At 39.6% G+C, this 144,179-nt stretch overlaps 1 protein-coding gene across 1 annotated transcript; it reads left to right on the plus strand.

The window, feature by feature from the left end:
* The first annotated feature begins 32,883 nt into the window (after nt 1-32,883).
* On the plus strand, nt 32,884-105,060 carry mafa (MAF bZIP transcription factor a). Its single transcript, XM_006780001.3, has 3 exons — nt 32,884-34,280; nt 41,578-41,645; nt 100,157-105,060. The coding sequence occupies exons 1-2, from the start codon at nt 33,313-33,315 to the stop codon at nt 41,603-41,605; spliced, it is 996 nt and encodes a 331-aa protein (XP_006780064.1). The 5' UTR covers nt 32,884-33,312; the 3' UTR covers nt 41,606-41,645; nt 100,157-105,060.
* Nucleotides 105,061-144,179: the final 39,119 nt, after the last annotated feature.

Below are 144,179 nucleotides of genomic sequence, written 5' to 3' on the forward strand. Positions count from 1 at the left end.
GGTGTGTTGGGGGATTGTTGTACAGGTAATAATATAGTTTCTCCTTTGCCTCCTTTGTTAATAGAACGTGAACACTTGAAGTAGGATGCAAAGTCAGTCTAGTATTTGTCCACTTCAGTTTCACTGTAATTGGATACCTTGGTAAAAATAATGATAAAGAAAGAAAGAAAAAAAGAATAAAAGAAAATAAAAGAAACAGACAGTCATGAGCTACTTCATTTAATTCTTGGAGATCTGAAAAAAAGGGTTATAATCACTTTAACCATTATAATCACCTTGCCACAGTGTTAGTGTTTTTAGCATCTTATAAAAAACCAATCTAGCATAAAAGTGGATCTAACAACAGTGACTTCACCCACTGGTTTTGGACTCTGCATTAGAACACTGAATATCACTGAATAGAAATGATCTTACATGAGACGGTAGACTGCACAAGTTTTCAGCTAATAATAGCTAGCTTGGTTAGAAAATACCTTTAATGAACTTTATCTCTGCAACACACAGAGACAGTGAGTACAAAGTGACAAATAAAATCACTGAAACTGAAGAACAAACTTCTTGGACAGTCTGGACCATGCTGTCAATCAAAGCACCTGTGGCTCTAACTCAATTATGCACATGGATGAATATAAGAAGAAGAAAAAATCACCCCACTCATGGTTTTTATGAAAACAGATGTCAAAACAGGCTGTAAATAATGCTGTAAATTTGAACATTTATTATAAGAGTTTAGGCGAGTTTACACTCCCTTTCAGAACCAAGTGGTACAAAGAGGAACTGCAGTTGTGGGTTGGGTTTCTCAGCTCTGGATGTTGCCCCATGGTAAAAATACAATGCTCCTAACATTTTGGCTTTACAAAAAACACTGAGTAAATGCTCCCTTATGTTAGCAGTTTTATTTTAGAGCTTGAAAACATGTCAGCTAACCCTTGTACATATTGTCTGAAACCGAAGGCTATTACTCTTGATTCTGTCATGTTCCCATTAGTTCAGCGATAGGTGTTTATGTACATTTTCTTTTGACCACAGCTCCCCACAGAGCAGCTGCTCTTAGCTTTTGGGGCCTGTTGCTTGAGTTCTTCACTCTCTTTCCAGCCTGTCCAAGTGACGTTGGCTTTTTGGCCTGATTCTGTGTGGTTTTGCTCCAGTAAACTGCACACAAATCATGCTTCCAGCAGGCAGAAAGATAAACATCCTAAATGTATTAGCAATAGCATTCTCACTACAGTATGGCAAAGTAATGAAAATATGGTTTTGGAAGGCAGTGCATCATAACTGTTAAATACGGAGTCAGCTACACTTTGTGGGGGTCACTTCAGATTTTAAATAGGTTAGTGGAAAGTATGCAGCAAAAACAAATATCTTGCGTCATCTCAATCCTCTAATTATTAGTAGGGATAAAAAGAATAAGACACGCAGATGAGCCGCAGTAAGAATAATAGACCACCTCTATTGTGACCTAGATAATCCATTATGTAAATGGCAATATTCACTGCTCATATTGTGTTAGCCGTCTATATTAATTTCTACTGTGTATTTGTGGGTGCGGTGGTTTACCTCCTTGTGTTTACAGTGAGTTGTGAAAATAAAACAAGATGTAAGACAAATCCACAGTGATGAATTGCCCCTTTAGTATAATTCTTATACAGTATAATAGGTATATCTTATTGTAGAAGAATATGTCTTAATTATTTTGAGTGATCACCTTTGCACCACTTTGGGATCTTGTTGTGTGTAGCCACATAATTACTTTGCCACCCAAAAACATTCTGGCAGAATAAGGTAACCTATTGTTATGATGTATCATTGTTTTAAAAAACAACAGCATTCCACTGACTTCTATGAACTTTCTTCAGGAAGCTTAAACCAAATTTTAACCCTAAAACTTAATAGCCCCCTAATAACCAAGGAAAAAAGAACCTTCCTATTGAACTTTTTTTTGTGATTTCCTGCCTCTTTAGCGCTAAAAGAGGCCACCCAAACACATGAGATATCAATTGAAAACCCAGGATGTCCGCTATTTAGCGCATCAGGGCTAATAGGGTAGCTCAAATAAGTCAAAAGATACAGACCAAAAACAAATGTCCATTACAGAGGACATAAATAAATAGGCTGGTTCTCAGGAGGATATAGAAATATATGATAATCTGCCACAGTCTTCCTCTTCCTATAAGTGAACACCACAATAAGTGATAATCTGTTGCAGTGTTCCCATTAGCCTTTAGGTAATTTACATCATAATTCTTGCAGTGGATCACTTTGTCTTGCACATCATCTTTTAAACCATATCCAGTAAACATACAGACCCGAACTGTTCATTCTTGCACTGATAAGCTCTTTCTCGCTTACTCGAAATGCCTCTTTGTGGATTTCCTGTGTGAGGAACACAGACTAGTCAGCTTCTCAACGAATCCGGACTTTTTCTTGAGGTCTTCTAATGAAGGGTGTTGTTACTGCAATACAGGATGTAGCTCACTGGCATCTTCATGTACAACTTAAAACTTGAAACCTCAATGAAAGTACCTTGTGGCCTTGTGAAATGCGAATGAAGAACTACTTTTTAACAATTAAAAAAAAACTTCAAGCAAAGGAAAAGACTAATGCGAGAAAGTTGTCCTCGTGTAGTCATTTCATTACTATAACAGTTGTGGTTTTAGAAGGTGATTACACTGCATGCTCTGCAAATTTTCCGTCTAAAAAAAGTTATACATGTTATTGAATATGTTAAGCACAACTGTTGTTTATGGGGCAGTGCTCAAGGAGATGAGTGGGAGATGTGTTTTCTAATGCAGAACAACTAGACTATGTACTCTCAAACACTGAGGTCTATTCAGACACATATTCAATTTAATCTCTATTTTAAAAATGTTTGATACTCAAATCTGCACTTAAGGAAGCATGGGTTTCTCATTGCCCTTGCTGACATACAATATCCCAATAATTGAGTTGTATTTATGCCAGTGACTGGAAATCTAATGCAAATGTGACGCAAAACAGGGCAACCTAAAAAGATGGTTGGAAAAAGAAAGGACAGCTACTCTACTTCTGGGATTGTGGCTATACAGTAGCTGCCAAAACTGAGACAAACCCAGTAATTCACCCAAATGTTAGTCTGTTAATTCATGGTATCTATACCAGACAACTGTAACACCAACAAGAAATCTAAAAAGGCACAAATGCACAATGAAGAAACTGAAAAACAGTGGTTAATTCTGTTCTGCATTTCTGAAGAAAATAAAATATTTTTGGGTGTGAAAAAATCTATGTTAGTTAAAAAAAACATATTTGCCCACTTGTACATAAAACTTCAGATCATTCATCTTTTTGTGCACAACAGACGATTTAAAGGGAAACACTGAGATTGATGCAACAAATTGACTTCTAAGTGAACAAAAATTACATTCTTCTTAAAACACTTAGTAGGTTTGAGTTAGACATAATCGACATCTTCTGTCAGAAAAAAAAGACATAAAATGAATTTTAACCAATATTACCACTTTCATCTACACTAGGATGATGTGTCCTAAATCAATAAGTAATCAAAACAATGTATTTACATTTACTGCCAAAAAATGCACAGTAGTTTAACACTGCACAAAATAAACCTGTGAATGTTAATGACCTGAAAGCTATTCTATTATAAAATGCTCTTAATCACAAAACCCAAGTAGACGATTGGAATAACAAAGGAAGCTTCAGAGAGAAACTTATTAACAAAGACACCTCTAACCTTAAAGGACACACATTTGTTTATGTCTGGATGTGTGTATATTTTTTTGAGTGGGGGAGGAGGAGCTGTCAGTGGCTTGTCTCATCTGTTGGCAGGCCTTCCATCCATCAGGGCTTAAGTAGTTTTCCAACAGTACATTGACCTTGAGTGCCTGGTATCGATTTCCTGTGGTGTCGCACTGAGAGGGGTCGTTACCACGTGGCCCCTGCCGTGGGGTGTGATCAGGAACAGATTCTTGAAATCCCGATGCGATGGTGATGGATCGGCAGCCTCTGCAGACCATCAATCCTCACCTACCGTAACCAGGGTGACACCTGAACTGAATTTATCATCATACAAGCCACAGACGTGGCAAAGACAAGGATGCAGTGTTACACTGTCAAATAAACTTTCACGCAGGTACAAACAAATACACACTCAGTTGTGTGTACTATATCTGACCTTAGCTGAGAGCATATCCTTTTTCTATCTACGGTGGGCCCGTGATTAAACTGAGGATAGAATTTAGATTGCTGATGTGACAAGATGATGTATGACTAGATAAGAGTGTGTCCAGATATAGTTGTTCAGCTACATATAAAAGGCATCAACACAGTAGTAAAGATATCCTCTCTGTCTATGTGACATTGTAAAGAGGAGAAACTGAGCGAGCGCAAACTTCTTTAGCATTTAAAGACAAAAGCTCAAGTGACCTTACATGACTTGTCATCACTGGTTGTTATGAGCAGGTTTATTCTTATGATAGAAAGGTTATAAAATCAGGTGGAAAAAAAAACACTCTCCTTTTTTAAAAAGAAATTAAATTTGTTGTATCTATATTTTCTGTATCCCTGATATTGTCTCTCTGAGCAACAACCATGGTGATAAATTCAGTTCAGGTACCTGTATTATTTGCTTTGTCGTAGAGGGAGTAGTCTGTCGTGCCCTCCAGACCACAGCTCAGAGCCACAGCTGTAGGCCCCATGTGGAGGACATCAGCTTACAAGTGATGCCCAACAGAACGCTCTCACAGTACAATGCTCCTTTTCTCTGAGTCCCCCAACAGGCACCACACGATGAGATTGAGCCAGAGATTTTAAGAGCAAGCAGATACACGCACACACACACACACACACACACACACACACACACACACAAACACACACTACACACACACACGTCCAAGTTCTTATATACTTATTTCATTAACTCTGACAGCAAAAGAGATTAATGCAACGCACCAGTAATAGCAAAAAAGCAGAGTCTAGAGGCCCAAAACTTCTCCATATGCAGATGCCTCACTCCCAACATCCTCACAGTAAGACCTGGATTAGGTAGCATCAAAGGAAGACGACTGTAATCAATCGATTTCTTTTATAATGTTAATTCTTTCATCAAAAGTAAAACTTTAAATTACTCTTACTTTTTATTTTCAATTAAGATAGATAGATAGATAGATAGATAGATAGATAGATAGATAGATAGATAGATAGATAGATAGATAGATAGATAGATAGATAGATAGATAGATAGATTCTCAGAATAATCTTTTCTTGAATTCACATGATGAACTAGTACAACTGTTGACTAGACATACAGAAAGATCTTGCTGTGATAATTGTACAAACGAATGCCTTTTCATGTGCTAATGCAAAGTTTTTTTTCATTGTTCTTTGATCTTCTCAGTTTGACAGTGGACTGGCCTCCATCTCACCAGTTTGACTGAGAACCAAAGCAGACAGGACTAATCTATCCACACACAGAAGATGGCCTAGACCGTGCTTCAGAACAGCACGCTGCTTTGATAAGGAATGGCTTTGAATGATTCCTTAAACTATTGATTGGCTTGAAGTTGACATCCAGCAGCAGGAGAAAAAAGACAAAAAAGAAAGATAAAATCAAAAGGCTTCTTACTTATAACCCTTTAAGGCAAAAGTTTTGTATGTGAATATCTAAGTAGTTTTCCTACTTGTTTTCTCTAAAATTCAGTCTTACTTGCACATAACAATTTATTTTTATTTCTACAAATGTTTTTATTTAAATATCTGAAAATGTTTTATGTAATTAATATAAATTGTCCCGAGAACTAAGAGGCTTTACCAATTTAGGTGTCAAATTAAAAACATTTTTAGTGTTTAAAGTATACTGATATGAATTTATTTAACAAAACACAATACTAATGATAAATGACAGCACTTAAAAATAAACCTATGGCGGCATCAGCTTGCATAGTTTCCTTCATATTTGCGGTTTCAGTGTGGTACAGTAAATACATAAATAAAGGCATTCAGTTGGAGGAGTTGCAATGGGTCTTCCTGTTTCCACTTGTGGTGTCCTTGTCCGTGGTCTGCTTCTGGCTGCACAGGCTGTTGTAGGAACAGCTTCTTTCTGTGCACCACATAATTCAGCCTGGGAGGTAAGCTCACCCCCTACAGCAAAGTGGAGACAAGACATTGCTCAGTTCTTCCACTACTCCATGTACTTCTACATGAATTAGTGGAAGAACATGTAACCATCCACATTTCTTTCTTTTTTTGACAGAAACGAGCTTGGGAATCGTGGCTTTTCAAGTTGTTATAGTTAAAACCTCTGCATTTTCTGATGAATTTTCTTATAAAAACATAAAAAATAAATAATAGCAGCAATATGCTAACAACTACACAGGGAATTTTCAGGACTCTACAATCCTTTGTTCATATGTCTGTGTCCTTCCAACCACTGTGCGCCATTCCTCTGCCTCTCTCTCCGAACATTGACAACAGCGTAATTTGAACTGCTTTTCCCAGGGGCCTAATCGTTTACTTCCTGCTTGCAGAATATGCAAGTATTGATTAGATATCACACCCTAATTGGGGTGCAATCTCTCTCACCCTCAAATGTTCAAATCTATGATGGAAATGGCAGAAAGTAAATAAGCTAATAACACTTGTAAATAATTCTGGCCACTTGCCCTGCCACCACATAAGTACATTGTCTAATATTCATTCTTTCATTTTAAACCCAAGCCTTTAAGATCAAAACAGTGGAACTAAACTTTGCTTTAGCAAACATCTGCCTATTAGATCCATGTGAGTGATAGTTTCACTCTCTGTATTGTATGTAAAAGGATTGACCTACATGACCCCCAGCTCTAGAAAGCCTGCACAACTTTCTGCTCTGCTTGGCCTCTTTGGAATACTGTGGGCGGCTCCGGGCACACGGTGCAGAGCATGGCTGGAATGGGAATAGACAGTTAATGGGCACTTACAGGATGGTGAAAACATTTTCCTCTGGAGATTGTGTGGTTTGGAGATTTCTCAGCAGGACGTAGCATAGCCGGTGTCCCGCCACTCACTGCCTCTGTGTCTATGTCTATTTTTTAGTGTACTTACCCAGTTTGTCTTAATTTCTGGTGTAATACTATTCAGCTGTCGGCATACCTCAATGGTAAATTGCAACTGCTGGTATGCTGTTTACTTATGCCTATCTGCCCCCCTACTAACTTTATTTTTCCTTCATTCATCCCATGGCACTCCACTGGACAGGTTTGGCACACACCAAAACCAGTCTGCTTATGGTGTGTCTGAGGGTCTGGATTACAGTGGAGCTTTTCGCTCACTGCCCAGCAGTGTCTGGTGATGGGTACTGGCTGGGCCCCAAGCCTCACGTCCACTCCAGACCAGACATATGAGAATGCCTTTGAGTCTGGTGTCACCTCAGGATACGTTGGAGTCAGCTGCACATTTTCCGAACCCTTCGTTCTGCTTTTTACTACACTGCTATATCTCTGTCCATTTAATCCACACCTCATATAAGTTTGGACTTCAACCTCAATATACAGTAGATTTTATGATCTATAAAAAGCACTTTCCCACTTTCATGTTTTGTTTTTTTTCACTGAATATTTTTGCTAATGTTAGGTCAAGTGTTTGCACTGATTCCTACTTTTCCACAGAATTGTAAAATTTTCCGAAATCTACATATGAGGCTTTCTTTTATGCCAGTCCTTTTGACTGAAAAACAGCAAAAAATCTGAGGCACAGATTAGATCACTTCAGTTGTAAATACGGAAGAACATACAAAGGCTAACGATGGCTAATGACTGCTGACATCTCAGCCTTGTAGACTGTTTTCTGCCACAGTACAGAATATGCCACAGAGGATTGTTGAAGTGTAGGTGCTTATTCTACGAGAGTGAAGGATATGTGTGCCTGTGGGAGGGGTGAAATCTGCAATGGAAGGCAGAAGTGTCCAAATGTGACCCCCTCAGCAGAACCATCCAACTCTAAAGGCTATCTAATTGACTGGACGGTGCTCTCCTGCCTCTGTCCATCCTCCCCCAGTCCCTGTGGATAGCCATCAGATGGATTGTGTGAACTTGCCCCTAATCAAGACCCATTCACCACTAATGAGAGGACGGTTAATGACCAAATAATGTGTGTACATTAGGTCAGTGTGTCAGTAAGGCAGAGGGATGCATAAAGCTTTAGACAAGCAGGAAGCTTGAAAATTAAAGTAGTCATGTTTAGCTGATATGGGGGAAAAATCAGCTTTTGAAAATGAATAACAATAAACTGAAAATAAAGAAAATACTTGTTTACTTTTTGCTTTTTAAACATTTGGAAAGCTGACTCTAAAAGTAATCTCTGTCTATGAAACTGGACTTAAGTAGAATGTCAGCGGCTTGTTTTCCACTAAATTTATTTGGTAACACATTCAACATTATATTTGTAAGCTGTTATGAAAGCTCACTCATGAGAGAAACACTCTCTAAATAGCTGAACCCATTTGAGAACTCATATCAGTTGTCTCACAAAGATGCAGATAATTTTCTTGCCCACTGGCTAGGCCATAGTTGCACATCAGTCATTGCCCACAAATTTAGATATATTTTTATGTATCTAAATGTGCCATTTGTTTTAATACCATGATCACAATGTTACTGACGTCCCCACCATTAACACACTTTAAGCATGAGGAGGAAAAACTGATGTGTTAATGGTGTAAGTGGAACAATGGGATATCATTATTTTATTTCAGAGCAAGTATCTCCATGCCATCAATTGGAAGTAACACAAAGCTGATGCACAAAAAAGGAACTTTATGCATGAATTTGTAATTAATTTGAATTGTAATTAATTAATCTGCATTCTGTTCTTCTATCGGGTCATCTCTAGAAAAGTTTAAGAAACAAAGCAAAGAAAATTACCAATTAGTAAAAGAAACAATATTACAAATGTAACTGATAAGCTTCCCTGGAGTTACCACCAAACTTGGTAGTGAGACCTACATTTGGTAGGGGGAAATGTTCATGGTTAAATGTAAAACAATAGCCTAAAAGCAGGCTCAACTATAGCTCTGTTGGTTGAGCAGGAAACATATATGCCAAAAACCTGCTGGAGCTTGGGTTCAACTCTGCTCTAGAACATTTCCTGTCTCCCGTGTTTCTACTCTGTTTGCACCATAATGCTAATAAAATATAACCAAAAATTATGTTTTTAGGCTCTAATATAACTCTCATTTTGGTCTCCCTCTTTATGAGTCCATAATATGACGTTAATAGATCTATTTAAAACTGAAAGTAGTAGTAATAAGGTCATTGACAAGTACTTTAATGAATCTTGAAAAATCTCTCTCCAACTCTTTGGGATACTAGGTGTCCCCATGAGAATTTAGAAACAGACTACTATTTAAAAGGCCCTGGATGACCATTTTCCAGTCTCAAACACCCCTTTCAGAGTCCAGGTTAGTGTAATAAATGTCTATTTCTAGCTGATTGTGTGTCATCCTGACCGGATTAGTTAGCAGGCAGCGGGACCTCTGATGGACCAACATACCCTCTTCTGCCACAGGAGAGACAAGCATGAGGATTCATCCATCACTGCTTTTATGAAGACCTTCCTCAAGGGAATGAGCAACTACTGACTGCTTTGCTAGGGTTGGAGATGAACCTCTGGGGTACATCATGGTCTTGTTTTCTTGAAACTGTGAACTGGATTTGATTTTGATTGCTTGATTAGCTAAATGCAAGGCAATTTCAAAAGCTATGCCTAAATAGATAAGAGCTGTAAGTGTTTGAGACTGTTGCTTTCACTTTCAGTAGCACACTATAGGGTTAAGCAGAGTGCTGCTCAGGCTGGATTGTATTCTCTTCCTCCACACTGTGCGGGGCCAAGGAGGGGGAAGGGAAACAGGAGATTTATGTCCTTCTGTGACACATGCTGCTCTAGGTCTCATGTTAGTGGAAAATTAGATGTTTAAGAGTCTGGCAGAGAAATACAGCTCTCTTTAAATCCTCTGCTTGTCAGCCAGTGTAACAGCATTATAACTAAAGTCCAGCATGATAATGCTTTTAATGACAGCAATATGTCACCTTTTCAGCAGATTTTCATGGTTCTTTTACTCTGTGTCCAAGTGAAGCCCTCAGCTGTTTAAAATACAGCTTATATGATGCTTTATGACTGGTCATGTTAGGCACCTACAAGAAAAAATGTAACTTGACTTCAAGATGAACTTAAAAAATAAAGGGTTTTTGTCGCTTTGACCTGATTAATATTAAGACAGCAAGTTCACTGACAATGGAAGCCCAGTTTATCAACGTGCCTGCCCACTCTGCCTGTACACAGAAAGGTCTATGAGTGAAAGTGGCTCATAATGCTTTACCTAAGGTCTGTGGGAAAATGACTTGGGACATAATTTGGCAATCTTTTCCAAACAAGAACTCACAATTCCATACTTTCCACCCATGACAGTTAGCCTTTGTCCATCCAATCTGACATTCCCATAATGCCCACGTGTTTCAGATGCCTCCCTCTTCCTTGTTTCTTCAATTCTGTGTCTGTTTACTTTCTAAAGGGCTCTCTCTGCCCTCTGTTCTCAGCCTTGCTGCCCACTCTTCTGTAGGAGAAGAATGGAGACTGTAGTAACTGCTGGACTTCTCAATGATGCAGAGGCTTGTGCCACAAGATAGAAGGTCCAGAAGCTTTTGAACCATCCATCCATCCATTCTCTTCTGCCTATGCCTAGCCTGTTACACAATTTTTGTTCTTCAAACTGAGTTTCATCACATTTATTTTGAATACAAAATGTAAATGTCATATTTAAACACCAAATATCTGGTAAACTGGAATATGTTTATATCAGTACAGAAAAAAGAAAGTGAATGTGAGATTTATCCTTTTTAGCATACTGTGCCATAATTTCTAGGGGTCAAGCAAATACTAAATATATTGGGAATGCTGTACATGTGTATTCTTTAAATGTTACTTCATGTACAAAATAACTAACATATTATTTATAGCTGATTGAGATTTGAGAGATCTTTTCTGTTTTACCCCCAAACCAGTCATGGTACCTGGCTGCTCCTCCATGACCCTGGTTCTGCCTGTGGTCGCTTACTCTCAGAAGAGAGGTCTTCCTTTCAGTTCTCATTAAGTGCTTGTTCAAAGAGATGCAGAGTCTCTTCCTGCCGGTATATAGTATGAACTGAAACTTTGTAATTCAAACTAAAAATGTTATATACAGTGTAAAGATGTGACGATGCAAGTGAAGGAAATTCTAGTAAAAAAAATCACATTTCACAACCGGGAGGAACAGAAGCTTACTGAGAAGTAGAAAATAATTTACCTGGTCAAAAGAGGATTTCTTTTTTAAAAATTATCAAAGATGTGATCCCCAGTGTTGTTTATCAGAAGGACAGCATTGGTTTGGGTTGTCTGGAAATAAACTGAGACCCTACTAAGGAAAATGGAAATTTTCAAGTTGTCGAAATGATCAAATTTATCTATAAATGTTCATGGCTGCTTCTTTTCAGTGATATACTAGTAGCCCAGCATAAAACCCACAACAACAAAAACTGAAAAAATTAGTTTTTTTTTAATGTAAGGGTAGATTTAGTCTGTCAATCACAAAGATTCTATGAATGTCAAAATTAATAAATATATATGCGGAAAATAGTCTAAAATATCAACGGAAGCAGTAAAGTTAATGTAGCAGTAGTTCAAGCAGAGTTTTTTTTTCTTTTGCAAGAACATGTTCATACAATTACCAAGAAAAGCAGTTTCACTTCACAGCTGATATGTGACTGCAGCAGAGGATATCTGTGACCTTATAAGGAAATCTGGATGTTGACATCTGCTCAATACTCTGAAGTTTGAACTTTAGGTTACTTTCACAAATGGGTTTCCCAATTTTTCAGAATTCAGTTGAATTCAGTTCGGTTTAGTTTATTGTTATTTATATAGTATCACAACAACAGTTGCCTCAAGGCATTTTTTTATATTATATATCTTATTATATATCTAATTGTTATAACCCAACAATCAGTATATCCCCTTATGAACAAGCGCTTGGAAACAGTGGGAAGCAAAAACGGCCTTTTAACAGGAAGAAACATCTGGCACAAACAGGATCAGGGAGGGGCAGCCATATGTGTGGTGAGTTAATGGTGAGGGGAAAGAAGTGAGCAGAATGAAGAGAAGCTATTGTGGGAGAAATATGGTCTCTCGTTCTAGTCCCTGTCAGATATTCTCACTACAGCATTTTGGATCAACTGAAAGCCTTTTAAGTAGTTTTTAGGACAACCTGATCATAAAGAATTACAATAGGCCAGCTTAGAAGTACTAAATGCATGAACTAGTTTTTCAGCTTCACTCCGAGCCAGGGTATTTCTAATTGATCAAATATTATGCAAATGCAAGAAAGCATATTTGTTTAATATCCACATTCAAGGAAATGTCCAGGATTCCTTACAGTGTTACTGTAGGCCAAGGTAATACCATCCATACTAAGTATCTGGTTAGACACCATGTTTCTAAGATTTTTAGGGCCAGGTACAAAAATCTCAGTTTGATGGGTTTGTGTCATCTGGCTTCATGGACAAATAAAGTTGGGTATCATCTGCGTAGCAATAAAAACGCACACTATGCCTTCTAAGAATACATGATTGAACACATAATGTTCTAATCTCTGTTGTACAAACTTGCAGTCAATGGTGCACTGAGTGCACTGAGGTTTAGCGGGACAAGCATAGAAATTAGTCCACTGCGAGAGGCCACAACAAGATCACTTTTTAACCTGCATTAGTGATGTTTCTATACTGTGATGACAGTTTTACAACTCATCTTTCAAGAATTTTTGAAAAAGAAGGAAAGTTGGAGATTAGCCTATAATTAGCTAACACAACTTTTTAAGTAATCGTTTTATTACCGCTCCTTAAATGCCTGCAGTACACAGCCCATTAATAGACTTATACTGATCACATTTAAGACTGAAGCAGTAGTTAATATAAGGATTTCCTTGAGCAGTCTTGTATGAATTGGGTTTAAAAGATACATTGATGGGTTGCAGGAAGTGTTTATTGATGTTATTCCAGAAAGACTAATAAGAGAGAAAGAGTAAATATCATTAGTACTGTTAGTAGCTGTACATAATGATACATTTGTGAGGATTATTGTGAGGGATTACAAAAGTCACTGACAAAAAGTCATTGACAGAAAAAAGTTTTTCATAAAATATCAAAGACGATATTTATTTTTACTTCTTCTCTGTCAGCCCAATTTTTATATTTTTAGAATAATGATTTATCTCTATAGAAGCATTGATATAAAACTTTACTGTTTGCAATTGAACCACGAAAGACACTTTATCTCATTGCCTCATCTGTATTGGCTTCAGGACTATCATCAGACTTATACTGCCAGGAGATGGTTATCACCGCCGGACATCCCTGTTCAAAACTTAAAATCCAGCTCACCCTCATCAGTGAACCAATCCCTAAAACAACAATAGGGGAGATAAAAACAGTGCTATATAAACCACAGCAGCTTGTCTTCCTCCTGAGCACAAAACCTGTGACCACTGCTTCCTGGGTCAGAGATTGCAGCCGGATTTCATCCAGGAAAGGACGAGTATTCTCTTAGCTAATCCCAGTTCTATGGATGTTGTGAGAAAAGCTTGACCAAAGAAAAACACTGGACTCCCATGAAAAGAACTGAATAGAAAAGCAGCTGAAATTTTTGTATAGTATATGTGGGTTTGTGCAATTACCAGCACTTTGGGGGTTATTTGACGCATAAAGGAGAAGACGGTGGAAAAATGTTCTTCAGATGGCATTTAATAAGTGATTTGTAACGCTATAGCCTAGAGATTATGCTGTTTGTATACCACACAAGGCCATCCTATTTAATCTCATCAAACATAACAACCCATATCATGTCTTCTCTGCCTGGCACTCCTTAGAGATATACACAGCCTCATTTATCTGGTCTGGACTGGGTCCAAAATCTTCCAGCAAAACCTAAATTTGTGTAACAAGATCTGGACCTTGAGATGCACGCCTGCCACAGCAAATTGGCCTCATGTAGAGAGAAAAAAAGAGGAGAAGTAGGGGAGGGCTGCAAAGCTAGTGAAGATGTAAGCTAGCAGGGGGAGGTAATCTTAGATCCTACATGGCCTGGAGTAGCGTGCCCCCTGATGCTAAACATTTGGCAGTGGACCAAACTGTGAGGACAAACACCATGTCTTCTACAATTAGACACAGTTCTCTCAACATAGTAACATAGTGCTACTTCAGATGGGTCTTTTTTTTTTCAGCATTTTTGTTGTTTAATTTGGGTTTGCCACTGGAAGTGGCACTGGCTTAATACATACAGTCAGTGAGCTGTAAATCCAGTAGGTAGGTGCAGTTAGGGTTTTTTGTGCATGATAGAAAGTGTTGCATTTATCATTGTTACAGTTATTTGTTTTGGAGTTTGCAATGCAAAATAAAAATTGCTTGATTTCAGACTGAGAAAGATTCTGTCATTCAATGATGTTTAAGATTGACTGTTTGAAAATCAAATATTCTCTCATGGGAACACTTTCTGTAGTCTCTCTTTGTTCTGTTTCCCTTTTTCTGTCTGACAGCAGATGTAGGTGTGAGATAAATGTGTTCTAGTAGTGCGTTGCATGGCTGGTTGCAAATTTAATGCATATCCTTTTTAATCTGAAGTTTCTTTTGGTTTAGGTCCAGTTCATATCCACAACCTCTATGTACTGTTTTCATTTCCCTGGTCAAGTTTTTCTTTCCGTAAAGGTGAAAATTAAATCACTTTTCTACCTGCCAAAATATTTACAGCTGCTTAAACAGCAATATACCACTCCAACTTTATGTCAGTGTTTCCTTATTACATATTTGTTTAATAATGAGTTGTTAATTACTACCAACTTCCTCTCCTTGTCCAGAAGTGATTAGTGAGGTCCTTAATCAACTCATAGACCGAGAGAGTTTAAGATACGCTAAGAGAAATCCACCAAAACATTCATCTGCTTGGATCGTATTGAGATGCAGCTTTTCTGGGGGTGAATGAAGCACTGGAAGTACTATCACTGTGTACTTGAAACAGTGCATTTCGGGTAGCTACTGAGCTTACAGAGTGCAACACTGTGACACTAGCGATAGTTCTCCCATCTATGGTGAAGTTTACATAGTACAGTAAAAGCACTTTGGTTTATGTTAGTCAAACACTGTGGTCATGGTTAGAGGCTGATAAATACAAGGCAAGGCAAGGCAAGTTTATTTGTATAGCACAATTCAACAACAAGGTGATTCAAAGTGCTTTACAGAGACATTAGAAACAAAAACAAATAAAAAGCATGATTTAAATACAGGCAAAGTCACTGTGAACATTCATACATTAGAAATCTCACCAAGCCACACATTAACTAATATAGGCCAACTGGGCCAGAGGCTACACATAACCATAAAACATAATAATTTCACTCAAGAGGATATTATACAGCAAAATCAGATCTTTTAGCAGAAGGCAAATCCATTCTCAAATATAATAAGTAGCATTTTTAGGAAATTTAATCTGTGTGCATTTACCTCCCTTTAAAAAACACTGGCTCTCAATAGTTAGCTGTAGCCTATATAAAGGGAAGTTCTAGAATCAGGAGTCAAAAATTCAAAGAACTTTATCAACTAGTTTGTTCAACTTTCTTTCATTTGTCATTCTATATTTGTAGCTCTTCTTTTAGTATATAATACAGATTTCCTACACTATTTCCACTGTATATTTTTTATGCACAGGCCTTTTTTTTGTGCTGAATACAAGGCCAGTTCGTGCCACGAGCTGGAGAGAATGAAGAAACCTCAGCTCAGTTTATGCAGCCGACACTGTAAAATTAACCCTTTCCATTCCTCAAACTGGCTTTCCTTTGACCATTTCTTGTTGAAGAGTTATTGCATATGCATCACTCTCCGTTGTGCCTCCTGAACACAATGGGTTAACACAGACACTTCCTGTGTTGGCAGCAGTCCCAGATAAAACATGCCTCTGCACGTAGACGTGCAGACGATGAAACATCTGTGTTGCAGAATTGACACATGCATACAACATTTTACAGTTCTGTGTGCGCACTCCCCACAAATCTTCTTTATTGTTTGCCTTTTATCATATTTTTAGATGAAAAGATAACAGTGTGTGATTCATGAGTTTATATCAATTCAGATTTGGAAAAAGAAAAAGAAAGATGCTTTATATAGCAAACTGCCAAGTCATGTGAAAGACTCAAAACGCTCATCTAATGTCACTTATTAAGAAAACAAGATTTGACACTACTTTTAAAAAACCAGTGATTGCAGTTGCTTTAAATGTTTGCATTATAGTTTGTTAAAGAATCAGCTCTTTTATGAAGTACTTATTTCCACCTTCCAGTACTTTATTACCTTGTTACTTCCTAAACATTTTTGCTTTCTTTATCTGTTGCAGAATAACAGGGTCATATAGAATGCACAGACAAAGTCCTGTTAAGTAGAAGTCAGAAAAACCCAAAGGTTTACTCATGTTGCTGGCGGTGATTAGTGAATTTTAAATTATCCCTTGCTGTCTTTGTTACTGAACAATCATAATCACATTTTGAGTACTGGGAAGCTATTCAAACAAATCAAATCAACCTGTGTGTCCTCTGTAGATAAAAATGAGCGTCTGGTTTGATCTTAATTTAAGCTATATGCTCATTATAACATGGGAGTCCAGCTTTTTTCTTTTGTCAAGTGTATGACATTGGTGACATTAACACTGAGCTTTGAATAATCCATGAACTTTAATAATACAGAGGTATTTTCCCCCGTCCTTCCCCATGTCTTCCAATTTGTAAACGTGAAGAATACATTGCACTTTCTACAACAGAGACCTTTTGTTTATTTAAAGGTTGCTATGCCAGACAGGCGGTATGCAACACTAGAGCTGCGGTGCCCTGAAGCAGCCAAATTAATGAAAATCAAAACAATTGTGAGCAGCAGGAACAGCTGTCGTGCATACACGTTGGCAAAATGAAACTGAGAAAACTGAGAGGAGGTAGTCCCCCAGTCTCCATTGCAGTATTAATGTGAAGGAAATTTACACTACTACTTGCCACTTGTTAGACTTTTCAACCCATCTCAGTTATATGTGCATAACTGCATCTCTCACTTGTTGCTTGTGTCTAGGTGCAGGGAGCTGGGTGTTTCTGCCCCAGGTGGAATTACTACCCTAACCATACCACTCGACTCGCTCATCTCCTGCTACAGGTGTGTTGTCTGATCTGGAAATCTATGGGAATCAGTTCTCTCTTTGTTCTGTTCCCCCATTATTTTCTGTCTTCCAGGAAAGGTACGCCTTACGATGCCAGTAAGGCATCTAGTGCAGATGTCACACCCCCATCCATCGACCCAGATCACGTCACTCACTAAACTGAAGATTCACTAAGATACAGAACTTCCGTTAATGACTTTATGCTACATCAGCACAACCACACAATGCTAAACCATGCTAAACCACACAAACTCAATTAAAACAATTAGTTATTCACAGTCCAGCTAGTGGTATAGCATGAGTTAGATTTATTTGAAAATACTTCATTTTCTTTTTTCCTCCATGCATCCTCTTGGGATTGTTTCATGATGGGAATCCTTGAACTGGATCAGTGAGGTTTAAGACCTTCAGAGGAATAAAAGCTGTATCTTTTTATCAGACGTTTCCCCACAGATGACAGACAGTTACAGCAACACAGGAAACATTGTAGTGTTTTAACACGTACCAAGTCCGGGGTTCCCCAACATCTCAGGATGTTATATATGAACTTGCGGCATCACATCCTGCCTTCCTCTCACTGCTCTACCACATCACATTAAAGCGAACCTATGCACACACACACATATATATACAGACAAAACAGTACACAGTACACATACACTTGAAAATATTCCCACACTGTGGTGTTTCAGTTTTGTTTTCTTTGCCATTGTACTTCACCTACTTTCTAGGCTTTTTTTTTATCACTCATTGTTTGTAACTTTACCTCTTTAACCACCTTTGAAGTAGAATATACTCTTATGTGAATAATGTAGACCATGCTTTATTCGGCATGTGAAAAAGTTAAAAGATTGCTTAGCATGTCTGCTCCTGAATGTCCTACATTGTAATAAAAGGATGACAGACCTTGTGAATATTAAAATGTCTTTCAAATGGGTACTGAAGAGCGAAAATGGAAATGTTAATGCAGAGAAAGAGAGACAGATCCGTTTTGCACTGTCCATGTCTGACTCAGTGCTCAGTGTGCAATAATGACAGAAGTAAAGCACACCACAGTGATCAGTTGGGTAAGCTCCTAGACCTCCAATACACCCCTCTTCACTCTAATTGACGACTGTAATTTGATGGCACTCGTAACAGAGTTAGAAAGCAATTAGCGTCATGGCCCATCGGCACAAACAGTGCAGAGAGGCCACCTGTGGGTCACTTTTTAATTTGGTGAGTGCTTAGTGCTTAGCGCAGGACTATGCCTTTGATATACTCCGTAGATGGTAAATCCTGTTAGTGCTAACTTCACAAACTACCCCACCAACCAATATCCATCTAATCCACTGGTTAGGAGCTCACCAAGCCACACAGCAAATTATTAGGGTGTCATCTGGCCTAGGATTAAAATCCAGACTCCTTCGCAGAAAAAAAAAGAGAGAGAGAGATGAAAAAGTGGAGACGAAAGGGAGGGGAGGGAAGAAGGACAAGGCAATGATGGGGGAGGGTGTTTAATTAAAGCGACTGATCCGTGCTGTTTGTTGAAGGACTAATTGTCTTTCCCCTGAGGAGGCTGTTTCCTCAAGGAGCCTCTCCAAATTATACTCTAGACGGTAAATCCTTCTTGGTGGTGAGGACTACAGCTCTAACTGGAAAGGAAAGAATAATTTAAGGAAATAAGTTTATTTCAAAACAATAACAACATACAAGGAGATTTCCTTTGTTCCTTTTGTTCTATGTAAATACTGATGGTCCCGAGTGTCTGTGTTTGTTCTAATTAGGCCAACAGTGTTGATCTTGTCAGACACTGTGCTGTCCCTTTTTTGTTTTTTACCCTGGGGAGTGTGTTTAACATGTAGCCTGCAAGCAGGGTACTTGACCCAGAATGACCTTTAACCTCTAATTAAACCAGTTTGGGTTTTCCTCCCTAGCTGTTATCCTCTGGCCCAGATTTCTGACTTTCCTGCCTTTGACTGTAAACCTGCCTTTGAGCAAAACGCCACATGGTTCACCAGGACACAGTATAAGCTGTTTATGGCAGTCAGTACTCATTGTGTTTATGTGCATTGTAATGTGTTAATGAAAAATGCATTGTACCAGCTGTATAGTGGATAGAAAAAAAGAGTTTGGCATAGTCTGTTTCTCAGAAACGAACGTTCCCATCACATGTTTTTAGGGATCAGTGTTTTCTTGTTTCCAAGACTTGACCCTGGTCTTGAGCAGGAATCCAAATTATATTTTGTCTAATCTGGTCAGGTGAGGTTATGTTGCATTGCTGGATTTCAATATGACTAATTCCTTGATGGATCTAAACAGACTCCCTATTAGCGCTGATCAAGTGGTGCACCACTATCATCACATGTCGGTTTTCAGGTGGGACAGAGAGTGTGAACTGATGAGAATATGACATTTATTCCTGCTCATTTTGACCACAGCTGCTCATTAATGAGTAGCACGTCATGCTGCTGCCAGTTTTAGTGTTCTTTAATTGGGTCTGTTTGGGTTTACCGCATTTTCAGATCTAATTATCCTTGTGTTCGACAGTCTTTGGGTACTATTTGGTTCAGGTCTGTTTTTTGAAAGCTAATTCAAGCACATCTGGTCCAGGGAAGTTCTTCGTGAGCTTATTTGAGACTGTTCTAAAATGTATTTTTCAGAACTTGAAATATTAACAAAAGCACCACAGCTTTTACTTTAGAATCCATAACCCTTCATTTACCAATTCTAATCAACTTCAGTTAACAGAAATCATGATTCACACAAAAATTATGATCTATCAGAGAGAAAAATTCCTCTAACTGTGGAAAGTTACTGTTTTCTGTTTTTTTCTTTGTTTTACACAAAAATCAAACTATGTAACTGAACTCACATAATCACCAAATCAATGTATTGAAGCATGACTGACCTTTGCTTTTTTTTTTTGCTTTGCTTATTCAATTATCAGGAGGTAAGACTCTTACACTAGATGTAGGTGTTTCATTAGAAAAAAATATTGCACAACCTTCAAAACATAATTATACATATGCTTTACATTCTCCATTAGTAGCACAGCACTGATTGTAGGCTTTATGACTGAAGGTTAAATCATGGTTTTTTTGTTTGTTCTGTTTTTTAGAATATACATCCAACAGGTCCATAATGAATCACATGTTCAAGTCCAGTATGGCTTCTGATTGGTGAAGAACACACTGTCACTAGGCAGTTTTAACCAGTTACATTTCTCAAAACTCCACCTACATAGACAAAGCCAAAGCTCTGGCCCCCACTTGACCAAACAAAAGAGGAGAAAAAGAAAAGGACTGAGAGATCCCACAGTGCTGGACAATGACACAGTGTAGACTGGACATGTGTGAAGTGTGGATGCTGCATCAGCTCTTTGTGCTACGACTGCTGAAAGCCTGAGTCACAGTAAAGTTCTCTGGGTTGATTTGTAACTGGTCATAGTAGAAACATACTAGTTATTCTTTTCTAATAACAGGACTTGAGAGAAATATTCCAATAGACAGCACTAGAATAAGTACTGGTAAAGACGTTTGAATGGCCCTTTTAAGCTAGTGCTGGATTACTGAAAATTCTTCATAATATCATATCATAACACACTGTCCTCTTTTACATTTAGTTTCAAACGCCTGCAGACTAAATCAAGATACTCCACTGGGCATAAAATCACAGTTGCATGCATATAAAATGTAGTGGTCTCTAATGCATCCGTTCTCCTGCAGTCTGCAGCTGAGGTTTGTCTATGAGGCCTGTGTGGACGTGTGAGTCTAACTGGCACTCTTGCAATATTTCCAGCCGGCGCTAATGTCTTTAACAGCCAACTGTGGTCTGAATTGGGTGCAACAGGAAACACATAGCTGTCATCAAAACACACTTTTCTGGTCAGGGGTCCTTACGATAAATAAAAACAGGTTTGATTCATGCACTGACTATATTTTCATGATCCCAGATAAGCTTGCCAATTCACTGTCATAAGCAGAGTGAATTTACAGTTTCTATTTTGCATTTTCTATGGAAGGGAGAAGGTTAAGTAAAATCCAATGGCAACATATTCTGCCTTGTATGAGAGTGAGCAGTGCTGTGTCTTCACTTCAACTGCGCATGGAGTGGGAGCAGCAGTCACAGATGGTGAACAAATGTTCTATTGAGGGAGTGTTGCACAAGAGTAGGTTCATGCGCAGCCTAGCAGTGAGCTTTGCTGCTGATGGTGTGAAAAGCAGCCACCAACAAACGTGCTCATGGCAAACACGACTTCTTCCATTGATCTATGGTGCAATTTCACTCGAAGAGTGGGAATACATGTTTGCTATATAGCATGTTCCCCTTTGTTTGTGTCTGAGCCCTTGCCAAATCATTTTACTCATTGATCAGTATTGGTCAAAGTAGCTTAGATATGGCCTAATCAGTCTTAAAATTTCTGTAAGAGCTGTTGTAGATTGGTTTTACATGCCATGTATTATTATTTAAAATAAATCAGCATCCTGTGTTGTCTGTCTGTGAGATATAGCTTGTAATGTAACACCACTGAGTTTGGTTTTAAGAGAAATAATATTAAGACAAAAAACATTTCTTGAGATTTATGTAGGGCTAAAGCTATTTCCATTACATCTGGAATATTTCATCTCACACTGAATAACAAACCAGATTTTGCCCACAAAATTGCAGAGCAGGCCATTAACACATAATTACTTGGTGTGAATAACGGCTGCATATTTGAAATACAAGCATTTGGACAGCATTAACTTTTTCAGGTTTATGTACCTTAAAGAAACTGAGAAAATTAACAAAATGTGTCAGGAAAGGGAGACTGAGTGTAAGTATGGACACAATATGGTATTTAAATGATCTGGAAATGTGTATTTTCTTTAAATTTACGTTTTACACTGTTTTGTTGGAGGGGTAACCTAGCATAAAGTAGATCAAATATAATTTGTTCAGGCCTCATAACTTTTATCACTGACATTTGCATTTTCTGTCTTAAAAAAGTAAATAAATAAATATTACACCCAGTTTTGTTTTTCATGGTACACCTAGATACTAGTGTACAGATTTCTAGGGAAGATGTCCCACTTGCAGATATTTTTTATGAATTATTTTTTCTAACACATCTGCTCTTTGGTGGAAAAGACAGACACATATACATGTTGCTCTATCTTTCTCTTTAGTTTTGAAAATGTTATATTTGATTCAAGTCACGTAGCATACTTGGCCAGGTCATAGTTTTCACTTATTTCTTCTTTAGAAAGCCTCTGTGTGATTTTGGCAGTGTGCTTTAGATCGTTATCATGCTGGAATATTGCTCTTCTGTCAGACCTTTGGAGAGTCGGACTCGTCTCATCAGCCAAAATATTGGAATTATCCACAAGCATTCGCGGTGCCATCAATAAATTTCATCTCCCAAACACCTTTTGCACTCCATATGCATCACCATATTGTCATACTGTCACATCCCTGCTTCACTTGCAAAACTACACATTCACTTCTGCAGAGTTTGCCAGGCACATGCCAAACATGCTGGACACCATGTGCATTCATCTTTGTGAAGTTTCAGAATGAGATTTCTCCAGTTCCTCCGAGAATTCCTTTTTTGTGAAGCCTTGATGCAGACACAAGGATAGACACATCCCATAGATCCAAACCAACATACTTCTATTGCTCACATGTCATTATATAATCACGTTCATGAAATTAACCTAATTAATCATGGGTCACCATCAAAGTTTCAACAAACGTGTACTTTCGTGGAATTAATTTTCTTCTTAAAAAAATCATTTTATTGTTTAGAAAAGGAATTTTTACTTTTTAAATTATGAAATATTTGATTGGTAACATAGCCTTCAATTGTTTCACAATTGAATTGTTGCACAGGGTGGTAGTCTCTTTTTTGTGTAATGCATTTTCCAGGAGGACCCCTGATTTTGCAGTGACAAGACAGATGTGCATTGTGTTATGTATGTTGGTAAAACCAAAGGAAAACAAGGTCAAACAAATGTAGCGCTGTAAGGAAATCATAGATGAATTTGGAAACATTAATTGCTATTGGGCCTGACAGCAAACACACTACCAGGACTTGTTGTTATGGCCTTTACATTAATGTGAAAGCATGCAATGATTGAGGATTCTTCTAATGAACGAGTTAAGATTAATAACAAGATTGGACCAGGAGCAGAGGGGAAAGGCAGACGGGATAATGAGGGTTGCCCTTGTGTGTGAACAGTTATGCCATTGTCTCTGTGAGTAGGTGTTTTGGTCTGGATTGGTGGGCCCTGTGCTGTAATTGCGGCTTGGAATGTCAGTCTGGTTAGAGGATGTGCTTCGACTACTGGGTGTCATTGTCTGTGTGCAGTCCAATGACAGAGCTGTGGAGTCACAAACTACAATTTAGTTCATGACTTTTTATTAGCCAATTTAGTTCCTATGTCTCCATGGGAAGAGCATCTTGCACAGAAAGACATTTGACTAACTGCTTTGACAAGCCTGAATGTACAACAGCAATGCCTAGCTTGAGTGTTAGGCATATTCTATGTAGTTTATATGCATAGTATAGACTGAATGTGTGTGTGTCTGTGAAAAGTACATGTGTGGTGGGTGGCAGAGGGCAGTAAGCATTAATACTGTATCCACACACAGGTGCCACATTGGTTGCTAGTTTACTGAAATAATGCATTAATGTGGCTGCCATATTGTTCTGAGGTAGGCCTCTTAATGCACGAATGCCTGTGGAAGGAGAGGTCAATTACAACTCATTACTTGGTAAGGTTTTTTACATTTTTATTTATTATTTTACACCAGCAACCTTATCTGACATTTCTATAACATAAGGTTTTAAACTGCTTGTCACTGACTCTACAGTTTTAAAAAACTGATGGGATTAATCATTCATTTAGCTGTCTGTCCTGCCTGACTTTAAATGAAAGCTCCAAACTTGTAATTTTGTCTCCTCTTTGTAGCACTGTGGCCGATGAATATCGTCAAACTGTATCTTTTAGGAAAACTTGCACAAAATACACAAAATAAATCCACCTGAAATTATTTGAATGTGTTATGAACTACAGTTCAGAGGCCGCTAGCTGTCACTAAAGGCCATGTTGGTATCGTTAGCATTCAGAGAAGTAGCTTACATAATTTAAAGTCACTTTAAACATTTACACATACTGTTGCATTGAAAAGTATTACTGATAAACTCACTCATTTCATCAGAACATGAAATCTCACAGAAATCTGGCATTTAGTCTTGTGGCAGTTGCAATACCTGATGAAGTTACATACCAAATTCAAACCTGTGACATTCTACTGTAAAAGCTACCATTAAGGTACCAGCGTTCAGTACAAACAGCCTACAAATAATGGTGCTAAGTGTTTTGACCTCTACTGAGCATTAAGTCCTTAACACCTCACTATAAGGTTGTCCTTTATTTAGTCATTCTTTTACTGAGTTGTTGTTGAGTATTCATATTTAGAAAAGTTATTCAAACCACTGCTAATAATGCTACTACTGAGTATGATATACTCTAAAATTCCCTTCTTTCATCCTTTACTTTTCGTGGAGTACACTACAGTGGATCAATACATGGCCAGACTCCAAGCTGTTGGGGTAATAATCCTCACTTTCACCATGTTTTAGACAAAAACAAATGCTTAGCAATTATTCACTCTTTTGCAATAGCAATAATAATAAATGTACAACTTGTTTTTGTGTAAAATTTGGGTCAAACAGCCAAAAATGTAATGCATTTATTGTTATTCAGGATACTAAACAGCATTTGGTAATGATAAGCCTTTGACATGCATTTCAGTATGACACCTACAGATCCATAGATACTTGCATTTATGTGTGTGTGTGTGTGTGTGTGTGTGTGTGTGTGTGTGTGTGTGTGTCAGGATGCAAAGGGGATTTTGATGCTTTGACACACTAATCACCACATTGACTGAATTATCATCATGTGCTGATTGCAAGAAAGCAATGTGAACTTTTATCAGTTTAGCTGCCAAGAGATATAAATGTACGCATTGTGCAATGGTGATCTATCTCTCTATCTCTCTATTTTTCTCTCGCTCGCTCGCTCGCTCTCTCTGCCTATCTCCCTCTGTGTCTCTGTGTCTGTCAGACAAGCCCGGAGACTCATTGTTGCGCAGGAAATGCTCTCACGATACAGACTGCTAGCTTGTATACTCTAGATTTAACTCTATAATAGCAAGAGCAACATTTAACTAACCAGCTCCTGTTTGCCTTATGTTAAACCCTCATTCCAAAAACAAACTGGACTTTGACAGACTACAACCAAATAGAGTTACCAAGAGAAACCTAGACAGAAGATGAAACTGAAAAAACAAGTGTTTTTTCAAATTATATTTGTATTTTTGTTTGACATTATGCTTTGGAAATAAAAGATATATTTCTTCTTCTTCTTCTTTTTTCATTTTTTGTTCTAGAGGTCTTTGCGTTTACAGACACTGACAATCTCAGTGTCTGTAAACTGCTTCTGCTTCTGCCACTCATAAAAACTGACAATTATTTACCTGCACGTCTTGTGTCTCTCACGTACAAATACAGTGGGGCACTAGTTGCCTTAGCTTAACAACATGTCTCCAGAGGAAGAGACTTTTACAGGCCAAACAGCCCTGTGAATATCTTATCGCCCCCCTCCTTACCTATGCCTCTTTTATATGAGTCCACACTCATCAATGTCCACACTAAAATCTCCATTAAAATGAATCATTAAAATAGAGTTTGCAAATGAACTAAAACATATCTTTTGAAGAGTAGCAGGCCTTTGGCTCAGGATTGTTTAGCGCATTTTTTAGGCTCATTTAACAGTGATAGATTTATTTATCCAGAAGGTGCTTCTCTGATCTTTTTATCAGTCCTGTAGGCTGAGAATGGGCCTGACTTTCAGCCTGCCTCCTAAGCCTCGTCAGTATCTTCCCATTTCATTAGGAATCACTCAGCACTTCAGAGAAACATTCAATTACGCTCCAATGGTAATTAAATGTTCTTCAAATGAGTTCATTTAAATCATCGCCATTTGGGCTTCAGTTGGGTTTTTAATGCCGTGCTCAACACAGAGCTCAAATGAACGTTAAGCGCCTCACCCAGTGGGAATATTTGAACGGCCATGCTCACAATCACAGTCAGATGACTTTTAACCAGCTTAGCAGCGTTAACAATAGAGAAGATATCATTACTAGGAAAAGATCAAGACTGCAGGATTTAAACATGCAACAACTCTGATAATATTGGTAACTCTCTAAAGCAAATGGTGTGTACTTGCAGGTCAGAAATGAGTACTGCAGCCTCACAGTTTCAATGTCACAGTCAGTCTTATTGGAGAAGAGCAAGTGTGACATCGCCTGAAGTTGCTTTGCTCACCGTGTTAGATTATGTCTGATTTGACATGGTTAATAGAGGGGACAAAATTCATCCACTCACGTTTCATTGTGACGAAAATTTCCACACTACAGGTTTGGAATGTATGACGATAAAAGGCTTAAATGTCATTGCAAATCCTGTGATTAGAAATGGCTGAAATCCAAGACCAGATTTTTAACATTATGGGACATTATGGAAAAAGTTAAATATGACGAGGCAAAGCCCATAATGACACTTTGTACTCTTTCTTTTGTAACAGTCTTTTTATTTAGTTAATCAGACAATCCATTATAAAGGGCACAGCTTTAGTTTTACAATAGCTAATGCACCACTATAAAAGCTGTAAAGTGTTTTGCTCTTTTGTTTTTTTACCGATGCTACCTTTAGAGCAGAACATAAGTACTGAGTACACTCGCAGAGAATAAACTTTTAATTGTTCACATTGTGTGTTAAAAAGACCACCTCCTACCACAATGGACCAGCCCTGTACAGTCCAGCATAATAAATGCAATAATTATGTGTTTCTGATATAACTGTAAATCATTTAATGACCCTACAAGCGAGAGTTATTTTTAAAAGGGGATTCATCAATATTCTCCAGGGGTGTATAAAGAAAGGTCAGAAAATCTCTCATTAGGCTTGAGCATGCGCATGGGTGTGTGCCTCTCTTTGCATTTGTATATGTCTGCATGTAGTTGGGAATAAGTTTGTGGAATTGTTTCTGCTTTCATGTATTCATTTAGATAGAAGAAATGTCCTTATCACCAGTTCACAAATATGTAGACGTATTTCATCACTTCATCACACAAGACTGATAAAAAATGAAGATCCTGTTTTTCTAAACATTATAATATTATGTGCCATAGCCCTGAGGCCACATCATTTATTGTATATGAGAAGTATTAGATTTATGTACCAACATACAACACACTGGATATGAGAACCCTTCTAAAAACTCTGTGGATCTTATCAAACTCTTGTTTGTCATAAGCAGACTGTTTATCTTCACTAAGTCAATAGTCTGTATTGGCATATTTGACAAATACTGTGTTGAACATAATAAAGAGATAGTCTCATTAGGTTCACTGTAATGACCATGTAGAAGGTGACAAATGAATGGAAAAACAACATAAATAAGGACATGTCCAAATGTTAAACTAAAGCTAAAGCCCTTGTATAGAGTCACATGGAAAGGTATAACATTAGGTGGTATTATATCATATTATTATTTACCACTGCCATGATGATCAACTCAACAAAAGTGACAGGAGTAAAAAATGTATCATAATAAAATTTAGCTTAAAAAAAGCAAATAATTATTGTTTTCTGATATTCATTGTGCATTATTCATTTTTGCATTTGTGAAAATACACAGCAGGAGTTAGAGGCTGGATACTTTCCAGATGCTTCTGTACAACACAACAACTCCCCTGAACATTGCGTGTTTGCAGCTTAAAATCTTGTAGCCTGGAAATTGAGAAATAGCTGCTTTATGGTAACGAACGTGCTATATCAGCACTGAACTGCTATATTGTATATTGTATGGAAAAACACCCCTTAATTGTTTGTAAAACAGCGAATGCAAACAATGAAGTAAACATATTTTATGTTCCATCCATCCATTCGCATCTGCTTATCCTTTTCAGGGTCGTGGGGGGCGCTGGAGCCTATCCCAGCTGTCATAGGGCAAGAGGCGGGGTACACCCTGGACAGGTCGCCAGTCTGTCGCAGGGCTAGCACACAGAGACAGACTGTCATTCACACCTATGGGCAATTTAGATTTTTCAATTAACCTATCCCCACAAAGTGCACGTCTTTGGGAAAGCTATCCACCAGTTAATATATCATTTAATTGTGATACACATTAACCTTACACATGACAGTAAACCAATACATTATGTTCATGTGAATGTAATTATGGCTAATATGCAAACCACTCTGCCAACTCTTGTACAATATTGACTAGTCTTCTTCGATTACTTAGCATGGGGTGAAGAGAATAGCATACATTTACTGGGCACATAGTATTAATTAGCAACCATGTCACTGAACTTGACAAATATTCAGCTGGGGGGGAGGGAATGGAATATGAGAGATAAAACCTCAAAACTCATGTGTCATCCCTGGGTCGTGTGACACTAAGACAGTCTAGAAAACATGTGTGACTGTGCTGTTCACAGCACTGTAACACATTCACTGGTTTACTGCTGGTTCTTTGCCATGAAGCCAAAGAACTGATACTAACTTGTGTTCAGACACCAGAGTTCTCTGCTTACATAAAGCCCACTAGCTGTAGGCTACGAAATATTTTCCACCGGTGTCACAGCGGCTAACCAAACTCCACCTCAGACTACAACCCTGCTCTCCTCCTGACCTTATTTTGTCTTCTCTGTCCTCTATCACACCCTTCTCTGCCTCACCCTTCTTCTGACTAATGGAATAAAGCAATTGTGACATGGCTGTGCCCACATTCTGTTGGTAGGGTGAAAATTGATATTCCGGCTTTGTTGCTGTCACTTAACTGTTGATGAAACTGCATTACAGCAGTGCAATACCAGCTCATCTCGTTAGTAAAGATGTAAAGCATGGGTTGCCTTTCTGTCTTCTTCATTTTACAGTTAAAAGTAATGCTCAGAATGCTATGTTTTATTTGGTTTCTTGTTTGGTAAAGCCATACTAAACTTTGTTTTTTAGCTAAATTGCCTGTATGGTTGCTGGCTCTATCGGCTTCCAGGTATTTGAGTGCCAACATGGATACAGTAACAGTCTCTGGTTAGCCCTGCCTGAAACTGAGGAACCCCCTTCCCACCACACACAGAGTCTAACAGATACAAAAGACAACTTATTGACCTCTGATCTTCCCACTCAGTTGCCTCTAGAGCTAACCAGAATGAGAGAAGTTCAGACAGATAACAGTATTCATGTTAATGCTAAAATTCTCTTCTAAGGTTTAACAACTACTGACTATATACTTTGTAAAAAAATAAGTGTCACCATAGACAAGGAGTCACACAACAGATGTGTGTAGAAGTAATGGCAAAGTAAATTTGAGTCCTTATCTTATCAAAGCCATTTTTAATATTCTAGATATGTTGATGTAATATTCTTCCTTTGAACCAACATAAAAATATTAAAGTCACCATTCTGTTGTCTAAAATCGAACAAGTGGACATAAAGCAGATATCGCTAACTAACGTAAATGTCATCTTGTTTTGTTTACGATGTATAATTGCACTATTATTCCTGTTTCCGTGCATTGCGGGCATTTCCTTCAGCAAGGTCTGCAGGATTAAAAACATAATGCCAACAAAAGACACCTCTAACACTTAGATATCACAAGAGCATGGCCCCTAGCTGATCAGATCTAATCTGAGGTCAGCAGATCAAATTAGAACATGACCAAGACCCTAGATTGATCATAAACCATTACAGACCGAAACTACAAATCATGTTGTTTTGTTTCTTGTTTGTTTCTTGTTTGGTTTTTAAACAGTACACTGTAAACAACTACACAGTGTTAAATGCATCACAACTGATGGTTTACATGATGCATTTTAGATTAGCAAATTTAACATAGTCAAAGCAAATGAATTGATAACATGTAAGTGGATCCATAATTCAGTGTTTAACACATTCACCTAACCTGTGAAAGATCCCCAGCTCAAGAGTGGGAAGGGACGCAAATCCCAGAGAGAGTTATGCCAGGAAGGGCAAAAATCCATGCCAAATCAAATATGTGGATTCATCCCTTGTGGCAACTCAAAATGAAAATGTGTGTTAATTAAATGAAATGAGTGAAATAGGTGACACACAAAGTGAGTATATACACAAATAGCCTTCTTAAGTCGTGTCTCACGATTCTTAAGTTTGGAAAGCCAATGAACACATTGAACATTAATGACTACAGCATTCTAACAAGCTGCACTCTTCAGTTTCATGTGGCTGCTGTGGTTTCAAAAATCCTCCAGGTTTTTTTTTTTCAAATTGCTGAAAAGCCTGAGCGAAAAAATGAGGTGACCTATTTAATGAGGCTGGATGGTTTCATATCTTTATAAGTCAATCTCGCGTTGCTGTTCCATCTCATCCCATGAACTTCTGTCTTTCCGGTTTGATAAGTTGTCTTCACAGCATATACTGATCTCTCTCCATGTAGATCTCTCACAGCTCTGCATCATCAATAACTTCAAAGGCACAAAAGCAGCTAAATTAGGTTCACCACTTTCTTCTGTCATGACTAATGAGCTTTCCCTTCGTTTGTATATTAGTCTCAGTCCGCTGTGGCCGCACCCCAGGGAACAGGCCGCTGCTGTGCCTTCCTGTGAACAGGTAAGCCCAAACAGATGACAAGGCAAGCAACAGAATGGAAATAAAAACAATAGGGTTTTGTTTGAATTTTATTTGAGCCATATGTAGCATTCCATTACCATACAAATGGATACATCCACTTACCCTTTAATAAAACATTCAGTAACAGTAATGATGATGTTTTTCAACAAAACACAGCCTTATAAAAAACTTTTATTCTGCATTTATTCTAATTTATTCAACAAGTAATAAAATATTTGAAAGTCTGTTGTGTTACCAAATTCATAATATATAACTAGTATTTCTCCCATTTAATGAATAGAAAATCAGAATCAGAATACTTTAATAATCGGCCTAATGCTATGTCAACAAAACATAAAGACATAACCTGAACTATAGTTTTGGGCAGCCATAGCCAAGTGTTGAACTCCCTGTGGTTGTAACATATCTGGTTTATTGTCAAGATCATCTTCCACAGCTTTTGGCAGAATGGACATGACTGAGTTGAACTATCATTAAATAGGACGCATACAAAAATCTAAAAATATACATCATTGCAAAGATGAGATCATACGCTTGGCGAGAGAGTGGGAAACAGGCTATGATTATAGGCTTTTGTCACAGGAAAGAAATGGTTATTTGTCAGCACCATGTCAAAATAGGCCACAAAAGAAATCAACACTCTTGTGGCCAGTAAGACAGGGCCACAGTGTGGCTTACATCACTATTTTCCCTAACAAACTGCTTTATTTTTTTAAAGTGAGCTGCTATTAGTCATTAGTTAATTGCATTTTGCCTATACATTAATAGGAGTCTTCAACTATACACTGTATACAAACTGTATACAAACCTTACTATTTATTCTGACTTTAAAAAGTCATGCTGTGTCCACTGGGGTAAAGAAACTATAACCACCTAACTAGACAGGACTTATAGTGGAAGCTGGGTTACCAAGACTGACTCATGTTAGTGCTGTACACAAGTCAATTAAATGCAGGAGACCTCTGAACTGAGATAAAGAGCAATGTACTCAGATAAAGTGAGTTTTATGGCTTTCACAGAATATCAGTTTGCACTGAGCAGCGGGTTCACTCACATCCACTTCCTCTGATATGACTTCTTCCATAAAACACAAAATTGACTTTGTTATGTAAGTTGTTTGATATTCAGTCGGGGTACCGTGTCTTTTTCCTACTGAAATTAAGAAAACAACGACACTCGGACCGTGTACATGTGTTTGTGTTTTGCAAACAGTATATGTTTCATTCAACTTTCAACTCTTCGAAAATTGTGTGGACTGGATGGGGAGGGAAATCCCTTTCACTAGCGTGCCCAAAAGGTGGCAGTGTTGAGTTTTATAATGTTGTGCGAAAACATGACAACCTCTTCAGTCCGCCTTTCATATTTTTTTCCTCTTTTTTTGTCAAGTTACCGCGCAGCTTCTTACATGCCACTTTTGTTTTATATTTAGTTGATAAAACATAGTTTCTAGATTTTAATTGCGCTGTACATTCAGACAAATATCAAACATTGCCATTAGGAAGTGGACGTTTTTTTTTAGGTAATGTTCGCAAGATTAAGACTTATGTCTTAAAATGTATAACCAGTTCATGCTACAGGGTTACGCGAACTATATAAGGTCTGTTTTATGATTGCTTTCTCTCTCTTTTTTCTATATGTCAAGCATCACAACTCCGTTTTGTAATTCATTTAGAGCATGCATGCTCTGCTTCGTTCCACTTACAACTCATACTTCGAAAAAATAAATAAATAAATGAATAAATAAAATGAAATCGAAATTACGATAAAAAGAACAAAGGGATCTATGCTCCGACTGACAGTCAGCTGGTGTCCATTGACGGTAGATAAAAGTTTTGTTTCTCTGGGCTACTAATATGTTAATTAGCTGTTAGAGTGTGCGACCCTATTGGCTCGTCGTCCGAGTCAATTTCCCATTTCCAGCCTGACGTCAGAGCGGCTACAATGCTTAAACTCATCTGCTGTGTGATCCCACTAAAAAATCGCCCCACCAGACAGCGGCTTAGAACGTGCAAGTGAGCTTTTACTCCCTGACTTTCGGTGTGTTTCCCTCTCCGCGTGCGCAATGTATTCATGAAGACACCGTAAAGTGTTAAATGTTTGAAATCCAAAACCGCCGAATTTCACATGCTGAAAAAGGACTCCGCTACTCGTACGCGCGGCACTGGTGTGTCAGTGCAATAGACTCTGCAAAGAAACTCTACTCACACGCCTGCAAGTCCGCGGCTGCAAAAAGGACGCCGAAAACCTAATTTTTTTTTCAGTTTCAAGACAAACGCGTAAAAATCAAACTGGCTCACGTTCTTCCCAACCAACCCAGTTTGACAGCTGCTCTTCACCCCGTTTGGAGGACTGTCAGCAGCAAGAGGATGGCATCAGAGCTGGCAATGAGCAACTCCGACCTGCCCACCAGTCCCCTGGCCATGGAATATGTTAATGACTTCGATCTGATGAAGTTTGAAGTGAAAAAGGAGCCGGTGGAGCCCGATCGCAACATCAGCCAGTGCAGTCGCCTTATCGCCGGGGGATCCTTGTCTTCCACCCCGATGAGCACGCCTTGCAGCTCGGTGCCCCCTTCCCCAAGCTTCTCGGCGCCCAGTCCGGGCTCGGGGAGTGAGCAGAAGACACACATTGAGGATTTCTACTGGATGTCCGGTTATCAACAGCAGCTGAATCCAGAGGCGCTGGGCTTCAGCCCCGAAGACGCGGTCGAGGCGCTGATCAACAGCAGTCACCAGCTCCAGTCTTTCGATGGCTATGCCAGGGGCCAGCAGTTTGCTGGTGCAGCCGGAGCGGGAAGCACCATGGCCGGGGAAGAGATGGGGTCCGCCGCGGCGGTGGTGTCGGCAGTAATTGCTGCGGCAGCCGCTCAGAACGGAGCGCAACACCACCACCACCACCATCACCACCACAGCAGCAGCCACCACCAGGCACCGGGCGTCCAGTCCAACGGCACTTCTGGAACAAATCACCCACACATGCGCTTGGAGGAGCGGTTCACAGACGAGCAGCTGGTGACCATGTCAGTGCGGGAGCTCAACCGGCAGCTACGGGGGGTCAGCAAAGAAGAGGTGATCAGATTGAAACAGAAGAGGAGGACCCTAAAGAACAGAGGCTACGCTCAGTCCTGCCGGTTCAAGCGAGTTCAGCAGCGGCACGTCCTGGAGGGAGAGAAGACACAACTCCTGCAGCAGGTCGAGCACCTAAAGCAAGAGATCTCCAGGCTGGTCCGGGAGAGGGACGCGTACAAAGAAAAGTATGAGAAGCTCATCAGCAACGGCTTCAGAGAAAATGGATCCAGCAGTGACAACAACCCTTCATCTCCGGAGTTTTTCATGTGAGTTTCGACATTATCGCGAAATAAAACTATATCAGATGAATAACTCACCCCGCGTAAAAAGTTTTCATTCTGAAACTTTTTTTTATTATTTACTTGACGCAAATCCCACTATATGCCTAGATCAAGAACTAATTTATCAACTTTTTGATTTTTTTATTACATTTATTTTTTTGAAAACAAGTTCCCTCCATTCTACCACTGCTTTAGATTTGGAGGGCTTTGTCATCCGCATTTTTTTTTAATCTAGAAGAGGCGTATTGAGAAAACTTTTTACTTTTTGCTATCATACTCAGTATATTACACATAGTTTGTCTGTCAAGATTTTTTTCATCTCTGTTCATTAGATTTGCAGTGTTTGATATTTGAAAGTTGATCCAACTTTATGCCGCAGTATACCAAGTGTGCATGCAAGCACTAAGTATACTCCTTTGAAGTTCATCAACTTGGCCCTTTTTCATCATTTTAGTTTTGATTCAGTGTACAGATTCTTATCAAAAGTGCATCCATCGACAGTATGTTTTTCCTTTTTTTCTTTCTTTCTCCTTTTTTATTATTTTTTTTTTTTTTTGTCTGCCAAACTTGGAGGATTGCAAGCCTGCCGTTTGACGCCACCTCATCTCATGCGTTTGCTTGTTATTGTGTGGAGCAACAAAAGACTGTATCCATTACAAACTCTTCATTGTTTTAAAGAGATGTGTTATTGAACTGCCCTGCATGCTGGACATGTATGGTTTTTCTTTCTATGCTTGAAGATGTCCTTTTTTGTCGGATGACTCCAGCATGGCACTCATACTTCATTTAGGCCTCCTCACTTTTTTGGGACAGAGACAAAAAAGTGACAGGACTTCCCACCCCCTGTAGTGGTGCATTTCAGCTGTGTTGAAGTGCACCACCATCGGCTGTCATAAGACTGCAGTGAATGCGCTGGCATTCCTGGTGGAAGTTTGTCGGCGGGGACCCTGGTGCGAGGGGAAAAAGAAAAGACTTCAGTATGAAGGAAATTACCAGTTAATTTCCTGGAAGTTTAGTCTGTTGCTAAGCCTATGTTGTTATTTAAATATATTCCATTGTGCATTTGTCATCATTTGAATAATTTTTAAAGCGTAATTTAAAGACAAAGTTTTATAATCTATGATGCAAAAGATATCATGTGCTACAGCTTATGTCATATAGATTTCTAGGATAATTAATAATAAGATTGCTGCCCAAAACTATTTTTAACACTGATTAAGAGAAATTGGCTCGGCTCCAATTTATACAGTGAGTAGTATTGTGCAGTGCATAAAACAGCGCTTTTGCAGCATGTGCTATAAACCGAAGTGTGAGAGATCTGGTGTCCGACACACATTTTATTATTATATTTTAAATAACTATATTAAGAAAAAGTATATTTGGAGAAGACAATTCTCACAACCGGAGTCTAAGTAAATTACTGTGCTTTTGAAAATGTGTTTCTTGATTGAACTGACTTATTCTGAACAGAAATGCACTAAAAAAATGTCATGTGGAAAATTAGCTTTCCATCTCCCAAGAAGATAGATCTGACATTCGTTTACGACTTAGTCGTACCATTTGGAGATATTAGCATCAGTTCAGGGTATACTGTTGTTTTCTCTTAAATAAACGTAAACATTTGCAAAGCAATAAGTAATTATTCTAATCTATAATGTCCGGACATTATTAGATCGTCAGGGAGTGTCACCCTGCATGTATAAAAGGGGGGAGTACCATTCGCCAATAAATTTTGAAAATATGTTAATTAATCTTTCATCTTACATATAGTATATATATACATATATATATATATATTTTGCTGTGCAAAATTATTTCATTCACTAACCATATGTGATGTTCATATGTGCTCGTTTCTCATTTCATACAATTAAATGATATGCAATAAATGTATGTAATTGTCTTCAATAAGTTTCTCACTTTTCTTTTGAGTTGTCCTGAGACTCTTTGTTGTTTGTGAGTGAAACACACAGAAATGAAACTAGAAAACATGTCATCTCCATATTACTGCCCCACATTTTAACACTGCTTATAGGGGTCTTGTTACCCTCTTTTTAAGGCGTTTCTGCCAGAATTAATTTAGTAAGAGCTTCTTAGACCATTTTGGAAGAATCAGAAACAGGAATGAGTTGAACATTTAAGCAAAGCAATTCAGGCTGGCAGTGTAAAAAAAATTGTAAAATGCAGAGATGCAAGTCCATTGTTGCAATAACTTAATGAAGCCTAATAATAATAACAATAACTCACAGTGGCGTGCAGCTAATTAAACATTTCTGCTTTGACAGTCTGTTGAATGATAGAGACGCATGTTTCTTCACAATCCATGAATTAACACCAAATAAAAATATATGTATTTATTATTTCCTATGATGATGATCCTAAAAAGGAGAAACAGACCTTACCTGCTGACTCCAACGTGATTCTATCATTATAAGCAAAAAATGGTGTGTTAGAAATATGGTGTTTGCATCTCAGTTCATGAACTTCATCCTCATTTTTATTTGCAGAAGTCCAATTTGATTTTATGTCTGATAAATCATGTTAACATTATGAACAGTCTGGTCATGTGTGAGCCTTTCTATTTGTGCATATGTGTGTGCTTGTCTTAAGTGCTGCTTCATGTGGGAGTATGCAAGCGTGTATTTGGACTTAGGTGTAAATCTGAATGTGTGTGTGTGTTTCCTTGAGTGGCAGTATGCAATAATGACAACGCTGTGAGTTTCTTGTGGCTGTGCATGATGCATGCTCCATATTTGTACCCTTCACTTACCCTTTTTACACATTCTTTGCTTACTTATCTGTTGTGCCCGCTTACCGTGTTTCTCGGACACTCTGCACTTACAGTCATTAGCATGTCATCGTTTGGCTTTCTCAGTTTCATCCAGCTCTATCCTTTTTGTCAGTGGGTCTGGACGTTGGCCTGAAGCAAACATGCTGTGGGAGACGGGGCGCACGGAGGGCACAGCCATGTCAGGCATGTGAGGGGGCGCTGGAGAAGGTGCCAATTTATGTCAGCCACTGTGGTTAGCAGAAGAGTCTCTGCTCTGCTGTACCCAATCTTGCATTTCATTTGGTGTTTTTACATCATACGCTGATTTTCTTTTTAACATAACTTTTGGACTGCACTTGGACACGAACTAAACTCGCCACTTTCCAGAAAGACAAGACGAAAAGTTCTTTGCTGAGTTCACAAGGAATAGGCTTGTAGGCATTCGGAACAATTTGTTTGTTGAAACAGGAAGACCAACGTGCCAAAATACACTTTGAGGAAACGCTACAGTTTCTGAAGACAGATTCAATCTGGATTTGTCTTCTGTTTTGCAGTTTAGCCACAGATTATCAGTGTCCAACGGATACAGACAAAAAAATGGGTTTCATAAAAATGAACCGCACTGTCAGTGTGTTAAAGCAGTAAGTGCTCAACTGTTCGTAGTCTTTGCCATTATAAATTTCATACTTGTTAAATTTGCAAAAAAGCAAGCTTCTGCGCCATCTGCCAATGATGATGTGCTACACAGCTCATCAAAAAGGAGAGAGAGGGAGAAAGACAGTTTTAACCCAAGATCTGAGGTGTGCACTGCTGCTGTGGTGGCTGATTTGCCCAGAGTGAGGGGAGAAGCTGAGACAATAGTCAGGCTTGGGCTGAATTAAATGATTTTGCTGATGATTAATAGTGGTGTGGGCCAGTGGCTCCTGCGATGTAAAGATGATAAATCGTGAGTGTAGCTCTGTGCAGCTGTGCCAGTGTTGGGTCTTAGCATGTACACACCATGCAATTTACAGCCAAGCCGTTCTCCTTCTTCCTCAATTTATCTAATTACATCTAAAGCAGTAGTACCGTTATAGTCTGATATGTCACATTAACCACAACAATGTATGAAATGACTTTAGAGAGGATAATCATTTGCTTTTCCCCTCATTTAAAAGACATGTTTTTGTATTTGCTATTTCAAAGAGGAAATAATTTCCTCTTTGCTTAAGAGTCTCTTCTTTTCTGCCTCTCTTTAAACCATTGTTTCCTCATTGGAACAGATCATTTAGACCTCTAATGTCCATCCACTAAAACACAGTCACCGCACGCATACTAAACATGAAAACACACTCACCAACTTACAATACGAAAACAAAAGGATAGATTTGCTCCATTCTTTTGTTTCAGACCATAGTGTTACTTGTGCTTCTCTCTGTGTGTGACTCAAACACTCGAGTCCCCGAGCTAAATGGCATTTTTTTGCGAAGACAGATCTAATTTGTAAAAAGATGTTTCCTCTTATATCTGTGGTGCCCGTACGCAGCGGTTATGTAAGTGATAAAATGATCGATCTTCCAGCGAGACACTCATGTGGAACGCTGGCGCTATGCAGGTTGACAGCATAAGATGCAGCACAATGTTCAGTTAAGTACCAGTACGCCAGTCGACAGAACCAAAAATAAGAGCCGGTTGGGGGTTTGAATTCTTACAGGCTTTAGAAAGTGCCAGAGGAACAATTGGAGCAAATCTTTTTGTCTTGCTGTTTCGCACGGTATGTCATGTATGTGTTTGTAGGTGTAGATGCATGAATCCGTGTGTGTGCATGCATGTGTATTTCTTCTTGTTGTGTTTTTTGTCAAAGAGGATGAGCAGAGGTCAAAAGTTACAGCGCACAAGGCTGCTCTCAAAGTCATTAGAGTAATCCCTGCCCTGGGGAACTCATGCTCATTTCCTCTGCCCAGAACCCAATGAATGAGATGTACACACACATCCGACATGGCATAGTATCCAGTAAATTCAGCACAACTCCCTGCTATATATATATTTTAATTATTAGCATCCTATATTTCACTCCGGTCTTTACATTTTTTGAATTGCAAGAAAACAAATAATATATTTTTGACTGTGAAAAAATGATATAATAATACTATACTATAATAGCACACATACAAAAGGAGTTTAAATACAGGGTGCAGGAAAAGTGTCTATTAAATATGCTGTGATGGGCAGTGGCACTTGGCTTAAGCTGGCCAGGTTTATTTTCACGCTGCCATTCATTCTGATTATTTTCATGTATTCATTTATTTATTTATTTATTTACTCTGAGTCTGGTAGTATTTGTGGCACACATGGTGAACATTTATTCTTGTTCTCACACCCACTTCATTCAACCATTTCATTGTGGGTGTTGCAAAACAAAGCAGCCAGTCGTACATGGGGTAAATTCATTGTTCCTGTCTTAAATATCAACTGACTCAGAGTGGGTGTGTTAAGCTGTGGCTTTCTGTCACATTTTACACAACTGGGGTTAATAAAGACTCAGTAAATATCAAAAGAGCCAAGTTTCAACTGTGTTTTTTTAAAACATATTTTTCTAATCTGTCTTAGTGTGATGATGAATCCAAAATAAATGGAATAAGATCTGTTTCTTTTTTTTCCTTTGCATTTTCACATTTGTTCGTCCTACCTTTGCATGAAATTTGCCTCTGTTTTTCATTTTTACTATTTTCATTTTCAACAGTTAGAAAATGTTTTATATGAGTTTGGTTGTGGATAAAAACCACTGTCGACAGAAGATTGGAGAGAGGATGTGCAGCAGCAGTGGCAGTCATGTGTCTCAACACAACCAGGTGGCAGCCACATCTGTGAATGGTCTGTCTAAGTACAGAAACAAAAAAAGGAACATTATTCTCACATTCGTAGTGTAGAAGAGAGGAATAGTACAATCGTATAAGAGAGGAATGGTGCAATAGTGCAGTTCACTGGGAATAAATAAATGCCAGGCATCAATACTTACACTTTACACTTTGCTGTCGATGATGTCTGTACATTTCTTTCTTTCTTTCTTTTGTGGCAGAAAGCTTGCTTCAAATAGACATTAAGCTGATACATGTGGTGTCATTAGAGAGTCGTCCTTGAAAGACTGGCTGCAGGTTATGTTGGTAATGAGGTGGTAGGGATTTGCTGGAGTAATTTTATATGTCTGTAAATGGACCCAAACCAAGAGCCTGTGACTTAAATAAATGCAGCAGAGCTAAAGCAAGAGGTAACAGAGTAAAAGAAAAAGTGAGACACACAGTCTTTCAAACGGGCATATGTTTGTGAAATTTCTCCCACTAAAAATCTAGCTACATGAGCGAAATCCCTCTGCGCTCCACAAATATTTTTGTTTTCTACCCATTTAAGTCCATTCATTTGGTTCCTCAGGTGTAACTTTTAAAGCAGATCAGTATGAAATAAGGAGCTGCATGCAGAGCGATACACATGGAGCATAGATGTAAGTGCAATTTTGTTGTTTAGGTAAGTCTAAGTCATATCTCAGAATATGTATTTTTACACTTTCAGTACTTTCACCTTGAATGACAGGTGAAATAAAGCAAACCTAAGACATGAAAAAGATAATATCCTGCTATATCTAGCAGGTGATATGATTTGTCAGCTGATTGGCTGCTGATCGCAGTTTAGCACCATTAGGAGCCTTTTGGTTTTTTTGTTTTTTTTCTTAACATCTGTCATCACAACAGCTGCCTCACTGCTTTTGTGCCGGTTCTATGCGGCATTTATTTGAAAATCCAATGATTTAAAATTTCCCTCACAGTAGCGTACAGGCAAATTACTTCCACCGCTGTTATTTTCCAGGAACTTTAAACCGGCCCGGCTTGGAATCTGCAGAGGGAGCTAAGAGCTGAGCTAATGTTTTTACTTGTGCAGCAACATTTATAGGGGATATGAACTGTATTTGGACCCGCCTAAAGCAACATGCCCACTTTTGTATGTTTTGCCAGGGTACTTCTGAAAGTTTCGGTCACAAGGTAGCAAGGAAACAAGACTTTATCCCTCTCTTTTTTTATTTGCCACAATTCCTCCTCTGTTAGAACAATTCATTATTCAACTGAATGAGATGAACAGAAATAAATGCCTTGACAAAAAAAAAAGGAAAAAAAAAATCTATTTTGCCTTGTCTGTGTGATGGCACGCCGTACGTACGCTTAGATATTTTAGTTTTGTCTCTTGTGTTTTGATGCATGGGTTCCGCCTGTAGAATCTATTTGCATGTAAATTTTTACAATTCCCCCAGCATCAAACATTTACTATGATACATGTAGTGTATTTCACCAAAGAGACAAGGTGAGAGTGAATCTTGCTCAGAATGAGTCTGCTTGTTTCTTTGTGATTGTTTGTGTGGGCCTTCTTGTGTGTATCTGTGTCTGATGCAGACAGAAGGGAAGAGGGTGTAAAGGTGACACCAAGCATATTTACGCTGATATTAATTTATCTGATCTGTTTGTCCAATCTTTTCTGCTTCTTCAGGTCATCAAGAAAATTTCTCCATCTGTGATTTCAAGCACCATCCCTCCGTGCCCTTGAGGATTCTTGAGGTAAATGTCTGATAACTTTGGCCTTTTCTTTTTTACATTTTCTGCTTAACAATAGTGAGCAATATCAGATTTGTTGAGTTTACAAAATATTCCTTCTTTAGAAAAATACCACAGCTTTGCACATGCTACCAAACATAGCTGTGTTATTCTATATTATACAAGTATTATTTGTGGTATGCAGTTTTCATTTATAGCACTACACAATTAAATCCATATTAACTATTCATTAATATCAGGCAGTCATATTAAACGGAGAAAATAGTCACCACATATGCTACTGAATGTTTTAAAACATAATGCATGTCTGTAAGCTTTTTATAATGGATACATAATGCATTGTATATGCTAAAGAGCACACACCTTCTTAATGTTGGCAATATCTCTCTATCACATCTATCTCCCTGATGCAATAACGTTCCTTGATATCGTATCCATTATCATACCTTATTTTATCCATGGAGAAGAAAAATCACACGACACGTGAAGTGTTGAGTCTAGGGCAACATCCTTCATCCCCGATCAGGACAACCAGCAGATTAGAGCCACTTATTCAAATGCAAATTATATGTTCGTGTTTTGCACCAGTGACAAAGAGTGAAGAATAAGATTTGAGTCTTGATATCAATTTGCAGAGACAAAGGGCAACCTGGGAGAATTTATATTGCAAACCCAAATGTTCCTTTAATGGTTTCACTGATTGTTCCAAAGCAAACAGCTGCAATGTGCTTCATCATGACACATAAGAATGAAAGAGCACTTGCATTCTAACTTTTTCCACCAACGTAAAGAAGAATATACTGTAAGCGTGTGCGTGTGTGCTTGTGTACATGTATTTGTATCTGCTGTTATTTACCTGATTGTCTCTAAGTGGGGAGCGGGATCAGTAGCTGGCCTTTCGCCAGATCCACTTAACTTCAGGAGGGGAAGCAGGACAAAAGCCATCAGGGAAGACAAGGACAAATCATCTTTAGATGAAGTGTTTTAAGTGCTCTGATTCTCCTCCCACGTCATCACTGTGAATTAGGTGCCCTCTGCTCACTGCTAAGGGGTGTCGAATATAAACAATGCCATGGGAACGGATGTTAAACGAATTAAAGTGGAAAACCATGAGGGTGTCTATCTTACGCGGCCTCGTAAATCTCGGTTCTCCTGCCATGCGCTATGCTGATGTTGTGCTCTGACAACCTGCCAGCTGAACTTAGAGGTGCTGCGTGCGGTGTGGTCTGGTCGATCCCGTTCTTAGCAGTTTCAACCATGGCAGACATTCCAGGCAGAGCCATGTCTTTGTTTTATGCAAATCCATGCATATGAAGAATGGGGTGGGGGGGTTGGGGTGATGAGCAGTCTGGCCACGTAGCTCCAGGAGGACAAGCTGAGTGATGGAGACGGAGAGCCAGGTCTTGGTGTCCTTGCCTGGGGAAACAGTGTCCTGACTCGAGCCTGGACTGCCACCAGGACACTATGTCACTGCGCCTCTACCTAACTAATCCTAGAAGAAAAAGATTTTCCCAGGCACAAATGTATTTACGCCACAAGATGCAGAGCTGGTATGAAGATACTGTAAATAGAGGTTAACATTGGTATAAAACTACCTGCCAGTGTGCTTTTCCTGTGTGTTGTAAAGGTAGGCACAGCTCAGGGGATTGCCATGCAAAGAGACACTGGAGTTCAGAGCCCAGTAGGGAGCTGAAGGACCCAGAATATGCTGACAAAGATAAAATGCCAGGTGTGTGTATATGCAGTGTAAGAGGCTGTGAGAAAGTGGAGTGCAAATATAGATTGGGGGAAAAAGGTCTGTGTGTGTGTGTGTGTGAGTGTTTGGAGTGTTTGTGCTCACATAAAGATACAGCATACAGTCATGTGACCATTGTATGACAACGTGGTTTGGGTGAAACCTACTGAAGCAGCATCACCCACATACCACAGCTCATCGCACTGTTCAATTTCCCATCTTAACAAGTGTCTTTCGTTTCTTCACATCGGTGTTTTTCCTCTGTGCAGTAAATTATGTTGTTTTTAAACTTCCCAAAACATCTTCTCTTGCCCACCCCTTCTTAGAGTTGCTTGTTAACGGTAATGGTTAGTAGGAGGCGAATCCGTCACAGTGTGCTCTATTTCTGGGTGCCAGGATGTTGGTCTCAGTCGTTGAGGGCAGATGAAATCGATCCAGATTAACCTGTCATGTGGGGGAGAAAATGAATGGGACAGAGGGGTGCAGAGGCCATGGAGAGAAAGGGGGGAAGTGTGAAGTATAAAAACAACCTCCTCCATATGGGTCAAAAGTTGTGGGATGATTTATTCAAGACTGGGTGCTATCCCACCTTCCCCCCCTTCTATTTGCTCCACCTGCCTCTTGGAAAGGAATGAGAAACTGGAGACTGTTCAGGAGGAGGTGACTATATTTAGCCTTGGTGACCAAAGACACTGTGGTCTAACTTTAAAGTTAAAAATACATATATCCATGTACAGTGAGATGGACACAGTTTGCGTCATCACAAGGCACCTATCACAAATTTGTCAGCTTGAAGTGACTCAGATGCCTCGCGAAGAACGAGTGCAAAGCAATGTGCAGCTTCCAATATATGCGTTTTCATTAAAAGACTGTATGAGATTGAACTAAGTTTTAGTACCCCTGATTAAATTCATGCTATTAAAAGTTATCATGAAACAAAGATTTTAATTGTAATTGTGAAAATTATGTATCCTAAAAAAATATGTGTGTGTGTGGGTGGGTGTTAGGGGGGCAAACAAATAAGCAAAAACAGAAGAAAAAGAATTGAGATTTATAGTTTCATTTGACTGTGAAGTGCTACTAGATTTAGCCTCGTGTGTTTGGGCAGAGCTCCACTTTGCTAATTATTTTCCTGTGGCAGAGTTCTCAGCATGGCGCTCCTTTCTCACTCTGAGAAGAGAGACTCACTGGTAAGTGCTTAGTCAGCCCTACTCTGGGTGTGAGATACTGTTGAGTCTCTAGTGGACTGTAGGGAGGCAGAGCAGCGTGGGACCAAAGCCATCACAAGGTGAAGCCTTTAAAGTGAGGGTGGGCCCATCATCACCCATCAGTGAAAGGAAGAGAAATGATATATGAAAGTTGGGGACACTGAAAAAGAGTTCTGTTTAGTATACTCCTTATTCTGTACTGTTAAAAGTGTTATGGGAAATATCATCGCTGTGTTGTTTTGCTAGGTTCTTGATGCCTCTTGCAGAGTCCTGAAGAACCCAGACACTGAGCAAGAGCTGTTATAAAGCTCCATAAAGCCAGCGGCTTCGCTCTTTATCAACTAGCAGTGGCATGGACTTTAAAATATATCAACACATCATCATCAGATTCAAGTTATGACTTGGTGGTTCTTGACTTGATCTCTGGAAATCCTGCCTGCGTTCTGTTTCTCTCTTCCCTCTCTATTTATATTCCAATGTCAAACTTGCCCTTCTTTCTATCGCTACTCCTCTTTATAGAGTGGCACACAGCTCCTCCTCTTCTGTCTGCCCCGCTATCCTCCAAATGACTCTCCTCCCAAACAAACTTAGCTTCCTTCCCCTCCCCTCTGTTCCCAGCGTCACTTTCCCTCCCTCCCTCCCTTCACCTCACACTGCACCTGCTTCCCTCCCGCTTTCTGTTCCCTCTCCAAACGTCACTACTCTCTCTCTCTCTCTCTCTCTCTCTCTCTCTCTCTCCCCCCCCCCCCCCCCCACTTCTATTCTCCCCCTCGTTAGCTTGATGAATGGCTTCACTGCAGGGAAAGTGCTGATTTTCATCCCTCTGTCTGATTTCTGCTGGCTGTTATTAATTTCAAACACTCAGAGAAAAGCAAGTGAGTCAATAAATAAGGAAATGAACACACTTCATCCTGCCATATAGCAGCTCTTGCAGTCATTCACCCAGGGTGCGGGTCCTCTATGGAGGCCAAGTCTGCATTTACACTGATAGAGTTCAGCTCCCCTCTTGAATCACAACACGGCAACATATTTTTAAGGCAAGAATAAAAGTTGTCCAGTAGCACTGCATCATATCAAATGTTCCTGTAATATTTTTAGTATCTTGCTTCAACAGGGCTAGGGGGGGGGGAGACAGAATGGTACAAAGCTAATAGCTCTGAAGAGACTTCCAGTGTCTTCTCTCATCTTTTCTCTTTCACCCTATAGTGCACCATTTAAGAAATGTACACACAGAGTGACAAAGAGGAGGAGAGAAAGAGAAGCAATGAGAAGTAACAGGCTAACAGAGTTATTGCTGCGCATTAAACAATGCTGTCGACGCGGTGTAGTTAGGGCCGTATGTCTAAGCGCACATTACTTACATTCCTGGCTTAATGCATTGTGCGTGCCTGCTAATGTCAAACACAAATAGCCTCCGAGAACAACACAATTCTCTCAGTTTCTTGCTGTCAAACAGGAAATTTCCAACCAAAAGTTACTTTTCTTTACTTTCTGTTTTCAATTAAAATGCTAGGGTATTTAATCAGTCCAGGATCCCAGTAATGCATGCAGAGGGACAGATATTAGGCCAAAGATATTATCAGACTGTTTACAAAGTGTTAAGACAAGCAATCAGGTGGGAGCTTTAGTAATGCACACACATCATTAGATGTTTAGTCTGTGCTCTGGAGCCACAAGCCACAGGGCTGTTTCTCTTGGCCATTAAAGCAATATTTGGTTTTACCTTAATAAACATACAGATTTTTTTGTAATTAGCTGATAGATTCCTGACACCTTACTAACTTAGTAATTTCAGCTTTATAGAGCTCCCCAGCTGAATCACTGCAGTGTTAAACAGTGTTGCAAGTGCAATTTAATGTTGTTGTTTTGCAGGCGTACGTTAGCCATAACTTGACTCGCCTAAACTTTTAGGCAGCATTTTACATTTAGCACACTTAATAGAAACTCCTAAACATGGAGAAAGTCACACACGGCTGCACAATGCACAGTCAGACAACTTGGACAATTTAGACAAAACTGATATTTCTCAAAACTATTTAAGATAAGATTAGGTGTGTTTAAAAGATCGTGAAGAAAACTGGGTGTTAAGTTAATTTTACTAAACTGATAGAAACATATGGTGTGCGTGGACGCCAAAGCCCTTACCCCTCTTTCACGATGTGGGGACAGGAGTGCTGTAATAGAAGAAACAATTAGAGCATTTAACACTTTGTAAATAAACATCGGGATTCTAAATGCAGTTCCATAACTGAACCAGAGGCCATTTATGGGAGGTGAGAACAGACATAACATATTTTAACTATGTATGTTTGAGAAAGTCCAGACTTGTTGTTCGGTCAGAGAAGAACCAAATAACATAATATAGAAAAGTGTGTGTGACCTAAAAGATTGTGTGTTTAATTTAAACAACAGTAGGTTCTGTTTCTTTTTGCTTACACTGATTATAAATTATGTGGGAATGTATGGTGGAGGAAGATAAAAACAAAGCTGTAATAATTACTTAGCACTCTTCAGTTGCACCCTGTTAAAGATATACAAACTTTGCTTTTATAAAGGGATGACATATGTACATGAGAGGAGAGGAGAGGAGAGGAGAGCTGTATTAGTAGTAGCTGCAGGGGTAGTGGAGCCTGTATGTCTGCTTCATGGCTCTGTGAGCGCAGACATAACTATTGTGTTTACAAGGCTGAGTTGCTCTTACTGTTAAATTATCGAGGTGGGGGCGTGTTAAAAGAGGAGGAACAGAGGGAAGGGGTGGGGAGGGGGTAAATATTTGTCCGTCTCTCATAGTTCTGGTTAACCGGGCTGAGGAATTCTCTTTGCATCTTATAATTACAGAATTTGGGTAGTGTCACTCTTGGAGAGTGCATGGCCTCAGAGACCTGAAAGAGGAGGCCCCTCTGACACAGCGTGGAGAACGAACCTTAAAGTGTGGAGGCGGGAGAGTGGCACGCTTCTGCGTCTCACTACTGTCAAAGAGGCTTGTGTCAGGAGATTACACCGTGAAGTTAAACACCGCGTTGGTCACTTTTTTCTTTTCATTTGGTCTCTTTTTATTTTGGCTTGGACGAGTGTGAGACCTTTCGGAAAGAATGTTGTGGCTGAGGCAAAAAAAAAAAAAAAAAACTGAAATGAAGAAAGAACCACAGTCCTAGTTTGCTCAGTCTTTCGCGGAACGGAGGAAGCTCTTTCCTCTCCCTCGTGCACAGCCCCATGTATTGAACAACATCTTTACTCCTCTTAGTTTTTATTCCTTCTTCCTCTCTGTGGCCTGATCATTAAAGGAGAGGGATGAGTTCACAGCTGATAGTGTCTGGTTGCAAGAAGCGGACAACGGTATAGGATGACATTATCGGAAGCGGCTGCATATAGATGCTAAGACCAAAAAAAAAGACACAAACAGAAAGAGAATATTATGGCGTACTTCTCTCAGTATAAACGTCTGTCTGCTTGAATTACAGTAATGACCCCTGACAAACCATAATAAGACACATGCATCTCTATGGATACAAGCCATGACCAAAGGAATGACTCTCTGTTTACTTTCCAGTTTGACATTCTGGAGTATGAGACTCTTGTTAGCAAAAACTAAAACATGATTAGTTTCCTGTTCTCTTCTAAAACGAATAATACACTACACACACACACACAGGGAAAAACACACACACAGAGAGGCACACAAACACACACACAAACCCATATGAATAAAAGAAAGAATATTAGTAACTTACAGCCAAGTATGGCACAACTGTTATTAGTGAGAGAGATTTGTAAGGAGAGTGATGGAGAGGGACGAAGCTTACCCTCTGTCTCTGTGGCTGAAGTGGAATAGTTGTGGTGACGGGTTGTGACAGCCGAGGGAACGAGGGAGCAGGAGGGGAATATCACTCCAAAAATCCCCAGGATACAGGGCGGGAAGAGTAATTTAGAATGAATGGCCTGCCGTATGCTCTCGAGCAGTTTCTCTTGTCTTTCTCACTTATGGATATAGAATTGCATGTGGACAAGTCTTTTTCTATCTCCTTCTCTAACACACACACATGCGAACACACACACGCTTGCGTAATAGATATTTACTCTATGAATTCTTGCATTAACTCTCTAGTCACTAGATTATCATAATGATTCAGCCAATAAGTATTAATACTGGCTCCTTTGCTGGATCCCTCGGGTCAAAATTAGACATACATCACACATATGCCACACCAGAATGAGATGCGCACAAGTCCTGTACACTGACTCTCATTTCCTTCCCTCGTCTCTTGATAGTATCCCTAATAGACCTCTCTCCCAGTGGCACACTGCTGTTGCAACATTCACCTACTATTGCTTTAATGAGATGTCTGCGCCTGTATGAGTGTGTGCGCATATGTCTGTGTGTGCCTGAGAAAGAAAGATGTTAGCGATCCTTGCGGCCCTGTTTATCTCCACGCTTGTGTTGGAGTAGAGGGAGGTCAGAAGCAGGGCTGCTTGTATCCATCTCCATTCCCATGGCTGCTCTGTCACAGGCACAGTGGTCACAGGAGAATGAAAAGACTATGGATTTTTTCTCCTCCTCCCTACACTCACCAGAGTAGGAAGATTAGGCAGAAGATGAGCACAGCCTGGCCCATTCAAAGCAGCTTTAAGCCCAACACTGGAAGCATCTGACCTGAGTTCTCTGGTTCATGGAGCACAAGTACACACAAGACATGCATTCGCGCACGCACACATGCACAAATCAACCAGGGAAAGATTTCTTGGTTCACTTTTCCGGTTCAGAGCTTGGTCACATGGTGTCTGGGTGTTAAATGCTGACATTGTGGCCTGTGTACATTAAGATGCTATAAGCACACGCAAGTGCACACACCTAAAACACTGAGAAATAAGCCTTCACACTCCCTGCTCAGCAGCCCCAGATGGAGGCTGACAGTTGCATGTGCATAAAAAGATATTTTTAGGGAAAACTTAATAGACAATAAGGTGAAGCGAGTCAGGAAAAAAGAGGGGAAGGAGGGGGCATCCACTCATAGGCAAACAGTAATAGGGAGATAAAATTCAAAGCTCTGCAGCTCTCACTAGCAATTAAAATAATTTCCGTATAATTTGAGAAAGGCCTGACCCGCCTTATCGGTTTCCAGATAAGTCTCCTCCTCCTTCTCCTCTTCTTCACCCAAATGCAGAGGGCCTGATGACTGAAAACCGACAGCGCACTGATAACCACCGCCATATGGGCTCCCTCTTCTCTGCTCAACTCATTTCACTTGCTGCTCTTCCCTCTGCACAAACACTTAAAGATGCAGGCACACAGTCACACATGCAAACATGAAGCAAGCGCCATGATCAAAAGCTTCCCTCGTTTCTTGTTTTATTGTGGTGTGTGTCCATGCGTGTGTAATTTGTATCATTTCATATTCTTTGTTTTGCACCTGGGTGGAGAAGAAAAAACGTTAAGCATTTGTTTCTTTTAACTGAATGGAAATTCTGATTGAGAAAAAAAGCGTAAGATTGAAAGAGTGAAGCATATTCTAGAGAAAGTGTGGGTGAGCGAAGCGAAACTAAACAGGGCCTGAAACCTGATGCCGTCTCTGTTTACGGGGGTTCCGTGTAAAACTATATATACTATATTAGATAAAACTAATGGTGTGGGCAAACGTGGACTGCAAAAATTAAGCTTGCCCGAATGACATACAGATGAGGCATCATTTAAATATCTTTCACGGGACTTGATTAGAGCGCTTAGAGTGGCGACGAGTAACTGTAACTACTGCACACCTAGCAGATGTATTGCTGGGGACAGGCGGTGTCAAGTTACAATGTATTTATATTAACTAATATATATTCCAACATAGATTAAAATAAGTTGTGGTTAAAAGCTGTCTTTTGATACTGTGTTTCACTTGGGTTGAGTGCTTTGTTCTGCTGTGTGTGGGAAAAGATTCCTACATTGCTACAAACTGACACAGATACACATACAGTGACACAACATGCAGAGGAGAGGAGAGAAACTAGTGTGGTTGTAAAAGATGCGAATAAAACAAACTGTGCACGTACTTTAAATAAGCCAAAGAACAGATGTCAGAAATTTGTTTACGTGTGTCATTTTTTAAATTTACTTTTTGTTGTTGTTTTTTCATTCCTTCAATAATTTGGATGATTAGTTCTTAAGAAAGTTACAACATGAACAGGCCCATTTTAACAGGAACTTCTGATGACAATTTAACGTGAAAGTGCATTAAACCTGACTTGAGTAAATGGGTGCCACCGCAATATGGCACCCGTTTGGGAAGCCAGTAAGTAAGGGTTCCAGTATTCTAGTGATGGTTCTGCAAATATGAACTAAGTTCCTCACATACAAGCTACATGGGAATCACTGTGGTCAAACTGTTGACACTCTTCTTGGTCGATGATAGGATGTGACAACTGACTACAGACTTTTTGCTACTTTACATAAACAGTTGTGGTGGGAAATGGTCAGTGGCAGTTATGGCTTGTGTGTCAAAATGTGTCAGGTAAGCTGGTCTCAGATGGCCCATTTGGGTCATGTGTGAAACAGTGATGTGACACTGTTATTCACGAATGGTGTTTAAACCACAACCATCTGTAAGTGTGTGATCTGCAAAAGAGAGATCTCGGTTTTTCCAAGAAACAACAGTTTAGATTAGGTGTCATTTGGTGTGCTTTATTTAAAATCAATGTGGGATTTTTTTTTTAAAGGCGATTACAGATTTAAAGAATGTGCTCTTGTGCACTGGGATGTTTGTGTATCTTTTTTACCTGTGTGTGCAGCGCAAGCCTCGAAGTTGGTAACGTGTCTGAATCATTTGCGAGGTTGTGCTGTCACGGACGCACAGAGGGCAACGTTCCAGTGAACAGGAGGTGGGTGCAGTGACATAAGCGGGACGCAGTGCATTTACTATACGCGATACTCTCACAACACCTACATATGGAGGGGTCAAGGACATGCACACGCTAAGTAATGCATATACACTATCATGAGATGTAATTTATTTTACATAACACTGACTATTTTAAAGACCAATTTCAAGACAAATTCTGTGCAACCTTTCTTTGCACCATTGTGCTGCATTTAAAGTGAATACAATTTTTTTTTCTAGTCTCTGAACAGATACAGTACAATACAGAGCGAGTCTGGTTTCATATACTTGGCAGCATCCTGCGCACACACTGTGTGCGTGCTGTAAATAGCCAGAGTGTGTCGTGCATCTCTGCTGTGTTTGGACCTATTTTAGAGCTGACACAGGAAACAGGGCCATTCTGACAGCCACCCTGCCAGCCGGTACTGCACACAGCAGCCCCGGAACCTTCTGTCACACACACAAACACGCACACACATAGACACACACACACACACAGTCATACACACAGAAAAACTAGAAGTTTTTCATGTTAACAACCTACCAGTCCTTAATCCACCTCATAGGCTTCCACAAATCATTTAATGTCCTCTTTAAGTCCACACTTTTGTGTTCACCTGTGTTTTGTTTTTGGGGTTTTTTTGCAGTTCAACAATAAAGACCTTCAACAAAAGCCCTGGACCCCTGTTCTCAAGCATCTCCCATCACATCTTAATTACTATCAATTTCAAACCTTGCAGTACAGAAGTGATTTCACATCTGAATCAACTAGAAAAAAAATAGCTTCTGTGTTACAGATCCTTGCATAATATCAAGAAAAACGATAACTCTGGCAGAGAGAAGCTCAGTTACTCAAGACACAGGTTTCTGCTTTCAGCTACATGAGACAGCTGGAGATCCAGTCCACAGTTAATTTAAAGTTAATTCGTGTTGTTCAGTGTGTTTGCTATTCTGCTTCCTTGTTCCTGCACCGTTCTATTTTTTCATATATCCACCAGGGTGATGTAATTTAATTCAGCATCTTTGTAATTCATTCATTTGGTAAATATTTTGAGGGACTTAGTAATATAGAGGCACAGACTGCGGGAGTTTAAAAGCTAAATTAAGCTGCATCTCAGTGATATGACAGTGCTAGCTCATTTAGAGACAGTTAGTATACAGACATAAATGCCTCTTCAAAGGCTGCTGCAGAGTCCCACTCACCAGCCTCTCATGTTTGGGGTGGAAGATAAATTCTGCAGGCTGCTTCTGCCTTCCTGTGTAATTATGTGCACGGTGATGTGCCTTTACAGCCTGCCTAACAGTCGGAAATTATCTCCCGGAAATGAAGTCCAATTAATTGTGGCACTTTGCAGGCGTACATGTGTGCAGAAACACTGTAATGACACTTAACGGGAAATTGGCTCCTGTTGAAATATTTAATAAATAACTTGCGAGGTGAAACAACCTCATATGATACTGACAAACGTAGCTTGTTCTTTTGGTTTTTTCTACACACACAGACACACACACACACACTTCAATTTAACAAATTTCTCAGTTGCTTGGTGTAAGGCATCACACTAACCGGTAGTTAAAAAGACGCATACTATGTAAACGTATCACAGTTTTTCCTGTGGACCTTTGTCACATGTCACCCATTTCTTTTTCGCCTCATGTTTCCAGTCACTGCCTGCTGCCAGCTACTGAAGAGAAGAAAAATGCCTGAATTTATCTTTTTTTTAAAGGAAAATTAAAGAAAAAAATAGGTAGATTTTTTTTTTTGACCTACACGTGGCTTTACAGTATTGATCCAACCTAAAATGAAAAGGTCTATAAATGGAAACAGCAGTCTTTTAGGGTCAGTGACACACCGTGTCACGCCACAGCAGCTCTCTATTGTAGGGCACAGTGTGTTGAGTCAGCACTTTTCAGAGAATAGCACCTTTTGTTTTTGTCTCTGGGAGTCTGGGTGTTCTGCCCAGAATCACCGTCCAGACACAAGCCATTCGGGAATTCGATTTTTCTTTCTAATAAAAAAAGAGATTTGTTTCTTATTATGCTTATTTTTTTAGTTGCTCTCTGAATATATTTGACGTTTTAATTCACTTTTGATATAGAATATTCCCCCTGTGATTTTTTATTTCTGAAATTATGTGATTACTAAATGTACAGCAAACAGTTACTTTCTGTCATACAAAAGCTGTTGGAGTGGATTTGGTTGATTGCTCAAGCACTCCTCAGCAGCAGCGTTTTACAGGAAGTGAGTGGATTTGAACACACATGCATCTGATCATCATCATAATTGGCTTCAGATTAGCTGAGACATTCCTTTAAAAGTTGATGTGTTCACCTAATTTAAAAATTCCCATCCTACAAGACAGGTTTTCTCAAATGTGTATGAAAGGGTGCGTGAGTTTACATTCACCTCTACATGTTTATAACACTAAATGACATTAGGGCCATTGTGATCTGCTTGGTTACACATAATAGAGTGTATCTGGCCAACGTGTGAGTCTGTCAATATGTGTGTGTGTGTCTCTCTCAGTGTGTAAAGACCCGTTCAGCTCGGCAGTATGGCACATAAATGGCCACAGAGGGGTGCGAGTGTCAGCCAGAACGCGTGCTTGGCAAGCACAGAGCTATGCTATTAGCAAGCGCTAACAGTTTTATTATTAGAAAATAAACGGTGCGCTGCAAAACTCTGAATGTTATTAGCACCTCACCATCTGGGTCTGACAGCTGTGTTCAGCCACCATCATGGCTGTTCTGCTAAAGGCTATATCTGAAATCGCCACTCTTTATCTACAGCACTTTCACAGTCGTCCTGTGTCTGTCAGTTTCCTCTCTTTCTCACATTATCTCTTTTTCTTCCTCTTGTTGTTTTTCTTGCAGACATGAAGATGGGTAGATAATTCGCCAGCACAAACTCTTGATTTCTCACACTGAAAGAATTCAAACATTTTTTATTATATCAATAGAGGTTTTGTTAGTCCTATGTTTCAAAGTGTTTCACTAAGATTTAATTTAAATAAGAAAAAAAAAACCTAAACCAAAACCACAGGAAGAATTCTGCTCTCACAGAAACTCAGTCCTTGACTATTGTTCTATTTTATATAAAACATGTTTTACACACAACAGACAAAAAGAGCGTGGAAACAATAAGTCTCATAATGCTTTGTTAAAAGAGACATACTGTCTGTGCTTCCTTGTACGTGACCTCTTGCACACTAAAATGTGTTGCCTTTTTGCAAGTGCTTGAAAGTGTGTCTGCAGGGATACCTTTAGATTTCCTTCCCCCGCATGTGTGTTTTTCCCTCCTTGATCACACAGCTTCTGCAAGGCTTTATTTAAACAGATAACCTGCTACTAGAAGCCCCCAGCACCCCCCAAAACCTCCTAAGTCCTCTCCTGGCCTTCCAGTCTTTAACAACAACCCCCATCGAAAGGAGACACCTCCAGAAATTAGCACTCTTATTGCAGACACTGCAGAAAAGCCTACCCTCCAGTGTTTCTCTTTCTCGAGCAGAAAATACTTTTCTCCACTAAAACAGGCCAACTGCTTCTAGGCGTGCATCTCCTGTGCCCGACCTAATCTACATGCATACTTACCTTCCTTTATACTTACGGGCGTCGCTACCGAGAAGCGTGAAGGACTCTGGGTGGCATAAGAATCTATTTCACATATAGATGCACAGGGCTTGCGCACAGGAATAGGAAAGAGAGCAAGGAAATAGGAAATATGTTTTCAATTTCACTGACCCTCCATTGTATTGTGCCACGGTTATACGCTGTCTAATTCTATTTGTTTAAGTGTTCCTTCACTGTCTGGTGGGTTTAGAGAACAGCGTCAAATAAGCTTTACAAAGAAAAAAAGTGGATGATAATAATTCATTATTTTATTTTAGATGCGATTCTTTCATTTACACAAGCAGCACATATTGAAAAATCCACAGCATGGGTTTTAGATAAGCTAAGAGGTGTCCAGTACACCTCTTAAAATTGATTGAGATGGACTCAACTTTTCTTCTCTGTCCAGGTAAAAGTGGTTTATTTTTAAATCTTCAAAAGCAAGTCTTCAGGATTCAGTTTTGGTACAAAAACTTGGCTTTAATTTGTAATAATTGTGGGAAATGACATATGGATGCAAGATAGAGAGCAATTTATACAGACTTTAAATGAGTAGTGAGCAAGTGAGTCATTCTGGCAGAAGAAAAAGACAATATTTGGCTCTGGACTTGTTCAAATACGTTACACAGCACTGACAGTATGCTTGTATTTTCTTCAGCAGTATGGTCTAAACAAACAGCTTTTGAAACGCTATCAGACACAGGGAAAGCAAGCACACTCATTTCACACTGCCTGAGGTTTGCAAAAGGACCATTTTGTTTTGATGGTGTGTGCGTTTGTATTTTTATGCAGCTAAACGTACACATCTGTGTGCAACGTGGTAACGCACTTGACTTGAGCCTGACCACAAATCAAAGTGATGGTTGGTGAGCACCACATAAGAGAACAGAAATGAAGCAGATAAGATTTGAGATCAAACAGACCTTCCCCAGTCGAAACTCCCCTCAAGGGGCAGCACGGCTACAAAGTGCTACTTAGTGTATGTCTCATTTAGTGGAGCCACTACTGCAACCACTAACGAGGTGATAACACAGACAGATGATAAGTTATTAGGAAAATGAAATAAGACCTGTTAAGTCGCTTTTCTTTGCTTTCTCTGTCTCTCTCTTTCTCCCCATTATTGTGTCATTGTGCAGTATTTAATGGCATCTTTCAGAATAAATTCTGTGTATAAATACAGACTGTGATTTCAGTACTTTAGTGACTGCATAGAATGCTGGTCTGAACTGAGATCTAAGCTCAATTGGTCCAAACACAGCAGACAATTGGCCTCCGAGGACAGATGAGGAATGGCATTGATGAGAGGTTTTTGTCACTGGCTGGGAGCCAGAACTTAATGTGGATAGTGGAGTATTTGAGTTTGACAGGACTGAACGCTGTTTGTCTGACAGCTTACTGCCGCATATCTAACTCTAGATAATATCCAAAGCCACTTCTGCCCCTTATGCTCCCCAGTAGCTTCTTCTTGTTTTGTTTTTTTTTAAATGCATGCTGAGATTTTCCCTCTCCTCTATATTCCACATATCGGTGTAATTGGTGTAATTCTCATCTTTAGTTTCCAACACACTCCAGCAAATGAAAAGGTCTCAGTTTCACTACAACCTAAGTGTAGCATATTCCAAGCCTAAACATGCACATATACAGGACCACGTACTGCTGCACAGATTCATGCGTTGTAAAATTATGAATGAATTTGTGGAATAAGCCTGCTAAAGCGAGCCCTTGTGAGAAAACTATAAGAATGTGCCAAATAAAAGGGATTGGGAACCAGTGCTGTTAATAGCGTTGTCTATGTGTGAACTGCTATCCCTCCAGTTTTTGTTAACTCTCCCCTCTGTTGCTGTTTAATGTATCAGAGGTAGCCACCATCCATCTAAGAACTGGGTTTTGGCTGACTCTATTAATGGCAGAGTGACAGAATCAAAGGCGGCTTTATAACCGTTATCCCCCTGTTGACAGCCAAATTGTTCTGTCAGAGAAATCCTGACTTATCTTATCCATTGTTCCTGTGGTACAAATTCAACCACAAAGCAATGGATACAATAGCACACTCTTACACTTTAAATAACTTGAATTCAGCGTCCTCTCCTTTTGTGTTTCTTTTTTGCAGTGTAATACTCTAAAGACATTTAGGATTTCAAAGAGGACAGATTTGATAACTTCCAAATGTGCAGAGTGAGCGTACGGGTATGAAGGGCGATGTATGTTGCGAGTAGTGGATTGAGAAAATGTTATTACATAAATGGACTATGCAAGACAAAGACGCTGATATTATCATAATTAAAAGTGAGCAGCACCATATGGTGAGGGAAAGAAAGCGGCTCATAAACAATCAAATTGAAAGCCTCTTGGTAAAAGAGAGGTAGAAGAACAGACAAAGTCTGAATGTACACTTTTCTATAACCTTCTCCTCTCGTCATCTCTTCTCATCCTCTATGTGAGTGCATGCTTGGTCAGTGCCCTGGTCTGCTAGGGGTCTACAGTATGCTCCAGGAATAGTCCAGTCACGTGGACGCTCTGTGGGATCTGTTCCCCTGGCAGGAAGCTGTTATATGGTTACAGTTATTTTTGTTGTCTGTCTGGGGATAGTTTTTACTGCGCTCCAGAGGATCAATAATTGTCATAAAAGGACTGCGTCACCTGGTGCCTTCTTTGAGCAGGGCATTGAGGCGGTGTGTGTCTGCGTGTTTGCACGTTTGCAAGTATACACTGTGCGCAGGTATGAATGGGTGAAATGCTTGTGTGTTTGTATATTAACTTAAGAAGGGAGAGTGGTCTGTCGATCTAAGCGTGTGAAAAATTGTGAAATGTGTTTGTTACGTGAGAGGAAATGAGCTGCAGACAGTGTGGTATCCGTGGTTATGAGATGTTTTTTTAGATGTGTTACATTTGATATATAAGGATGAGGTGACATGGGTCAGTCAGTGTGTTGGTGAATTTGACCACAGCGTGCACTTTTGTGATGGTTTCATACTTGCGATAACAGTACATATTGCCCTTTACCTCTTTGACCTCTTGTGTCTGTCTGTACTTTTTTTTGTCTAAAAGGCCACACCACATCCCCGTCTGTAGCATGTCTGCCAAGTATCTGTGTCTCTCTTATAACTTGTCTACTGTATACAGTATATGTACCACCACAGCCCTGAAGCTGAAGTCAGCCCTGGGGACTCAGAGAGGAGGTCCTATAACGGCACAGGCAACGGAAGCTGGCTTCTAGCTAATTGGTTCCTGTGTTAGCGGCACACAGAGACGGTGTCAGACTCAGCACTTTCCCCCCTCATTCCCTCTCCTTTTCCCTTTCTCCATCCATCCATCCCTCGCTGCCTGCCAGCCACAGATGCCGCACATTTAACATCCCTTCAGGACACATTCATGAGCTAATATGTGCATTGCTTGATGCCTGTGTGCTGTGTGTTGCCAGAGAAGTTAGGTGTGGCTCAGGAGCTAATAGTTTGGCAAAAAATCCAAAAACAACATAAGAAATTTGGGTGAAAAATAAATAAATACTTGGTTTAAAATTAAGAATTTCTCTTTTAAATCTATTTCCTCTTTGAGGAAATCTACACCTCGGTCAGTGATATTCACGGTGATTGCTGCTAATCTATCCATCTATGCCTGCAATCTTGCCCATCATTGTCTTCTTTGTCCTTTGTATCTGCCTCAACCCACAGCCACAGCCCTCTCTATGAGTACAGCTGATGAAGGTCACTGTATAACTCTGTTTAGGTCCACCCTCCCCCCCTTCCACAAACACATACGAACACTCCTTCAACCGATGGTCCCAATGACAGGGAAGGCAGACTTCTATTCCAAGTAATCACAGCTTGTAGGTGTCTGCGTTCCAAAATGCACACAGATGCCTCCACTGTGAGTGCGTGTGTGTTTTCATACTGAGGGAGGAGATGACTATGAAGGGTATCCCACTGAGTGTGAGTGAATTTGAGGAAAGCGGGCCTTTTCGCGACCCAATCACAGAATAGGTGTCTGGCTGGTCACCGCCTAGTGCTGTGTGTTTATCATCGCAGGATGTCCTCTCACAAATGGGCTCAAACTTTGTGAGCCACTCACTAACTCACATTCATAAGGTATTATCCTCTACATTCTTGTGTTCTTGCCAGAGGGTAAAATACTGTAGCACTGTCTGTGCTGTATTTTCTTGTAGTTAATGTTGATGGGAAAAAAAATAATCATACATATTCTAGATAAACAGAGAAGCTTAGCAATGCTTTGTCCAACAACTCAACAACAATCAAAATTTGTTTAAAAAAACAACATATGCACATTCATATATACATTTATTTTCAGTATTTAATCCTTCAAGTTTTCTAAACATCACCATAAATGTTTGCAGTCGGCAGGAAGAAATATTGTGGGCTTGGAAATGTTGTCAATGAACATTTTTCATTAACTGAATTTAAATATATCCCTATGGTATTGCATTTCCTGCTAAATGCATTTGCTAATTAAAAAAAAATGTTATGCATGGAAATATGTTTTAGGCTGATCTGCTGAAACAAAGCTTTACAAAAATCTATGAGATGGAATTTCTTCCACGAGACACTTTGTGCGACAGACCCTTGTCTCCTGTCACACCCTTTAAATCGCTATGGTCTCCCTCCACCCTGTCGACTCCAGAGATGACCTCCTGTATGAGGGTGGCAGCACAGGCTTGGCCCCCTCTCTGCTCCACTGCATTAAACATTGATGGAGCTGTAAGGGAAAGCTGGAGCCTGTCTCACACTGTGGTCTGGCCCTCGCCTATAGCAAGTCTCTTCTCTGGCTGCAACCTGTCTCCTTTCAATTTCTCCCCCTCCTTTCGTAATCTTTACGTTTATTACTGCTGTGGTTATTTGAATGTGGTTGAATGAAGCTGTCTGCAGCAAGTGCTACTCAGTATAAGGAGACACATCAAATCTCAAGAAAAGAGAATGATAAGTGTGTGCCTGTGGCCAGTTGCACTGCACAACGTGACTTCCTGGAAATGACTGCGTGTGTGTGTGTGTGTGTGTGTATTTGATTTCTGTATTTGCATCAGTGTCTGTGTGTGGTACATTTATGTTATGCATTATGACTCTTAACCACAGAGCACAGCTATATGAAAGGAAGTGGTAGGAGACAAGACGGCAAATACTTTCCTTTCCTTATCAGTGTGTGTGTGCTTGTATGTAGCAGAAGCGGTGCATAACATCAGACCATCAGCACCCTGCTATTTTCACAAAATGTAAAAAGATGCGCAATTGCTTCTAAAGCACTTTCAGATGCATATGAATAAAAGCTTGATTAAATCATACGCACAATGCATTTATACCTTGAAAAAATAAAATAAAAGTGTATGAAATGTGGGAGCATGCAGTGAGGACGGCATCAAAGTAACAAGCATCACTAACAAGTGAAATTTACTCATCCATTAGGCCAGTTGAACAACATGTAGTGACAAGTTCAAACACGAATATATCCAAGAGAGATTTAGTTACTGCCACCCTACCTCACCCATCTGTACACAGTGCAGACTTACCATGGGAGATCTGCCACACAACCAACAAGTGGTAAAGTTCAGCTGCATACCAGACCTGTTAAGACTGTAAATGTATTTATAGAGTGCAATATGAGCTGGGTTCGGGTGTTGGACAGTAAGAGAATGAGACTTTGTAATCTACTATGTATGAGAATCAATGTCTGGTGTTACTTTGTGTTAATGTGCGAGGTCTGGCAGGAAGCATGTGCCGTACATGTTTGTGTGCATGTGTGTGTGTGTGTGTATGTGTGTTCCTGTGGTGAGGATGAATGTGTGGGAGAAGGCTTGCGTTAATTAGGATCATGCCTGATTATGTGGCTTTAAGGCATGGAGAGTTTGTAGATAATCACAAGTGGTTTGTGCTAGTGTGTTGGATCCTGAGAAGGTCTACTGATAGAGCTCTCTGCCAGTTACCTGCTTTAATAGTTCACAGGCGAACGTCCATTCAACACATGTAGGAGTACAGTAGGACTGTTTTCAGCTCTGAATTACACAAAGCAGGGATATGATACATCCTGCAAGTGCTGAGTAATATAATAGCAGTGCACTTTTGAAAAAAAGATCATCATGATGCAGTGTAAAAACATAGAGGAGATAAAAAGTGTAAGACTCTAATAAAACACTCAACTGATGCGGTACATTCCTTACTTTTTTTCCCTAGGTATTTTAAAATGATCTGAATTGGCAAAACTAAGCATTCTCATTAATCCGAGCATCTCAGAAGAGTTATCTGCTTTAAGATGAGAGAATCACATGAGAATAAACCTAAGTGAAATAATCACAGCTCTAAGCAACAGCAAACGCAGATGAATAAATAAGGCTGACTAAATAAATGATCAGTGATTGTTTGGCTCTAAGTGCTGTTGCTGTAGCTCAGCATCCTGATTTAGTCGAAGCCTTCAGCCATCCCTCAGCGGCGCTATGGTCTTAGCGGAAGAGAAACGGCTAAAAAGCCCCATTCTTCTTCATACCTTCAATATTCAATGAGAGTGCTAATTGCAACGTGCTGAAAGAAAGAAAAAAGGGAGGGAGGTGCAGTGGGAAGGTGGGAGGAACATACTGGCTAATGGTCCGTAGGGGGAAAATAAAGAAGAGGAAAAAAGGGGGATTTAAAAAGTTAGACATATCCTCAGGAGGTTCCTTCTTCTGGTTTTTTACCTGTGCGTCTCTTAGCTCTAATACTAATGCTCATTAACCAGTCTGTGTGATATCCGCCGTATCACTGCTACTGTTAGCCACCATCACCGGGAGCACTCTGGTGAAGCGAGTGCATCGAATGGTTACACATATGCTCCTCTGTTGTCAGCCGGAATACGACACCCCCCCACACACACCTTTTTGGGGTTTTTTTTGTTTTACCTCAAAAGTTAGTTGGATAGATAGCTTGGAATATATTCGCTCAAGGTGCACCCATTTGTGAAGAAGAATTGGGGGATGCATATGCATTAAAAAGTCTTTGTGTGTATAAAATGCCAGCGCAGCACTTTAGCTTTCCCTCATCTTTCTACCCCTGTTTCTCCCTTTAATCTTTGGCTGAGTTATAATACAATAAGTCTCTATAATCACTGAATCTGCTTCTCTCGACTTTGCTGGGATAAATGAATGGGCTTTAAAAGAGGTGAAGGAAACAGGAAAAACAAAATAATGCAAATTTAAACTTGATATTAATCATTATAGAATAAAAAGTGATCAAATATCATTAGGTTTAATACTTTTTGCATTGGAATATTCCACTTATGACCACCAGAGGCAGCATTTCCAACATGTCTCTCTTAGATATTTTAGCTGTGGTGTTTCCTTGTCCTATGTCTTGCAGTCAGCCCTTTCACTGTCCCCTGGTATACAGCAACTGAAATACTGCTGATAGGAAGTTTTCCTCATAAATCATGCCATTCACCAAACAAAGCAATAAAGATGTTTGTTTGCATTATTGAAGGAAAACTATTGCCTGAGGTCAGCTTTAAGCAGTGGTGTGTGTGTGTGCATGTATGCATTCTTATAATACGTGTTTACTTCTTTGTTTTCCTGCCAAGTATTTTTTTTTTTCCAGGTCTAAGGAAAGCACATTTTGTTCATTTTCTATTTTGTCCACACTGGATCAGGTAATAGTATTTCAGACTGCTCAGCCAATCAAAAAACAGCAGTGTGTGTGTTTGCGAGTGCTTTTGAGTGCTAAAGTGGTACTGGGAAGGGGGTTCTGTATAATGCACAAACTTAAAATATACGTTTGGCTGCATGTCTGTACTTGTGCATAAGAGCTGGTCCGCTTTTATGTTCCAATGGGATCTTTGGGGATTATTTACAACTCTTGACAATTTTATAACAACCCATTTGGTGCTATTTATATTGATCACACATGCTGCCAAGTACAGACTCAGAATAAAGGCTCTTCCTGAAATGTACTCTTTCTGGGCTTTCTGTTTTTTACTCTTTCCTCCTCTTTTCACTGTCTTACTGCAGTTTTGACTTGCTTCAATTTTTTATTTTTTTATTTTTTTTCAGTGACACAAGCTCTCTCCTAAAACTTGGCCCTGGAGTTACAGTGTGGCCCTCTTATTAGACACACACCATAGTATATGTCATATAGACCACTTTCAGTTTGCAAAAATATATTTGAGGTAAAACTGTGTGTTTTTCGCCACGCTCATGCTAGACTCAAAAAATGAATATTAGTAGTATATCAGTACTGATCAGTGATGTCTGCCTAACCCTTTGCCTTGTTTGTGTTGTGTGGCTTCTGTCTTTCTATTGGTGAGTCACACAGATACCCAGATAAATACACAAAAAACACTCTGTGGTTTTGTGTTTTAATTACTGAAGTGAGTCAGGAAACTGAAAATCACAAAAAAATGTTTCTAAAAGCATGTCTGACATAAATGAAATACTCCATATTGTCTGTTTGACAATATGTCAAAGGTCAAAATGTCGTCAGTACCTGTGCAACATAGCTTACACCTACTTGATAATTAGAGAGCAACCCAACCCAGGTCTCTATCAATAGGACCCTCTGCACAGTTGGTCAGTAAACAGCATTCCAGATTAAGCCTGAACCTGGTACACTCGTTAAAATCAAACCCAAGTATTTGGTTTCCCGTCATGACACTTCCATGTGATTCATCACTGCATGTGTTTGTTCAAGTGTGATGAAAGTTTATAGGCAATGTCTCCAGCTGTGCTGTAACTTAACCTAGTCCATGGGAGTCTGTTCTGGGCTCTTGACTGCACTCTCATGGCCTTCAAGCAGTCAGCACTTCATCAGAGGGAGAGTCTGTGAGTGCTTTGCATGGGAAAAATACTACTTTTATACCGAAACCAAGAGGGAAACTTAAAACACAACTTGAGAATGTTAAAAGACAAATAAGAACATGGGAGACAGGTAAAAGGTGTGCACTGGAGGGCTTACATATAGGAAACTAAACAGCTTATAAGAAAGACATTACTTGCTTGCTGTCCACTTACTTTAAAAACTTTTTACGATCTTGTTTATGCTGCCTCCTCATCCTTGCCACTCCTCCCTCCCATTCTGTCACAGAATGAGTGATGGTAAGTGGCTTCCAAGCGGGTACTGCAGAGTGAGGGGACGAGAAAGTACCTGCTTTTGTTATCTTAACACGCAGCACCATGCAAGAGACAACCATCAAACATCCTGCACCACACTTGACAAGACCAACCTCTACTGATGTGAAGGGAGATGGGATTGACATGCTTGGTAGAGTGCGCTGCATCCCTGGGCCCGGTAGCTTTATGAGTCCAAGTCGACGATAAAGACACAGGCTTTCATGGCCTCAAATGCTCCCTGGGTTAGGGTTAGAAAAGCATATAAAGCAGGGACAGGATGCCTGTTTAGTCAGAGTTCAGTGTTATCTGAGTAAGCTCTCCCCATTCACAGAAGCAAGAGTAACCACAGCTCACTAAGACTTGAACTTTAAACAATATCCGTATCCACACATTACCACTAATTTTCCATTCAAGGTCACACAGATGCATCAAAATGAACAATGCAGCTTTATCTTTCCACGGGCACAAAAATAGGCAACTACACTACACGATAGTGTATGCAGGCACAGTTATAACCATACATAGTATAAAAAATGTAAAAAGCTACTGTGACATCACCTATTGATTTTGGACTCTTCAGTGTTAATGTTTTTTTTCCTGCTACCACATTTGGATGAAAATGGCAGTGTCAGTGCACAAACACGTATCACCACCAGTTAGTGCAAAGTAAAAGACTAATGAAACACTAAATTTTCACACACTAAAACTGGAAAACAAAACTTTTGGATAGTTTGTACCACACAGGAAGCATATTTTTAGCTAGATAATCTATTAAGGATGCCCCGAAAAGCACCAAGATCACAAACACTGTGTAGTGAAGAGGTCCAGCTTTGTTGATTCAGCCACATGTCAGACCTACAGAAACTGCAGTTTTCTGAACTTACATTAGCTTCATTTCTCAGTTTTGCCCATTAGTTAGCTTTTTTTGCAGAAAGGTGAAAGATAATGGTCAAGTGAGGTCATGGTGAAAACACAGTAGTAAGGTTGACCATGCAGCATTTGGTAATTGCTGCTGGGAAGTGCAGCCAAGGGCTGAAGAAAGATGAACATGTAAGGAGCAACAAGAGAACTATCAATAATGGGGTGAGGCCCACGAAGGTAGGACTGCAATCAGGTAGACAAGATTTGTATGGACCTGATGCACACAGTTACTAGTAAGTAGACTACATAAAAACAAAGAGCTAGGACCTGAGTGTAACCACTGAGCAACACAGGAAATAGATGGATAAAGTACAGGGAAAAGGGGAGAAAACAGAGGGCACATGCTGAACAATGGCAGCCACAAATGCAGACGTGAATACACTGGAAGAAAAGATTATTTCCTGCTTTTCACATACCTGTGGCATGTCACTGACAGATGCTTGTGTCAGAGTTTGTTTTAGCAGCTAGGTTTTTGGATGACAGGAGGAAGCTCTGGAAGAGCTCTATCAGTGTTTAGACAGATACCAGTGGGCCTGAAAGACACGCAGGCTATCCCCAGGCCATCAGGTCACTACTCTTGAAGTAAAAGTATCTGACCACAATAAATGGACCTTGACCAATTTATAATGCCAGATAATTGGATGTATTAGATGGGTAGTTTTACTGTCTCAGGGCAGTTTTCACTTTGCGCAATTGAAAAAAATAACAAATTTAAGAAGAAAGTTGTAATATATGTTTAATCAAAACTAACTGTACAGGCCGTGCTAAACCCTGTCCATTTATAGCTAATACCATTAGGTATGAGTAATTTAAATGAGTAATTTAACATAACCAGTGACTGACGCAACAGTCTGTTTGATCTCGTTTTCAAAGCTTTCTTTATGACTGGAAGTGCCCCTCTTTGCAGGAAGTTGAACAGTGTTTCATGGAAGAGAAATCTTCATTTTCCTACCCTCATGTTAGGGAGTTAACAGGACCATGATGAGGAGCAGGCAGAAAGAAGATGAGGAGCACAGGCAAGATTAGACACAATGAGAACACACAAGTAGGCCTACACAGACATCTGTTCCTACTGAGAAACTGATGAAGAACAGACCTTTACTTTCTTTAGGTACAGAGACACACAAACACATGCTCCCAGCTGCACTTAATGCACAGCGTACATGCTCTTGTAGCACAGATGACGGACAAGTTTTCAAAACATTTTATGGATGTAGTTTAGCATTGTTAAACTGGAAATAACAAGGCTGCAGGTACATCTAAATGCAACTGGCCGAGAGACGGTGGAGATGTGAGTCAGTGCCACAGTCCAATCGCACCCTGTTTTTCTAGGCGTGTGAGTGAGCGTTCCCTTGACAACCTCTGACAGTAAAGTGTGAATCATCAGTTGTTTCATCATCATCACACTCCTCCCCCGGAGCACAGTATGGGGGCTGTGACTGCTCCAATCTTGTTTTCTAGTAATAGGTTAGCCAACAAAGCTTCATACACCTTTCTTCCTACTTTTCTAACCCGCCCTCTATTTGTATGACTTTGTCATGCTCTCAATAAAGTGGATCAGCTTCATCTTTATATGTATTTAAAGGAAATCCATCTATGCAAAGCAAATTACATACAAATTTATTTAAGTCTTTGACATTTACGCTAGGCTCTTCTCCAGAGTAGAATTTATACAGATTGTGATCGGGTCACTTTCCTTTTTTCTTTTTTTTTTCTTTTTAAGATGATTTAATTTCAGGAACATTTCTCTCAGAGACGAATTGGACTGGGAATTGGAATTAATTAAATAACTCTGTGGGTCAGTGATGAATGGTTTCAAATGGTTCATGCAAAAAAAGAGAAACCACAGCCCCGCTACTTGTCTCTAACAGCTCCTCAAACTGGAGGGGGGGGGGGGGGGGGGGGGGGGTGAGGGGTACGGGCTGAGGGGTGTGGGGTGAGGGCTTCCAAAGGCAACCTGTGGTAAAGGTGGTCACACTGAGGTTCACAGCTACGTGTGAGTGCTGTATTGCTTTTGTTCAGATGAACTTGCGCACATCTGCAGACACAAACCTACATCCGTGTGGGGCCGAGAAAAGGGAGAGAGGCAGGTAGTGAAGTTTCTGTTGCCACAGATAGTGTATCAATTCTCACCGCCTCAAAAGTCACCGGAATGCGAGACTGCAGCTTCTGCCACTGCTGTGCAAACAAAAACACTAACAGTCTCTGAACATCTAAAATGCCCGCTGACATGTTCCACTGAGCGAGCTAACATAATGAATGTTGGTTTTCAGCAAACTGTCTTGACAATAAATTAACTGGATTTATTGCAACGGTACATAGTGACCTGGGCTTTCTGCTGTTAGAGACAAAACACTAATGCATCCAGTTATGTAGCTGTATTGCCTTTGTAGCTGTGCGCATTTGCGCCTGTTGTGGAAAGGTGTTTTATTTATAGTTATATTGTTTGACATTTCTAAAAATGCATTATACGTGAAAGGGGTGCATTAAATTGCCTTGGAGAAAAGTTGATGCATGAGATTTAGGATGGAGTGCAGTGTTTGTGAGCGAAACATCAGCGGGCTGTTTTGGCGCCTGCACACCAATGCTGCCATGATTCACTCTTGTCCTGTGCACAAATGAAAATAAAATACCCAGCTCATGTCAGTTACAGCGGCAGTTGTGTAGCCCTTTGTAGGTTTTTATGTGTAGCTGTGCATGAGATCAGTGGATGCAGAGGTGTGGGCAAAAAAAAAAAAACCTGAATAGGTGAAGAGAGGCCAAATAATTGCAAAATGAAGCAAAAATGTGACAAAAAATTCATCGTGTTCAAAAAAAAAACTGGTCACAGTATTTTAACGTTGATAAATTCTACTTACTAGTATAATGAACTGTTAAATGTTGAATTTTTTGTCTTGCAGTAGTGTTTGTTTTCTTCTGTAATATGATTGTCCGATATGAGCTGCACCTTCCCAGCACTGCGGAAAGGATGGTATCTATTTCTTCTCCTTCCTGCCATGGCTTATAGAGCAGGCATCCATATCTTACCCTAACCCCATCATAGTTCTCTCTAGCCTGATATCTTTGTCAACCGCACTGAATAAAACGCTGCTTCCTGTTTGGGTTGTCCAAGCAGTGCCAGCTCTCTCTTACTGGCTGCTCTAATGTTCCTATGTCAACTTTGACCCTACTTAACTGAAACCACTGTTATCAGCCTGGTTCGCCCCAGTCACAGGAAGTCATGCTCTGAACTCAAGGCCTAAGACAGGGTTATGAAAGCACGTTTAAAAAAAAAAAAGCGAGGGGTGAAAATCTACTCAGCAGAAACATTTTGTCCTTTCAGCCTGCAGTATGCACACGTGTAGTTTTAGTGAAAAACTGAAAAACAACAACAACAAAAGTTCTATCCTGGTTAGTGATGATGCTATTGTGAACAGAAAATAGGTGAAAAAAAGAACATAACCTGAAATGATGCTGCTTTGACTGGGTTGGATTATTTATGATGTTCAGTATGGGTGTATGTTTATTGTGTTGCAGTCCTTTTCTCATTTAGATTAAACAAACAGCTCAAGGTTTCGACTGCTTCCGGAGTCTGTCTGGTATAACCATCATCTTTTCATTCACGCTTTCAGAGATGATGTTTATTTGACTTCCTCTTCTATCCTCCTCCATTTCTGGTGTACTCTAAACCGCTACACTCCCACACGGAGTGCTGCAGCCCAGCAGCTGGTAAGACAACGAGTAAAAAAATTTAAAAAGACAGACCTCTTTTGGCTTGGCTACAGGGGTAGTCACACGCAGCTAGTAGGTGCTAAGTCTCATGCTGAGTCTGAGTACAGAAGACTTATGCTCCAGCAAAGCTCTGTCTCCTTGGTTACAACACTGCGTTGTGTGCTTGTTATGCTGCTAAACATCCAAAGGTGGACTAAGTGACAAATTATCTGATGGGAACCTTTGATGAGAAATTTTAAAGAGTAAAAGTAGGAGTGTCTGTCTCAGTGAGGGTGCATACATAAGGGACAGCGTAAAAGATGACTGAAGTTTGAAAGGAGGGACAGACAGCATGACAGACCACTGAGTGTCTATGAAAGTGAGCATAGCACCGTCTCCATCTTTCTTAATAGAAACACGCACTAGTCCATTATGGGTAGGTGCTTGAGAATAAATCATCTAACAGGGCCCTTTTCAAAGCATTACCCTGTCAAACCTAATCTAACCTACCTCTGTCTGCCTCTCTCCTCCCCTCCCGTACCATCCCATGCCGCACTCCCTCTCCTCCCTCCCTTAGTGAGCAAAGCCGTTTGCCGCCTCAGGCAAGGGCTGGGAACATAAGCAAAGTCAGAGCAGAGTCGTAGATTCGAGTCACCACCACAGTGTCTCCTCTCAGACTGCATGCTTTGCCTCGCAGAAACAGGCCAGCATTATGAAGAGAACACTCTGGGTGAACACCATCAATTTGTGTTTGCTCACCCATTTCAATATTTAGGCCTCAAAAAAGATGCATTTTGTGTTCCAAGGACATTGTGAGTGCGGGATTTGTAAATGAATTTGTTTGTGATTTTAATTTTTAGAGGAAGAATGCCGGAGCCTTTGGTGAACCAAAAGAAAACAAGTTAATAGCGTTTGATGTGACCACTGCTGCATTGAACAGAGATGAGAACTACTTTCCTCATGTCTCCTCTGTGTCTGTCACACAGTGTGGTTTTCACCACAAGACACATCCCCTATCCTTCTGGGAACCATAAGGCCAACCTCTATAACAGCATGGCAAAGCAACAAATAGACTAGCGCAGAGACTCTGAAAGGCAGAAAAGTTTTTGGAAAAACATGCAGAGCGATGCTATCTCTTATGCGGCTTAAAGAGGAGACTATTTGACTTTAAATGCTCAGAAGCTTGTCTCATTCTCATGTCAGCTGACTTTTTTTTTTTATCAATTAGGTTTGAGAGGTGTAGAAAAAATTTTGTTTTCTAATTTGTACATTCAGAATTAACAATGTAAGGTTTGGCAAGGATTCTGATACATGAGAACTGTTTTGCAAAGCTTTGCACTTCCGTTCTCACTTAAGGACAAGCCCCATTGATCGGTTGGGATATCGGGCAATAAGCCCTGTGTGTTTTTCCATGGTTCCCTCCAGAGCTAAAGCACGCTGATGCACAGGGCTGCTATGACTGAGATGGCTCGGCCCACTGACTGACAGCACTGGATAAGGGATAGTGTGACTGTCCTCAGTGCCAGCACAGCTAGAAGTGATAAACACCAGAAACCTGATCCAGAGACAAGAGACGCCTTTGCCTTCGACAGAGCTCAAACTTAATGCACTTCTGTTCTTCTTAGCCAAGCCCAGATTTGCTTGGCTCACTCTAACTGAGCCCGATATATTCTGGCCAGGTGGAGGTCAGTGGAGGCTATTCTGGTAGTTTTTTGCCCACTTCTGATTGGCTCTTCCAATTGCCAGTCTATCACAGCACTAGATAGACAAACCATCAAACTTTCAATCTGTGTGCTGCCTCTGCATTATACTGGGCCTTTCAGTCTCCATTATTCCAAAAGCTTGTCCTATCCAATATTCCTAAAGGACATACAGGACCTGAGCATTCTCTCCAGTCTGGAATATTTATGGAAAGTTTATTTTATCTGTTTTTTTTATTGCTACTCTTGTGCAAATAGCCCCCCATAGAGTCCCTGGTCCCTGCCCTTGCAGTAATGGCAATGTAAACATGGGAAAGTAATTTGAATTCTAACAAAGTGGAGATTAGCTGGTGACAGTTTGTGGCATGGGCGATTATTTCTAAAATAATCCTGTTTTGATATGCATCTGCGTCCTGGCAGGGATTTTCAATTTGTTTTCCCATTGCCGCATGTAAACAAGCTCTAGTGTCTCCTTATCATGGCGTCGCACGGACAAGGAAAGCGCGTATTCCCCCCACCACCCCACCCTTTCCATCTCACCACACAACCTGTCTCCTCAAGCCTGCATCTGGTTAGAGTCGCTGAGCAGCCGCGCTTGTCTGGGTTTCAACAAGTCTCTTTATCGAGAGCAGGTAGGGGGTTTTATGTGTGTACCTGCAAGTCATTTGCAAACATGAAGTCCTCAAAACGCACCTCCTGAATATGTTCTGCTTGAGGGGTTCTGCCCATTCCCCGTCTGAATAGGCAAATATGCAGCATGGCAAAATGGCCTCCTGTCTGCCAAAGGAGGCATCCTACCCACAGGTCTGGGGCATGTGATAAATGTTTACACTTTTGATTGTCAACCAGCAGTTCGGAAAGAATTGACTATTAAAATGAATTACTTGCATTAAAAAACCACTTTAAAGTTACAGACTTAATCCAAAATATTACTGGAAAATGCTGTATTAGAAAGATTTATTGTTGCAAGTCTTATCTGTCACTTCTGTAGATGGTAACTAGTGACGGGCTTTCCACATGGTATCATTTCACATGGTGCTTATAGAGGTGGTAAAACCATGGTACGTTCTGAGCAGCAATATATTAGCTGTTTACTTGTCCTTCTTTCATGTGGATAGAAAGCCAGGGAGCTATTTATCTCTCTCTGATTGATTGCTCCTGCCTGAAGCTAATCAGCATGTAGCTTGTTGTGTCTTAATGTTTATGGGGATTAAAGGAGGATAAACATGGTAATCCCTAGTGTTGTGCAGGACTTCCAATTATCACGCTGCTTCACCAAAAATAAGGTCACCATAGATTTAACCTATTAATACGATATAAGCCAGCCAATATCCCCCTGTTGTTCATTTCACCATAGCTAAACGTGACATTGGACCCAGATCCAAACCCACAAGAAGAGCCTAAAACTTACAGGTGACTCATCTCCACGACAGTAGGTTGTGACTGGAGCTGACCAGCTGGGTTAGGCTGTGGTCACTGACGTGCCAGAGGCAGGCTTCCTTACAGATAGAGATAACAGGCAGAGGTGAATGTCTAGTCCATGCTGACAGTCTGGATCGATTAGGGATGGATCACTTACACGTACCGATCGTTAAAACCCCACCCCAGCACTCAGGTGGAGCCATGGAGTGCACAGCAACATAGAAAGGTGATGGTCCTGACTGAAGTGCGTCCTTGCCCAGATAGCTGTTCTTTGGTGGAGGTGGCATTTGCGTGAAGTTACTTTTAAGAGTCATTTCCAAAACTGTTGACAAAAGTATCCTGCGATCTTTGACTGACATAGATTGCAGGATTGATATACCTTCACATTTCATACCATTAAGGGTGTATGAAAAACAGAGTGGACTGGCTTTCACTGCAAACCACCTCCATATCCTCCCCTCATTAATCTACTCTAATATATTCAGTGCAAAGAGCTGCTTTCCTGGGGAAGAGCAAGCAGGCCTTAAATTACAATACAGAGGAGTGGAATCATTACTACCTTTAATGTTCCCAATCTAATTGAGGTATTAATTTAAGTAGAGTCTCCAGTGAGGATTATTCATAACTGCTTTTTAATTTAGAAGGGTGATCAGCAGAAATATTCCCAGATCAGAGGCAAAGTTCCTCCCCTGGTTTCCCATTTCACTGCTTTTGAAACCCCCTGACATTTACATGGTGAAGCAGGAAGAAAATACAGCAGAAGAGAACAGTCAGGTTTTTTTTTTTTTTTTTTAGCAATAAACGCAAACAATAAATTAAATCTACTTTGGTGTGTTTCTTTTGTAATGCTAAAGATTATGTGTTGCTCAAGGCAAAACTAGACACAAGTGTGGCACTGACTATGTAAAGTATGCTAATCTAAGTATTACTGAATGTCTCTAGTCGAATGATAGCAGAGAGGCTGATGTGTTAATTAGCTGCTTCCGATGAAGCATAAACAGTGGATTGAAACACAATATCAGTGTTCTGTCTGAATGAGCCCAGTCAAGTGTAACAGAAGCTTTAGCCGAGGAGAATATATGTATGTATACATTATTCCTCCTACAATGAAATGTTTTTGGAAATCCATGACAAGTTTTCACAGACTGTGTTCTTCCGTTTGAAATCACTTACTTAAACAGTGAGGCTCAGCGGGGAGGATTATTTGTGATGGAACTCCATATTGAACCACAGCAGCCAAATTTGGCCAACGGGGAGAAATCAGCAGCCCAAGAGAGAAAGGCATTTGACTTTAAACCCCCCCCCCCCCCAAAAAAAAAAAATGCACTTAAGGGACACGCATACACGCTTACATTCACATACCAAAACAAGCACACTCACACACACATGCACATGGACCATGCCCCAAGGCACTCGAGTCACGCCGATACTGTCGCAGTCCCCCTGTGGCACAAGAACCAGGCATGGCATGCCATCTGGAGTTGGGAGGAGGGTTTGTTAGAAGGGTGTTGAAACCGAGTGGTACATGCTTCGACCGTGCGGCTGACCATCTGGCTTGGCATACTGTGTATCAGTAACTTTGAGCATTCCTGCAAGAGGGAGGAGGAGGGGAGATGGATGGATGGAGACAGAGAGGTAGATAGCTGTAGGGTTAAAAGCAGCCAGAGCACAGTGGCACCAAGTTGATGGATGTATTCTGTGCTCTCTCTCTCTCTCTCTCTCTATTTTCTCTTTTGCATTTGTGTTGAGAAAGCAAAGTTGTCAGTTTTGCAGGGACACAATGAGCACACTCTGTGCTCATAGAGATTAAATAAAATTCTGCATGCAGTACACAACATTAGGAACAAAGGTACTGATCACTATTCTTTAATAAATCTATTTAAACAAGAAATTCGAGAGTTTAAAATAGTTGAGTGTGTCTTTTAGATCACTCCACACAAGTCTTATTGCAGTATCATGTACTTGTACTGAGAAAGTGGATGAAATATGAAAGTTTGGCAATATATCCAGGCAGTAAGCAAAGACTGTTGGTATGGCTAAAAAGTAAACGTAGCTTCAGTATATTATGTGCCAGCACTCAATTTCACAGTTCAAAACACAGCAAATGTCATTAAAAAAGGATAAGCATGCTCTTGGTCATGCTCCTCAATTGACCTGCTGCCTTCAGGTTTGGAAACTTTGGACCCTTTTTCTAAAAACCTGTTTGGTTGTAGCTAAAAACCCAGCTCTCATTCCCTCTGCTTATCTTTCACATGAAATTGGGGGTTAGTTTGAAAGAGATGTACACTCTGTGGAAGTCTGTGGTCCCCAGTGATCACAGAGCAAATGCTTAGAACAGGACTTCCATAGAGTAATCTAAAACTAGCTGCTGCAATTAAAGTTGTCTGGAAATACATTGGAATCTAATTTTAAATGTTAGATAAGCTACACTGAAATCAGGTTTTTGATTTTTTTTTTTCTTTTTTCATGGCCCAGACCTTCCAAGGACCTTTTGATCACACCTCTCAGTCTCCAGTAAAACATGCTTTTACCAGCTAAACCATCATGATCAATACAGGTGTCACTGATGTCAAAGATGTGAAATTACATATAGAACTGTGGTGAGAGACAAAAAGTCTATTTTTAGCTGATTTCTCCATTGATGGGTTAAATTAGTATCATCAATATGAGATTAATAATAAATTAAATCAACTCACTATAGTTTCAGATAACCGGCACTTGCAACACAGGCATTCCTGGACTTCTGCATGCTTTGAAATCAATGTGGGTGTGTGTGCAGAGTGGCTATACTGATCCTTCATTGTCATCTTTATAAGTATATTCTGACAGAGTACATGTCTGACAGTTCAACGGATATTTCAATTATAGCTGAATGTGAGTGTGCAATCAGAGACACGCTCCTTTATTTCATATACTGAAAAGCCTTTTTATAACAATTATGGTAAATCTAATTCGTTCATTTTCATATTCCAACATGTGAAAGTCCTTTTATGCTGGAAATGAGAAGTAAACCCCTGGTGTGTAGTCCTCTGTCACTTGTGTGCTAAGTTTTTCTTTTGTTGTTTCATTTACTTATTTATTTTTGGATTTTATGTCACACATTGCGGATTATGAAGGGTGCATGGGACTACCCTAATGGGTGTACATTAACCTCCTCTACCACACTATCCCAGCAGTGATGCTATCGGTCATCGATGGCACAGGGACGACGAACGATTGGACTATGGAACAGATCGCCCAGTCCTAATGACACATGAAAAGCTTGGCAATGACATGAGATGCTAAATGGCTTTAAAAGCGCATGCTATGATGGAAATCACAGTCGCTGAGTTATAAACCTTTTTGTTGGCTGCTTTGGCTGAATTTTGTGCAGCTTTTTTTGTTGTTTTCTTAAATAAATTGTGTAGTTTACACACATATTTTAAGTCAGAAGTGGGACATTACTGATCTTATTTCCAAAAAATAACGTTCCTTTAATTTATTGAAGTACAGGGGGAAGTTTGGAAAATGTAATCATTCATTTATTTTTAGTGACTTCTGATCAAAACAATGCTTTTTCTTCTAATCCAGTTACTTACTTATTACATAGTGTGCATAAGCAAAGCAAATGACTAGCACGATCGTGGCTCAAGAGTTGGCAGTTCGTCTGGTAATCAGAAGGTTGCCGGTTTGAGCCTGGTTTGACAGTCTTGGTTGTTGTGTCCTTGGGCAAGACACTTCACCTACCGCCTACTGGTGATGGCCAAAGGGGCCATATGGCAGCCTCGCCTCTGTCAGTCTGCCCCAGGGCAGCTGTGGCTACAACTGTAGCTGCCTCCACCAGTGTGTGAATGTGGGAGTGAATGAATAGTCAAATTGTACAGCACTTTGAGGTTCTCGAAAAGCGCTATACAAATGCAATCCATTATCTGTGATGAAAGTGAAGACAAAATAAGTGCAGGAAAAACCAGTGCTGAGGAACTCCTGCTTGTGGCAGACCTGAAAAGAGCCGACAAGAACGCTTAAAATCTGTGTAGCTTGAAACTCCATGACATTTTTTTTTTACCACAAAGACTGACAGAGATAGTAAGAGAAGGAAAGCGCGAGAAAGAGATAAAGAGAGAAAAAGAAGATTTTGCTTGTGAGCCTATGTGTGGCCTGACTCATGTCCGCATTAAGCCAAGTGAGGTATCCACTTCCCCTTAATATTTTATGGTTTCCTTCAAAGAGGTCCTGCTGCACGTACTAAAGTCTCTGTAAGGGTTCAGTGCAAGAATTCAGACTTCCTACCTGGTATCCTGGCCCTGTATAGAGTTACCCTCCCTCTTTTGCTGATCTCCTTCCACACACACTTAACTGTATTTCCCCAAAACAGTGACTGCGCAGTTAACCTGAACCCATGAGGAGAAATCCACCGAACCATACTTACTGGATATATGATCAGACAGCTTCTTAGCTGAGGTAGATAAAAAAACATGAGAAAAAGCATTCACTTCAAAAACATAAAAAAGCTTTGATCTAATTGGCATGAGTACGTGTTACGGTGTCATGGCATGCTATATATTGTAAAGCTGTCAATAATGAAACGTGTCAATGAAAACAGATTCCAGACACTGTTAATTCGATCTTGTTGAAAAACTCGGGAAAATACATTTTTAAAAAAAGAAGATGCACTATATGTATTTATCTTGGTGCCCAATTACTGACCAGTGAAAGGGACCAAAGATTTTCAAGGAATACATAAAATCTGGCCTTGCTTTAACTTCAAAGCCAGGAAAGGGTATAGGGTTCCTAAACACATCATGAATATTGCAAGATTGTAAAGTCACTCTTTCTGATCTGAAACAGAAACTTTTGAAGAGCTCCACCCCGCCCTCCTCTAGCCCTCCAACTTACAGTAGCAAAGCGGATGGGCAGTCCATTAACTATTTAAATGCACACAGAGATGTGAGAAGTACTGGCCAGCATTTTAATGAAAAACAGAAAGTGAATTGGCTCCTGGCGGGACCACTCTGTTTCTGATTACCATTACTACAGCTCAGAGTTACATTTTATAGGTCTGGATGTGATTAAAGTTACATTGCTATTTTCTTTTTGTCTTTTTCAGTCTGCATATGCATGCTCTTTTCTACAAAACCAGATGTGGGTACATAACCTTCGTGGCAGATCCATTTCAATGTCTGCAAGTGTAGACGGTGACAAACTGCTACCAAATACAAATAGGTTTGAGTCAAAGCCAAAGTGTCATCTGTCATTCCTATTTTCTAACCCTTGGAGCGGTTCTCACCCCTCCAGCTTTCATGGTCCTATCTTTTGCTTGATACAAAAAGCAACATCTTGTATTTATGTTGTGCTCTGGTTCGAGACTTGGTTTCTGTCAGGATGAGACATAGAGGTTGAAAGATATATCACACCTTCACTCATTCTTTCAGAGTTTTCCTGTAGACGCGGGTAGCTTTTTACACGCATTTTTAGGTTGGTCCTTTTTACCTGAGCATTTTTTTTTTTTACCTTACACAAACGTATGAATCACATAAGCATGAAAAATGCACTTAACATAAGGGATGAATCAGTGTGTATCTACACATAATAGACAACTTAGCAAGGACCCAAATTTAAATTGTATCTTTAAACACTTTTGTTACTATCACCCTTTTACAACACTATATAATTTGTTCCAGCTTCTTTAGTTGAATCCAAAAAATAGTGTTTTTGTTCCAGTAATGTGATTATTGTTCAGTGAAACCTCATCAGCGATGGTCTGAGTGGAAATCTGGCAATCAAGAAGATGTTTGAAAATTTGGGTTCCAGTTGTTTTGAAGTCAAGCAGAGAAGCAGAGCAGCCATCTGTAAAACATGATGGAGGCACTATCGTAGTCTCGGGCTACATTTTAGTCACTGGTGGTGGGATCTTGTCATAACCGATGGAATTATGAACATAGAAAAGTACCACCATACAAACCCATCTGGAAAGCATGGGATTGGCAGTGGCTTCATTTTTCAGCATGATCAAAACACACTGTTCATTATATATTCAACTAATGAGTCCCAAACCGAACAAAAGCTGAATACAAACATTTTAGATTGTAACAGTGATGCATCTCTAAAATCACCCTCTGTTCTAAATGCACCATGAAAGAAGGTGCTGCACATGTAGGGTACAGTGCACCACTAGATTATGTGCTTCAGTTGCAACCAAAGTATGAATCTCATAATACATCCACTCTCTTGCAAACATGGTCACTACTTTCTCTGGTGTGTTCCAGTCACAGCACAGACTGGAGATTTTGAGAAATGTTAACTTTGTTCAGGTGAAGTTCACACTAAATAGAATAATAATAATGGATTGGATTTATATAGTGCTTTTCAAGGCACCCAAAGCGCTTTACAATGCCACTATTCATTCACTCTCGCATTCATACACTGGTGGAGGCAAGCTACAGTTGTAGCCACAGCTGCCCTGGGGCAGACTGAGAGAGGCGAGGCTCTTCAGTGTTCATATTGTGCCATCGGCCCCTCTGGCCAACACCAGTAGGCAGTAGGGTAGAGTGTCTTGCCCAAGGACACAACAACCAGGACAGAGAGCCCAGGGATCAAACCGGCGACCTTCCGGTTACAGATACGCTTCCCAACCCCCTGAGCCACGGTCGCCCCCCTACCTAGAAGCCTACAAGTAGAAAAAAGATAATAACTCGTGTATTCAGGGAAGGAAACAGGATCTGTATTTCCTATAAGGGATTTTTTGCCCAAATTAATTGTTTGCAGATCTCTACAAATTAGTCTTGCGATTTTGTTTTTCACCATCAGAACAAGATTACAATATAATTCTGACTTTGCCGTGAGCTCTGTTATTGTTCCAGACATGAATGGTCTCTTCTTTATTCTTCTTATATCTTTCATGAATGTCAAGTTTGTTTGCATTTCACGTTGTTTGATGCAAATTCATGTCAGCAAAATTAAAAATCTTTTTTTTTAAATATCTGGAAACACAATAGGACTGAATTGTGTGATAATAATTACAAAATTCAGGCAACATTCACTTTCCTACAAGCATATTATTTCTGCTATTGTAAATGATTTAATACTATAATATTTTGGAGCTATATAGAGAAGAACATCTGGACATAAAGCACAGCAATATGTAATCTGATGCCCACTATCTTAAGTATGTGTGTAACAGATCCATAAAGTGATGCAAAAGTTTTTACATATATTCTGGCCGTTTTTTTTACTCAACAAGTCTATTAATGCATCTAAGAACAGAGAGTGAACTTTAATGAAGCATTATTTCAAGAAGTATGTACTGTCTTTTTAAGAAAACTAAAGCACAGTTCTGTTCTTTATTTTCAAAGCATCTGACTCTTTAGTATTTTTACCCGAGATGTTACAGCAACAGCCACTTGAGCTCCCTCAGGCAGGGTGCTAAGTGGCTGAGAGGACTGGGAGCACTTGTGCAGAAGACTAAAGACGTGCCTCTGTAGACACGCATGCATCTTTGCACCGCTCCTACTTCACACACAAGCTCTCCCCAGCAGAGTCAATAAACGGTTTGTTTTAAGTGTCTCTCTCACTTTCATTCACTCTGTGTATCCTTTGCTTAGCTCTGTGCTCATCTTATGAAATGCCTTTCTCTCTCTCTTCTCTCTCTTTCTGCGCTTCTGAAGCAGTGCTCAATCTTGCGCTGCAGCGCAACAGGAAGCCATTTAGAGTGAAGTCCCCACCATTGTTCCAGTCTGTTTCTCTCAAAAAGCTTTTATCGCTTCTACTAAGCGCTCTGCCAGGGGGAGAAACAAAGATTTGTTGATGGTTTGCTGCTACTAAAATTGCACCCTGGAGGTCCACACGCTTAACATGTGGAACATGTAATAAATTAGGAAAAACGATATGCAAACGTGGATGATGGAGGATGTTCCTGTGAGTGATGACAGTGGGGCATGTACCATGGCAGGGACACTGCCATTTCCTCTTTGCTATCTAAAATCCCTCACTCTAGCTTTCCTGTTGATCTTAAACCTTTTCCTACTTTTTTCCTTCGCTTTCCTGGAAACAATCGTGCCTGTTTAAGCCCAAGTCTGTAGTTGTGAATGTCACAACAACAGTTAATAATGTTTATTTAATGTTTAACTTGACACAGCACAGCTTACAAGTCATGCATAAATATTGCATTTGACTTGTAGAAAGACAGTAAGAAAATGCAACACAAAAGGACCCATCTTATCAAGAACCAAGCACTACAGATGTCTGAAAGACACACAGTGGAACTAATGATATTGGGATTTGGTTCTCAAATTATTATTTTTAATCACCTCATTTAAGGAGTATATTATGATCATTGGTTTCTTAAACACTGAATATCAAATTAAGCTATGAACAAAAGAAAACCTTTTTTATTCTGAATCTGAATCACAATGGGCAACACTATAAATATAAAAAGTGCCTACAAACTTTTTTAAATGTAAAGATTTACATTTTATTGACATTCATTTTCTTTGTCACATTATCACAAACATCTTTATATAAAATATTTGAATAAAAATCAGGCAAATAGATTCTGGAGTCATCAGCATATTACGCATAATATAGTCTCATGCTTAGAAGGGTGTGTCTTTCTCTTGACTTGTCCAATTCTGTCTTGTTTAATGCTAAGAATCCAAGTCTGTTCCTTGACCCTTGCTACGGTAAGCTACTTTTGGATAATCAGTGAACATAAGTTAAAGTTAATTGCCATGTCACAATGTCACAGACACCACAGACTCACCATTGAGGACTATGTGTGGGAGGCAGTTGTAAGAGGATTACAGGGACCAGATGTCTGTCTGTTTAGTTTGGCTTTAGTCCAGGCAGGTTCAGGTCGGACTGACCGCCAAGGTGAGTTCCCAGGAAAAAGAAAAAAAATGAATTTATGTTCCTGAAAATGCATCTTGTTTTATTAGAAGCCACGGTGTTGCCAGGTACTGACAGTTACACTGATGAAAATCAAAAGACCAGTGAGAGCATGTAGTACAGCATATGTTACCATGCAGGGGTAGCAATATCACCCCATAACTTCAGGACAGTGCTACACTAACAGGCAAGCAATTTCTTTTTCTTTTTTTTTTTTTTGCATAATATTACACTATAACCTTTATGTAAATAATTTAAAATGCTTCCTGAATTATTCATCAAAAGTGGCTATAAAGCCAAGGAAGCACTCAATCTGGCGGTATTCCATTTTTTTAATGTTCTTTACTATAGTAACTATATGTATTTATTGAGAATACATCACTGCATTTCTTTGTTGATGCCCAGCTAAATGCATAATGTGAACATATACAGTCTTCTGAGCACAGATGAGGGCTCATTGGTGTTGCCACTATGTCTACAAGTCATGGTTGCACAGTAGTGCACAGCTGCTTATGATATACAAATATGCTTTTAAAGCTGTACTCATCTATAGTGAAGCATCTTTATGTGACGATGAAGAACCTTCTTGGGTTTCAACATATCTGTTGTGTGGTGAAAACCAGCTACGACTGATCTATAGCTGCTCTTACAGTAGCATGCAGACTTTATCCTACAGATAGAGTCTAAACATATACTGTTGCAGTTGAGCGACCACACAAGATATTGCAGATGTGCTCCCTACTTAATTCCCCCAATCTCCAGCTGACAACTTTGTAATATCCATGCTACAGTCATCCTCTCCTGCCTCCTTGATACGGCATGTGGCTGAGTAGAGACTTGGGTTGGATACCGTGAAGGTTTTGGGACTGGAGCAACTCTGGTGTTCATACCAAGGACTGAAGGCACCCATCAAAGCCTTTTGTCAGCCTGTCACCATCTCTTTTCTGTGTGACTTATGTCCCCTCAGGCATCTTTGGGCCTCCATTACCTTTGTGTGTATTGTGGGAATGCCAGGACCTTCCCGCGTGTAGAGCGTGTGGCTCAGATTGATGGGCAAAGGTCTAACTGTGACCTGGCTCACTTTCGCTTTGAGCACATACAGATTTATATGGTGCAGGGATGGGAGAGGATACAGAGACACTCAAGGGAAACATTTAGATGACTGATTTACAAGCACACAGTTCCTGAAAAATCCTTTAAACGAGGACGATGGATTTTTTTGTACACATACACGAAAAAGTGTCATTTAAAACCTGTTAAAATGACAATCAGAAGACTCCAAGCGGTAAACAGACTTTAAAAAAAAAAACTTTTATGTCACAGCGGCAGTGTTGAAACAATGACTTATGATCTAAAGGTTAAAGTTAGTTTCACTTACGTATTGGGCAGCTGTGCAGTGTTTCACTGCTGGTAGGAGAAATGTGCCACATTTGTGATCTGTTGATCCGTGTTTTTTTTATAGAAATTATAATAAACACTCAACAAGACACTTATTATTTGCACAAAAAGAGAATTTTGCTATACTGTCTGGGAAAACTATGCAAGCCTACTTTCTATAGTCGTGGTTTTCTCTCCATTTCCACATTGCAGCACTTGAACACATTCAGTTGTCAGTTCATTGGGTTGAGGAGCGTAGTGTTTTTTTCCCTCCAGAGAAACTGTACAGCGCCTTGAGCAGAGAGCTAAAGCTTTGTAATCACTGTCCTGTCTCAGCCTCTGCATTTCTCTGTCTGTGTTTTTTGTTAGTATTGGAGCTGACAGCCTCTCAGCGCAGGATGGGCTTTGAACCTGGGGGCTCCTCTCTCTACCAGAGGCTAATCGCTACTTCAGAACAGGGGACTGCCCCTAAACAAACATTTACTGTTGTAAAAAGAGGGTCAGCCCCTAACGATGTGGGTCAGCGGGGCCTTTTTACTGCACAGCCTTTATGGAGACGGATGCCAGAGATGGACGAATATCATGACATTAGCTGTCAGCAGCACCAGAAGGGGCCAGATCCAGTCATACTTTAATAGCTGTTTGTTGGTGGAGAGGAAGAGCCTCATAAAAGAGGAGACTCTTATCTTCTGCGGACCCTGTGTGCTTGTGTCACAGCCAAGATTGACCACAATGAATCACCACCAGACTGATTCAGGCCAGAGATGGACTGCACTCCATCTAATTGCAGTGCATACTTCCATCTACAATGGCCTACAGAAGGAATTATAAAGCTACATTAGCATTAGAGTCTAGCTGTCTTTATAGCATATTCCACATAGGTTATTTGTCAACACTGCATATACATTAGTTTAGATGTCATGTAATACAATGATATTTTGGACAGCATAATCAGTTCATCCAACAAGGTTTTATTTGGTGACAGCGCTGAGGGTCTTTCTCAGCCTGAGGATGTACACCCCCCACCTCCACATGCTCACACCTTTAACGACTTCTTAAATGTCACTGAATGTCAGGCGGGGGGATAAAAGCAGAGGACCTCCTCCTGCTTGCCAGTGATCCTCTGTAGTTTTTACTATGCTACAGTGCTGCCGGGCAGGACATATGCACTCAGGTGTGGCCCAGATTTCACCGGACCGGCTGGTGACATGATTTAATGCACTCACTACTAAGGAGCCAAGTGAGAAGAACTCCTTGTCAGTGGAAGAACACTGATTGAGCACAGCATGCACTAACAAATGTATCCTTTGTGCATGACACTTAGGAGAAAACCATCCATCACGTGCGGTTTCATACAGTATAACACTTCAAAATAAAAAGCAGGCACAGAACCAGGACCTTCACAAAAACCACACTATTTATTTTCCTTTGTTTCAGAAAGATTTAAAATCATTGTAAGTTGACTGTGTATTCCCTGCGGAATGGGCTACTGCTGTGATGAAATAAGCATCAACTCTGCTCAATTTTCCATTGAGCTAACCAGGCAGCTCATCTCCATTAGTGTTAGTCTAACCAGCTCCGCTCTGGATCTCTTTAGCTGTGATCTCGCCAGAAGCCAGCTGGGTGTTATATGTGTGTGTGTGCGCGTGTGGGTTTGTGCGTGAGCTTGTGTGATTTTGTGAGAGCTCAGTACTCTGAGCCCTACAGCTGTGAGAGATCTGAGTGTAAGGCCATGACGGGGCTCAGTTAAGCTCAACAGCGTGAGCCTGTATCAATTACGCTGCAACAGCGATACGGACACAGTGTGCGGTCTTCAAAGACAAAGACTTATGACCGCCCAGCGTCTCAGTTCCTCTGGCCACAGAGTCAGCTGGATAACCTTCAGACAACACACACTCAGTAGGGGGTGGAGAAAGACACAGAGAGACGATTTTAATACTATGTGCTAAAAGCGTTACAGCTTACGCACAGTACTTTTCATAGAGATGTAAATCTACTCAAATAAGAGTTCAGAGTTTGAACATTAATATAGCGTTAAGTATTGCATTTTACATTGATTGTGCTGAACTAGAAAACCACAGGCAATTATCTAACTAATGTTTACAGTCTAGACTGTAAAGTCTGTTACAGTACTCTGCAACAATCCTACACATCTTTGAGTACATAATAGAATAACTTTTGCAATTAAGGAGTTTGAAGTGAAATAACATAGGACAATGAAGGACAATGGTACCTGTCTCACCTCTCTGAAAAGAAATCTGTGGTCCAGCACTCCTTTGAACATCCTATGGATCTAGGTCCGGGGCCGGAGACTAGTGGTATAGATGTATAGATGAGCTATAATCCATGCAGGTGTTTCTCTACCTAAAATCTTCTTTCCAATATCTTTGTACCTCCCCATTCAATATTGCTCAAAAGGCAAGCCAATTCCTTTGAGGATATCGCCAACTTTGAGAAATTCCAAAGGCAAAACTGTCACGCATATTATGTCTGGTATTTTCCTCTACTCCAGTTAAAGAAATGACTGCTGTATCAACCAGTCAGCTGTGGACTGTAGGGAATGTAAAGGTGTATGCGTGTGTGTGTGTGAAGAGTGGTAATGAATGAAGGTAAATGGCAGGGTATGAAGCACTTCCTATCGTAATTTCACACTTGTCAGCTCTTGTGAGGAAACTTCACCTTTACACAAGGATAGCAGAACAGGCCAGACTATAGAAAACAGAGAGAATATGTCTTCATGTTGTGAGATAAATTCTCTATGCAAAGAATTTCCCTTGCAAATATGTACTATTTTTAAATCCAGTAAAATAGTGGTGTTTTGACAACATTTCAGTTGTCAATCAAAGGGTATTTAATGAATACACAATATGCATTTAAAAAGTCAAGCCAAAAGACTGTAGCATTGTATACGTTGCTTTATAGAAGCAGGTGGCACGGAGCTAAGTTGTCGTGTACGTGCACAGGCACACGCGCACACGCCCACGTACACATTAAGTTGGGTGGTATCTCATTAAACTCTGAGGTGGGTGCGTTAAGTGCAAGCACATGATATCCATTAAAGTTGCTTCTTAAACCACATTAATAAAATTCATCACTGCTTGATGGGAACTGCTTTTCATTATTAATCCTTGTGCATGTATGAGTCAAATCCTCACAGTGACTGTGGGATGAAAGGACCCTATCATGCTCACGTTCCAGGACCATACAGCCGATAATCTCCAGCTAAATTGAACTGTTCCTTTATTATTTTTCTAATTATTTATTATTATTATTTTTATTTTTTGGCAGTCAAGCTCCAGTTAACAACAAGAACAGGGACAACAGTCACCCCTTCAGTTTAAAAAAAAAACTATGAATTGTTTTATGCATTGTTTAACGTACACAACAATAAACATTTATCCTCAGTGTAAATTTTAGCTTCGCTCTGTTCAAACATTTATTTTCAGTCACCGCATTTACTCATAATGTATTAAATGAGAGACAGACGTTATACAACTCTCTGCTGATGCAGCACTATCCATATTCATGTTCCATGCTTTTCACTGAGCCTTTCAAACTTTTGTAAGTGCATTACTAGGAAAATCATTATCGCTTCTATAACATTTACTCCAAACAAAGCTTAAAAGCTAAATTAAAAGTACAAAAAGAGATATTCCAATATTAATGATATTGATTAAATATGGACGGAGCTGAAAAAATAATCAATTGATTCATTTGCACATGTCAGCTTCTATCTATCTGTTTAATATGTGACGCGAGTTAGGGAGCATGAAAAGTAAGTGTTTTCGTTTGTGTGAGCGCGAGAGAAACGGAGCAGGGATGAGGAAGGGGTGAGTAGAGGGAGGATATGGGAGCCTTCTCGGGGGACCTTAAACAAACTGACTAAAGTGGTCCTGTTTTCTGATCAGGCACAGAGAGGAGAACACTTAGCACTGCTAGAGACACTCTAAACAGCCACTGAGGAATTAGCCTGTTACTGGGGAACTTCACAGCTCCAGTACTGGGCTGTGTCCCTGACTAAGTAATACAGAAAATAGAACAGACAATAAACAGCAATAAACAAGTGCAAGCATGCACGCAGCTATTCATACTCCACCCACACTTGTTCATACATACACAGGTGCAGCAGGATGTACTCTGTGTATCCAGCACTCTGAATAGTTGTCTCAAACCAGCACAGATAAACATATAAGTACAAAAAATTCAGGATACCATATGCAGAACAGTTTCTCTGAGGAAAAGTTGCAGATAATGAATGGCCCCCTCACACATTTCATAAAAGTGTTGCATGTGACTTAAAGAAAAATATGTTTCCACTGAGGAAAAGCGATGACCTTATTCCTTCTCCGTGTCCTCCGTGTACAGTTTCCCCGCATCGCCAGGTTTGTGCAAACAAAGATGAGTTTAAACTTAGGCCCCATGATGTCAACACAAACACAGGATAGAAAGTTCATCTTTAATTAGGTGTCCCCCCTTTTCTAAAGTTCATTTCAATTAGTCCCACCTCGGCCCCACTTTCAGGTCTCAGTGATTTGTCAATGCCTCAACTTTTATGTAGCGCAGTGTGGTCACAATGCAGCATGCAAACAGGCGCGTGTATGTTTTCTGCATGCGTGTTGGTGTTTATTCTGTTTGTGTGACCTCGACCAAAAAAAGAAAAGAAAAAAGGAACTCCTGTGCCCTTGACATTTCTTTCTTGTTCTTATGATGAATTGCAGGGGTTATTTACTAGTTCATAGGAGAGAATCCCAGATCCCTGCTTTGTTACCAAACGCTCAGAAAGAATGCAGAGACATACATAAAAATAACTGCTCTGGAACTTTAACTGTTTTAACGGAAACGCTAGTGAGAAATGCACAAGGTGTACTGCTATTAACCTCAAATTATTTTGCAATTTTGTAAATTAGGAGATTAATATTTCTAGAACACTTAATGATTTTGTTAATATCAAGAACATGATTTGTTAGTTAAAAGACTTGGACAATAAGAAAAGGTCTTCTTAGTCACATCAGAGAAGCAGTTCAGTTGCTGATTTGAAGTTTAATAGAAGTGTTGTTTATACAATAAGCACTTTTAATCAAACGCTGTCAAGTGCCAGTGGGCTGCGTACAAATCAAGCATCAAGAACTGTTAAAGAAATATGTCTCATGATTTACTGTATATCAGCATCTCATGTAGGAGCCTTGATAAATAGCCTATAGGTACTGTATAGGATCCTGAAGGTATATTATGTCTACTCTGTCCATTTTGTGACACCCTAACATAAGCCGATCAATCAGCTGTAATGAAACCCATCAGGTCACCTTTGAAATTTATCATTTTTTTTTGTGAGCGTAAAATGAAACGCCCCTTGATGGTATGGATGCTAAATTTAGATTACCTATGCTATATGCAAACATATGTCTCCCCCTCCCCCCTCACAAAAAAGGGGGGGGGGGGCTGTGAATTATGCTGAGATACCGAGGCCATATGCTCATGAACTTGTGGAAGGCGAGTCTCAGATGAGACATTTGACTTTGTTTTTGCTTTTTTTCCCCTTTGCAGCAACTGTTCTATTTAAACATAAAATCATGCTCTTTTGTTAGGAGCAAAGTTGAAAATGTAAACGTAACATGTAACGGTGCTTTGTTGCTCATCAGCGAAAGAAAAATTGAGCAATCACCTGAGTGTTTGACTCGCTTTCACCCTGTGGTGTGCTTTCCTCTCTTGCTAAGGTTTGAGGTGCTTAGCATCTCTTGTTTGCACACAATCCGTCTGTGATTATTGCCCGCTTCAGGCTTCGTGCACAGTGATGCGTCTTTTCACAAAGCAGCTTAATTTGCATAGATTTTGCCAAGAACCTCTCAAGTCTTTAGGAGTGTGCTTAAATGAGCAATCATAATGACAGATCTTCCGGTTTGGTAAAGGCATGCGATATCAGTATCAGCTGAGTTGCACGCATTAAATTGGCTCTTCAAGTCAGAGAAGGCTCACAAGAACTTATAAATAAATTTGTTCTGATGTGGAGGGAGGATTTCCAACACTTTAGTGAATTTTCCACAAGTTTTCTTGAATAGTGAGCGCAAACCTGTCTAAGTGCACTCCAGGTCCAACTCTACGGTTCACTTTCTGCAGATGGCACACAAAAAAGTCCTTATTCGAGCATTTGCAAAGAAATAAGCTTCTCTTATGTGTTTGTTGATTTGTTTATTTATTTCTTTATTTTGTTGTTGTCATTTTTTTTCTGCTGAACACAGCTGCTTGGGCTCCGCCATGCATAAAGGCCCAATATGGCTATGTCTGTAAATCGGAGTCCGGGGGCCACAAGACAGAAAAGAGGGGAGAAACACCCGGCGAAATTTAGCGCACGATGGCTCCCAGCGGGCATCATTTGGGGACCAGAGAGATTTTTTTTCCTCATTCTCTTTTTTCCCTTTTCCTGCATGGTGAGCAGGTTGGAAAGCTCAAACCTAACGTTGCTGCTGACACAACCACTCAGGGACGGCTGTAACAGCTCTCTTAGCATGGCACCTGTTATTGAGCCATCAGAGGGAGAAAGAGAGAGCGAGAGAATGAGAAAGAAAGTATTGCGGGGTGGGGGGGGGTGGGGGAGGTAAGTGTGGAAGCAGGAAGGAGTGAAACTCAATTGTAATTTCAGGGTTGTCACAGTTCTCAGTGCCTGTAATTCTGCTGTCGTATTGGCGAGTGGACATACTAGACTGACTCTTCGTGCTGAGACTGATCTCATCTTCACAGTGCAGCCTACCTAAATTTTCATTCATCTCAAATCAAGTAAACAAACTGATTATAATTAGATTCTCATCAGGTTACTTTGTAAACAGAGAGCGGTGTGTGTGTCTACGTAGTGGCCACACTCCTGCTCTTACTCTTTCTCCACTGTTGTGTTTGTCTGGCTTAACATATTTTCTTCCCACTGTCTCTTTTCCATTTTATTGCATCTAAAATTACTTGGACAATCCAGTCTGCCTTTTATGCGACTCCTTTTCATTTGTCTTCATCGCCTGAATACAATTGGCTTTTGGAGTGAAGTGATTCATAATGCTTTCATCAATGATTCTAAGACTCCCTATGTCTCAAGCCTTACGAAGATAAATGAGCTAGTGTACAGTCAAAGAGGAAGTAATAATAGCAGTGCTTTTCATTCATGATCTATTTTCTCTTGAAATGATAACACGATAGAGAACAGAGACGTTTCAAGGATTTCCATAACAGGTCAACATAACTGATAGTTGAGAGAAATTGTACAAATATCAGTGAAGAAAACAAAGACAAACACTAGTCTTGTTTTTTTCTGTTTGAGACAATCATAAGAGGTGCACAGCAAGTTGTTGTCCACTCAAGCAAAGCAGCTGCATTCCTCTGCAGAGCAATCAAAATGGATTAAACCAACCACGCTCCAGCTGCCTCCACGCAAATCAGATATGCCTGTGATGATGATAATCAATCCATAATAAAATAACACAACATAAATCTGATAGTGTTGTTCCAACAATTTTAATAACATAGATTTAAATATTGCCATGTGCACTGGAGTGATTTATTGACGAAAAAGTGCTATCAAGCTTATATACACCCCGTTCCTGGTTGCCCGCCAATAATGCCATTAACTGCATTGTTCAAACTCATTATGTGATGAGAAACACAATAATAATCGCAGGACTACAAACGCACAATTTCTCCCATTGAGCTAATCACTTTCGCTAGCATTATTAGTCTCTCTTCCTCTCTCTCTTTCTCCCTCCCCAGTTCTCTTTCGCCATAAATCCTGGGAGAGGCGGGTGTATAAATCCCTAGCGCTGAATTAGTATTGTAATTTCTGGTATCCATGCATGCTTTGCCAGCACAGACTTTGGAGTTATTAATCTGGGGAGACAGGTGCCACAGAAACAATATGCTGAGCGGTTGGCCTGGATACTGGGCCGACCCCACCCAAGTTTAAGTCCTCAGTGCATTCAATTAAAATTACAAGGCATGGAATGAAGCCTGCTTTTAGAGAAAATAAACAATCAGAGAACTGCAGGGATTTTTATGTTTTATTGTTGTAAAAAATGCAAACTTATAAAAAGTAATAATCACATGTAACTTAAAAGTGGTGAAAAAATGGCTGTTTTTTTCTCTTTTGGCATATGGATTGAGACTTCTTTTAAGTCCTATAATGTGCGAGTCACTGTGGTTTGCCACATTTCTGATAGAAAAACTGTTACCGCACACATATGGGCGACCGACGAACACAACAGATGAAACACTTTGTTTGCTTTTGTTTAGGCATGAACTCTTCTCCTAATACAAGCCTTTTAAGTGATCAAAAAGGCCTGGCAATATTTGATGTTGTCTGCGTGAAGAGGGGGAGGCAAAAGAAGTGTCATCGAGTGATATACAGCTCTAGTCCTCTGTCACACAGCGCAGTGTCTGCTGGGAAATAATCTGACATCTTGCGCTCGACACATTCAAGCGATGAGTACAGCCGGGTGGAGAAAAAAAAAGGAGGCGGGGGGAGAAGGAGAGATGGAAAGCAGAGTGATGGGACAAAGAGGCGAGGGAGGAGAGAGACTCCAGAAGAAGTAGGAGTGCGAGCAGAAAAGTGAAAGGAGAGAGAGGACACAATCAATTCACCAGCCCCGTCTCCATCATGTCATCGCCTGTCAGCATAGATTTAAGAATAAACCTTTTGAGAGACCTTCCAGAGATTTAGTCTGATCGATGTCCTGGCAGTGTTGGCCCAGATGTCACTGACATGAATCACATGGCCTTCCATCAGCTCGTCACTGGGAACTATCTGACCCTACTCTTCACTATTCTAAGTTTGTACTGGCACCCATTCTGTAATCCTGTCTTATATCTATTCACAAGTATCCACATATAATCCTACACAACCCAGACAAACTAGTTCAGATGCTAACCTTGCACCCATTACTAATAATATCCCAATGGGACAGAAAAGTGAAAGCACATATGGGCAAAATCATTAGAAAAAAACAGAAAGACGGAGAGAAAGCAATAGTGACGGGGTGAATAAATGAAGTCATTAAGCATGTGTTTGTGGGAGCCTGACTCCCATATGACAGTGCAGGGTGGCAGGATGCTTCCTCCGCCTTTTGCCATAAACAGACAAACAGATTGACTTGATCATCTCTCTCCTATGGGCGGCTTTTCGCCTCCTACTTTCTGGGGACCACTTAGGACTTTGGCTCCCCTGACTCTCCAGAGAGACTGCTGCTTGTGCCACTGCAGTGCATGGCATGGCTTCACTTAATTAATCATTAGCTCTATCAGATATCAGACTGATATAAAAGCTGATATTAACCCATTTAGTTTGTATCCACAAATAAAATGACATTTATTTTGTTAATAATTTACTGAAAGCTGTCAAAGAAATAGAAAATGTTTATTTAAGGTGTAAATAGTTGCTCTCTTTTTCTTTTTCTTCCTTAGTTTACCAGCTACAGTATAGTGTGGAGGATTTTTTTTTATTATCACCACATTTGCCTGAAACCATTTGATGTAAGTAAAATGTAAGTAGAATTCCAGGCCCAAATGTGCATACTTATGGCTTTCTGCTGACCCAGCTGTCCAGGATGTGGACTGGCAGCTTCAACAAAAAACTCTATCCTGTCTGTTGTGAACTTCCGGACTGAAAACACTGCCTTTAAAAATAAAAACTGTTGAACTCATGAATCATCAAATGTTTTATATATATATATATTAAAAAAAATCTGTATGTGAAACATGAAAAGTGTTCATGTTTGATCATACTTTTGGCATAAATAACATTTTTGTTCTTCGAGTCTTCAGTAGGAAAATTAGTGCTCACCAAGGTGATTTGTAACATAGGCAATACTGCTCTAAATGCCTCAGACAGTTTAGGTTCATTGCTAAAAAATGTTAATGACTGGGCCCTAAAATAATAATCCAGGATAAAATGAAGTGTTAAAAATCATATCTGTCAGCAGAGTGGAACAAATTCTCCTCTCTGGCCAATGGAAAGAGAAAACCACTGTGACTCCATCTCCGCAGCGCATAGTGGAAAATCTACCTCTGAGTTCAAAACCTTATGAAATCATGAAAAAAAATGTTCAGTTTCATAGATGAAACTGAGATAAAATTGACTCTTTCCTCTCTCACCGTGTTTGTGTAAGATAGGTGAGCTGTTATTTTTACTTCCGTTAGTTCAGTCCTTCCCCACCCTCTCACTCTGTCTCGTTATGTGAGTGATGTTACCCATCAGTGTAGTGCATGTGTTGTAAAACTGTCAGCCACTGAAAGATTGACTGACATGGTCAGCCCTAAGATTACCACCATAGAACAAGCAGGGGTAGAGAGAAAGAGATACAGACTGAAAGATGTGCAAAGGGGGGGAAATGAGGGGAAACAGGTGCATTTAGACAGCCATGTTTTATTTTACTTTCTTCTGTGAGCACTGATCAAATCCGGCACTAAAACCATAAAACAAACACTGCTAGCATTAAAAAGAGTGAAAAGAATGAAAAATAAAAGACTGATCTACAGACAAGGAGTGTTCCCGTGCAATTTCCAACAGCTGTTGATTCAAAGGGAAAAACTTTATTTGGTCCAGATGGTCTCAGTCAGTGGCAGAATGAGAGAGCTGACTTCATTGGCTCCAGCCATGTGTTTTTCCTCCTGATAGAAATTAAAATGGTCGTTCGTTTGTCACCGCTCACTACACAGCTTAAAATGTAGCAATGAAACGTTCCTTGGCGATAATGCACCATAATTACTCAAACGCCTGTTCTTTATCTGCAGCAGAGGGAGGACAGAAGGAGCATTTCCTCAGATGAGATTTTAAAACCCAGAGAGCTGTCTCAACCCGCAGCAAAAGATGGAGAACACAGTCAAAAGCGTTGTTCTTTTTTAACTGGAAAGAGACATAAGCCTGTCATCTTCTTGTTCAAACCGAGGAAAATGAAAATCCAAGTGTTGTACGACTTGTAATTCTTTTTTTTTTTTTTAAAACAGGACACGTAGACAGTTTGATCAGAGCTTCTCTAGCTACAGAATGAGCCTGGGTATCTCTGCCTCCGATCAGATGTAACGGGCTGTAGTAGCGTGGTGTAGCAAGTATCCCGCTGTGATAAATGTATTTATTTTAGCAGTCTGATGGGTATTGAGCTCTTCAGCGGCTCCTCCACAGGTTAACATTATGGGACCTTGGAAAGGAAGATAGTAGGCGATTCTCAAAGAGCACACATCTCACACCTTACAAATGAGGTGAAAAAAAAGTCTGTTGTGGAGGTGTGGAAAGGTTAACAGTGGCCCTTTGACTGCCAGCTAAACGTAAAATCAGTCATTTATCGGAAATAAAAGTAAGAGTATCTTAGCAGATGCCGATGCCGAGATGAAAGACCTAACGTGACAGAAGTTGAGTCACAGCAGCGTGAAACTGACACACAGTGGCGAGAAAAAGAAAAGAAAAACTATCCACATGACATTTTTTAAAGCTGTGATGTGCACATCCAAAGGCACTCATGAGTAGGCAGCAGAGGTATGAGATGAAGTAGAAGAGGTAGATGTGACCTGTGGTTGTTTGACTCAAGCATCCACTACAGCGAGGATGCTGCTTGTAGAGGACACGAGTGGAGCTCACTGAATCATACAAAAAGATATTTTGAATGGCTGATTGTGACTGGCCTAAAACTCAGCCGTGGGCGAAGTCCAGTCATAATGCTTTGTGAGAAATTTCACAAGCACTTGCTTTTCAGTTCAGTTTCACTCATGTATTTTTCTTTTGATCTCCCTGTCTAAGCCTTTTCATGTTAAAACTTTGACAAATGATTCACTGAGCTTTTTCTATGCCTATTGAAAATGTCAGCTGCATAGCCAAAAGAATTGGAATAATTTGAATAAAATTAAAACTATGACATTAACACATATGTCATAGTTTTATATATATATATATATATATATATATATGAAATGCATTTGCATGTATAACTATTAGTTATACAATTAAATTTACAATTCCCCAATTTGAAGAGGGTTTCAGTTTTATTGAATGAGCATATAGCATATAGTAATATTTGACATATTTATATTTTAAACAGAAAATGAAAATAATGTCGTCAGACTGAAGTGCAATGAAGCAAAGTTTTATTTTTCTGTTCTGTAGATGTTTATGTTTTTTAAATTTAAATGAACTCTACCACTCATGTGTAAACTGAGCTGAAAAGAAAGGGTGTTTTCTAGCATAATGTATTTTACCATGACTTTAAAAAAATCAATGTGTGCGTGCATTGGAATCAAAAATTTAAATATAACAAGATAAATGTGCAAAGGCAAAAGAAGAAAAATGTATGAATGCTAAAAGTTATTTACCTCAGTGTTTGGCTGTGCGGATGACGCTAAATAGCCGCAGATTATGAAACACTAAAGGAATGTGGTGTTGCCCTCATTGTGGCTGATTCTTTGAACACAGGATCTGATTGGGTAATCTGTGTCTCCGTTTAAGTCTTCTTAACAGGGGGACTGTAAAAGGTTAACCAGAATAATACAATGTTCACAGACATAAATGCTGAGCAGATATTATTAATAATAATAATAGGGAATTTCCACACTTAAGTCTATTGTGATATCAAATCAAGGTCTATTCTGATTAGTGATGATTTGGCGTCGGTTATGAACACGTTCATGGTGATTTTATTGCGCATGCAATAAAGTTGTACATTCCTGGGTCACCTAAGTTTGCTAGAGACCATTTAAATGAATTCACAGAAAATCTGAATACAATCAAATCCTGTTTTTTTTTCTTCTTTTTTAATCTTGTTTCGCTGTTGTCTTTCTCACTCTCTACTCTTTCATCTGCTAGAGCTACTTTTAGTCACAATGTCTAACTCATATTTTGAAAATTTATTTAATGTTACGTTAAGATTTTTTTTTTCATTACATATTCTCTTATCATTTCATGGCAAATGGATGTTTAAGTGGGGAGTGTTTTAGTCGGTGAGAATTTTTTTTCTTTTTTAAAAAAAAAGGCTATCAGCGAATGTACCACAAGCATTTGCATCTCAGGAAATGTGTCACCCTTATGGGACAGTCCCAGTACCAAGCACTGAATGTGGTCGATTGTTTCAATTCTTTTACTGGAAAAAACTATACGATTTTTAGAGATTACACTGTGCAAGCTATGGCTCTAAACTACATTACCTTTTTATTATTTTTAGTTTTCATTATGTTACTCGACGTTATGCTATATGTTTCCCTCTTCCAGTAATATTGCATTAGATTTCCAATATTCATGGTGTGTTTTTCCATCTTTCACAGATCAAGACTTCATGGGCTTTTTAGATGAAAAATTATCAATACAACATGAAGCATCAGCAAAAAACCAGTGACACATTGCCAACATGCTCTTGTTCCCGGTGCCAGCATCAATAATTCAAACACTAGCTCATAACTTTATTTTCAATGCATAATTGAGGCCAACCCGTGATGGTTGGTCTTTCTTTATTCAGCCATTTATATGTTGAGCAATTTTTAAACAATAAGAGCAGCAGTCCATTAAGCTTTTAACATCTCCCTTTCATATTCCAGTACACGCTGGAAAGTATGGACAGTGGCCTGTGCTGCTGCTTTACTCTGTGCTTTGTCGTCAGTGCTGTAAGTGGTGGATTGCTTTCAGGTGCTTTTTTTTTGTCTGTCGTTGTATCTAGTGAGCGCATGAAAATCTTAAAGTGATAACTGTGGGGAAAAGCTGTGGTGTGGAAGTGAAAAAAGTATAGACTCCACATTTAAAAAGTGTGGTTTGGAAAGGAAGGGGTCTCAGGCTGAGGTGAGAATTTGCACCTGCAGAAGCACTTCCATTTGTGCAGGGCATGGGTGTCTGTGTCTTTCTAGTAATTTACAGCATGCCTAATTCATTTCAAAGCTATTTTCTAGCTTTCTAAGTTGTTTTCACAGCTAAATATTTGCAGTGGAGAATGCAACTTGGAAGGGCACAACCACTACCATGTGACTCATTATATGACCTGGCTACATTTATTATGTGTTTTGTACTACTGCTTAATAAATATTGATTTACTATTTTAATTACATGTTAATCTCAAAACACATAGGTACCAGGGTTATTACTCTCTCAAGTCATATTGCAAATTTCCTGTTTGCAAATATTTGTTGAGGATGACATCCTGAGAGGGCCATAAAAGTGAATAGCAATCATTAAACAGAGACTAGCTGTCTACAATATCTGCAAAAGTGTCAATATCAGCAGCACAGACTGACCCAGTCTTTAATCAATTGCTTTTACACTTCTTTGTCAAAAGCAATAATTTTCAGGGCATACACGCAAAAGATATAGGTAGAAATCTCAAAAGTCCCTTTCCGTATTTAAATATGGATTTAAGAAAAGAATCTTTAATGTATATTTCATTTTCTTCTTAACTTAGGAAAACCAAATAATCAGGTTTAAATTTCCTGACAAGCTTTTGAACTTTCCAAACAGACAGAATGACCCCAACCAATTTTATGAAAATGAATAATGACTCCAGTATTGTTTTGAGATAAGTGTAGTAAAATGTTAGTACAGTCCCAGAGCAACTCGTGATTGAAATGATATTAAATGAAAGCATGAAGAAAAGACAGATTAAAAGGTCCCTTTTTATTTATTTATTGTATGAATGAAATTATCCTAACCATTTAAAGACTCCTTTTTTTTTTTTGACAGATTTGAAGACCTGTTAAAGCAGCTCTTTGAAACTAAGTCCAGGTAATAATTCTCCTAAAGGTTGCAATCTCTTCCGGTTTCTGTTCACAATGATGCAAATCGAATCAAAGGAATTTAAATAACAAGCATTAACTAAGCTGTGTGTGAACTTCTTGCTGTTGTTATACTAAATCATTTTCCAAACAAGAGGGACTTTTTCAGGCCTTCCAAGATATTGAGTTTTAAAATGGGAGAAAACAATGGGGCAGGTAAAAGCTATTTTTTTCTCCTTGTACTAGAAGTTTTTTTTCCCTTCTCTGTTGCACATAAAAAGTGCTTTGCGTGAAACCAGTAAACAGTAGTTCTTTCATAAGCACATGCTTGACATTTGTAGTTCAAAGACAAAATACTTGAAACTCAAACATCAATCAAACAAAAATAAGATTATACTCTGGTAAAACAGTTCCCAGGAAGGAAAAGGAATAAATAAAATACAAACATGGAAATAAAAACTCATAGCTCCAACAGTATTCCATGTTCTCATTACTATAATTTATCATTGTATACTATCTGTAAACATATACTGTATATATACTGTCATAGTTTTTGTCTTGTTTTTTTGCTTGGCATGAAAACCTGCAGACCCCTTAGGCCCTTTCTGTATGTGACTCCTAAAAGGTTATCATACAGCACTGGTTCTTAAACATTTCTAACATGTCCTCTTTCAAATGCCAGAAAAATCTCAGCTCTTAGAGTTTGTATCAATGTTTAACTAAATTAAAATATTAAAGGTGAATTCCAGTAAAATAAAGGTGAGCATGACACAACTGGCTGGCTGTAATTAGTTCATCATATTTGCCTCGTATTTTTTCTTTGGTCATTTTGCCTGAACAAAAGTTTAAAAAAAAACCATTTACTTTTGATGAGGGTGAACAACACTGAGTGTGTGTTTGGGAATAATCTATGCAGTATGTAGTATTCACATGGTTTGTTCCTGAGATCAAGGTGGCTGGTTTAATTGAGCCTGTACTGGACCCAGGGCTGAGAGTGCAGGCAGAGGAACATCGATAAACTATAAAATGGTTCCAATATGGCTAATCGATGAGGCTTTGTGAGCAGCTCCCTTGGGACTTTGATTTTCCTCTCAAACAACAATCCAGGATCTCTGGTCTTCAAAGCCAAACTCCATCTTTGCTGTTATTGTAGTTGTTGCTTTCCCCGTGTTTGAGTGATGTCACTGAGGTCGATTTCATCCCTGTCCATAAAGACTCTCCCACACTTGAATCACCCAGGAGACAGCTTCGCTTGGTCTGTGCAATGGTAACAACAACCAATAAAGGTCAATCTCCCATGGTAATGGCCAATTGGGTTTGTTCCCGTTATTGGCCCTCTGAGCAGTGGTCAACAGATGGAGAGCTGGCATCACTGACGCAAGTTACACTCCAACCTTCTGTATCCAGGCACTGCTGTGTGATTCTACTCATCTTCTCCCTCAGCTTGTGTTGGCCTGTACATTACTCTATCATGCACAGCTTTTGTATGAGGAGGACCGTCACAGTAGAGTCACAGGAGTGCTGCCAGTGAGGGCTAACCGTCTAACCATTTCAGCTAATTGCCTCATTAATGATTCACTGGTGTTAGGCTGCTCTAGCACTTCGCTGTGGGGAGCAAATTGTTCTGATTGGTTTGCCTCTGTCAATTATTGATGAGGCAGTGAGCTGAAGTGCTAACACCTGGCTTTAGAAGTCCAAGTGGCCCTGCATTCCCATCACATCCTCTGTTATCACACACCTTGGGACTACATTCTGTTTGGAGAGGATGTAGTCTTGACGGTAGCAGTTCTCTGAGAATGGACGTAGCATGCCCTGGGGTAATAGCTGCGATCTCACTTGCGAGCATGTTAGCTCAAAGAACATGGCTAGCTGCTGTGCAAAAGCTGGACAAAAAAAGACACTTGTAGTGATTTGTGCCGTAACTAACCGAAGGCAAACACAGGAAGAGGCACCACTGATGAAGCTAGACTGTGTACATGTATTTATATGCAACTACAAATAACAGCAAAATCTAAAATACTTGATTATAATAATGTAAAACTACTAGAAATCCTAATCATAAATCATATTCTTAAGTGTATATTTTACCATCACTCATCATGTCCTTAGGACTCATGTTAGGCAAAATTAAACAAAATATAAATAGATAAAAGTAAAAACATTTTCCACAAATGGACACAATGTAAATACAATGACATAAAAATGTATAGATTCAACCAGCATCAGTGGAGCTGTGATGGTATGCAAAGCAATGCCAATACTTTGTTTATGGTGATTTATAATGGGTGCAGGCAGCACCTTTACAGTAGGGTCATGTAATTGGATCTCCAGTAGATAGCAGCTGAATTCCACTATAGTCTCTGTGTCTAATGGCCCACCCACAAAGACCTCCCTCTGGCCACATGAATCATTCTTTCACAGTGCACAAGATGCTGGAAGGTCTCCCGAAACTTTTTAGAAACACACAACACAATAAAGAAAATGTGTAAAAAAAATGTTTATGGTTCAAAATGGTAAATCACAACCAGACTAAATAATATTTTAATAGAATTAAATTAGACTCACCCATGCTGTTAGTGAATTGCCTCATCTCTCCTTGGCCTTAATTGAAGCTGATTATAGAGTCACCCCCCCATGCTGACGCCACTGTCACTCTGAATCTCAGCCAAGTGGGCTTTCCATGTACACTCACAGGGTGGTCATTCTGCCTTTGTTTTTACACTGGGACCAGTGACAGCAGAGCCCATCCCACACTTCAAGTGCAGTGACTGTTGCTTACTGTGTGTCACAATAAACCCTGGACAAGCACGCACAGTTCAGAGAAGGGTCCTGTATTGCTCACAATGTGGACTTCACTCACAGTCTTGAGGTGTACTTAGTGTGTGTGTGTGTGTGTGTGTGTGTGTGTGTGTGTGTGTGTGTGTGTGTGTGTTTACATATCTTTGTGGGGACCAAAAAGTTTACTATAATTGTGGGGACCAACAGCCCTTATGGGAACAAAATGCCTGTCCACACGAGTTTGAAGGCATTTTTGAGACTCAAAATGTGGTTTTAGTGTCAGAGTTATAATTAGGTTATGGGTAGGTTTAGGGTAAGGGTTACGGTTAGGCATTCATTTTTGATGGTTAGGGTAATGGTAAGCAACTAGGGAAAGCATTATGTCAATTAGATGTCACCACAAAGATATGAAAACACAACTGTGTGTGTGTGTTTGTATGTGCGTGTGTGTGTTCACGGCGTACATGGAAAAACAACACTAGTCAATTGCAGTATGACTCCCACTTTAATTCTTGTCTTCTTTTCTTGTCCAACCCCTCCTCCCCCCTTTCTCTTTCTGTCTCTCTCCATTAACAGATAACCTAATGACTGAGCAGTGATGACATCAAAGCGACTGACCAATTGCACCGAGACACCTACAAAGCACAACATTCAAAATTATTTCCCGAAGAACAACAAACAAGGCCCGCTGGAATTCTTCAAAATCTCTACAGCGATTCTTGAAAAGCCTCTTACTACTCCTGTTTCCTTTCCCAATATTTTACCTCCAGCTTTTTTCTACAAAACCACAAAAATAAAAAACAAATAAAATAAAATAAAACAAAAATAAAAATCACAGAGACTCATAATCAGGAGATGGTTGATTCTCTTTGATGGGAAGATCACTGATGCATGCTTCTGTAAATAGATCACAATAAAACCCTATTCTTATTCCTAATATAGGAAACGTACCGAGTTGCTCTCACCAAATTCATAAACCTTCATTACTGTGAATAGAATACCCATGGTTCAATATTTTCCATATAAAATCAGTATTCTTACCTATTCAGAGCCCATGTAGCTATCATTTCAGATATTGCTTCTCTAGTCTTTGAAGTTAATTTGATTGTAAAAACTGTACTTACAATTGTTCTTATTCTCAGCCTAGTCTTCCTCTCCAGTATCCACACTAGTACGTGTAAATAGAGACAAATGAAGACAACCGCATGGATCAGACTTTAGTGTATATTTACCACGCTCTTAGATCACAAATCTCAGTATGTGGATATTTCAGACAACATTTTTGAAAGTTTAAAATAGCTGAAGATATTTTCTGATGGCCAGTGATTTAGTCTCAGATACCTGGATACTGTCTGAACAGATAAAATTTATTCGGCCACATTACAATGATTATACAACAGAAACTCCTTTGCTATCATCAGTGAATTCCATTGGGAAACAGGCAAATTGAACAGAAGAAGCAGGCAATTTGCCAAAGCCATGATTCGAACATAGCACCTCTAAGTATTAGGTTTAATATTTGATGTACTGTTTTTTTTTTTCTTTTTGTTTTTTTTTTTTTTAATATATCATTTACAGATTTCTCCCATTGTCTTCTTATTTATTATTTTCTACTACAACAACTGCCCTGCCCTCTCATGCCCACTTCGTAACTGTTGTAGCAAAGCTGCTGTTAGCCTGAGAGGGACACATTTTTTTCTTTGCATGGTTTGAAACTGTGCTCCAGTCCTGAGCCTACACAGGGGCAAAAGAAGACCTCAGTAACTGCAATGTAGAAATGAGGATTCTGGCCTCTGCCTTCAGTGGACTATGAAGCTAACCAAAAGGACTGACTGACATCGTACCAAGCCAATGAAGAGATGACCTCAAGGATTAGGCCCTCACTGGTGAAGACAGAAATCCTTTTGCATGGACAACAGGGATAATTTCTAGCTTGTTGAAGACCTCATCTCCACCGTTGTGCATCCTCTACCTCTCAGTGTTCTGCTGTGCATCAAGAAATCCATGTCTTCACACTGACCCCCCTCTACTACCCCACGTTTCTGCTGCATGTCCCTCTAGAGCCTCACGAGGAGAGTTCAGCATTACATGCTTTGGATGGATCTATATGGCAATGGGAGAAACCAAACCAATGCCCAACAAGTACACACATATGACGCATGCATAGAGATGCTCAATCATACACAATGCCTCTCAAATATGTTGCTGTATATATGTACACTATGTCAAGTATGTATAGTCTCAGATGCTGTACTTTGCATGTTGATTTGTAGATGGAATGTGACCTTTATTCAAACAAGAGGATGAGCAGGTAGTGAGTGGATTGACTCTCTAAACCAATGCAAGCCCTTTGACAGCTTTACATCTCCATATTTGATGGCAGGAGATTTACAGTAAGGTGACAGAAACAGTTTGATGTCTACTGTGACATGTTGTCTTCCAGCAAACAGCAGTTCTGATAAAGTTTAAACTCTCTGAAGGAACACATACTGTCCCTGCTGATGTCACACAGAATCTGGCCACAGCGAATGTGGGTAGAAGAAGAGAAGGAAAACTGGGGCGCTCCAATTAAGTGGCAGCGCACAAAGTGGCATAGGGCATCCTGCCAGCAACTGTCTATTCATCCAGTGTCAAAGGGATTTGCACGTCTCAATGAGTGTATGCACTGACAGAGAAGTCCAAGAGCAAAGCAGAGGAGGGGAAGGAAAGGAAACAAGGCTGGGCTGAAAGGAGATTTTTTTTTCTTTTTTTGTGTAATTTCACAGCTTCATTTCTGATCAAAATTTAAGGTTGTACTAAGCTTATGTTGACATACTTTACTGGTCGGTCCACTTATTTGTCAATTTTTAAAAAAATTTCAATAACCCCTTGACCCCATCTATTACTATCATACAGCTCTCTGGGCTGTCATGACCTAATGTCCTGTCTAAGGTTAACTTTGTGTTAATGAGTATGGCCCTCTGCTCCACCAGATGTTCACCCTTGTGGCCAAATACCCAATACCCTCTGTGCTTCTGTAATGCCTGCCCACTACATCTGTACTCTTTCTGGATGCAGCTGCAGAAATTTCTCAACCATCAAAAATGCAGTTGAAGTAGGAAACGACATCAACTCTGCAAAACAGGTGCTTTCTTTTGGAGTAAAATTAATAAAAGACATAAATCAAAATGCTGCACCATAAAAATAGAATTTTAGCAGAATACATGTACTAATTGTACAGAATACCAATTTGTGTGTCTTACACAAAGTAGGTCTTACAATTTATGTGAGCAAATCTTCTTAAATCAAATATTGTCATAGCACACCAAAGCTATTTACAGTCAACATGTAAACTGACTTGAAATTTGGACTTCTGACTTAGTGGTGATTAGTTAAGGAAGATTTAAAACACAGAAAAGGATGAAGATGTCATTCAAATATGAGACTGTGTGTGGTCTGAGTGTCAAGGCTTTCCACTTTGTTAGAAGTGAAACAAAGATGAAGCCGTATGTGACAGGTAGATGTGCTTTCCATGTTTTTGATTGCAGTGTTTAAACACTACCCAGCAATAAAACTGGACAGGGCCAGAACAATATAGACAGCTATACACCTTAACACACAAAACGTGTGTAAATGCATACAAGCACAGAAGCACATCCTTGATCTTTTTGTGACAGACGCACACACACGCGCACAGCAAGCTAATCTAAACAGCAAGGCTGTATGTAAACAGATCGTCGACATAATGGGATTGTTCAGTGTGCAAACAATAAGCTGTTAGTGTAATCACAGGTCAAAGATATATTACCCAGAGGGCCACGCTGTATGTATATTAACATGATGGATACGCTGGAGAGGAGGGGGCAGGGATATCAGGGATATAGCTCTACTGATTCGGATTTACCCCCTACTGGGTCTTGCCCGCTGCCTTTCTCTCCTCTGGCTCCTTCATATGGGCCCCACTTAATCAGTTTTCTTCTCATCTTGCTCCTCCCCCCATTCACCCACCTCTTTCTTATACACCAAATTCTTCTATTTCTTCACAACGTTCCCTCTTAAATACTTCAGTCATGTCTTTAACACAGTATCTTCATTTACTTATTTCCTCTCCCTGTCGCCCCTGGGCAGATTATGATCAGCTTCGGTAAAGTGGTCATCTCTGACATCTCTGTGGTCAGTGGGGTATCAGGATAAAGTAGCTCCACAATCTTATTTTTGGATTAGGCCAAGAGAGGTCTGGCTTATACTGGACTACTGAGGTGCTTCACCCATGTCTAATAAAAACAGTGAAAGAGCAAGGCTAGAAGACAAAAGACAGCACCATGTTGGGGAAGAACAATGCATGTGATAAAGAGAGATTGCTACATGTTCCCCTTAACTATGTACTGTGCTTGTGTGTCACAGTGCGTAGCAGCATACTAGAGCCATTTCGGGCAGGATAAATGCCGCAGAGCTTACTTTATAAGATCTCACCTTATTAACTTATCTCTACTTTATTTGATTATGATCTAGCCCATTCTCTAAACTGGTTAATAAGTCCATGTCCTCCTGACTAAACACTTGATTAGTGTCATCACCGGCTAGCTTGTGTGTGTGTGCTGCATATGCCTGTGGATCATTGAAGCAGATGCACACTGGGGCCAAGTGACAGAGTAAACACATAGACAGAACACTACAGAGGAAAAACAACCTGAATAAAATGGGCCTGTTTGATTATTTCAAGTCTGTCTGCCTTCTGGATGTGTGGCTGAAGATATGGTGTAAAGCTTTTGTGTGGACAACCAATGCTCAATACAGAATAGTGAAAAGGCAATGTTACATCAACTACTTCATTACAGCTGCTGGCAGGTCAAATCCCGTTATAAAACTATCCCATGAGTGTAAGACAGTTGCTTGTCACAGGCAGCTAGTTAATCCTATGCCAGCTGCTAAGCAAAGTTCTGTTACCTTGCCTTGTGAGTGATTGGTTGTTGCTATGACAATCGTGCCAGCAAAGATACTTCCCAAGCCTCAGGCATCTTAACCATCAAGTATTGACACTACGCATACATGTGAATCCTGCCAAGGACACAATGCTGTAGCAAGTGATAGCTGCCCCCCACCCCTGGCACACAAGAGAGAGAGATCACTGTTCTGAACAGGAAATAGCAAAAATGTATCATGGAAAAAATGCATGACTAAAAGGCGATTTATTGGAAAATATGAGTATAAATTTGACAAGCTAAGATTTTATAGTAAGACCCCAAAATTCTTTTTAGTCAAAAAAGCTACAAAAGACTCACTTAACACTGTATAACAGAGTGGCATGGTATTTGGAGCTCTTTAAGTAACCACCAACTTTGATCATGAAGGATGGCGGTACAATTTCCAGTGTGGATTTTAAATTCTTATTTTGTGTTTGTGTAGCATTAAGCTACACAACTATAAACTTATCCAGATGACCTCTATCCTCTATTTCTATGTTAAGTAATACTGCAAATATTATTAGAAGAAAGATTTGAAATGGGATATATATATATATATATATATATATATATATATATATATATACACACATACATACAGTAACTTTGGTGACAGACACATGCTTGACAGCAGCTCTTCTCACCATGCAACTCTGTACTGCAGAAATATGCAGCAGCATACATATCCATGCCCTGCTCTTCTTTCTGTCACACACAGCCCCTTTTCATACACACAAAAACACACACTTTGGCTGTCTGTGTCTATGTCTGATGGAGTGTCATGATTAGCAGTGACCTCAAGCTAGACAGGGATGGGGTAGTGGGAGTGGGGTCAAAGGTGGAAGGATTACAGTGAAGCAACCCGTGTCAAGTCCTCTACTTCAATCCTGACCTCCAGGCTGACCTGAGCCTCTTGAAAAATTATTCACATATATGAGGTCAACATACTGTGGGTACATCAACACATTACTCACAGAATATCTAACTCATGTGTGTATTTGAACTGAGAGAGGACTCTTAAAATGCTTGAAATGTAACACATGAAGTGGTGTGGACTTTGACGTAGGGATACAGTGGATGAAGTTTGGTCTCACAACCAGACAGCAAGAAAGACAGGACAGCCCTCCTTATGCCACATAGCTAATGGCAGGGATGAATAATAGAGCCTTTAAAGCCCTTACTGCCACCTCATTCTGGCCTGCACATAAGCTTGAGCTCTAGGTGGGCAGTTAGCCATCAAGCCCCTTGCTGAGATGAGATGGGCTCCCAAGAAGATTGGGGATGGGGGTGAAGAAAATCGGATTAACCAAAATGCCTCAATTGGAAGAAATGCTCTGGGCTGACATCATTGTAATACCATTGATAAATGCTGTAAACCAAATCTTTAGCATCTGATTAGATAATGGAGGAAATCACAACCTTTTTCTGTGGGATACAATGGTTCAAAACACACAGAATGTGAGTTTTTAAAAACAAAAACAAAAAAACGAGAGACAATAGGGACTTCTACAAATAGCCAAGTTTGCTACTATAGAAACAAATAAATGGGGAAATAATAAATTGCCAGGAGCTGTGGACAGGTGGCATTTCAGTCTGCACCGTTTAGCTGTGCAGTCTGGTTTCTGACAGCTTGATTTAGTCTCCCACACCTGAGCCAGAAAACAGAGAGAAAATTAACGGCAGGGAAAACAGCTTAACTAGATTCCAATTTGCCTGCTTTGAAACACAATTGATGAAGCTAATGCACATGGAAAACACAGAATGCAGTTTTTGGTAGAGTACCAAGCTTACTTTGATTGTGCGAAGTCTGTGCACACTAATTCGGGGTCAGACAGGAAGGTAATAGTACTAATTTAATTTACCCCTGTTTTGTTCTATTCTGCTTCGGGGGTGGGGGGTAAGGGTTTACCTTTAGGGTGTAAAACTGAGATTATAGTGGCTCAAGAGGAGATAACATGCTGTTCTCCTTGCTGTGATTCGGGTGTAATCCTTCAGTTTTAGAGAAGTGAAAAGTTTGTAAAGTCCAGAAAGTTATGAATACATCCCTTCTGGGCCCCCTACAGAGCAGAGAGTCTGAGACAGCAGGGGATAGCCATATGCTATCAAAGTGTTCTTCAAAGCTCCCATCTTTAGTCGACTAAATTATACAGTATCATCACATATACCTGACAAAAATAGAAGAAACATAATTATGCAGCCTAATGTACTAATGGGGGAAAAAAACATTACTAGAAAAAATATGTTTTAGGAAGTCTGGCCACTTTGAAAGGTAAATAATTTTCTTTTTCACTCGAACGCGTTTGTTTAAACTGCGTTTGTGCTCCAGTAGTGTGGGTCAGCTCGTCATTTTGTTTTTACATGCTTTTAAAATACTGCTGCTGGTGAACAATTAAAAATTTATGATTCCTATCACAATGAGCTCCTTCACTGTTACCAGAGGTTAATTTGTGCTCGCCCCTCATTTCAATTGTACCGTAGTAAATGTCCACATTATTTCCCACATGGGCCTGGATGAGGGGTTTGATTATCCAAAGGTAGACCTTCGTTGGCTCTGTTATTATCAGAGGGGCCGTAAGCTGCAGTAACAGCTTCTAGGGTCTTATTGCTATGGCGATCAGCCCCTTGCCACTTGGCCTCCATGACCCTAGTCAGAGATAAGCTTTATGGGAAAGCACATTAACATGCTCTGGCAGTCACCTCCCTCCTTTATCAAAGGCAGTTCTGTGAAATCAAGTGTTTATGGACCCCCAGTGAGGGTATAGTGCTGCTGATTGCCCATATTAGAGGTTGACTGTAAATGAGCTCGAGGTGGACAAAGGACTTGTAGCAGTTGGGAGAATTGAGGATACGTAATAGTGATGTTATCCTCACTAAATGAGCAATATCTTTAATGACTGCAACACCCCATGAGCAGGTTACTAGCCCCTGGATTACAAATGCTGTCTGCAGCCTAAATATATCCATGTCTTCCATTCTTTCTACAAAAACTGACAAAACTATAACAATAAAAATGCAAAATCTGCTTTTAGATATGGTGTAACATATTTTGTAGTCATTTATTCTATTCGCACTATACTGTAAGTGGCAGCTTCTTCTTCGACTGTCTTCTCGTTTGTGTTGCACTACATCCATTAAATAAAACATTTTAAAGGCCTTTTTTCTACATTTCCAAGCACACTGATGTGGGCATTTTTCTGTGGCTATGAAAGGCACAATTCGAAAAAGAATGTGTCAGTGTCGAGTGCCTGCTTAGAGCCTGATCGCTGATATAAGATCATCTCAGTATGTCCGCAGTGATGGATGGTGATAGCCCAGTGTCTTTGTACAAATCAGGAGGCCCTCCTGTTGTCACTGACTGGACAGATACAGGAAGCATGAAAGAGAGAGACGCAGCCACAGCTTAATGTCCTTCTCTGGTGCTGTGCATGCTCTTTCCTATTTGCTTTTCCCTTCACGGCACGGTTAACATCGTAAATTAACCTTTCCAAGCCCCCTGTGCTCAGAGACTAGTGCGCAATACAGACAAAGGGAAAACTAGATCTCTGTTATGCAATGCGGTAGCACTGGTCAGAGACAAAGCCTGTTACAGAACTGAGCTATTCCTTTTGCAGTGAAGGGGAATAAAACAACACACCTTGTTTAGTCGAGCAAACATTCTCTTTTATGTGCATGTCCCATGTACTCAAATCGGTATGAGGCTGCTTTTTGTTCTCCATCCTAGAAATGTAAATGAAACACATGAAAGAAAATGTATTGTAGTCTTTTCTTCCTAGTTCAAGTCTGTAAATAGGATGTAAATACCAAACAGCTATGCATGCTAATATACAAGCAATTTGTTCAGGTACTTTTGTAATCCCGACTTCTCATATGGCATGTAGTGACGACAAGAAGCAAACACTGAAAATCATAAGAAATTGTAAACACGGATATGGTTTGTAAACAACTTCAAAACTGAAAAGTATATGTCTTTGCTGTTAATGTTTTCTTACTGATAACTAATGCATTGGCCTGCCATTTACTACACTGCTCTGCTCATGTTACTTTTTATCTTTTTTATGTTTCGTAAGGTAGGGCTGAGGCAAAAAAAAAAAAAAAAATCACTGGTTTGTGGTCTAGTTGGGATGGGGACTAAGAAGCTGAGGGGAAAGCAGTCAGATCATGTTTGTAGGTCTTTTGCTTTTTTGTTGATTTGTTTTTCTTTTCTTTTTTTTCTTTTCTTTTTTCCATTGCCACTGCATGTTTACATGCATACGCTTAATAATTAATTACATATCCTGAATGTCTTCCACAATAAATCAAGTGTTGTGGCAAAACTACTTAAAAGTAGTGAAACTGCGGTGCAATTTTAGTTATTTCACCAAAAAAGTCTTATCACCAGCTTTAGAGTGTGCTCTTTAAAAAAGGCATTAATCTGTTTTCTATAAAAGAAATAACAATTCTGTAAATGTCTGTAAATTCCGATTAACAACAAACTACAAAGCTGGTACAACAGGCAATTTTGACTCCAAATTGTCCAACTCATGACATGCAAGGGAAAGAGTTTTTGATATTTTTTTTTTCTAATATTAAAAGAATAATAATGTCCAATGAAAAATGATGATCTATATTTCAAATTTGCCTCTGCCCTAGCAACTCTAATGTGACATTTTATGAAAACAGAAATAGGGAGGAGTGAAAATAAAAAATTGTTTTTGTTTCTAGAGGATTTATTTTCAACCATGTTAGAACCATGTTAAATCCCAAGGCGCTCATAGTAGATGGAAGTGTCTAATTTTTAACCTGTGCTAAAGATATTTTGAATTTAATAAATAATTATTGTAAAGAGAAAACATGTCTGTCTTCTGAAGTCTCTCTTGAATCCTTCTGCGTATGAGTGATAAAGTAAAACTAAACAGTGAAGGGAAACTAAACACAATTACAGAGTTTAGTTATAAAATGCATTAATCCGGTGTTGTGTCCTGATAAACGCTAGCCCTGCTCTGTAAGGGAGCCTAACTGCTTGATTTTTCCTCTTTTTATATCTTTGGTGGAGTACAAGGAAAGCAATTGACACAATGACCTTTGACCCCTGGCACCCAGTTGTATACGATGGAGTGGAGACCTCTCACTTCACCTTGGCTTTGGTGAACCAGACTGTCTATTACATGCCACTTTAATATCGCAGAGATTCCCATAATATTTGTGAGTTCTGTGGCAATTATCACCCTCGCATTTATCGCTAAGATTACTCCTCGCCTGAAACTAAAGGAATGGCTAATAGTTTTGTGAAGGTTATCAGACTCAGTCTTCAATTAATTAAAAGTCTCTTGCACAGAGCAAGGGAAGTTTGTGCTTTGTATGTTTCAACAAATTGTTTACAAGAGGACACATTCAATTAGTTATTTCATTATCGCCCTAGGTGTAATCAATTGACAATGCCAATAACAAAGCCAAATCAATTTGTGAGCTGACTTCAGCAAATTTCTGTAAATGACTGAAGAGCACTTCTAGGTTCGTGTTTTTCTGCACCGTTTACGCAGAAACCCCAATAACGGGCCATGCTACTGTACAGGCCATGAGAATATTTGCAGATTTGAGTGTTTCAAAGATGTTTGATTCGGTGGCTTCGGTCAGGAATTCCACATGTACACACTGTCTTCTGCAGGGAGCAAGGTTCTGTATTTTTCTTTGCTCCTCTTTTCCCCTCGAGTGATATATGGCAAAGAAAGAAAGAAGCACTCGCTTTCCCTCTGTCATTCCTTTCTCTCCCCTCCTGTAGCATAGATAAACAATGCGAGTGACAGTCTCTCATCACTCAAGAGGCTGAATCTCTGGCCCTGACCCGATAACATCAAGTGTGTGTGTCACCTGTCAAGTGGCTTCTGTCACACTTCAGTGGGAACTCAAAAACAAGACTCTGTGCGTGTGTGTATGTGTGTGTGTGTGTGTGTGAAGTCGATTGGGGGATGGTGTTGTGGGTTTAAGAGTGCCTGTTGGCATGCAAGCGCAGGCCTCTTTAGGCATGAGTGGAGTTGAGAGTGGCGAAGGGGGGGGTGCTTCTGAAGGTATGCCAGGAAACTGAGAAAGAAGGAGGGGGAGGCGTAACGACCCAAATGAGAAGGACTTGTGCAGACACTGTGAAACTATCTCATTTTGTAGGCTCCGCTAGTCTCATTCTCATGTTCAGAATGGACAGGGTGATCTGGGAACGCAATTATTTTCACCTATAAAAGGCAACATATGCCAAGATCATAAAAGATCTTATTGGACAGTAATTTATTAAAGCAAGTCATAGAAATGGAGAGAGGTAGGGCACTAGCTATAATACGAAGGTGTCGTTCTGCTTCTCATTAGGGGCCAGTGTCAGTGAAATTCAATACTCCAGGTGGCTGACAACAGAGGGATAGAAGAGCTAAACAGAAAGATGCCCTCTCTTTATAAGATCCCGGGGAAAAGGGAACATTTACTGCAGCTATATTGTATTGAAATTCCATTCTTGATTCGTTTTCTGTGTTTCACTGGAAACTTCCATAGTTGAATATGTGTACTTAAATGCATCTTATTTCATGGGCACCTCTACTGCTGGACAGGCATCCTTACTATGATTTATTTTTCCATTTTATTGGATAAACATGCGTTTTCTTTTTCCAAAGGTACAAATGAACTGTAGAGCTTTGAGGCTAACAATGATCATCATCCTCATTGCAACAAACAGCTGCTACTAAGCAGAACTGGCATCCTCTTAAATGGATGAGTGATCTGAGACAGCGTGTTTGTTCCTATATTTCGAACGTTTAAATCACTGTTGAGCCCTGAATGAGCAATAATAAACTATCATTGTGATCCTCACAATACTGAATGATGTGGATTAGCCAGTGGGGAGCAGATTGTATTGAGGAACTTATCAGCATCTTCTCATTATCTAATACACGAAGTGAAGGGGGAGATGATTATGCTGTGGCACATTTAAACCAGAACAATAGAAGCGTGTGTACCTCTGTTCATTTGTTGCACAAAATGAACAAGGCAGATATATGCTATTGTCTGAGGTTATTGTAATGTTAAAATACAGTTTTTTTGTTAATGTAAATGATTGTAAATGACTCTTCTTTCAGACAAGAGCAGGTTTTTGTATTCTTCACTGAGATAAATACCATCACAAATGAGGCGGGACAAAACAAAAGCAGATACAGAGAGAAACGGGTAATTGTGAGGGAGGGAGGGAGGGTTTTTGTGCAAACCTATTGTGTAATGTTTGGCAACACTCTTGCATGTTTGTTGTCGTCTTTCACACTGACAACCATGTTCTGACACACTCAAAATGGAGGAACATCCTGCACTGCCTGCATTTTTCTGTTCATTTTAACCAAAAATGTGGCATATGTCAGCATGGTGTGCAGTGTGTTTTTTTAAAAAATATAATGGAACATTTCTGGCCTCCCCAGAGCTCTGATCTCAACCTTATTGAATCAGTGTAAAATCGTCTTGATAGAGCATTGAATGTCCTTCAAAAAGCCTGGAGAACAATTGCAGAAGACTGCTTACAGAAATTAGAAGGAAATTTGCCTAAGAGAGGATGTGTTGAAGAATAAAGGTGGTCATACCAAATACTGACTTTCAACCTTAGTAAAATTGTCAAAAGTTTCTGCCTTATACACTGCATTTCCATTTATGCTTGCACATGCTTCAGAAATTACATAACAATGAATTTAATTGCAATTAGTTCCCATTTTCCTAGAAAAAAAGAAGAATGGAGGTCAGTTCTAGACTTTTGGACAGCATTTAACGATTTAAAGTTGAACTGCCAACAACTAGACAGAGATAAAAGTCATATCATTCCATAACTCCTGTTGACATTTCAAATAATCATGTTATTAATTTATCAACATCAGTGATTTTTGCCCTCATTTTTCATGTTACTTTAAAACTTAAGAAACTACATTTTTAAAAAAAATCTGTTTATCTCAAGTATTCAGTAGAACAAAGACAATCTAAGAGCCTTACATCTGTACAAAGTGTTAATAAGTTATCTACATTACAACACACAGAAGTGAAATTGTGTTACCAGCTAATTAGTCAAATTTACACATTTATGCAAATTCTTAGTGTGTATTGACATGATGTTTAAAGACATTTGCTTTTGGCAACTTCTAAATCTACGTTTTCCCATAACCTCCGTGTTCAGTTCAATCACGTATTGATGTAAACTTGGTCAAGGTTGCACAGGCCATTTGGTCAGCCTGTCGAACATGTCCAGATCATGTCTGCCCGAACTGTCCAGAGAACACAGAAAGCTCTAATCCCTTGTTTGCACTGTAATCAATGTCAATATAGATCTCAGACTAATTACATAATCATACTTGTATCAATAACAGATGGAACTGATTTCTAGACAGTCCTTTATTTATAAAAGTTTACCTCATTATAAGGTAAACACAGAATGTATCCTTGACTTTCAGATACAAATAGTACATGCAAATTCTGAAAGCAAGTGAAGGAGCTTATTTGAAGTCCCTCAATGAACTTCATTAGTCACAGCCATGCATTCTTGAACATACAGATGCACATCTTAAGTCAGAGTCATATATGGACCCACACATGCATCCAGTATATTCACACAAGCACACAGCCCCTTGGACATGTCTCATTAAATTCAGGTGAGCAGATTAATTAAAATGATATTTAAATCCCTCGGGGCTGTAAATCTGCACTACTGGGGGTATATGTCACACACGCATACAGACACATAGACATACAGATAAAGCATATTGCACGCTGCATAGAAATGAAAGGTAAAGGTAAGATGAGTCATTTGTGGGTAAGCATAAACAATTATGCAAGCAATGAGTAAATAAATAATTTGATTACTTATTAGATCAATGCTGAAAATGTTATTCTCAATTTTAAAAATCTTTTCTAGCATAAGTATCAACTTTTGTCATTACTTAGAACTGTCACACTCTGAATCCTTCTGCTATGAAGAAAAAAGAAAAACAAATAGGGGCGAAAGGAGAAAAAACTCCACCACACGGCATAATTATCAAAATAATTTTTTTTTAAATGCTTGTCATACTGGATCTTTTTTGCACATGAATGCTAAAATGTTTCATTGTTACGTCTAAACCACTTAAGGCTACTTCACCACATGGTGACACTGGGGGTTCTTGAAAGGTGAATCAGCCATCTGTATTCATATTCACATGGGGTGTTTATACACGATATCAACAAAATGTCATTGCATACTAACACAGAAAGCTCAAGTGTTACGTAGGAGGTGTGTTTCGCATATGCTCACCTACTTTCCCACCAATCACATCTAGATAACGGATATGAAATGAAACTTCAGAGCACTTAGATACGTGCCTATCATCAAAAAGGAAATGATGACAGGAAGTGTCAGGTGTACATAAGTCTAATGTCTTTCTTCTTCAAGTTAGCCTCTGCATTTTGAAACTGCGTATTTTTTAAAGTTAATAGCAGTTTTAACCGCTCGTATTTTTCACGCTTGCTTCGCGTTGTATTTATTCCGATTCAGGTTCAGTGAATTGTTTGAAGTTGACCCGAAGAAAGAAAGTGATTAAACATGAAAAGTAAACGAACAAAATAATAAAACCCTCAACTGGTATGCTTCGAGCCCTCTCATGACCTTCACCTGCTGGAAAGGTGGAGAGGCAAATTGCATTAGAGAATGGCACGTCATTCATCTGGGCTGTACTTGGAGGATCATTTAGCTAATTTAATGATTAATAAGTTTAACACCTCTTAATAATTTCATTTGGCCCTCTGATTGAAATCCTGGGCTGAGCGCAGCGGGAGGCAGATGAGGATGTCTGCGACTGAGACTGCCTGTTCGAGGCTGAGCAGAAACAGCGAGGTGTAGAGGAAAGAGAGAAGAAAGAAAGGAAGAAAAAAAGAGAGAGAGGGAGAATCTCCCTGAGGACGACAGATCAGTCTATTACCACCATGACCTTTTCCCTTCACTGGATATGCCATTAGAGAGGAAATCTGAAAGTAAAGCCTTGATTAACACAGTTATCCAACATGTTAAAAGAAAAAAAATGGAAAAGAAAAAATATGTTCCCTCATTAGGAAAATGTTCTGCATTATTAATGTTAGAGAAGCCCGGCTAAGTGGACCTCAGAGCATTTAGAATTCTTGCTTTAACCAGAGGTGATCACTGTAGAGACTCACAAAGACTATATGATACAACATGATTGTGCAACAGAGTGACAAAAGAATTTACTGGAAATCTTGAGACTAATGAATCTTCAGTGATCCAACCTTAATTCTTGGTGACATTTAGTCCAATTTGATGATGTGTATGACCTTTTTAACCGCTTCCTGATCTTGACAAACCGGAATTAAAATACACTGAAGAAGAAGAAAAAAAAGACGAGCGTCTTCATTTTCACCTGTTACGAAATAAATTATGTGGTCAGAACTTTCCACGTTTTTGGCGAACGTGCATGTTCATTTTTCTAGTACATTTGTTTCCATCTTCGACACACGGAGGAAGTAAAACATCAGCATGTCAGTTCTCACGATCTAGCAGCAGAACATCAGCAGTTAGGCAAGAATGCTCTCGACCGAAACTCATGACAATCATCCGGGGGTGAATCTAAGCACAGTGAGCTGAAGTTGTGGTAAGATTACAGTCAGACCTGATCACAGAACTCTGATGGGTGTCTCGTAGGTGGGATGACTTAGCTCTGAGCCAAAGCTTCACAAGCTCGCACACATTCATTTTATAAATACATTTCACCTCAAGCGCTATATATGCCTCTTACTCCAGTAGCAGTTTCACCTCAACAGTCACATCTACACAGTTTGTGTAGCTTAAGCTGAAAACAGAAGAGTAGCCACAAACTGCTCCAGTATCATTGGAAAATGTGTCCCTGAGAGTTTTAGCCACTCGGTTTACTTGTGAGATCTTAGAAGTCCGGAAAAAACTCAGCAAAGTCGTTGATGTACAACACGGTAAAGAATCATGTTCGCCAAAGCATTAAAGTCAGATTGGATTAAAATGGGACCTTGCCCCTTCTCACCTTGGTGTCCACATCTATTGATAAGCCCATTTGCTGTGGCCCATATCAACTAACTAAGCAACCTTGTAAAGCCCATTGAAAAACACAATGACCTTGTCTTTTTCTGTTCTGGACCAAATGCTTTACATCATCCCCACCTTTCTCTCCTCATGACCCAGGCCACACAAGGTCATGACCCCCCCCCCCCCCTCCAATGTTCCTTTACTACTCCTTAGAGAAGCAAGCTCTGTGAATGAGCAGCCAAACAGTAAAAGACCTCCAGACAACCTTGGAGAGTCTGTTCCAATCTATACAGCCAGCAGGTGATGTTTATCTCTAGTATAGCAGGAAGGAGTCCTCTCTAATTGTTCAAAGCCACATATTGTCACGGTGGACAAAGAGAATCTATTAAGTTCATGCTATAAGATTCAGGGGAAGCAAACCATAGCATGTGATATGTCAAAACCATGCCAGCTGGCACCACCTCTACATGTGTATACACAAATTTGCAAATGTTATTTTCAAATTTCTTCATTAATAAAACCATTTATTGTGTCTTGCACAGCTCAAGAGGCGAGGGAACTCTCTCCCTTAGCACTCACAACTGGACTAAACCCAACAAAGGACCAAAAATGTGTAACATTTTGCAAAATGAAGCCTGTTTAACTTTATTTTTTTAACTTTTTTTTTTAACATTGTAAAAACTCCTTTCTGGGCTCCACAAAATTCCTGGCCTGCAATGCTTGCCTTGACTTAAAAACAAACTTTTGCACCTAAGGCGTGCAAAGGTCTGTGGACGGACACAGTGAGCGGAAATGGCTACGGTCTCTGTTAGGTTACATGCTGACACACATCGTGTGTGTGCTTAAATGCCTTGGTGAAACTCTAACCTGTTCAAAAACCACTTAGGAAAACAAACACAGCTCTCATTCCAAATAAATGTCTGTTTGAAATGAAATGTTGAACAAATATTTTGGATTTGCTTATACAGAGAGAAAGAATGGAATACATTTTGTAAATGGACTTTGAGCTGAAGAGGGAACTCACTTTGAGGGTGGCGCAGATCAAAGGTTGTGCACTGCCTGTTTGTAAGGGCAGAATACCAACAGCCACATTACTCTGGCAACAGGACCCTTCCTCAGCAGGGTGCACCTGGAGAACACTAAGGCCAGTGTTTTGGCCAGAAAAGTCAGAGGCTTCACTTTTAACTGCTTCTCTCCCAATTTTCTTTCTGAAACCCAAGCTACTGTAAGACTGAAGAACATAAGAGAAAAGTCACCCAACACATCTGAGTATACATTTTCATAATTTATATGTGTATACATGCACAAACAAAAGACACAAAAACACTCATAATCTTGCTGACTTGTGTTAATTGCCATTTAGTTGCTGCAATTTGCTCATTTTCAAGTGAGTCATACTGAAGTGAGTCCACAGAAGGTTATTAAGTAATTTATTTAGCAATTATTATTCTATCAGCAGCTTTTCTTCGTCTGATTTGTGTTTATTGGCGATGCAGTCAAGTTTGTGTTGGTGCCCTGGATGTTTGCTTTTTTTTTTTTTAATTCTTCATTTCTGTTTTAATTGCCTGTTTCCACCTGTAGAGAGAGAAATGGAGAGGTTTTCCCCTCTCACTGACAAACACAGTAGGCTTTGAGATGTCAGCTGCTCTCTTTAACAGGCCAATGATAGTTTCCTCCTGTCACAACTCCGACTTCCTGTATGAACATAACCTCATTAAAACTGCCACCCTGGTCTGTGGGCGGGCCTCTTGGCCCTCCCCTCCAATTAAGAGCAGCAAGGGCTGTCGCACTGACAACTCCCACTTTGAGTTAAAATCCTAGCGCTCTGGGGGCTAACGCCATGTGTCAAAACATAATTATGATCTCACCCGTACCTCAGTCCAAAAGAGAAGAGGGAGTAGGAGAGAAAAAAGGAAATAAAGCAGAGTGAATGAGAGAGGAGAGTAGATGGGGGTTGCAGGTTTGGGGTCAGCGAACGGAGGCAGTGGAGGGAATAATGAAGTGAGAGAGATAATGAGCACATCTGACCATAGTACATTATCAACCCTAACACATATGCTTGTGTCTTCAAAATAAAGTGTAATATTTATTCTGAAATCATCGCTGTTGGGCAAGGGCATGTTCATCAATTGTGCGCTGATTGTTTCCTCCCAGCGGTGAAGGTTAAGTTCAGCGGTTAAAAAGTCACAGCCTGCCTCTGTTAAGGATGTCTGGAAGTGACAGAGGCGGATACTTACCACGTTTGAAACCATAAACCTCATATACACGTGCAACAATCGACATATATCCATGAGAATCCACTCCCTCTAATCTCTCGTCCCAGCAGGTGAGACATGTTTTCTATGCCAGCTGATCTGCGTTATCCCTATTTTATCTCAGTGGATAGCACATAAAGAGGAAGAGGCTGAAGAGAGCGGAGGATGCAAGCGGGAGGTCACAGAAGACTGACACTAAAGGCCACCCCCTGTCTGCAGCACACAGTGCCTCAGTGACCCAGTAACAGAACACTGCAGGGGCCAACACACTCCAAGCTGTGCCAACTGTCACAGCTGCCAGTCAGCTAGCCTTGATTACAAACAAATTATAATACCTATGTACCCCACCATGTGAATCACACACTGATATAAAAAAAAAATCTTTAATTAAACCCGTGCTTTAGAAAATTAATAGGGCAGTAATTGAGTCATAATTTACTACGTGCAGGGATCCTTCCTCCTTTCAATACACACGATGAATTATCCTCTTTTATTTCTCCACAACCACTCCCATGGTTTTGTCCTTTCCCTTGCTCATCTTGTGTGACCGGGGTGAGGTGGGGCTGGAGACATGAACAGACAGGTGCTCAGGTGTGTGATGTTTGACATTCTCACACAGCATGCGTTCATCACATGCAGGAGATGTGTTTGACAGCAGCGACTCCCTGACCATGATTACATTATCTCTTGGTGTGCTGCTGAAGGTCAGGGCACAGGCGTCGCTGCAGTGAGGAAAACCAGACTTTTAAGGAAGGCAGAATTAAAACAAACACTAAATAAAAATATTAAATAAAAGGATTTCAATGTGTTGCATAAGTCTGTTTAAATTCAGATTGAGAAGTTGGTGGTTATTTTCTTTGTCTTGAAACAAAATTTATTCATGCTTAAATATGCAGTTAAGCAAAGTGTTTAATTGTTAAAGCAAGGAATACACCAAAAAAAGAAGAATATATCAAAACTTTGATCAGCAAATGCAACCAAAAAACATTCGCATTATTGTTTTGAGTAATCATGACATAAAACAAGTAGAAAGTAAGTGCTTACACAGTGAGATGAATATCAAGGTGATGTATGATGCAAAAGGAAACCTGCATCTTTTTTCAGGATGATGACGGGCATACCCATTTATAAATCACTTAGTCAAGTCAATCTGTGTCTGTGGTTGCTATTAAACATTAAAAACAATGTATATTTTATAAGGGAATGTTTACATTCTGTTAATATGGCCTAAAATGCCCTTAACTCTTAAAGCTTCCTTACTTTCGTCATAGTTTGTCAGCTTTTTTGGACAAACACGCATCTCGAGGAATGAAGACACAGCTACGTAACCTTTTTTTTTTTAAAAATAAGAAAAAAAACCTGAACAAAACTGCAGAAAGTCACCTTGGAGAAAGGCCTGACAGGAACAGGTGAGAGAGAGCAGAAGAGTTCTTAAGTATCAAATTCCTACATTAATGGAATGCAAAGAACTGACGATATGAATGTGCAGTTAAGATTTGGCAGAGGACAAAAAGTGTCCAAGACAGACAATGAGATGTAAAGTGGAACGAACAGATCATTTAAGGCTCCTTCATCTCCCAGTAATTAACACAGTCTAACTTGGCTTCAAACAAGAGGCTACTCAAATTAAATATGAAATATTTGTCTGGAACTCATGAATTATACAAAGCTTGGGATAATAATACCCTCATTATTTGCTCACTTTGGTTTTTCCTTCTGTGCTGTTCATTTTTGTTGAATATCAACAAATCAAGCAGAGCAAAACAATAAACATTAGCTCAATAGAGATGTCAGTTACAGTGGGTCCAGATCCATTATATGGGATCGCCCCTGGGGTGGCAGTGTGACTGGAGAGGGGAGGGGGGGGGGACACCAGGATAAATGGGTCCAGTGTTTGTAATAGAGAGGAGCGTGGCCGCTAGCCAGGGATTTGAGTTAGCAGGCCTTGTCCTGGAGAGGAACACTTCACAATCTGCCAACTGGGGCTGTCCGTGCAGGGAATGGCATGGGGACCGCTCTTTTCTCTATCTCCTTATCCTTGTGTGTTTGTGTGCGTACATGGTCATCATAGTGCAAGAGTGTGTGCATGTGCGAGTGTGATTAAGGAGAGTCCTCTGGAGCACGCTACTCAGTCCTGCTCTCTTGTGTGGCTGACAAAGCAAGCGCGGCTCAGCTTGTTCGCAGCATTTCCCGGTTGAGCTCTGGGGTAGCCATGGTGAACTTGGGCTGAAATACAGCATAGTGGGAGCCCCTGCATCTCCTTTGAGAAAGTCTTTCTTGGGCTCTAAACAAGCAGTTTTAACCACTTCTTTTCACAAACTGGCAGGACAGTTGGATTTTACCTTTACACATACACGCGCTCATAAGAGCAACAGAGAAACACACACATACACAAACACTAATTGCTGTAAGTGAGTGAGTGTTTGGAGTGGGTGGACAGGTCTGGCTGAGTGGACGGTTTCACGCGTTCATGCACTGCTGCTTGAGCAGCATAATGAGGTGTGACGCATCAGACTAAGTGGCTAATGGGGTGTGAAGTCATTAGAACACTGCCTGTATCCCTCTAGCTCTCCCTGTCTCTAACTTGATCTCTCTATGCAACTCCATCTCATTTGTTTTCAGTTTCTCCACCCTTCCTTCCTATTCACGTTTTTTGTTTTTGCAACTTCTCTCATTTCTTTTCTTGCAGTGGCCATGCCAATCTGTTTTTAAAGTGATCAACAAGTCTGCATCAAGAGATTGACTTGAAGATAAGACAATTACATTTTATTTTATTTTTTTCATTCTTCTAATAAACTAAAAAAAGAAACTTGGAGAAAAGCTTCCTGAGGTTTGGTTTCAAAGCTGCTGACTATAAAACTGTTTAGAGTTTACAATACATATAAAGTTTATTGAACAACAAATTTAAAAAAAGTAAACCTAAAAAAGATAAACTAACATACAGCGAATAAGAATTGATTACAGTTACAACTCACAAATGCTTCCCTGTAACAAACGGTTATAAAACTGAAGAAAAAAAAAGCAGACAGGGAGACTCTACCATCTGTACTTTGGGATCAGACATAGTTGTTAACAGCTGTAAGAACAGAGAACAGATTGAAGTCAGTGAAACTTAATATCTTTGTCCAGCTGTCATTTTTATACTTTGGCTTCTTTTAATACTCAGCTCACTCTTGGCCACAAGGGTAGATCTATTTATCACTGGGACGTTTGACCTGTTACAGTAAGTAACATTAGAGAAAAAAAACCCCATGAATCATGGATCCTCCAATCGTATTTTGGCTTGTATTTTTTGGAAGCTAACTGACTTAATTGAAGTACAACTTATCTTGTGGCACCAATGCTGCACACACTCTCCACACAGTTGTTCCATGTGTAGTTGCTAATAGTACACAGGACTAAAAAAAATCTAATCTAATGCTGCCTTAGAGGAGATGACGTCTACTGCTCTGCAGAAAGGCATATGGGATACACACTCTGAACATAGTGGAAGAATTTGTCATTTTATGTCAAATATATGTCAAATTTACATCAAATTTAGGTTTATTTCTATAACCTTAAGAGATGTCAGTGTTTTCTTTTGTTTCTTTTGTTTTGCTCCATGTGTTGTTGGTATCTGGTACAATAAAGCAGTTATACTTGTTATACTTGACACAAGTTAAAAATTGTACTTTTAGTATTTTTATTTTTCTGTCAAACTTCTAAAGAGGTTTGTGTCTCATTGTCTATGATATGAGCAGGTTACAGATGAGCCAAGTGATCAGAACAGGCAAAGAAGAAGTAAACAGAAAGCGGAAAGTAAAGCACATATAGAGCAGTTACCATAAATGCAAGGAAAGTGGTCAACGTTTTCATATATATACGTAACTGTTCGCAGTGTCGTGTATTACCACATGTCAGTCTGGTCCATTGTGCTGTATGTTTAGATATGCCGCTTCTTCTATCGGAAATGCACGTGTATAGAATCATTTCACAACTGGCCTTGTTATTTTTTCCAGCATTTGGTTAAGTGTGCCCGTCTGTGAGAGAGCAAACCTGCAGCTGTGGCACAACCCCCTGCATAATTTAATTAACCTTTAAGCAAAACAGAGCATGTACAGATCCTCCCAGTAGATCACAAGCAGTGAGTCCTCCCACACATTCACTGAAAGTTACAGCTGTATCATGTCGAAGGTGTTAATCCATAAAATTCTTGTTTTCTTTATTTTGTGTTCATCATCACTGCTTTACTGTTTTGCACTCAGTTTACTCAACACGTATACTTGGGCTCAGTAGAAGTGACAGCTAGTAAACAAAAGCCAAACCCCCAGACTATTAGGTAAAATGAGCTGCATTACCCTTCCCTGTAAGTTTCAGTGGAGAAGTTTTATTTTCCCTCTGACAAGGTAAGAGCTGAGGTATCTTTTCATTGTTGCACATATTTTTTTTGTTTGTTTGTCTCTCAGTCTGTGAGCACAAATATGCAAAAGCTTCCAAGCTGAATTTAACTTGGTGGGGGATGGAGCATGGGCAAAGTCAGGACCCATTAAATTCTGGTGCAGACCCAGAGCACTTTTAAATTACAAAATAAGGCAGAAGCCTTGGTGCAGAATGCATTCACCGAGCACCCAGGCCAGATAAACACGCAAAAATCAACAGAAAGTAAATGTGACCTGCAACAATTCAGAAACTTGCTTTCCAGGATGGTGTAGTAGTGGAAAATCGTCATTTTGCGTGTGTGTAACTGTGCACCCACACACATTCACGCCCGATAGTGTGAGAAGAGAGAAGTCTTGAACAACAATGAAACACCATATTCCCTCGACAAAGGCAGACACTGTCCCCAGGCACTGGTCCAGGTTAACTTTCACATTCTATCATATAACAGTGAGGTCAGGAGCTGTGATAGGAGAATCTGATTCCACACCAGCCCGTGGTGATTGCCCTTCCCATGGAGAATGTCTCCTCCCACCAGGGAGAAGGAGATAACACTGGCAGGCCAGGGAAGCTCACAGACTGGAGGAATCAACAGTTTAATGCTGCAGACTTCTCAGAAATTCCATCAGACCTCATCAGTATTGGAGAGTCTTTGATGACCCATAGCAGCAGTTTGCATATCTTTGTACATTTTTTAGTACATCAAGTACACTTTAGAAAACAGAGAAGCGATTTTTTAAAACTATTCTAAGCATCCTTTACTTGTCAGTTAGTAGACATCAGCGAGAAGTTCGCCATTTGTTTAATTTCTGTTGACACACTGTATTTATCCACCTCATCAAGTGCAACAGTAATAATGACAGTATACGCATCTCAAGTAAGTCAGGCTCCAAGCTATTTGAAAATAATTATCAATAAGCTAATTATTTTAAAAAAAATGTTTCATCCAGGTATGCGCAAGACTTTAAATGTTGCCCCTCTTCCTACATTATTTTATTACTACACTACCTGCTGCTTACCCAGGTCTACAGCTATGACAGCAGCAGTGCCTGTCTGTGACAGGAGAGAGAAGCGCCAACTTCAGTACTTAAGAACGCATGCTCCTCTCTATTACAAACACTGGACCCAATTTATTCAAGAAGAATAAATGGTTGTATGCCAGCTGTGTCAGAGTAAACTAATACGAAACCATATAACCAAAGCAACGTGCGACTACATTTTGCACAGGTGTGTGCATGTTCTTGACTGCTAGCACTGCTAATGTTGGCTACACTGGGCAAAATAATCAGACATCACCTTTGTACAGCATTATGAAGCGCCTTGAGGCGACTTTTGTTGTGATTTGGCGCTATATAAATAAAATTGAATTGAATTGAAAAAATTATACACAATGCACGGTGACATACATTTCAGCGGAATTAAACCACTATTTGTTTCAGGTTAATGTTTTATGTCAGGATGAGTCAACTAACAGCTAGTAAATAAGTCACGAGGAGCATCCCTAGTTTCATCAATAGAACATATACATACCCATTAAACTCTCATGCAGAGGACTGCCATTAAATGTCTCGCTGCTGTCAAACAGACAGTTCAAAACTTCCAAACTGAACAGGAGAACTCTAGTTCACTATGAAGAGATGTCCCAGTAACAAAGTACTGTGGCTCTGATTCTTGGTAATTCAGCTGACAGGTTTCTGGAAAACAAGAAATGGCACAAAACAGCGCAGCTACGAAAGCTTTATGAAGCATTGAAACAACAACAATAACAACAATGTACAACAATAAACTATTTAAACAGTTGTATTTGAGTCTGAGTTACAGTCAAGACAGAAATGATCTACCTAAAAGTGCCATTTCGCTCCTCTACCGATCTCCATCTGGGGATACTTACCATCTGACTAGATGTCTTAATTGCCATGTCTTATAACTTGTGATGCAACAGTAATTTTATGTGCAAATAATGAAAAAAGGTACATTCAAGATGCATGTTGTAATCAGATTTGTGCATAGCATTTTAAGTCAATTAATACACAAGGGATGAAGCACAGCAACCTTGAGCCATAACAGTATGCCTAATTTTGTCAATATGAATTGATAAAAATGCACTTGTACATGAATATATCACTTTTTTAAAAAATATACTCAATCTAAGAAGAAGTTAAATAACGTCACTGTATGTTATGCATAAACCTACATGTGTTGGGGTTAAAGAATCTAAGACAAATTCACTGTTTTTTTGTTTCTGTGTAAAGCTGGTTAACACTGACCTATTAATCATTCAGGCATAAAAATTGCTCAAAACTCAAGAGATGATCCAGTGTTGTGTTTACATATAACAGACAAGTTGTCGGGGAACCTAAGGCGAATCCCAAGAAGCTATAAGTCAAACACTGGATATTTCTCAACATGGTATGCAGTGAGTCCTTTAAAACATTTGAGGAAACATGACAAGCAGAGGATAAAGTGGCAGCTAGAAAGTAAGTGAAAGTAACTGCTTCACTTTTCAGCAGGTTTTTTTTTAAAACTTTTTTAGCTGGACTGAAAAACACACAATGGGGCGCTATCAGTCATGGATCGGACCTCAACGTGGTTTGAAGTGTAGGATCATCTTGACAGAAAACAGAACAAAGACAGCCAGTATCCAAAAAAAAAGTTCAAATGTCTTTCAAGAAACACAGACAACTGAAGACTATTTAAAGGGCCCAGGATTGTACGGGCCATGCTGAAGAACAAAGGTGGTCATACCCAGAATTGACTTTTAAACTATATCTTGCCTTATATACTGTACTGCCATGTATGTTTGTATGTATGTATTTGCACAATTCCCATAATATAAAGAAATCAGAGGTGTATCAAGACTTTTACACATATATTCTTTTTCTGTTTCATTTTGATAACAAATACAGTCTGTTGTTATCCTTTTATCATAATCTCTTACGGTTTATATTTTACAGTGTCGGTATATAAGAAGTGTTTTTACTTACTTTCACAAGGGTCATCATCAGATACAGCAATATCACTTTGGTATATATTAATTCTACATAGAATAATGCCATTTACTCTGTTAAAAACAAGAGTTAGTATTTTCATATTACATTTGTGGACAGCTTTCTCATCTGCCTCTTTCTTGTTGCGGTCTGCTTTTCCTTCACTGTACAAGTCTTGTAGCATGCATGTTAACCACCGAGGAACCTGCAGGTGAAATGTATTTATACATTAAGTTTAATATAAACACCTATCAGATTCAGTGAAACACAACTTTCTTTCAAAATACTAATATCATTTACAGGACCTATACATGTGTGGAGTCTTTGTTCTCAGTGCAAATGTGGCTATTTAAAAGATTCACAGCTTTGCATTTAAGCATTTTCTTTCTTGCTCAGCAATCATATCAACCGTATATTTTTCAACACACAGCTGTGGTATTCCTATGAGCCAGCCAAGTTGGGTTACATGTTTGTCTAAACATTATTCACTTGCATAAGCACAAAACTGCATTTCCTCAGAAAATAAACAAAACCAATTACATTTCCAGTCCAGTGCACCGCCTACTACCAAGGGCGCAAAACATGTGTTCTTTAGCAATACGCTAAATATTTCACAGGAAAAGAACAACTCCCCAATTAAATGTATGTCCTTAAACTCAAGGAACCCAAGGTTACAAAATAATGTGGGAATAAAGAATTAAGACATTTACATTAATAGAAGTGATGCTAAATTTTAAGTGAAGAATCACAAAAGTTATCTCATTAGTCCAAAAACATTGTAACACTTTAAAACAATAGAATCAGTTATTGAGCTTCTTATACATCACAGCAGTTAAAGGTAAAACATGGAGAAGATTAAATGTTAATCTTGTCTGTTTTCTAAAATCAATATAATGCATCTAGTATCAAAACATTTTGTTAGTGAACAAAGACAATAAAATGTGTTTTAATGTTGTGCTAAAGCTAATTTTTGGAGGTGGAGGAAAGTGACGTTTTCATCGTGAGAGCAGGCGGTAAATGGTTTAGAAGAAATGTCGCCACCACAGTACTTGATCAATATACTTTTCATTTTTATATCAATAGTGAAAATGATTAAAAAACAATTACCTAGGAAAACAATTAAAGTATGTGGGCAAGAAGAAATTATATGATTTAGGAATTATTATTCCAACCTATTATCCATTCACTCTCTAATAGAGTTAAATGCTGAAACTGATATATAAATATATCTATATATCTATATAGAGAGAGATACATATAAATATGTATTAAAAACAATACAGAATCATAGCAACATCAAGTAGAAGAAACACAAGAAGCTCAAGATGTGAAGAAATGGAGGGTGAAGTCAACATGTACACTTTTAAGAAGTGGGCTTCATTTGCAGTTTCCTTTGTTAGTGAGGCTGTGATTTTTCACAAATCCAGTAAGTGGTTGCACACAAAATTAAAATGCACAGTATTTGTTTTTATTATTATTAAAATGTTGCAATTCACACAGTACATGAAAAAGGATTTTAAAAATTAGCACATTATATTATATTTGGAAACCAATTTCACCAAAGTCTAAATTAATATCAAAAATGCTATTATGACTACATCGTTTCCGAGAGCCTGACATATATTACGGGTTGCACTCTGCATATAGAACACATTTCATTTCCAAAGCTCTCCAGAGAAATTCATGTGTAATTAGATCAATACTTACATTTGATTATTTAGCTTTTAATATGAAAAGATTAGAGGTGCCCCCAAAAGGATTAAATGTTCATTTGAGGACCACTGGTGTGTGGCCATTACTCTTGTAAGGATTAAGTAAACTAATTAGGCAGAATTTGCATCTGGAGTTAAATGTGTGCTCCCATTTAGTGAAGTGGAGAAACCATGATGTTAACGTTTTCAGCTATCCTTCTTTCTGTCCATTCATGTAGGGCAAATTTTTCATCAATTTTTAAACCACGTGAAATTAAGGGATCACGGCTAGAAGACACTAATATGAGAAGATATCATTAGGGAGACGTGAGAAAGACTGATTAGTTAGTATAAAACAATAATGCAGGGTTGATACTGGTTCTGTCAGCCTAAACTTCTGCTGTCTGAAGAGTTAGGTCATCTGTGAACAGCCACTGCTGTGGAGCAGGTGTGTAGCCATATGCATAAGGCTGCAGTAGTGTGGCCTGGGAAGGAGACAGAAAACTGGGGCCTCATTAAACTGGTGCTAACCTAAGTAAGCAGCAGTTCTCAATAGGCAGAGAGCCACTTCTTAAAGGGCAGGTGGCACTCAAGCCAAAATATTACAGAATAACACAGAGATATAGTACAGACAATAATCGTGTTCCCACAATTTTGAACTTGGCATTTATCAAACTACACAGTCCCTCCTGGTCCACCCTCTCATTCTGTGTCTTTAACCACACATTCCTTCAACTGTAACTACCAACTGATAGCAATAATAGCAAATGATTCACACTTGCAGTTTCATTACACCAATGGTCCCCTTTCTATTACATGTCTTCGTGTGATGTTCACAGCCATAACAGGCAAAGTGAAATTCACTAGCCATGACAGTCTTACTGTAGTCCATATGTCAGAGGATGGCTCTATGGCCTAGCCACAGCAGAGGGGTCAATCTCTCAACCCTAATGGCTCACTTTGGCTCACGTGACTGCCAAGTAGTCTGGTACACTCGTTACAGCAGATAGGAGCAGGAAATGATTATCAAGAGGTCAATTTATGCAAGGGAGAAGGAGAATGACAGAGTAAGAGGTCAGAACTCGTCCATATCTCTAGGCATTAAAGATTGACATGCAGAATCTGAGATGGCCCCCACGCTCCCTCGCTCCTCACCACACACACGCACTTCTCCATTTAAATATCTGACAGACGATGAAAGTGCAGCCATTAAAATGTCCGCGGAGCGCTTCAGGAATGAAATGGGGGAGATAAAAGAATTCCCCTGGGTAATCAACGGAGCTATGAATTAGCTGTGAGTTTTAGACGGGGAGGGGGTTAAAGGATTGGGTGCATGTTTTACTCATTTGTCATTCATTTCCTCTAAAAACATCAGCTCAGAGAGGACGCTAAAAAGCTATCTGCTCTCATACCTATATGGTTAAAGAAGACAATTGGCACTTGATGACATTTTAAATCAGGGAGACAGTAGATGTTAAATGCAGATAAATGACTTAACTTTCTTCTAAAATTGTTGACATAATTTCTGTTTACACAGTTTACACAGCTGATCACCCTGCCAGCAGATCATGTCTGATCTCTAACCACTTAGATAAGAGTAAATCCATTCAGATGTATCATTCGGCAGTTAAATTGCCTGGAATACATGCAAAACATTTGTAATACTTGTATGTGTGAATGCCTTTTTCTTGTTAAGCCGCTTGGCATCCTTTAGAAAATGAAAAAATTAGAGAAAAGGTTGAAATAAAACAGATCGCTTCTAGGCTCAGTGAAAGATAACAGTGGGTATACATTTGAATCCCAGGTATATCTTGGCTTTATAAGTAAAAGCTGCGTTTGGCATAAGGGGTCAACACAGTAGACAGGTTCCACATTTTGCTTTGACAGATCTTTATACCAGATGCCCTTCCTGATCAAATCCGAAAGCGATTTTTATGCCCCCGGATAAAACCAGGGATGTTTGGCTTGTAAGGTAAATGCGTAGATGACTGCATAATGGGCAAGGGCTGTGCTATATGACCAAAATCTCATATCACGATATAAGACATTTATCGTCCCGACAACGATATATATCACAAAAATTTAACATTTTCTCTAAATTCTGTGAATCTTGGGCAACTTGACTTGCGTGAAGTGTTTTCAGCTGGGCGTCGTGTACCTGGAGTGGAGTGCTATATAAGTTGAAACGGCCGCAATTTTCTTTGTGAGTATTTATGACACGGCGTGTTCTAAGGTTTACTTTTTAGCACCTAACGGCTCTTTTTAGGTTCTCGTCCGTAAACACTCTGCATACTCTTTTACCTGATTCAGTTTATTTTTTGAAAAATCTCAACAGGATCTTCAGCTTTATTGTGAAAGGTTTATGTGGAATATTAACAACGGCGGAGCCATGCAATGGTTTTACCATTGTTGTTGCTAACGGCAACGCATAAAAAGAGTCTCTTGTCCGTCCATAGTGTGGCTATATTAAATACAAGAGAAAGAGAGAACTTTAAGAAATTCTACAGTGACCATCAAAACGATGAAACACTATTGCCGTAAACAGTTTATTTCTTGACACACATCGTTATATCGAACAGTCCTATAATGGGCCCTTCTTAAGTATCAATACTTAATATGTTCCCTTTTCCCTCATAGTCCACAATTGATTACAGCTTTCTTTTCTTGATTGGTGGCAGGTGCTAACTGGACAGGCATTAACACATCTTTTTATTTAGCTTGTCTAAGCAGAGGACAAGTATTACCACAGTGTGGCAGAAAGAAAGACTATTGTCAAACAGAACCTCAGAGTATTTGGCTTCCCTCGAGTCTCCATGTTTATTTCTGAAGGAGGATCTTGAACATCTGTTCAAATACATGGTTGGGGTTTCTGCCAGATAGACTTGGTATAACTAAATGGATAGTAATGATAGAATGGAAATATCCAACTCTGAAATAATTTGAGCACTTTCTTCTAAACTCTTAAACCTGATTGACCCACCTCTAAAATAGTATGAAATCTTGCAATACTTTGAGATAAACTTGATCTATTTATTAGAAAATACGGCCCTGAAGGCAGAGTAATGATTTGAAAGCTGTGTTCTAATGAGACATGGAACTAGACACTGTTCCTGCTGTATGAACTCATTATTTTCCCACTTTTCACTGTATTTGTGGATTTGGTGGGAGTCTCTGTTCTTTGATGTATGCCACTGGAGCCCATTGAGAGATGACTTAGGGATGCAGTTGGGTCCTTGACAATGATTCAAACAATGTGTTTGGTTATAGGAAACATTATTTTCTGCTAATCACTTCTTTTCTGCAGGTGACCTGTCTGTTATTTACTTATGGGACAGTATATTACATAGGGACAGTTTGCAGCAAAGTGTTAAGCTGCTGGGATCAGTGCCAACTATCTCACCTCAGGCAATAGTACACTGATGTGGGGGAAAATGTGGATTTCCATCTGTTCTTTGAAGGTGAGTTGTTGCTTGAAATGACAAGATGGAAAGATCCAGGATTCTTGCTCATGAGTCTAGGCCAGGAACTGCATATAGTTCTTCTGGCCATGCCCAGTGGCTCTCTATGACACAAAACCAAAATGGAAATATTCATAGTCATCTAGACTGGTTTACTTTTATCACCAGTGCTCACTAGGATAGTTAATCTGCAGCTGCACAACATTGAAACTAGCCTTTATTGTTGTTGTTGCTTTTTCATGCTATTATGCAGCTAAATGTTTTGTTTGTTTATATGTTTATTTGCTTTAATCAAAGCAGGGTAATTTTAATCTAATTAACTTGCACAATCACAGCCCTGACTCAAAGTGGCCTGCAGAGCTTTACAGCCACTCTATTTCAAAGTAGGCTTAAACATGCTAATGCAGGTACTTTTTCCTGCAACTCACAATTGTGCCATCATTTTCATTATTGTAGTTCTGCTTTGCAGAGTAATCACATGTGGTAAAATATTAAAATTACATTAAAATTAAATGTAATTAAATTTACACCTAATAGTAGTGTTAATAGGCTAATTTTGTCTTAATAGGCTATGTCACCTTCATCGTAGGGGTCAAATATGTTTTGTGGCTCCATACAGATTTGTTTCTTTCTAGCAATTCCTCAAAAATATGTCTCTTGATAGCAAAAGTTGCCAACCTTTGGCCTAGGCTTTTCAAAGTGACCATGCACATCTGACTACTGACACTGACTGGCCAATGTTGTGGCCAGTCAGTCACGTGGAGGTACTCAAGGGTGTTCAAGGAACTGCTGGGATGATTAAAGCCTTTGATTAGGATAATTTTAAGATATCTCCCCTTAGAGGTACTGTGGGACCATCCTACTGGGAGTCAACCCAAGGACAGCCCCAACAGAGAAAGGGATTACTTCAGCTCATCCTGGGATTTCTCAGGAGATGGAGATGTGGTAGACTGGTACTTTCAATAGATTTCTATTATTTTAACAGACCAGCATAAGAAAAGGAAAATATAAGGGAATTTTTGTCACACGCATCTCTGTCTGTATCTGATTTAGTCTACTTTGCTAATTTACACACACACACACACACACGTCACTGTTCACTAGCTCTATAGCATCTTCATAGTAGTTCCATTATTTAACAAAGAAAAATCTAAATTGAAAAACTGAGATTTTCCTGCTTAATTTACTGTGAGATTTTAGGTTTTTCAATTTTATTAATCCAATTATTTATTTAGTGATGGGGGAATACTCCAACCATTTTCAGCTATTAAAAATACACATGGGTTACAACGCATTACTTTATTTTGAGGGTCTGAGACATAAATGAGCACACAATTGGTCATACTGGATTTTTTTTTTCCCCGCAAAGGCTTATCATGTTTTAACACCATCATTTCTCATAGTGCACATAGAATGCGAAACTAAATATCAGATAAAACTGGCTGCAAGGCAATTTAAACCAGATGTGATATCATTCAACCACCCAAGACTGTACACATTGTATGCAGTGAGCAGTAGTCCCCTTCATGAACAATTTATATATGAAATTGGCCACAAGAGTTAAAAGTAAAAATAACCTCCTATAAAGAAATCTATCCATTTTAATGTAATGTGTCAGTTTAGTTAGATGCATTGTCTACTCAAATGTATTTAACACTTTCCTATCAATCTTTTTAAAGGCAAGACATATATACATAAATATATATATATAACAAATGTAGAGGAAAAACATTACATTTCATTACTTCAGGATCGATTCTCACAGTGAGATCATTAGGTTTTACTGACAATTGTGCAGTGAGGTGCGCTGATCGTGTCTCCTCATTCAAAGTCCTAACACTAAAATGTATAAATCTGATACACAATACATATACAAGTTCACAACCAGCAGCTAAGGTGTTAAAGCTGCAGATTGTCTCTGGGGTGGGCTGGACTGATGCTGGCGGAGGATGACTGAGGTGAAGGGGTTAGGAGAGGAGCGAGCACAGCTACAAGGGCCTCTGTCCCAGGCCAGGCTGTGAGCTGCAGCCCTGTGCTGATAAGACTGTAATAGTCCTCCTTAGAGGACCCAGGGCTCCGCTCCCCTTATTAGTCATTTATCACACCTGGCAGCCTCACTGAACCATAATTACTCTTCCCTTATCCCCCCGCACTGTCATGTCCATGAGAGCGAGTGAGGCAGAGGGGGAGGGAGAGAAATAGCTGTGAGAAACAGTGTTCGAAGAGAGTGGACTGAGAGAAGGACAGAGGAGTTAGAAGGAGAGTAAGGAGAAAGAGAAAGTGCTAGTGAAGAACAGTCATGAAAGGACAAACTGTAAACTAGACATATGAATAGTGTGTACCACACTACCAGTTTAACAAAAAAAAACACACACATTTTTTTAAACACAACAAAGGGAGCAAAAAACTACTGTGGTGCAAACCTTTTAAAACCTGTTTTATTATAACATACGGATGCAACAATGAATCTAAATGCAATCATTACAGATATGCTCTTTTCAGACAGATCAGCCTTCCTACTACAAATCGTACTCTGTTATTCTTACCACAGTTCTTCTACTGTTTGATAAAACAGGAGCTGAGAAAATTCTACTGGGCCATTAAATTCAGAGCTTTGTAACACTGAAATAACACGATTTACAGCTGGAAAAGTATGTGCCAACATGGGAACATGTGTTTCATATTCAAAAGATTTGTCATTGTGGATTTAAAAAAAAAGTAATTGCACAAAATTATTCACACACATTGTATCACATAGCGTTACAGTATATAATATACCCTATGCTGTTAATGCAACATGGAGACAAGAAAAAAAAGAAACACTTTAGTTAGCGTATTGGATAGAAACACGATGGACACAGCCTGTTAGCTGAAATCAAAACGACACCTCATATCTCAGTACTTGCAGTGGAAAGATCTCCTGCTCATGCCAAAAATTGTTAAACTTTGCACAACCCTTCCTGCCCTTTCTGTTATAAATACAATGCTAAGCTTGTCAAAAGTGCTTGCCACACTAACATTTCTTTCACGAGTGAGTTACTGGGACATTTTCTCTGCAATGGTTTTACTTTGTTGCCACGTGCCTGGCTGTCACGAAGGCACCCTCCTTGCCACTGTAAGCAGATCCAGATGTGAGACACATGCTTCCAATCCCAAGCTACTACACCCCAAATCACCTGACCCTTAGCAATTGAAAACACGTCTCAAACACACAGTTAGTTACATCAGCAAAAGGGTTTTGACTTTCAGAAAACAAAAAACAAAAAAACAGCATGCCAGTGTATAATCTTTCTTCTCTTGTTCTGGGTTGTCTAGCTGTATAAATCTGTCTTCAACTTTTTTTTTTTTTTGATGATTTAAGTCATTCGTGTAGCCTGCAAAGATCCTGTGCTTGCACAACAGCAATGCATGTGGCTCTGTGGTTACAGGAATGTACACACACAATGCAGAAAACTGACACTACAATGTGTTTCTTTAAAGAACACACACTTAATTAAAAAAAAGTTCTAAAAGCTGTCTGAAAAATAAACGTAAAAAAAGAAAAGAAATTTGCTCTTTCTTTAATGGCAACGCTGAGCACATAAATGCAAACAAATGTGTGTCGACACACATCAAAATTGCCAAGGAGGAACAGTTTGAGCGCACAGACTCCCTGGATGCCATGTCCAGTCTTGGGTCCAACCTGAAAAAATTGTGCCAACAGTTGTGTCATCCTTCACAGATGGGGACCACATCAGGGTGCATATAGCTAAGTCCAGATGTGTGAAAGAAGGGAGAACAGAGGGACTGCAGCAGGGAGGAAGGGTAGGGAAAGTGAGAAGAGAAATGGGATTGCATGAATTTTGCTGTCATAAAAAAAAAACCCAACAGATGTGCAGGTCCCAGAGGAAAGACATCTGGCTCCTCTCTCGCTTTCTCTTTCTCTCTCTAACTTTTCATCGAGCATGTAAGGTAAGAAAATTTAGAATGCTCTTGGCTTCTTAAGATCCGTATTGCTGGCTTCCTCCATTTTAACAGGGGTTTTATGGAGCAGCTTCCTTAATAGCCACTCACTTATAAAACAAAGCTGTAATGACATGCAAATGACTCAGGGAAACACTGTAAAGAGGATGTGATATATGGCCCGTCTGTGCATTACAAGCACACACACCAAAACAGTAACACACAAACAACAAAGAAGCAGTGCTTCACGGAACAATGCAGAAATAGCTTTCTTTTTTTCCCCATCTTCAATATAAATACCAGTACAAAAGGGATGCAGTGCTGTGCAAAAGTCTTGAGCCACCATTCATTTCTTTATATGTTGAAAGGAAAATGAAAAATACCTGCACCAATTTATTTAAATATGCAAACATGGAAATACAGTATATAGGCAAAAACAGAGTATGTACAAGTCTAACGAGCTATATTTGTAATCATCTTGTTTGCGTAAAATTAATATTTTAGGCCTGTTAAACTATGAAACCTTCACAAACTTTAACAGATTCAGCTAAATAAATGGGAACAAATGATGGGTTTTTGTGGCAGGATGCTCGTAACAAAGTCTCTAAAGATACAATATAAAATTGGTTTCTTTGCTAAACTGACACATGCTGATTGAGTTAAGTGCCTTTTTATACTTGTATGATTTATAGCTCAGTTGTAAGTGGCCTTAATAAACAAGCAGTCCAATGCAAGGTCTGGATTCAAATGAGTGAAAATTGCTTTGATCACTGCCCTGGAAGCATGAGTTTACCAATAATTAAAGACTAAGAAAGTGGAAAGCATTGCTTGTAAGTGTGTTAGCAGCAGACCTTCCATCAAACATCATCCTGGATTATGTGGATTATTAGTTCCTGGGACCGGTGATGTGCCATTACTATGATAAAGAGGTTTATTGTAATTATTACACTCCTTACATATTTCTTTCATAATAAGCTATATTTAGCAGCATTTCCCAGAAAGTCAAATGCATAAAGAAAGTTGCATTTACTTGCAGTGTATTCTCAGAAGATTACCTCCTAATTTAAACAAACCAACAGAATCATATCTTATTTTTTTCTTTCAGGTGATCCTCCTCCTTTCTATCATTTCAGTCTCATAAAGAAGGTGTGTATGCATGTCGCTCGCAACCTGCCAGAGCATCTGCATCCTGACTCCAATTAGGAGAATAAACCAGAGGGAGGCATACACACCGTCGGGAGTTCAAAGGTCAGCTGACAGGATGGAAAGAAATAAGGCTGACAGACAGACAGTAAGTACAGTAGATAGAGTAGCAGGGAAATTATTCACTCTACAGTAAAACTGACTGAAGTAATAAGCCAAATTCTCTCTCACGCTCTCGCTTTCACTCCGCATGTCCCCGTCACCTCTTCAGTCTGTTTCCTCTTCCCTCCTCTCTTCCTTAGTTTTGTTCTATTTATGACTTCCTCTGAAATCTCAGCGTCTCTTGCACACTTATGTGGGCCATAAATCAGCCATTGAAAAGGACAGCGGACAGGAGGAGAGAGAAATGGAAAATCGGAGGGAGGCCTTCAGTGTTGTCTGAGCAACCGTTTAAAGGCCCACCTGAGAGCTTTAAAACTGAAACCTGCTGGAAATATTAGCCGACACAGGCAGACAGGAGAACCAGCAGCATGTAGCATTAGCAAACGCCGTTGTGACAAGCCATCAGTGTCAACTCTGCTTTGTGACACTGCACAAGTGTGTTATTAATTCTTCTCGTGGGTGATTTAAATGTAATTTATTTCATACTGCATAACAAGAGCCATAACGGGATTTTTTTTTCTTATTATTTAATGAAATGCTCTCCAGCGTTGCAGCAGTTTGCTCACTGGTGGCTGCTTTCAGTGTGAGGGAGCTTGGCCAGAGCAGTTCAGCAGATGCAAAGAAGAGACTTGTATGGGACTCTGGGGTGATTAATTTTTGAAGTGTGTTGTAAAGAGCTATGAGATCCATAAACAGGAGAACACACAACAGGCAATCCCAAGATAGTGAGGGCTACAACACAGCTCACAAAGCACTATGGTCACATATAACCACAGCCAAGAATGATATCCAAAGCTTATTGTTAAAATCAATAGGACCTTTAACATACGAGAACACTTGTGACATTTATGGGACTGCATTCTGTTTTATCTAATTTTAAAAGGATCCCATTCTTTCTTTATTCCCCTTGTCAGAGTCAGAGTCTTTAATACATCTTTAAGGGACAAGATTATCTGATCTCAAATTTTCTAATGAAAGCTACAGATTCAGCCGTGTCTTTCATGTGCAGTTCCTTAAATCTTTACACTGACATGTCTCACCAGGGTGTCTTTTAAAACAGAAGGGGTCTCCTTCAAACAATACCCTGCTAAACTCAGGAAGAAAAAGAAACCCTTGAAAGAAAGAAATGGGGGTGAGTGTAGTGTGTGTGTGTACTGTTGTTTCATTAATATGCCCCTGAGACTATGGTGGCAGTAGCAGAAGAATGAGAGGTGGGTTATCAGCCCTCATCTGTGAGGAAAGCCCCTCGCTCCCCCTCCCTCGTGTCTCACTAGACTGTGCGTCCATCAGGCCTCATTACTCTAATGGTAGTGGCAGTGATTAAGGCTTCCTGGCTGCAGACCCCTTTGTTTGTTCACTTGTGTTTCGGCTCCATAAAGACAGTTTTCAGGATGCCTGTGGCCCAGCTCCCCCCTCCTTATGTAGAGATGTAGCACTGGCACAACGCCCCTAGACCTTGAAGTTATCACATGGGGGTTCATACAGGTTATCGCAAGAAAAAAGGAGGAGAAAGCCAGGAACTTCTCAGGTCCTGCATGCATACTGATAATATGGTGAGGGTGTTTAGCTGCAACAATGCTCTCCTTGGACTCTTTTTTTTCTTCGAGTCACTTATCATATGCCTGCACACTGTATGTACATGTAAAGAGTCGTGTGCTAGATTTATCACTGCAGAGCTACAGGCTAAACGAGCACCATCTCTCGGCCCAGCCCAATCCCCAGTCTAATTCGCAGACTACCAACAGCAAGGTGGAGTTGGAAGAGGTCAAGCTCCACCCAATCTGGTCCTACAATGAGCACTAATTATGATTTGCACATATACAGCTGGTAATTAACGGCGCAATAGAAAAATCAAACTCTAGGGAAAAGTTAATATTGTGGAAAAAAAAACAAAACCTAAGACAGAATAATGGTTTGGAGCAAAAGCCAGAGGTTTCAGGGTCAATACATTTAACCTGGCTAAATCATCATAGTAACTTGTGCTGCTTAATCTGCTCTGGATAAGATTATAAAAACTCTTAGTTTAAAGTCAGCTTTAAAAGGTGCCACAAATTTTGTATTTTTCCAGCTGAATGATCTGAATGATGCATTGATTTTCAGCTGAATGTAATATATATATAGACCTGTTAAACCCCACATCATGGCTTCAAATAAAACTATGCAGTTTCAGTATAAACCGCATCAAGTTGCCAAACTGTAGAAGGTGATGCAGAATGGTATGAATATGTTTCATACTATCCTCAGTTTTGGTACTCGTATTGTAGCAAAGAGCAGAAGAAATAGTCAGGTTACGCCTCCGACTACAGCGCTGCAACTGAAATTGCGAGCCACTAAAGAAAGAAAGGCACTTGATTTATGCTTGCTCCAATTCTTTTGTGAGCTAAATGTTACAAACACAACAGTAAGTTTATCCCCATGTGAACCTCAAATTAATTGCAAGAAATGTTTTTAGGACTGGTCATAGACTTATACAGACTACTTCCCAAGTGGAATCATGTGGAAGAAACACCAAGATGCAAATACTGTACTCACTGGACCTCAGTATATATGAATCTGTCAGTCAGATACAGAATGCCTTACTGGATTTTTCCAACTCCTGATTATGACTGATTGGGATACTGTCAAGCCGGCTAACACAAGAAAATCTTGGAATCCCTTTTTTTTCAAGGTCTCTTGTTCTTTATTCTTCTCTTAAACTTTTTATGAAATGCTTTATCACCTTTCTCTCCTTTTCGCTCTCTCTGTAAACTATTGGATAAAACAATTAGAACCTAAAAAGGAGTTTACTTTTAACGGCCATAAAGCACTATCATCATAAAACACACACACACAAAAACCTCCCAGGAGACAAAGCTGCAACAGGAACCAGGTACTGCCTGATCCCTCTCAATCCACTACATAAGGGGAAAGTGTAGACATTCATTGTTCTTTGTACAACATTACTAAAGCAATCCTGTCTCTGGACTCAGTCAAGTGTTCAGTGATGTGAGGCACTCTGCCTGGCCTTCTTCAGTTTCACTCTATTCAGTTCTCTTTTTCCCTGCTTCATTCATAATGGATAGCTCTTTGGGTTGCTGTCACCAAGAGTCTATCAATGACTGAAAATCCATGGATCTCAGAGACATCAGTTGTCACTTACTGACATAAAATCCACTTGTTGTGTTCACGGTGAAGACAGATTAAGGTAAAATTAAAGGATTGCAAAATAGGCAAACTATGATTACGGAAGCATCTGTGGTTCAACAAAAGTTGAAAAGAGGTTGCATTAAAACTCAAATGAAAGTAGGTAAGTAGGGAGAAGAACTACAGACATCAGGTGCAGTCTTGCTCAATGGGAGGCCTAAAATGTAACAGGCTTTTAAAAATGCTCATTGTGGCATGCACCTATAACACCCCAAGAGGACCATCAGCTGCCAGGCGCTGAAACTTGAAAACGATGACCATGCAGAACAATGTCTGTCATGGGAGGCCATCAAAAAAAAAAACAACACGTACACAAAAAGCAAGCAAACAAGCACAATATGTACACAACGACCAAGTGTAAACAAAGAGCGGTATCTGTTTGTCCTACATCTGAGCAGTGAGCGTCAGAGCTGAGGACCTGTACACAGCTGTTCTTCCTGTGCTGTCAGTGGGCTTCACCAGGCTGGGGCTGTCCCAAAGGCCTGTACTGGGAGGCCTGGATACAGTCTGACATCTGGACTACACAGGAGGGAGGGATCCTTCCCACTCTCAGATTTTTTATTTATTTATTTTTTTTTACTGCCTCTCTTTCTATCTCAGTCTATCCATCTTTGTCTCTGTTAGTAACTCCCACTCTCTCTCATTTCCCTCTCCTCTATTTTCTGTATCCTTCTACGGAAGGGCCCACAAGTCGCAGTCGCTAGGGAAAGGATGATGAACAGCTCTACAACTGAGCCAGCTGACTCCTTAGCAGCAGAACTGTCCCCTTGTTCCCTTCATTCTCCCTCTATGCACTTTCTCCCTTTAAATTCTTCTCATTGTATTGCCTCAGTTCACCTATCTCTTATTCCACCCTGGCAGGGCTACTGAAGGAAAGAGCTCAGGGACAGTCTACATATGCAGCCTCAGAGGAGAGCTGTGACATGTAACAGCTTTCAAGTCATTAATCAGTATTGGGTGTCACCATCTCTTTATTCCCACAAAGAAAATTATCATTATATGTACTGAGAAATACACATTTTCTATTGATTTTGTTTTTATTTGTTGGAATTCAATAAGTATAAACACTTTTTTATTTTATTGCAATGAGTGCAGATCTTCAGACCTGCATGGTACAATGAGAGCTCTTTGTGGAGGCAAACTACTAAATAACAATATTCAGATCTTTGTCCTTTATTGACCTCTTTGTGAAGGTGCACAGTCCTCTGCCTACATCTTGGCTTCACCTTAATGAGCTCAGCATCACTGGCTACACTGACTTTGTTTTCACTCTTATAAGAGACAAGAACTTATGCTTAAGCCTCCATAATGCTTTAAAGAGCTGCCATAACCTTCTGTTATTCTTCTGGTTCTTTGTTCTTGTCTCCTGCTTGATAAGGCATGCCAGCACCAAGGTCATGGAGACAGGAGAGAGAAGAAGAAGGGGGGGTGGGTATTTCTCTGGTGTAAATGAATAGTTCTCTCTCTCTCTAGATGAAGAGGAAGAACCTCATCAAAATGTTGTCTCTTCCCTTCACAAAACGAGACTACATTCAAGTCAGATGAATGAGAATTGTCACGCGCAAAATCATAATTACAAGCCCACATATTCCCTCCAGCACCGGGGAATGACTTTATCAGGCACCCACTGGTCTGTTCTTGTGCATTTACTAGGGGAGGATCCTCTAAGCCCTTCTCTTGTCTGCAATCTGCGATTGTTGTATTCCAAGGGGGGTATCAAGGCTGAAAGGACCAAATTTAACAAACCTAATTATCATGCTTTAATTAGTATCAGGGGTAAACCTCGGTGGGACACCTGCAGACTTAATTTATATCCTGACAAGCCGGGAACAAGTGTTAATGTACCGTATTTATGATAATGCCCCAAAGTGTACAGGAGGAGCAGGAGGAAGCTCACCTCAACTCTTCCAGAACAATGTGAGAGGCAGGTAATTACAGGGAAAGGGTCTGAAGTGTTCAGGGATCAACCCCGTCCCAATGTTGATGCACAACAATAAAATAACCTCAAATGTTATCTGTGGTATTAAGACGACTTCATACCTGGGCATTAAGCTGTTTTTCTCTTGGAAGATTCCAAAGGTAAAACGATAAAATCGTTTAATTTTTTTTCCTTCCATATCCAATAAAGAAAAATTAAATAACAAGAAACGAATCGACAAAGATTAAAGAGAAAAATTATAAGGTGGCATCATTCCCTATTCTCTGTTTTTCTGTTAAGCGGGTATATGGGCCCCTCATCGCCGAGCTGAGAAATGCTAGCCTGCACAGAAAATTCTGCTACCACAAATAAATGGGACAATCGTTGTCCTATTAGTCAAAAATAGATGTGCCGTTTGTCTGTTGTGCTACCACAAGCAAACCTTTGCAATTGAAAAAATAGGTTAGCAGGGCGGGGAAGAAACCTGGAAAATTGTGCATATTCTGTATAGTAAGTGTTTACATAGTTGAAAACCACTACAATCTTCCATCCGGCCTTGATGTGCTGAAGACAAAAAGAAGCGGCGGACTTATTTCCACTGATCAATTATGGAGGTCATGTCGCACGGTGTTGAAATGTCCTATACAAAATGAGAAAACAACGAAAACATTTGTAAATAGCTTATAAAGATATATACACACACATACACACACAGACATATATATATATATATATATATATATATATATATATATTTTTTTTTTTTTTTTTTTTTTTTTTTATCTGTCTCGCTCATGTCTGCGGTAGGCTTGCTTAGTATAGGGGGTCTAGCCTATATATATCAATTTCAAATGGCTAAATAAATCTCTCATGCCGTTTCTCACATATTACGAACAAAAACAACATGACTTTTGACACAGACAACTATGCAGACTTTCAAGTTGGTCACAACAAAGTTGTGCGTGAGTAGTAATGTGGTAGTACAGCAATTATTCATCTGTAATTTCAATTTTTTTAATGGAATGAAGATGTTTCCCCTCAGTACGTTTCATGTTCTATCTTTGGTGAGAAACCTTTTGTGTTTGCTTTCATCTTAATGTGTCTATATTGTCACATTGTCCTTATCACGTTTTTAGACTCGTGGGTTGGCTGACACTTCACCCTTTCACTACCACATTAAAAGACTGTTGTATAACGTTTTTACATACCGTGGGCTGACCTAGTTCTCTTGATTTTCTTTTCTTGTTTTTTTTTTTTTTTAATTCAAACCATCATATAGTCTATTAGTGAAAGAAATGTATGGAAATACTAAAATCACTTTCATTATGAGTCATTATCTGAAGTGCGTTATGATGCATGATGGTGCATAATGAATGTTCTGACATTTGTTGAGGTGGCATTGTTCTCTTTTGATGCATCTGTTTAAGGGGATACATTTAACATCACAGACTAAAGGGGACTTTGAAGTGTTTTATACTACAGGTGTTTTTTACTTTTTTTCAGGGATTAAAAAACTGAATTGTATGTATGAACTGAATGAATTACACGAGTAACTAACTAAAAAATAGCCCTCAGCAACAGTACTTCTGGGCAGTCAGTTTTCTCTTACTGAGCAGCTCATACTTGGAATACAATACAGAAATAAGGAACCTAACATTCTTTACTTCTTTCTCTAAATCTGTAAAACTGGTTACTGGATAATCAAACATGTCATGATTTTAAATAATGGCGGCGAAGATCCATGATTCTAATATGTTTTTATAAGTGATTTTAACATTTGATTTTTAATATGTTATGTATGTTTATTTTACATGTGTTTCTGTCTTTTACTTATGTTCACATGCCTTCGAATGCTTGGTTTTCTTGATTAGTTTAATATGCCATCAAACTGCCAGAGACTACAGACGAAAATTAGCCTATGCGGTTAAATCTGGCATATTTACATAATGAATTTAAGTGTCCATGTTAATTACGATGCATTGTCCCTTTTAAATAAACAAATAGAAACTTAACTAGACGCATAACTAAATGTAGGCATTACAGTTTGCACAAAAAGATTATTGCACACTCCAGTTAAGTCCTACATTTGGCCCCAACACTCCCAGCTTAAAGTTGGTGTCTTTTCCTGGGAATGAAAATAGATTTCCTGGAATTCTGGATGATTCATCACACACTGAAAGCAGAGGTCATTAGTCTGATGATCACAAATACGGGTGGTTTGGTATGTGTGCGGGATTTGTGCGTGTGTGAAGGGCCAAGCTTGTGAACGGTGTTTTTAATGCATTTTATTGTCCTAAAATAATAATAATAAAACAGCCCCACCAAATCCACCAAACCACAAAAATCCCAAATTGTCCAAAATTGGATCATTTACTTGTAGAAAGTACTTCAATTACTGCAGTGTGCACTGTAATTGTGTCAGTAACGAAACATCTGTCAATCATGGATGGATGTTTCCTCAAAAGATTTCCTTCTTTCATGTTTGACTTACTTCATCTACATAACAAACTACCAATGAAAAAGATGTTCAGCCTTTTATTGCAGGGTCTGTTGAAGGACAATGTGCCTTCTCCCAAGGGAACTGCAATCCAGACATGTGGTAACGTCAAAATAAAAAATAACTAAAATATTTTTTAAATGTCCTCCTTTCAGTTATCATATGTTAATGTGGGTTCAATAATTTCATGGACACTATAATAAGATCTCCCTCCAAATGCACATAAAGGCTAAAGTAAGAAGAAAATCTAAGAATACCTGAAACACCTTTCAAATGAAAGCAATTTTTTTATATATAACTAAGAAGTTCAAGGTAGTGCTTACAATAATCAATGAAGTCACACCTTTTTTTCATAGCTGGAGCAGAACTAGTTTACCTTACCAGACGTTTGGTTATAAGTGTAATTTTTGCCCAATTCACCGACATCTATGGCTTGCTTTTCTTCCCAGGGAGATGTGAAAGTAGTAGATTTTGTTTTTCAGATGTATACGTGTTGCTAGATAAAAGTTGTGTGTCAGTACTGAAAGTTTACTGGATTGGCTGAATGCAGCTGCCGACCTTGCAGCCACTTCTATTCGGCTTTTGGGTTTGAGGTTGTTTAGAGCTAAAGGTGCTGCTACATGAGATTACACTTCCTGTAACCTTCTGTGTACTGTCTTTGTGGAGCAGCGGTATTTATGCCAGTATCAAGTATTGACAGGTAGTCGTGAGGCCTTGCCCCAGGAGCTCTTTGGGCAGATTGTGAGCAACAGAAAAGCTGGATTGAGTAATCAGGCTCTTGGCAGGCAGACGGAAGCCCTCCAGTTGAGCTGAACTGCTTTAAAAGTCCTATCTCCTGTTGTTCCCCGCTGCGCTGGCAGCTTATCACCAAGACAGATTTCAGGGGCCTTGAACCGTGCAGAGAGTCCATCCACGTGTGAGAAAGCCCAGGCTCTTGCTCAGACAATATGAACCACCGCCTCTGAGACACGGCGATAA

The sequence above is a fragment of the Neolamprologus brichardi genome, chromosome 1 (genome assembly GCF_056152115.1).
Source record: "Neolamprologus brichardi isolate AB-2024 chromosome 1, ASM5615211v1, whole genome shotgun sequence".
Classification (NCBI taxonomy): domain Eukaryota; kingdom Metazoa; phylum Chordata; class Actinopteri; order Cichliformes; family Cichlidae; genus Neolamprologus; species Neolamprologus brichardi.

Bases quoted from the DNA above. Each gene is read 5' to 3' on its own strand.
- mafa (XM_006780001.3), top strand. From the start codon at position 33,313: ATGGCATCAGAGCTGGCAATGAGCAACTCCGACCTGCCCACCAGTCCC. The intron at 34,281-41,577 runs GTGAGTTTCGAC...CTGCTTCTTCAG, and splicing joins TCATCTCCGGAGTTTTTCAT to GTCATCAAGAAAATTTCTCC.